This window comes from Odontesthes bonariensis, chromosome 15, assembly GCF_027942865.1.
Source record: "Odontesthes bonariensis isolate fOdoBon6 chromosome 15, fOdoBon6.hap1, whole genome shotgun sequence".
Lineage (NCBI taxonomy): Eukaryota > Metazoa > Chordata > Actinopteri > Atheriniformes > Atherinopsidae > Odontesthes > Odontesthes bonariensis.
Genome location: NC_134520.1, coordinates 38,234,181 through 38,364,060, shown reverse-complemented (window position 1 = coordinate 38,364,060; position 129,880 = coordinate 38,234,181). Strand labels below are relative to the sequence as shown.

General features: G+C 47.3%; 5 protein-coding genes across 8 annotated transcripts; 2 read left to right on the top strand and 3 right to left on the bottom strand.

Annotated features, from left to right (window-relative positions):
* Positions 1 to 36,234: 36,234 nt before the first annotated feature.
* LOC142400892 (ELAV-like protein 1) lies at positions 36,235 to 46,098 on the bottom strand. 3 transcript variants are annotated; one of them, XM_075486151.1, is made up of 8 exons: positions 45,923 to 46,098; positions 43,227 to 43,289; positions 42,326 to 42,397; positions 42,054 to 42,222; positions 39,576 to 39,679; positions 38,964 to 39,117; positions 37,520 to 37,763; positions 36,235 to 36,827 (listed from the first exon to the last, which is right to left on the bottom strand). In XM_075486151.1, the coding sequence occupies exons 2-8, from the start codon at positions 43,260 to 43,262 to the stop codon at positions 36,509 to 36,511; spliced, it is 1,098 nt and encodes a 365-aa protein (XP_075342266.1). In that variant the 5' UTR covers positions 43,263 to 43,289; positions 45,923 to 46,098; the 3' UTR covers positions 36,235 to 36,508. The 3 variants fall into 3 exon arrangements, with proteins under 3 accessions (XP_075342266.1, XP_075342265.1, XP_075342267.1); XM_075486150.1 differs by having other exon boundaries at positions 37,475 to 37,745; XM_075486152.1 differs by having other exon boundaries at positions 37,520 to 37,745.
* A 4,038-nt stretch (positions 46,099 to 50,136) lies between these two features.
* stx6 (syntaxin 6) lies at positions 50,137 to 60,995 on the top strand. Of its 2 annotated transcripts, XM_075486148.1 has the most exons (8): positions 50,137 to 50,334; positions 53,205 to 53,374; positions 53,593 to 53,687; positions 57,066 to 57,125; positions 57,222 to 57,350; positions 57,420 to 57,526; positions 58,965 to 59,059; positions 59,269 to 60,995. In XM_075486148.1, exons 1-8 carry the CDS (start codon positions 50,300 to 50,302, stop codon positions 59,343 to 59,345), a joined length of 768 nt encoding a protein of 255 aa, XP_075342263.1. In that variant the 5' UTR covers positions 50,137 to 50,299; the 3' UTR covers positions 59,346 to 60,995. The 2 variants fall into 2 exon arrangements, with proteins under 2 accessions (XP_075342263.1, XP_075342264.1); XM_075486149.1 differs by lacking the exons at positions 50,137 to 50,334; positions 53,205 to 53,374; positions 53,593 to 53,687 and adding an exon at positions 53,790 to 53,807.
* Positions 60,996 to 62,023: 1,028 nt separating this feature from the next.
* On the bottom strand, positions 62,024 to 83,164 carry kiaa1614 (KIAA1614 ortholog). The gene is made up of 9 exons (XM_075484565.1): positions 83,003 to 83,164; positions 77,868 to 78,803; positions 75,462 to 75,544; positions 68,584 to 69,479; positions 67,794 to 67,893; positions 65,598 to 65,862; positions 65,089 to 65,192; positions 64,833 to 65,005; positions 62,024 to 64,691 (listed from the first exon to the last, which is right to left on the bottom strand). Exons 1-9 carry the CDS (start codon positions 83,162 to 83,164, stop codon positions 64,495 to 64,497), a joined length of 2,916 nt encoding a protein of 971 aa, XP_075340680.1. The 3' UTR covers positions 62,024 to 64,494.
* A 3,739-nt stretch (positions 83,165 to 86,903) lies between these two features.
* wdr18 (WD repeat domain 18) lies at positions 86,904 to 101,875 on the bottom strand. The gene is made up of 10 exons (XM_075484526.1): positions 101,621 to 101,875; positions 96,800 to 96,910; positions 96,568 to 96,701; positions 96,344 to 96,485; positions 94,013 to 94,156; positions 93,824 to 93,888; positions 91,882 to 92,006; positions 88,367 to 88,524; positions 88,110 to 88,178; positions 86,904 to 87,059 (listed from the first exon to the last, which is right to left on the bottom strand). Exons 1-10 carry the CDS (start codon positions 101,828 to 101,830, stop codon positions 86,931 to 86,933), a joined length of 1,287 nt encoding a protein of 428 aa, XP_075340641.1. The 5' UTR covers positions 101,831 to 101,875; the 3' UTR covers positions 86,904 to 86,930.
* A 2,762-nt stretch (positions 101,876 to 104,637) lies between these two features.
* grin3bb (glutamate receptor, ionotropic, N-methyl-D-aspartate 3Bb) lies at positions 104,638 to 123,133 on the top strand. The gene is made up of 9 exons (XM_075484564.1): positions 104,638 to 105,150; positions 108,950 to 109,578; positions 111,925 to 113,017; positions 115,869 to 116,014; positions 117,491 to 117,606; positions 117,854 to 118,005; positions 120,739 to 120,903; positions 120,978 to 121,045; positions 121,757 to 123,133. Exons 1-9 carry the CDS (start codon positions 104,638 to 104,640, stop codon positions 122,424 to 122,426), a joined length of 3,552 nt encoding a protein of 1,183 aa, XP_075340679.1. The 3' UTR covers positions 122,427 to 123,133.
* The last annotated feature ends 6,747 nt before the right edge of the window (positions 123,134 to 129,880 follow it).

Sequence of the window (129,880 nt, the reverse complement as noted above, 5' to 3'; positions counted from 1 at the left end):
TAGCACATTCCTATCAAAAGATATGAACTTAACATCCTAACAACATTACACAGGCACGATTTTGGCAAAAAACAATTCCACCAAGTGCATTCCCATTTTTCAATTCAATTCATTTTTATTTTTATAGTGCCAAATACAACAAATGTCATCTCTAGGCACGTAGTAAGTACAATTCAAGCCAATTGGAATTCAATTCATTAATAATAATCATAGTTCATAAAATATTCCAATTCGTTCATATAGAACCAATTCAAAAACAATTTCCTAGCTAAGAAAACCAACAGATTGCACTGAAAACTATTCCCATGCATGTCAGAGTCCTGTGTGTGTGTGTAAATGTGAGTGCGAGTGATGCATCTCTTCCAGTGAGGATCTTGGTGGAGAGCCTACACAGGTGGAGCTCATTGCCTCATCAGGGTGCTGGGAATAAAGGAGCTGCAGAGCCTTCACTCAGTAACTCCACCGGCAGTCTCTCTGGCCGGCTGTTGTACTTTACCTGTTACAAGTTATTGACTATAATCACTGTTTATGCGACTGAATCACAACTTTTTGGACAAAATAGCTTACAACCTTTCCACCAAATGCGGTCCCATGCATTTCCTATGGAAAATACATTTTATCATAAGCATTTTGTTAAAAAACCATGTCTCCAAAATAGGTACCAATCGACTCCAAATGGCCTGAAACGTGCTCCTAACAACATTCCCCAGGGTCCTTTTTGGCTGTGGGACTTAGTGGAAAAAAATTAAAGCCACGCTACGCTCATTTCAATGGGGAAACGGTTTTTGTTGAATAACTCCCGAACGGAAGGTCCTAGAGATTTGGAAAGTCGATCCGTCCCACATAATTCGGCCATGGGCTTTCCAATGGTACCCCCCATGAGTCTCTACGACATTCACTTCCGGAGTTATGGGCCAATCAGTGACAAGAATGTTAAAACGTCTATATCTCCGGAACGGAAGGTCCAAAACCTTATTCATTGGTACTGTGAGATTCAGCGGGCCCACAAATGGGGGGGTAGCCGAAGTGTCGATGCTGTGAATCACTGTTAAGGGTACTAAATCACCACGTCAAAGGTGGCGCTCAGCGACTACATTTTGCGTCATAACTCCCGAACGAAAGCTCGTAGAGACTCGGAAGTGACTTCCGTCAGACATAATTCGACCCTTATGAACACGCCTGACTTGTCCCCAGGTCTCTACGACCTTCCGTTCAAGAGATATAGGCGTTTTAACGTGATTGGCTAATAACTCCGGACCGGAAGTTCCCACCCCTTATTCATTGGTACTGCTAGATAGAGCGTCCCCGAAAATGGGGGGGTAGCCAAAGTTTCGGAGCTATGAATCACTGTTAAGGGTTCCGAATTAGACCCTCTGAAGTGGCACTCTTGCCTTATCCTAACCCTAACCCTAACCCTAACCCTAACCCTAACCCTACCCTAACCCTAACCCTAACCCCTAACCCTAACCCTAACCCTAACCCTAACCCTAACCCTAACCCTAACCCTAGCCGTGTTCCTTCCTTCCCCTGGGGTGACTGGGAAGGCAGCGCTCGGCCGTGGCTGGTCCTGGTCATTCCTGGGGGAGACTCTCTTTAGTAACCACCGGAGTTTGATCCTCAACTCTTCAGCCCTGATCGGCTGGACCAGGGTAACCAAGCGGTGTTAACAAATGGTCCATGCGGGTCAGGGGGTAAGTATGCGGCCCCCCTGGGTTCCGACTCTAGGAACAGCACGCAGGGTGTGGTGGTCCAGAGCGGCAGGACCTTAATCGTGGCTCAGTCTTCTATGGGGATTAGCCCCACTCACGCATCAGTACATGCCGCACCACACACGTCCAATCTGGCCTTTAAAAGACTTGAATTGGTTCCTTTCTCCATTCTTAACCCTAAATTCTCCATCCACTAGTCCAGCTTAGGTGACTAGGCCGTGGATGCACCGGGACCATAGCTCCTCCATCTCCCCGTTCCCCACCTTCCATCCCCTAGCCCGACTTAGGTGGCTAGGCCGTGGATGCACCGGGACCTAGTCTTTCCATCCCTTAGCCTAACTCGAGTGATTAGGACGTGGATGCAACAAAACTTATAACTCCTCCAAGTACTTGCGTCCACCTGTAATAGCACGGGTTATACTTATTTTAAGACTTAACTTTTAAACATGGATACTGTTCAAACTTATTTCTTTTATCCCGTAACCCGTGATTTACAAGATTGATACTTAACTCAACCCCAACGCGCCCCCTAAAAAACGGCATTTAATCTCACTTTTTTATACTTACCTTACATAGGCCTCTAATAACGCTTCGTAAAAAACAGTCTCAAATGATTAGTCCCGTTCAACTTTTAATAACCCTAAAATAAGACAAAAATCTTAAATTACTTACCTCGGTCTCCAATCGTTGACTACCGCCGTCTCGTCCCTAATAACCACCTTCAATTCCACTCCTCACACTTCTTGACCAATAAACTACGAACCACCTACCCTACTGACTTCCAATAAACATTTGTCTAATTGGACGATTGACACACAGCAGGACATGATCACTCCTGTCTGGGCCTCCCTCGGGTGAGGGTGTATGGTGGTAATGGCCGAAACACCCGTAGACCCCGGGGTCCACCACTGATGATGTGTCAAAATAATCCAAGTTTGAGACCACCTTACTGTGACCTCAAACTCAACAATAACTCGACTGACTTCTCTCTACCATAAATGACTCTCTGACACCAACCTAGACTTGTACAGTAAGTTCCAATTCTTCTCAGTTCTCGTCTCCAAACTCAATCATTTCACCCTTACAATAACACGTCGTTCCGTCTTAACTCTTCAAACCCGTCTCAACCATATATAAAAAAGTTTGCGCCGGAAATAATCTGTCCATATGACATTCTCCACTCCGGACCTTACCCTCGATTCACCAGTTTAACCGTACACAGCGTCAGTCGCCACGATGGAAACTATCAGGACATAACACTCACAAATAAACCCTGACCCCTGAGGGACCATGACATATCCAGCCGTGGTTAGCTAGGCTACCACGAAGAGTTGAACTCTGTTGCTTCAGTACTTTCAGGGAGTCTCAATATACCAGTAATCCAAACCTTATGATACGTCTTCCAAACGAGATGGACTTGGGTTTTGTGTTAGTGTAACAAATCGGATGTTTATTTCGAGCCATAATAGTAATGCTAAGCGAGGAGAGGTTGTCTGGTTGACAAGCGCCGGCCAGTGCCTTGCCTTTAGTTCTCTACACCAAACCGTGAGCATCGACAGATGTCACGGGGGGAACTATCGAGATAGATTACTCATACCTAACCCTAACCCTACCCTAACCCTAACCCTAACCCTAACCCTAACCCCTAACCCTACCCTAACCCCCTAACCCCTAACCCCTAACCCTAACCCTAACCCCTAACCCCTAACCCTAACCCTAACAATGCCTAACCCTAACAATGCCTAACCCTAACCGGGAATCGGGGAGTGCTTGTGTACGTAATACTTACCTGGAACTAGGGTTTTTGACAGTGGGACTTGGTAAAAATTTTGGAAAATTGACCAAGTATTTTGTCACAAAATCATGTGTCCAAAATAGGTACCAAATGACTCCAAATGGCCTGAAACGTGCTCCTAACAACTTTCCCCAGAGTCCTTTTTGGCTGTGGGACTTAGGAAATTTTCGAGAAAATCGAGTTCCACTCATTTCAATGCGGAAACGGTTTTTGCCGATTATCTCGGGAACGGAATATCATAGAGACTCGGAGATGACTTCCGTCAGACATAATTCGACCCTTGTGAACACGCCTGACTTGTCCCCATGTCTCTACGACCTTCCGTTCCGGAGATATAAGGAAAACAAAGTTGTTTCCGGGCGTAGCTCCACCCCCTTGACTCCGCCCCCAATGGTTATTGTGTCAGTGGATAGCCCTTGTCCTGCTGAATCCGAGGATGTGTGTATCTTGTCTATGCCACCTTCCTATCAGGACTTATTGCCTCTTAAGCTTATGCCGGGGTTCGGCATCCGGGGTTTTCGCCCCTTATCCTAACCCTAACCCTAACCCTAACCCTAACCCTACCCTAACCCTAACCCTAACCCTAACCCTAACCCTTACCCTAACCCCCCCTAACCCCTAACCCTAACCCTAACCCTAACCCTACCCTAACCCTAACCCTAACCCTAACCCTACCCTAACCCTAACCCTAACCCTAACCCTAACCCTTACCCTAACCCTAACCCTAACCCTACCCTAACCCTTGCCCTAACCCTAACCCTAACCCTAACCCTACCCTACCCTAACCCTAACCCTAACCCCTAACCCTAACCCTAACCCTAACCCTAACCCTACCAAACCGTGAGCATCGTCAGATGTCACGGGGGGAACTATCGAGATAGATTACTCACACCTAACCCTTACCCAACCCTAACCCTAACCCTAACCCACCCTAACCCTAACAACCCTAACCCTAACAACCCTAACCCTAACCCTAACCCCAATGGTTCTTGTGTCAGTGGATAGCCCCTGTCCTGCTGAATCCGAGGATGTGTGTATCTTGTCTATGTCACCTTCCTATCAGGAATCATGGCCTCTTAAGCTTATGCCGGGGTCCGGCATCCGGGGTTTTGCCCCTTATTCCTAAACCCTTCTGAAGTATGGCACCCTAATGGCAGGGGGGTGACATTCGGGGTTTTGTCCCCTTACCCAACAATGGGGACGGACATAGGGGAGTGCTTGTGTACGTTATACTTACCTGGAACCGGAAAAAAAGACCTGGAAAGGAGAAAACAAAGTTCAATTAAATTTGACATGCCTAGGTGGTCCTGTGGACTCTGGGAATTGGGTCTAGTCAGCTGGTCTACTACTGCCGTACCAAACAGCAGTAGACCAGCTGGATAGACCCAATCCCCAGAGTCCACAGGACCACCAGGTCACGACCAAAGAGTCCAAATAGTTGCACAATCACATGTGTGGGTTTCCCACACTCACAGTCTCCGAAATACAGCATTGTCGGCCTTTCTTTCCAACGCCATACCCACTTACTGTACGAAAGTGCCGTCGGACCTTATATGGTTGGACAGATAAGGCCCTCAGCTATCCGTAGACGTTGGTTTCATGTCTCTAGCACATTCCTATCAAAAGATATGAACTTAACATCCTAACAACATTACACAGGCACGATTTTGGCAAAAAACAATTCCACCAAGTGCATTCCCATTTTTCAATTCAATTCATTTTTATTTTTATAGTGCCAAATACAACAAATGTCATCTCTAGGCACGTAGTAAGTACAATTCAAGCCAATTGGAATTCAATTCATTAATAATAATCATAGTTCATAAAATATTCCAATTCGTTCATATAGAACCAATTCAAAAACAATTTCCTAGCTAAGAAAACCAACAGATTGCACTGAAAACTATTCCCATGCATGTCAGAGTCCTGTGTGTGTGTGTAAATGTGAGTGCGAGTGATGCATCTCTTCCAGTGAGGATCTTGGTGGAGAGCCTACACAGGTGGAGCTCATTGCCTCATCAGGGTGCTGGGAATAAAGGAGCTGCAGAGCCTTCACTCAGTAACTCCACCGGCAGTCTCTCTGGCCGGCTGTTGTACTTTACCTGTTACAAGTTATTGACTATAATCACTGTTTATGCGACTGAATCACAACTTTTTGGACAAAATAGCTTACAACCTTTCCACCAAATGCGGTCCCATGCATTTCCTATGGAAAATACATTTTATCATAAGCATTTTGTTAAAAAACCATGTCTCCAAAATAGGTACCAATCGACTCCAAATGGCCTGAAACGTGCTCCTAACAACATTCCCCAGGGTCCTTTTTGGCTGTGGGACTTAGTGGAAAAAAATTAAAGCCACGCTACGCTCATTTCAATGGGGAAACGGTTTTTGTTGAATAACTCCCGAACGGAAGGTCCTAGAGATTTGGAAAGTCGATCCGTCCCACATAATTCGGCCATGGGCTTTCCAATGGTACCCCCCATGAGTCTCTACGACATTCACTTCCGGAGTTATGGGCCAATCAGTGACAAGAATGTTAAAACGTCTATATCTCCGGAACGGAAGGTCCAAAACCTTATTCATTGGTACTGTGAGATTCAGCGGGCCCACAAATGGGGGGGTAGCCGAAGTGTCGATGCTGTGAATCACTGTTAAGGGTACTAAATCACCACGTCAAAGGTGGCGCTCAGCGACTACATTTTGCGTCATAACTCCCGAACGAAAGCTCGTAGAGACTCGGAAGTGACTTCCGTCAGACATAATTCGACCCTTATGAACACGCCTGACTTGTCCCCAGGTCTCTACGACCTTCCGTTCAAGAGATATAGGCGTTTTAACGTGATTGGCTAATAACTCCGGACCGGAAGTTCCCACCCCTTATTCATTGGTACTGCTAGATAGAGCGTCCCCGAAAATGGGGGGGTAGCCAAAGTTTCGGAGCTATGAATCACTGTTAAGGGTTCCGAATTAGACCCTCTGAAGTGGCACTCTTGCCTTATCCTAACCCTAACCCTAACCCTAACCCTAACCCTAACCCTACCCTAACCCTAACCCTAACCCCTAACCCTAACCCTAACCCTAACCCTAACCCTAACCCTAACCCTAACCCTAGCCGTGTTCCTTCCTTCCCCTGGGGTGACTGGGAAGGCAGCGCTCGGCCGTGGCTGGTCCTGGTCATTCCTGGGGGAGACTCTCTTTAGTAACCACCGGAGTTTGATCCTCAACTCTTCAGCCCTGATCGGCTGGACCAGGGTAACCAAGCGGTGTTAACAAATGGTCCATGCGGGTCAGGGGGTAAGTATGCGGCCCCCCTGGGTTCCGACTCTAGGAACAGCACGCAGGGTGTGGTGGTCCAGAGCGGCAGGACCTTAATCGTGGCTCAGTCTTCTATGGGGATTAGCCCCACTCACGCATCAGTACATGCCGCACCACACACGTCCAATCTGGCCTTTAAAAGACTTGAATTGGTTCCTTTCTCCATTCTTAACCCTAAATTCTCCATCCACTAGTCCAGCTTAGGTGACTAGGCCGTGGATGCACCGGGACCATAGCTCCTCCATCTCCCCGTTCCCCACCTTCCATCCCCTAGCCCGACTTAGGTGGCTAGGCCGTGGATGCACCGGGACCTAGTCTTTCCATCCCTTAGCCTAACTCGAGTGATTAGGACGTGGATGCAACAAAACTTATAACTCCTCCAAGTACTTGCGTCCACCTGTAATAGCACGGGTTATACTTATTTTAAGACTTAACTTTTAAACATGGATACTGTTCAAACTTATTTCTTTTATCCCGTAACCCGTGATTTACAAGATTGATACTTAACTCAACCCCAACGCGCCCCCTAAAAAACGGCATTTAATCTCACTTTTTTATACTTACCTTACATAGGCCTCTAATAACGCTTCGTAAAAAACAGTCTCAAATGATTAGTCCCGTTCAACTTTTAATAACCCTAAAATAAGACAAAAATCTTAAATTACTTACCTCGGTCTCCAATCGTTGACTACCGCCGTCTCGTCCCTAATAACCACCTTCAATTCCACTCCTCACACTTCTTGACCAATAAACTACGAACCACCTACCCTACTGACTTCCAATAAACATTTGTCTAATTGGACGATTGACACACAGCAGGACATGATCACTCCTGTCTGGGCCTCCCTCGGGTGAGGGTGTATGGTGGTAATGGCCGAAACACCCGTAGACCCCGGGGTCCACCACTGATGATGTGTCAAAATAATCCAAGTTTGAGACCACCTTACTGTGACCTCAAACTCAACAATAACTCGACTGACTTCTCTCTACCATAAATGACTCTCTGACACCAACCTAGACTTGTACAGTAAGTTCCAATTCTTCTCAGTTCTCGTCTCCAAACTCAATCATTTCACCCTTACAATAACACGTCGTTCCGTCTTAACTCTTCAAACCCGTCTCAACCATATATAAAAAAGTTTGCGCCGGAAATAATCTGTCCATATGACATTCTCCACTCCGGACCTTACCCTCGATTCACCAGTTTAACCGTACACAGCGTCAGTCGCCACGATGGAAACTATCAGGACATAACACTCACAAATAAACCCTGACCCCTGAGGGACCATGACATATCCAGCCGTGGTTAGCTAGGCTACCACGAAGAGTTGAACTCTGTTGCTTCAGTACTTTCAGGGAGTCTCAATATACCAGTAATCCAAACCTTATGATACGTCTTCCAAACGAGATGGACTTGGGTTTTGTGTTAGTGTAACAAATCGGATGTTTATTTCGAGCCATAATAGTAATGCTAAGCGAGGAGAGGTTGTCTGGTTGACAAGCGCCGGCCAGTGCCTTGCCTTTAGTTCTCTACACCAAACCGTGAGCATCGACAGATGTCACGGGGGGAACTATCGAGATAGATTACTCATACCTAACCCTAACCCTACCCTAACCCTAACCCTAACCCTAACCCTAACCCCTAACCCTACCCTAACCCCCTAACCCCTAACCCCTAACCCTAACCCTAACCCCTAACCCCTAACCCTAACCCTAACAATGCCTAACCCTAACAATGCCTAACCCTAACCGGGAATCGGGGAGTGCTTGTGTACGTAATACTTACCTGGAACTAGGGTTTTTGACAGTGGGACTTGGTAAAAATTTTGGAAAATTGACCAAGTATTTTGTCACAAAATCATGTGTCCAAAATAGGTACCAAATGACTCCAAATGGCCTGAAACGTGCTCCTAACAACTTTCCCCAGAGTCCTTTTTGGCTGTGGGACTTAGGAAATTTTCGAGAAAATCGAGTTCCACTCATTTCAATGCGGAAACGGTTTTTGCCGATTATCTCGGGAACGGAATATCATAGAGACTCGGAGATGACTTCCGTCAGACATAATTCGACCCTTGTGAACACGCCTGACTTGTCCCCATGTCTCTACGACCTTCCGTTCCGGAGATATAAGGAAAACAAAGTTGTTTCCGGGCGTAGCTCCACCCCCTTGACTCCGCCCCCAATGGTTATTGTGTCAGTGGATAGCCCTTGTCCTGCTGAATCCGAGGATGTGTGTATCTTGTCTATGCCACCTTCCTATCAGGACTTATTGCCTCTTAAGCTTATGCCGGGGTTCGGCATCCGGGGTTTTCGCCCCTTATCCTAACCCTAACCCTAACCCTAACCCTAACCCTACCCTAACCCTAACCCTAACCCTAACCCTAACCCTTACCCTAACCCCCCCTAACCCCTAACCCTAACCCTAACCCTAACCCTACCCTAACCCTAACCCTAACCCTAACCCTACCCTAACCCTAACCCTAACCCTAACCCTAACCCTTACCCTAACCCTAACCCTAACCCTACCCTAACCCTTGCCCTAACCCTAACCCTAACCCTAACCCTACCCTACCCTAACCCTAACCCTAACCCCTAACCCTAACCCTAACCCTAACCCTAACCCTACCAAACCGTGAGCATCGTCAGATGTCACGGGGGGAACTATCGAGATAGATTACTCACACCTAACCCTTACCCAACCCTAACCCTAACCCTAACCCACCCTAACCCTAACAACCCTAACCCTAACAACCCTAACCCTAACCCTAACCCCAATGGTTCTTGTGTCAGTGGATAGCCCCTGTCCTGCTGAATCCGAGGATGTGTGTATCTTGTCTATGTCACCTTCCTATCAGGAATCATGGCCTCTTAAGCTTATGCCGGGGTCCGGCATCCGGGGTTTTGCCCCTTATTCCTAAACCCTTCTGAAGTATGGCACCCTAATGGCAGGGGGGTGACATTCGGGGTTTTGTCCCCTTACCCAACAATGGGGACGGACATAGGGGAGTGCTTGTGTACGTTATACTTACCTGGAACCGGAAAAAAAGACCTGGAAAGGAGAAAACAAAGTTCAATTAAATTTGACATGCCTAGGTGGTCCTGTGGACTCTGGGAATTGGGTCTAGTCAGCTGGTCTACTACTGCCGTACCAAACAGCAGTAGACCAGCTGGATAGACCCAATCCCCAGAGTCCACAGGACCACCAGGTCACGACCAAAGAGTCCAAATAGTTGCACAATCACATGTGTGGGTTTCCCACACTCACAGTCTCCGAAATACAGCATTGTCGGCCTTTCTTTCCAACGCCATACCCACTTACTGTACGAAAGTGCCGTCGGACCTTATATGGTTGGACAGATAAGGCCCTCAGCTATCCGTAGACGTTGGTTTCATGTCTCTAGCACATTCCTATCAAAAGATATGAACTTAACATCCTAACAACATTACACAGGCACGATTTTGGCAAAAAACAATTCCACCAAGTGCATTCCCATTTTTCAATTCAATTCATTTTTATTTTTATAGTGCCAAATACAACAAATGTCATCTCTAGGCACGTAGTAAGTACAATTCAAGCCAATTGGAATTCAATTCATTAATAATAATCATAGTTCATAAAATATTCCAATTCGTTCATATAGAACCAATTCAAAAACAATTTCCTAGCTAAGAAAACCAACAGATTGCACTGAAAACTATTCCCATGCATGTCAGAGTCCTGTGTGTGTGTGTAAATGTGAGTGCGAGTGATGCATCTCTTCCAGTGAGGATCTTGGTGGAGAGCCTACACAGGTGGAGCTCATTGCCTCATCAGGGTGCTGGGAATAAAGGAGCTGCAGAGCCTTCACTCAGTAACTCCACCGGCAGTCTCTCTGGCCGGCTGTTGTACTTTACCTGTTACAAGTTATTGACTATAATCACTGTTTATGCGACTGAATCACAACTTTTTGGACAAAATAGCTTACAACCTTTCCACCAAATGCGGTCCCATGCATTTCCTATGGAAAATACATTTTATCATAAGCATTTTGTTAAAAAACCATGTCTCCAAAATAGGTACCAATCGACTCCAAATGGCCTGAAACGTGCTCCTAACAACATTCCCCAGGGTCCTTTTTGGCTGTGGGACTTAGTGGAAAAAAATTAAAGCCACGCTACGCTCATTTCAATGGGGAAACGGTTTTTGTTGAATAACTCCCGAACGGAAGGTCCTAGAGATTTGGAAAGTCGATCCGTCCCACATAATTCGGCCATGGGCTTTCCAATGGTACCCCCCATGAGTCTCTACGACATTCACTTCCGGAGTTATGGGCCAATCAGTGACAAGAATGTTAAAACGTCTATATCTCCGGAACGGAAGGTCCAAAACCTTATTCATTGGTACTGTGAGATTCAGCGGGCCCACAAATGGGGGGGTAGCCGAAGTGTCGATGCTGTGAATCACTGTTAAGGGTACTAAATCACCACGTCAAAGGTGGCGCTCAGCGACTACATTTTGCGTCATAACTCCCGAACGAAAGCTCGTAGAGACTCGGAAGTGACTTCCGTCAGACATAATTCGACCCTTATGAACACGCCTGACTTGTCCCCAGGTCTCTACGACCTTCCGTTCAAGAGATATAGGCGTTTTAACGTGATTGGCTAATAACTCCGGACCGGAAGTTCCCACCCCTTATTCATTGGTACTGCTAGATAGAGCGTCCCCGAAAATGGGGGGGTAGCCAAAGTTTCGGAGCTATGAATCACTGTTAAGGGTTCCGAATTAGACCCTCTGAAGTGGCACTCTTGCCTTATCCTAACCCTAACCCTAACCCTAACCCTAACCCTAACCCTACCCTAACCCTAACCCTAACCCCTAACCCTAACCCTAACCCTAACCCTAACCCTAACCCTAACCCTAACCCTAGCCGTGTTCCTTCCTTCCCCTGGGGTGACTGGGAAGGCAGCGCTCGGCCGTGGCTGGTCCTGGTCATTCCTGGGGGAGACTCTCTTTAGTAACCACCGGAGTTTGATCCTCAACTCTTCAGCCCTGATCGGCTGGACCAGGGTAACCAAGCGGTGTTAACAAATGGTCCATGCGGGTCAGGGGGTAAGTATGCGGCCCCCCTGGGTTCCGACTCTAGGAACAGCACGCAGGGTGTGGTGGTCCAGAGCGGCAGGACCTTAATCGTGGCTCAGTCTTCTATGGGGATTAGCCCCACTCACGCATCAGTACATGCCGCACCACACACGTCCAATCTGGCCTTTAAAAGACTTGAATTGGTTCCTTTCTCCATTCTTAACCCTAAATTCTCCATCCACTAGTCCAGCTTAGGTGACTAGGCCGTGGATGCACCGGGACCATAGCTCCTCCATCTCCCCGTTCCCCACCTTCCATCCCCTAGCCCGACTTAGGTGGCTAGGCCGTGGATGCACCGGGACCTAGTCTTTCCATCCCTTAGCCTAACTCGAGTGATTAGGACGTGGATGCAACAAAACTTATAACTCCTCCAAGTACTTGCGTCCACCTGTAATAGCACGGGTTATACTTATTTTAAGACTTAACTTTTAAACATGGATACTGTTCAAACTTATTTCTTTTATCCCGTAACCCGTGATTTACAAGATTGATACTTAACTCAACCCCAACGCGCCCCCTAAAAAACGGCATTTAATCTCACTTTTTTATACTTACCTTACATAGGCCTCTAATAACGCTTCGTAAAAAACAGTCTCAAATGATTAGTCCCGTTCAACTTTTAATAACCCTAAAATAAGACAAAAATCTTAAATTACTTACCTCGGTCTCCAATCGTTGACTACCGCCGTCTCGTCCCTAATAACCACCTTCAATTCCACTCCTCACACTTCTTGACCAATAAACTACGAACCACCTACCCTACTGACTTCCAATAAACATTTGTCTAATTGGACGATTGACACACAGCAGGACATGATCACTCCTGTCTGGGCCTCCCTCGGGTGAGGGTGTATGGTGGTAATGGCCGAAACACCCGTAGACCCCGGGGTCCACCACTGATGATGTGTCAAAATAATCCAAGTTTGAGACCACCTTACTGTGACCTCAAACTCAACAATAACTCGACTGACTTCTCTCTACCATAAATGACTCTCTGACACCAACCTAGACTTGTACAGTAAGTTCCAATTCTTCTCAGTTCTCGTCTCCAAACTCAATCATTTCACCCTTACAATAACACGTCGTTCCGTCTTAACTCTTCAAACCCGTCTCAACCATATATAAAAAAGTTTGCGCCGGAAATAATCTGTCCATATGACATTCTCCACTCCGGACCTTACCCTCGATTCACCAGTTTAACCGTACACAGCGTCAGTCGCCACGATGGAAACTATCAGGACATAACACTCACAAATAAACCCTGACCCCTGAGGGACCATGACATATCCAGCCGTGGTTAGCTAGGCTACCACGAAGAGTTGAACTCTGTTGCTTCAGTACTTTCAGGGAGTCTCAATATACCAGTAATCCAAACCTTATGATACGTCTTCCAAACGAGATGGACTTGGGTTTTGTGTTAGTGTAACAAATCGGATGTTTATTTCGAGCCATAATAGTAATGCTAAGCGAGGAGAGGTTGTCTGGTTGACAAGCGCCGGCCAGTGCCTTGCCTTTAGTTCTCTACACCAAACCGTGAGCATCGACAGATGTCACGGGGGGAACTATCGAGATAGATTACTCATACCTAACCCTAACCCTACCCTAACCCTAACCCTAACCCTAACCCTAACCCCTAACCCTACCCTAACCCCCTAACCCCTAACCCCTAACCCTAACCCTAACCCCTAACCCCTAACCCTAACCCTAACAATGCCTAACCCTAACAATGCCTAACCCTAACCGGGAATCGGGGAGTGCTTGTGTACGTAATACTTACCTGGAACTAGGGTTTTTGACAGTGGGACTTGGTAAAAATTTTGGAAAATTGACCAAGTATTTTGTCACAAAATCATGTGTCCAAAATAGGTACCAAATGACTCCAAATGGCCTGAAACGTGCTCCTAACAACTTTCCCCAGAGTCCTTTTTGGCTGTGGGACTTAGGAAATTTTCGAGAAAATCGAGTTCCACTCATTTCAATGCGGAAACGGTTTTTGCCGATTATCTCGGGAACGGAATATCATAGAGACTCGGAGATGACTTCCGTCAGACATAATTCGACCCTTGTGAACACGCCTGACTTGTCCCCATGTCTCTACGACCTTCCGTTCCGGAGATATAAGGAAAACAAAGTTGTTTCCGGGCGTAGCTCCACCCCCTTGACTCCGCCCCCAATGGTTATTGTGTCAGTGGATAGCCCTTGTCCTGCTGAATCCGAGGATGTGTGTATCTTGTCTATGCCACCTTCCTATCAGGACTTATTGCCTCTTAAGCTTATGCCGGGGTTCGGCATCCGGGGTTTTCGCCCCTTATCCTAACCCTAACCCTAACCCTAACCCTAACCCTACCCTAACCCTAACCCTAACCCTAACCCTAACCCTTACCCTAACCCCCCCTAACCCCTAACCCTAACCCTAACCCTAACCCTACCCTAACCCTAACCCTAACCCTAACCCTACCCTAACCCTAACCCTAACCCTAACCCTAACCCTTACCCTAACCCTAACCCTAACCCTACCCTAACCCTTGCCCTAACCCTAACCCTAACCCTAACCCTACCCTACCCTAACCCTAACCCTAACCCCTAACCCTAACCCTAACCCTAACCCTAACCCTACCAAACCGTGAGCATCGTCAGATGTCACGGGGGGAACTATCGAGATAGATTACTCACACCTAACCCTTACCCAACCCTAACCCTAACCCTAACCCACCCTAACCCTAACAACCCTAACCCTAACAACCCTAACCCTAACCCTAACCCCAATGGTTCTTGTGTCAGTGGATAGCCCCTGTCCTGCTGAATCCGAGGATGTGTGTATCTTGTCTATGTCACCTTCCTATCAGGAATCATGGCCTCTTAAGCTTATGCCGGGGTCCGGCATCCGGGGTTTTGCCCCTTATTCCTAAACCCTTCTGAAGTATGGCACCCTAATGGCAGGGGGGTGACATTCGGGGTTTTGTCCCCTTACCCAACAATGGGGACGGACATAGGGGAGTGCTTGTGTACGTTATACTTACCTGGAACCGGAAAAAAAGACCTGGAAAGGAGAAAACAAAGTTCAATTAAATTTGACATGCCTAGGTGGTCCTGTGGACTCTGGGAATTGGGTCTAGTCAGCTGGTCTACTACTGCCGTACCAAACAGCAGTAGACCAGCTGGATAGACCCAATCCCCAGAGTCCACAGGACCACCAGGTCACGACCAAAGAGTCCAAATAGTTGCACAATCACATGTGTGGGTTTCCCACACTCACAGTCTCCGAAATACAGCATTGTCGGCCTTTCTTTCCAACGCCATACCCACTTACTGTACGAAAGTGCCGTCGGACCTTATATGGTTGGACAGATAAGGCCCTCAGCTATCCGTAGACGTTGGTTTCATGTCTCTAGCACATTCCTATCAAAAGATATGAACTTAACATCCTAACAACATTACACAGGCACGATTTTGGCAAAAAACAATTCCACCAAGTGCATTCCCATTTTTCAATTCAATTCATTTTTATTTTTATAGTGCCAAATACAACAAATGTCATCTCTAGGCACGTAGTAAGTACAATTCAAGCCAATTGGAATTCAATTCATTAATAATAATCATAGTTCATAAAATATTCCAATTCGTTCATATAGAACCAATTCAAAAACAATTTCCTAGCTAAGAAAACCAACAGATTGCACTGAAAACTATTCCCATGCATGTCAGAGTCCTGTGTGTGTGTGTAAATGTGAGTGCGAGTGATGCATCTCTTCCAGTGAGGATCTTGGTGGAGAGCCTACACAGGTGGAGCTCATTGCCTCATCAGGGTGCTGGGAATAAAGGAGCTGCAGAGCCTTCACTCAGTAACTCCACCGGCAGTCTCTCTGGCCGGCTGTTGTACTTTACCTGTTACAAGTTATTGACTATAATCACTGTTTATGCGACTGAATCACAACTTTTTGGACAAAATAGCTTACAACCTTTCCACCAAATGCGGTCCCATGCATTTCCTATGGAAAATACATTTTATCATAAGCATTTTGTTAAAAAACCATGTCTCCAAAATAGGTACCAATCGACTCCAAATGGCCTGAAACGTGCTCCTAACAACATTCCCCAGGGTCCTTTTTGGCTGTGGGACTTAGTGGAAAAAAATTAAAGCCACGCTACGCTCATTTCAATGGGGAAACGGTTTTTGTTGAATAACTCCCGAACGGAAGGTCCTAGAGATTTGGAAAGTCGATCCGTCCCACATAATTCGGCCATGGGCTTTCCAATGGTACCCCCCATGAGTCTCTACGACATTCACTTCCGGAGTTATGGGCCAATCAGTGACAAGAATGTTAAAACGTCTATATCTCCGGAACGGAAGGTCCAAAACCTTATTCATTGGTACTGTGAGATTCAGCGGGCCCACAAATGGGGGGGTAGCCGAAGTGTCGATGCTGTGAATCACTGTTAAGGGTACTAAATCACCACGTCAAAGGTGGCGCTCAGCGACTACATTTTGCGTCATAACTCCCGAACGAAAGCTCGTAGAGACTCGGAAGTGACTTCCGTCAGACATAATTCGACCCTTATGAACACGCCTGACTTGTCCCCAGGTCTCTACGACCTTCCGTTCAAGAGATATAGGCGTTTTAACGTGATTGGCTAATAACTCCGGACCGGAAGTTCCCACCCCTTATTCATTGGTACTGCTAGATAGAGCGTCCCCGAAAATGGGGGGGTAGCCAAAGTTTCGGAGCTATGAATCACTGTTAAGGGTTCCGAATTAGACCCTCTGAAGTGGCACTCTTGCCTTATCCTAACCCTAACCCTAACCCTAACCCTAACCCTAACCCTACCCTAACCCTAACCCTAACCCCTAACCCTAACCCTAACCCTAACCCTAACCCTAACCCTAACCCTAACCCTAACCCTAGCCGTGTTCCTTCCTTCCCCTGGGGTGACTGGGAAGGCAGCGCTCGGCCGTGGCTGGTCCTGGTCATTCCTGGGGGAGACTCTCTTTAGTAACCACCGGAGTTTGATCCTCAACTCTTCAGCCCTGATCGGCTGGACCAGGGTAACCAAGCGGTGTTAACAAATGGTCCATGCGGGTCAGGGGGTAAGTATGCGGCCCCCCTGGGTTCCGACTCTAGGAACAGCACGCAGGGTGTGGTGGTCCAGAGCGGCAGGACCTTAATCGTGGCTCAGTCTTCTATGGGGATTAGCCCCACTCACGCATCAGTACATGCCGCACCACACACGTCCAATCTGGCCTTTAAAAGACTTGAATTGGTTCCTTTCTCCATTCTTAACCCTAAATTCTCCATCCACTAGTCCAGCTTAGGTGACTAGGCCGTGGATGCACCGGGACCATAGCTCCTCCATCTCCCCGTTCCCCACCTTCCATCCCCTAGCCCGACTTAGGTGGCTAGGCCGTGGATGCACCGGGACCTAGTCTTTCCATCCCTTAGCCTAACTCGAGTGATTAGGACGTGGATGCAACAAAACTTATAACTCCTCCAAGTACTTGCGTCCACCTGTAATAGCACGGGTTATACTTATTTTAAGACTTAACTTTTAAACATGGATACTGTTCAAACTTATTTCTTTTATCCCGTAACCCGTGATTTACAAGATTGATACTTAACTCAACCCCAACGCGCCCCCTAAAAAACGGCATTTAATCTCACTTTTTTATACTTACCTTACATAGGCCTCTAATAACGCTTCGTAAAAAACAGTCTCAAATGATTAGTCCCGTTCAACTTTTAATAACCCTAAAATAAGACAAAAATCTTAAATTACTTACCTCGGTCTCCAATCGTTGACTACCGCCGTCTCGTCCCTAATAACCACCTTCAATTCCACTCCTCACACTTCTTGACCAATAAACTACGAACCACCTACCCTACTGACTTCCAATAAACATTTGTCTAATTGGACGATTGACACACAGCAGGACATGATCACTCCTGTCTGGGCCTCCCTCGGGTGAGGGTGTATGGTGGTAATGGCCGAAACACCCGTAGACCCCGGGGTCCACCACTGATGATGTGTCAAAATAATCCAAGTTTGAGACCACCTTACTGTGACCTCAAACTCAACAATAACTCGACTGACTTCTCTCTACCATAAATGACTCTCTGACACCAACCTAGACTTGTACAGTAAGTTCCAATTCTTCTCAGTTCTCGTCTCCAAACTCAATCATTTCACCCTTACAATAACACGTCGTTCCGTCTTAACTCTTCAAACCCGTCTCAACCATATATAAAAAAGTTTGCGCCGGAAATAATCTGTCCATATGACATTCTCCACTCCGGACCTTACCCTCGATTCACCAGTTTAACCGTACACAGCGTCAGTCGCCACGATGGAAACTATCAGGACATAACACTCACAAATAAACCCTGACCCCTGAGGGACCATGACATATCCAGCCGTGGTTAGCTAGGCTACCACGAAGAGTTGAACTCTGTTGCTTCAGTACTTTCAGGGAGTCTCAATATACCAGTAATCCAAACCTTATGATACGTCTTCCAAACGAGATGGACTTGGGTTTTGTGTTAGTGTAACAAATCGGATGTTTATTTCGAGCCATAATAGTAATGCTAAGCGAGGAGAGGTTGTCTGGTTGACAAGCGCCGGCCAGTGCCTTGCCTTTAGTTCTCTACACCAAACCGTGAGCATCGACAGATGTCACGGGGGGAACTATCGAGATAGATTACTCATACCTAACCCTAACCCTACCCTAACCCTAACCCTAACCCTAACCCTAACCCCTAACCCTAACCCTACCCCTAACCCCTAACCCCTAACCCTAACCCTAACCCCTAACCCCTAACCCCTAACCCTAACAATGCCTAACCCTAACAATGCCTAAACTAACCGGGAATCGGGGAGTGCTTGTGTACGTAATACTTACCTGGAACTAGGGTTTTTGACAGTGGGACTTGGTAAAAATTTTGGAAAATTGACCAAGTATTTTGTCACAAAATCATGTGTCCAAAATAGGTACCAAATGACTCCAAATGGCCTGAAACGTGCTCCTAACAACTTTCCCCAGAGTCCTTTTTGGCTGTGGGACTTAGGAAATTTTCGAGAAAATCGAGTTCCACTCATTTCAATGCGGAAACGGTTTTTGCCGATTATCTCGGGAACGGAATATCATAGAGACTCGGAGATGACTTCCGTCAGACATAATTCGACCCTTGTGAACACGCCTGACTTGTCCCCATGTCTCTACGACCTTCCGTTCCGGAGATATAAGGAAAACAAAGTTGTTTCCGGGCGTAGCTCCACCCCCTTGACTCCGCCCCCAATGGTTATTGTGTCAGTGGATAGCCCTTGTCCTGCTGAATCCGAGGATGTGTGTATCTTGTCTATGCCACCTTCCTATCAGGACTTATTGCCTCTTAAGCTTATGCCGGGGTTCGGCATCCGGGGTTTTCGCCCCTTATCCTAACCCTAACCCTAACCCTAACCCTAACCCTAACCCTAACCCCTAACCCTAACCCTAACCCTAACCCTAACCCTAACCCTAACCCTAACCCTAACCCTTAACCCTAACCCTAACCCTAACCCTAACCCCTAACCCTAACCCTAACCCTAACCCTAACCCTAACCCTTACCCTAACCCTAACCCTAACCCTAACCCTAACCCTAACCCTAACCCTTACCCTAACCCCCCCTAACCCCTAACCCTAACCCTAACCCTAACCCTACCCTAACCCTAACCCTAACCCTACCCTAACCCTAACCCTAACCCTAACCCTAACCCTTACCCTAACCCTAACCCTAACCCTACCCTAACCCTTGCCCTAACCCTAACCCTAACCCTAACCCTACCCTACCCTAACCCTAACCCTAACCCCTAACCCTAACCCTAACCCTAACCCTAACCCTACCAAACCGTGAGCATCGTCAGATGTCACGGGGGGAACTATCGAGATAGATTACTCACACCTAACCCTTACCCAACCCTAACCCTAACCCTAACCCACCCTAACCCTAACAACCCTAACCCTAACAACCCTAACCCTAACCCTAACCCCAATGGTTCTTGTGTCAGTGGATAGCCCCTGTCCTGCTGAATCCGAGGATGTGTGTATCTTGTCTATGTCACCTTCCTATCAGGAATCATGGCCTCTTAAGCTTATGCCGGGGTCCGGCATCCGGGGTTTTGCCCCTTATTCCTAAACCCTTCTGAAGTATGGCACCCTAATGGCAGGGGGGTGACATTCGGGGTTTTGTCCCCTTACCCAACAATGGGGACGGACATAGGGGAGTGCTTGTGTACGTTATACTTACCTGGAACCGGAAAAAAAGACCTGGAAAGGAGAAAACAAAGTTCAATTAAATTTGACATGCCTAGGTGGTCCTGTGGACTCTGGGAATTGGGTCTAGTCAGCTGGTCTACTACTGCCGTACCAAACAGCAGTAGACCAGCTGGATAGACCCAATCCCCAGAGTCCACAGGACCACCAGGTCACGACCAAAGAGTCCAAATAGTTGCACAATCACATGTGTGGGTTTCCCACACTCACAGTCTCCGAAATACAGCATTGTCGGCCTTTCTTTCCAACGCCATACCCACTTACTGTACGAAAGTGCCGTCGGACCTTATATGGTTGGACAGATAAGGCCCTCAGCTATCCGTAGACGTTGGTTTCATGTCTCTAGCACATTCCTATCAAAAGATATGAACTTAACATCCTAACAACATTACACAGGCACGATTTTGGCAAAAAACAATTCCACCAAGTGCATTCCCATTTTTCAATTCAATTCATTTTTATTTTTATAGTGCCAAATACAACAAATGTCATCTCTAGGCACGTAGTAAGTACAATTCAAGCCAATTGGAATTCAATTCATTAATAATAATCATAGTTCATAAAATATTCCAATTCGTTCATATAGAACCAATTCAAAAACAATTTCCTAGCTAAGAAAACCAACAGATTGCACTGAAAACTATTCCCATGCATGTCAGAGTCCTGTGTGTGTGTGTAAATGTGAGTGCGAGTGATGCATCTCTTCCAGTGAGGATCTTGGTGGAGAGCCTACACAGGTGGAGCTCATTGCCTCATCAGGGTGCTGGGAATAAAGGAGCTGCAGAGCCTTCACTCAGTAACTCCACCGGCAGTCTCTCTGGCCGGCTGTTGTACTTTACCTGTTACAAGTTATTGACTATAATCACTGTTTATGCGACTGAATCACAACTTTTTGGACAAAATAGCTTACAACCTTTCCACCAAATGCGGTCCCATGCATTTCCTATGGAAAATACATTTTATCATAAGCATTTTGTTAAAAAACCATGTCTCCAAAATAGGTACCAATCGACTCCAAATGGCCTGAAACGTGCTCCTAACAACATTCCCCAGGGTCCTTTTTGGCTGTGGGACTTAGTGGAAAAAAATTAAAGCCACGCTACGCTCATTTCAATGGGGAAACGGTTTTTGTTGAATAACTCCCGAACGGAAGGTCCTAGAGATTTGGAAAGTCGATCCGTCCCACATAATTCGGCCATGGGCTTTCCAATGGTACCCCCCATGAGTCTCTACGACATTCACTTCCGGAGTTATGGGCCAATCAGTGACAAGAATGTTAAAACGTCTATATCTCCGGAACGGAAGGTCCAAAACCTTATTCATTGGTACTGTGAGATTCAGCGGGCCCACAAATGGGGGGGTAGCCGAAGTGTCGATGCTGTGAATCACTGTTAAGGGTACTAAATCACCACGTCAAAGGTGGCGCTCAGCGACTACATTTTGCGTCATAACTCCCGAACGAAAGCTCGTAGAGACTCGGAAGTGACTTCCGTCAGACATAATTCGACCCTTATGAACACGCCTGACTTGTCCCCAGGTCTCTACGACCTTCCGTTCAAGAGATATAGGCGTTTTAACGTGATTGGCTAATAACTCCGGACCGGAAGTTCCCACCCCTTATTCATTGGTACTGCTAGATAGAGCGTCCCCGAAAATGGGGGGGTAGCCAAAGTTTCGGAGCTATGAATCACTGTTAAGGGTTCCGAATTAGACCCTCTGAAGTGGCACTCTTGCCTTATCCTAACCCTAACCCTGACCCTGACCCTAACCCCAACCCTAACCCTTACCCTAACCCTAACCCTAACCCTGACCCTAACCCTAACCCTAACCCTTACCCTAACCCTAACCCCTCAACCTAACCCTAACCTCACCCTAAACCCTAACCACAGACCAACCCCCTCATTAATATAGATCGTTTTTCATTTACAACTCCACCCCTCACCAGTTAAAGGGGAATGGTGATCCCGTCGGGGTCCACCCCTGACCTGTTTGCCAGGGGCGGGGACTCTCCTCGGAGAGTCGGACCCACTCAGGGATCAATCGGATCCTTAATATGATCCGAAATCACAGCATGCTTAACAATGCGGCTGGGAGATCTTATGCGTCACAGCGGTTAAGTTCTATCATGGTGCATGATAAATTTTCACAAAGTGTGTTAAAATTACACATGTGATATCATGCTTCGATCGTCGGACGCTCTAGTTTATGAATCTCCACTTTGTTCAGAAGAAATCACGTTCTGAACAATTCAAAATCTAAAAAGAGAAAACGGGACCATGATGCAATGCAAATTACTTCCGGGTTCGGTTAAAACGGACCAGTAATGCTTTGCACAATATATGGAAATGTAAATTTCCATTTTTCTCGGTCAATTTTGATCGCATCGACACATATAGCCACTTAAAATGATCGGACGAACGCCACGATCCTGAATATGGAGCTCGATAACTTGTAGAATCGAGGGATTAGTTTGAGCACTCGGAACCGTGACTAAGATCACGATCTCCGAACATGAGGTTCTGATGCTGAACCGTTGCTCGTCGGATCTTGACGGCCGGTCAGCATTCCCAAATAAGATCCAACATTTCCTGGGGTCGTGCGGTGTATGGGGCACAGGAAATGGATTCTTTTTAGCAGCATTTCCTGTAGTCGTGCGGTGTATGGGGCACAGGATATTGCTTTTTGGGTTGGGACGGGAGTCTTGGGGGCTCCAGGAGGCAATGCTTGCATGGCTGGCCTGGTTCCTTCCTTCTCCTGGGATGACTGGGAAGGCAACGCATAGTCGTGGCTGGTCCTGGTCATTCCTGGGGGGGACTCTCTTTAGCACATGCTGGTCGAGGTGTCCTGGGGAGCCTGGGGAGGCAGCGCTCTGTCGCGGCTGGCCCCGGGCTTCCCTCTGACCCCTTGGGGAGGTCAGGAAGGCAACGCTCTGTCGGGGCTGGTCCTGTCTCTCCCTGGTGGGGATGCCTTTGACTCAGCACGGGGATCTGGGGGGTTCCGGGGGGCTATGCTTGGCATGGCTTACCTGGGTTCCCCCTTCTCCTGGGGTTGGGTGGGGAGAGGACCTCGGCTCTTCAGCCCCAATCGGCTGGACCAGGGCAACCATGCGGTGTTAACAAATGGTCCATGCGGGTTGGGGGGTAAGTATGCGGCCCCCCTGGGTTCCGACTCTAGGAACAGCACGCAGGGTGTGGTGGTCTTGAGCGGCATGACCTTAATCGTGGCTCAGTTTTCTATGGGGATTAGCCCCGCCCACGCAGCAGCACATGCCGCACCACACACGCCTTATCTGACCTCTGGGACACTTTGGTTGTCTTGGGTCGTTTAAAACTAACTTTAATGCTTCATTTAGTCCAATTACTTACCTTAAAATTACTTACCTCAGTCTCCGTTTTTCATCTCGCGCCGTCTCAATTCCTTTATTTCCTACTTTGCACACAATTTCCGACTATCGACCACTTACCGTTCTTCAATTGACTTCCAATAGGGATTTACCTAATTGGGCGAGGGACACACAGCGGGACATGATCACTCCCGTCTGGGCCTCCCTCGGGCGAGGGTGTCTGGTGGTAATGGCCGAAACACCTGATGACCCTGAGGTCCACCACTGATGATGTGTCTCAAATTTAGCTAACTGACTAGGATCTCAAGTTGGACAACAGATCTGCTGACCTGTCTCCAATTTGAGAAAGACTCTCTGACACCAGACTGACACCAACCTTACCCTATATGGTCGACTCTAATTTTTAAAAAATTCTCGCCTCAACATACACCGTCTAGGCGTCTTAGCTCGACCCCTGGAACACCATGGAATATCCAGCCGTGGTTAGCTTGGCTACCGCGAAGAGTTGAACTCTGTTGCTTTCCAGGTATTCCGGTAGTCGCAATATATACCATCTAGGCGGCTTAGCTCGACCCCTGAAACACCATGGAATACCCAGCCGTGGTTAGCTTGGCTACCGCGAAGAGTTGAACTCTGTTGCTTTCCAGGTTTTCAGTTAGTCTTAACAAAACATCAGTATGATTATTCTTACAAGACGTATGCGATGGTCTGGGTTCCGTATTAATGTAACAAATCGGATAACTGTTTCGACCCAAAAGAGTAATGCTAAGCGTGGAGGGGTCATCTAGTTGACAAGCGCCGGCCCGTGCCTTACCTTTAGTTCTCTACACCAAACCGTGAGTATCGTTGGATGCCTCGGGGGGAACTATCGAGACAGAATTCTCATACCTAACCCACCTAACCCTAACCGGACATAGGGGAGTGCTTGTGTACGTAATACTTACCTGGAACTAGGGTTTTTGACTGTGGGACTTGGTAAAAATTTTGGGAAATTTACCAAGTATTTTGTCAAAAATGGGTTAGGGTTAGGGTTAGGGTTAGGGTTACCCACAACTTTCCCCAGGGTCCTTTTTGGCTGTGGGACTTAGTCAATTTTTGAGAAAATAGCGTTCCATTCATTTCAATGCGGAAACGGTTTTTGCCGATTATCTCCGGAACGAAAGGTCATAGAGACTCGGAGATGACTTCCGTCAGACATAATACGACCCTTGTGAACACGCTCGACTTGTCCCCGTGTCTCTACGACCTTCCGTTCCTGAGATATAAGCAAAACAAAGTTGTTTCCGGTCGTAGCTCCGCCCCCGTGGCTCCACCCCCCATGGTTCAAAGGTCAGTGGATAGCCCCTGTCCTGCTGAATCCGGGGATATGTGTCTCTGGTCTCTGCTACCTTCCTATCAGGACTTATGGCCATATGGCCTAATGGCAGGGGGGTGCCGTTCGGGGTTTTGTCCCCTTACCCCTAACCCTAACCCTAACCCTACCCATAACAATTCTCGCTTGTATTCTTAAAAGCCAATAATTTAGTCTTACAGCCTCAAAACCACTCAGTTCTGTATTGATGTAACAAATCGGACAACCGTTTCGACCCAAAAAGTGTAGTGCAAAGCGAGGAGAGGTTGTCTGAGTGACAAGCGCCGGCCCGTGCCTTGCCTTTAGTTCTCTACACCAAACCGTGGTTATCGTCGGATGCCACGGGGGGAACTATCGAGATAGATTACTTAAACCTAACCCTAACCCTAACCCTTACCCTAACCCTAACCCTAACCCTTACCCTAACCCTAACCCTAACCTCACCCTAAACCCTAACCACAGACCAACCCCCTCATTAATATAGATCGTTTGTCTTTTACAACTCCACCCCTCACTAGTTAGAGGGGAATGGTGATCCCGTCGGGGTCCACCCCTGACCTGTTTGCCAGGGGCGGGGACTCTCCTCGGAGAGTCGGACCCACTCAGGGATCAATCGGATCCTTAATATGATCCGTAATCACAGCATGCTTAACAATGCGGCTGGGAGATCTTATGCGTCACAGCGGTTAAGTTCTATCATGGTGCATGATAAATTTTCACAAAGTGTGTTAAAATTACACATGTGATATCATGCTTCGATCGTCGGACGCTCTACTTTATGAATCTCTACTTTGTTCAGAAGAAATCACGTTCTGAACAATTCAAAATCTAAAAAGAGAAAACGGGACCATGATGCAATGCAAATTACTTCCGGGTTCGGTTAAAACGGACCAGTAATGCTTTGCATAATATATGGAAATGTTAATTTCCATTTTTCTCGGTCAATTTTGATCGCACCGACACATATAGACACTTAAAACGATCGGACGAACGCCACGATTATTAATGTGGAACTTAAACTTGTAGAACCGAGAGATTGATTTTGACACTCGGAACCGTGACTAAGATCACGATCTCCCAACATGAGGTGCTGAGGCTGAGCTGTTGTTCGTCGGATCTTGACGGCCGGTCAGCGTTCACAAATAAGATCCAACATTTCCTGGGGTCGTGCGGTGTATGGGGCACAGGATATTGCTTTTTGGGTTGGGACGGGAGTCTTGGGGGCTCCAGGAGGCAATGCTTGCATGGCTGGCCTGGTTCCTTCCTTCTCCTGGGGTGACTGGGAAGGCAACGCATAGTCGTGGCTGGTCCTGGTCATTCCTGGGGGGGACTCTCTTTAGCACATGATGGTCGAGGTGTACTGGGGAGCCTGGGGAGGCAGCGCTCTGTCGCGGCTGGCCCCGGGCTTCCCTCTGACCCCTTGGGGAGGTCAGGAAGGCAACGCTCTGTCGGGGCTGGTCCTGTCTCTCCCTGGTGGGGATGCCTTTGACTCAGCACGGGGATCTGGGGGGTTCCGGGGGGCTATGCTTAGCATGGCTTACCTGGGTTCCCCCTTCTCCTGGGGTTGGGTGGGGAGAGGACCTCGGCTCTTCAGCCCCAATCGGCTGGACCAGGGCAACCATGCGGTGTTAACAAATGGTCCATGCGGGTTGGGGGGTAAGTATGCGGCCCCCCTGGGTTCCGACTCTAGGAACAGCACGCAGGGTGTGGTGGTCTTGAGCGGCATGACCTTAATCGTGGCTCAGTTTTCTATGGGGATTAGCCCCGCCCACGCAGCAGCACATGCCGCACCACACACGCCTTATCTGACCTCTGGGACACTTTGGTTGTCTTGGGTCGTTTAAAACTAACTTTAATGCTTCATTTAGTCCAATTACTTACCTTAAAATTACTTACCTCAGTCTCCGTTTTCCATCTCGCGCCGTCTCAATTCCTTTATTTCCTACTTTGCACACAATTTCCGACTATCGACCACTTACCGTTCTTCAATTGACTTCCAATAGGGATTTACCTAATTGGGAGAGGGACACACAGCGGGACATGATCACTCCCGTCTGGGCCTCCCTCGGGCGAGGGTGTCTGGTGGTAATGGCCGAAACACCTGATGACCCTGAGGTCCACCACTGATGATGTGTCTCAAATTTAGCTAACCGACTAGGTTCTCAAGTTGGACAACAGATCTGCTGACCTGTCTCCAATTTGAGAAAAACTCTCTGACACCAGACTGACACCGACCTTGACCTATATGGTCGACTCTAGTTTTTTATAAAATCCTCGTCTCAACGTCTTAGCTCGACCCCTGAAACACCATGGAATATCCAGCCGTGGTTAGCTTGGCTACCGCGAAGAGTTGAACTCTGTTGCTTTCCAGGTTTTCAGGTAGTCTCAACATACACCATCTAGGCGTCTTAGCTCGACCCCTGAAACACCATGGAATACCCAGCCGTGGTTAGCTTGGCTACCGCGAAGAGTTGAACTCTGTTGCTTTCCAGGTGTTCAGTTAGTCTCAACAACACATTAGTATTACTATTCTTACAAGACGTATGCGTTAGTCTTAGTTCCGTATTAATGCAACAAATCGGATAACTGTTTCGACCCAAAAGAGTAATGCTAAGCGTGGAGGGGTCATCTAGTTGACAAGCGCCGGCCCGTGCCTTACCTTTAGTTCTCTATACCAAACCGTGAGTATCGATGGATGCCTCGGGGGGAACTATCGAGACAGATTATTTACACCTAACCCTAACCCTAACCACAATGACAAACATACGCTCAGTCCAAAAAAAAAAATTATGAATAATTTTTATTAATTTTCACCAACTTCACAAATCACAACTATTAATAAACTCATAAACTCCTCTCAATTAACCCTAACCCCAACCCTAACCCTAACCCTAACCCTAACCACATTAAATAAACATACGCTCAAGCCAAAAATCATAAAAATTATTATTAATATTTTTGATTAATTTCCATCAATTTCACAAATCCCAACTCTTATTAAACTCATAAACTCCTCTCAATTAATCCCAACCCCAACCCTAACCCTAACCCTTACCACATTGAAAAACCCACCCTCACTTATAAGAACCAATTAATGAATAAATTTTCTTATTAAAATTCATAAATCCTCAACTCCACCCGCCCCAACCTTAACTCCGCCCGCCACAACCTTAACCCCGCCCGCCCCGACCTTAACTCCGCCCGCCCCAACCTTAACCCCGCCCGCCCCGACCTTAACTCCGCCCGCCCCGACCTTAACCCCGCTCGCCCCGACCTTAACACCGCCCGCCCCAACCTTAACTCCGCCCGCTCCGACCCTAACTCCACCCGCCCCAAACTCCACCCGCCCCAAACTCAACCCCACTCACCCCGACCTCAACCCCACCCGCCTCAACCTTAACCCCGCTCATCCCGACCTTTACTCCGCCCGCCCCGACCTTAACCCCACCCGCCCCAACCTTAAACCCCGCTCGCCCCGACCTTAACTCCGCCCGCCCCAACCTTAACCCCGCTCATCCCGACCTTAACTCCGCCCGCCCCGACCTTAACCCCTCCCGCCCCAACCTTAAACCCCGCTCGCCCCGACCTTAACTCCGCCCGCCCCAACCTTAACCCCACTCACCCCGACCTTAACTCCGCCCGCCTTAACCTTAACTCCACCCGCCCCAACCCTAACCCCACCCGCCCCAACCTTAACCCCGCCCGCCCGTACCTTAACTCCACCCGCCCCACCTTAACCCCGCTCGCCCCGACCCGAGCACCGCCCGCCCCAACCTTAACTCCACCCTCCCCAACCTGAACCCCACTCGCCCTGACCTTAACTCCACCTGCCCCAAACTTAACTCCGCCCGCCCCAACCTTAACCCCACTCGCCCCAGCCTTAACTCCGCCCACCCCGTCCTTAACTCCACCCGCCCCGACCATAACTCGGACCCCCCGGAACTTAACCCCACCCGTCCTGATTAAAAAACCCCCCTTCCTGCTCTCCTTTTCCCATCCTCTTCTCTATCCTCTCCACCCACAACACATGACACACACGAATAAGGACCTTGTGCCCAAGACACCCACTTTTCTAACATATAAACAGAAATACACGGAGTTTCCCACGGCCTCCTGAGTTACTCCAAGACCATTCCAGCACACGCAGCAACCATCAGCCGGATCCTGAGCGACAGTGCACCACCCTTGGCACCCACACCAAACTCCATGGTGATGGAACAGGAGTCCGAACTGGGATATCACGTAGGAGGGGGCCATTGAGCCTAACCCCAACCCTAACCCCCTAACCCTAACCCTAACCCTCGGGGGGAACTATCGAGACAGATTATTTACACCTAACCCTAACCCTTACCCTAACCCTAGATCCCCATCACAGTGGGACAGCCGCCACGCCCCCACACAGCATCCACCACATCACAGGTAAAGCCCACGATTCCAGCACCTGAGCAGCCAAAAAGAGCTGAGACCACAGCGACATGCATCAATGTGGAGACCCCAAGCAAGGTGAGACGACTGACTCCTCCTCACACAGCATCCGCCATACCGCGGAGCCCACCAACGCTTCGAGCACCTGAACTATCCAGGGAGACCGTGGTCATCACACCGACGAGCCGCAGGGAGCAGAACACCATCCTGGAACAAAAGATGGGTAAAATTGTTACACCCCAGCCCAGCCCTGTCACCCACCACAGGTCATCTTAATCCACACAGCAAACTATCGTTTCCCCCTCATGGCTCATTTTCCCTCAACCACACCAATATAGTTTACATCATCACCTGCACAACCTGCCATAAACACTACGTCGGCGAAACACAAAATAAACTCATCACCCGCCTCCAACAACACCTCAGAAACATCCGTCTCAACATACTCACCACTCCATTGGTCACCCATTTCCAACTTCACACCCCAGATTCGATCATCATCTCCGGCCTCAAATCCAACATCACCTGGACTCTGGGGCAGAGGAGAAGAGCTGAAAGAATTTGGATCCACAAATTAGGCACCACAGTCCCAACAGGTCTCAATGACACCCCCTAACTCACTCACCCCACACAGTTCCCCATAACCCAAACAGGAATCGAACCTGGCTCCACCGCATGGCAGGCGGTTGTCCTCCCACTCAGCCACAGATTCCCTCCAGACCTACCTTCAGTATCTTTTCTCTTTTCCCTTCCCGATACCCATGGACCAGGGACACTCTGCTGGCAGGCCAGTGCAACAAAAATCCAAACGGATAACCCTAACCCCAACCCTAACCCTAACCCTAACCCTTACCTCTTTCTTCTCCTAACCATCCCCTAACCCTAACCCCCCTTCTCTCCCCCCGCAACACATGACACACACCGATACGGACCTTGTGTCTAGCGCACCCACTTATAACATAAACCCAGAAATGCACGGAGTTTCCCACGGCCTCCTGAGTTACTCCAAGACCATTCCAGCACACGCAGCAACCATCAGTCGGGTCCTGAGCGACAGTGCACCACCCTTGGCACCCACACCAAACTCCATGGTGATTGAACAGGAGTCCGAACTGGGATATCACGTAGGAGGGGGCCATTGAGCCTAACCCCAACCCTAACCAGGGGGACCCTAGCCCTGACCCTAAATCTGGCCCTGACCCTAACCAGGGGGGCCTAGCCCTGACCCTAAGTCTGGCCCTAACTTTACCCAGGGGGGCCCTAGCCCTAATTTTCTTTCTTTATTTATTACCCACCCCTTTTTGGCTCCTGAAACCCAAACCAGGGTTCAGAGCCCAGCCCATTTAATTTGCAAATGTCCCTAAAAGCAATTTTCTGGCACTACATACAGTAGTGCCCTTTATTGATAAAATAATTTTCTATTTGCCTCCTTAGGAGGACTATTGTGTCCCCATCAGAGGTTAGTTGAGGGGTTGGGACGTCAAGTTGGAGGAACTGTGATGGACTGTGCATATAATTCTGACGCCTTTGGCGTCAGAATTAACTTTTTCTCTCCCTTACCCTAACCCTAACCCTAAAACAATACTAATGTTAATTTTAAAGAAAAGGTCAACTCACCGGGTGATTCGTGGATGTTCCTGTGTGTCCCAAAAAAATTGCGTTGCGAAATAAAAGTTATTTCTTGCTTTATTTAGCATTTTGTAATCCAATTGTATTCCGTTTGGAAGACTTTCCACTTTCACTTTCACTGTCAGATCACCGCGCCAGGGCTAGAGCCTCAGACTCAAATATAGAGCGGATGTTTACATGCGTCGTGATTTAGCATGAAAAATAGTTCCTGAACAGCAAAGAACACGGATTACACGGATGGAAAACCATAAAATGCGCCAACATTTTTTTTTTTAATAACACTAACCACCCGGTGAGTTGATCTTTTCTTTAAAATTAACATTAGTATTGTTTTAAGGACATTGAACAGAGTGCCCAATGGAACTCTGTCTGTAGCAGCAGGATGGACCAGCGAAAACAGCCAAAATGGATAGAAATGAGCTATTGTTGTGAAAATGGTCTCCTCATTTCTTATTCTTGATAAACAAGCTGGAACTGGGACTCAAGGTCTTAAATAGTGAACTGTTCTTTTAACATAAAAGCAAACGATAATTCAGTAGACAATGACATCCAGAATGATGAAGAAGTTCTGACTGTAACTGAAAATATGACAAAACAGGAAAAACAGAAGGTTCTGTTAAAACTACACAAACAATTTGAATATGCCTCTGTAGAAAAGCTGAAAAAATTGCTGGACTGCGCAGGCAACCATGATGACGACTGCCTTGCTATTCTCAATGACATTGTAAGCAAATGTGACACATGCATACGATACAGCAAGCCAAAGCCAAAGCCTGCAGTGGGCCTACCCATGGCCTCAACCTACAATGAGTCAGTGGCTGTGGACTTACATGAGTTGGAACCAGGGGTATGGTATCTCCATGTCATTGATCACTTCACACGTTTCAGTGCAGGGAGTATTGTGACAACCAAGAAACCCAAAGACATCGTGAAGCATCTCATCCACTGCTGGATAAGTGTGCATGGACCCACACAAAAGTTGTTTAGTGACAACGGTGGTGAATTTAACAATGAAGAAAAGAGAGATATGGCTGAAAAATTCAACATTGAACTAAAAACCACTGCAGCCTATAGTCCATGGAGCAATGGCCTTTTGGAAAGGCATAACCACACCCTCACCGACATCCTGTTGAAGGTGAAAAAGGAAAATGAATGCAGCTGGTCAATGGCTCTAGACTGGGCCCTGATGGCAAAGAACTCATTGCACAATGTGCATGGCTACAGCCCACACCAACTGGTGTTTGGACAAAATCCCAACATGCCGTCAGTTCTAACTGATAAACCACCAGCACTTGAAAGTCCTACAATGAATACCTGGATGGCTCAGCATATTATAACTTTACATGCAGCACGCCAAGCATTCACAGAAGCGGAGTGCTCTGAAAGGATCAAACGAGCTCTTCGCAAACAACTGCGAGCCAATGATGATCGATACGAAACTGGGGACAAAGTATACTACAAACCAGCTGACTTCCCACAGTGGAAATTACCCCTGGACCTGGTCATCGGCCAAGATGGTGTGGTAGTCTTTGTCAGGCACGGGGGCACCTATGTTCGTGTGCATCACACCAGACTGAGAAAGATTGATGCCCAACAAACAGTGCTAGAAGATGTGGACATTCAGCAAGAGGTGACTGACAAACAAACATTGCCGGATTCTGGACTTAACCACGAGCATGACGATACTGACAGCGGAGAAGAGACCAATACTCATGACCCACTAGAATCAGAAAATCATGCTGAAGCCGCTCCACTTGCTCCTGAAAACAGGCCGAATGCTGACACAGTACAGACTGACACACTCAACACACACAAAACATGGAGATGTGCGACTAAAAGCTGGACAAACAGTGACATATACAGATAGAGAAAGTGGACAAACATTAACAGGAACGATTCTAAGTCGTGCAGGAAAGGCCACTGGAAAACACAGAAACTGGTACAATGTACAGTTCAGTGGATCTGGGGACCTTGCTGGTTCCACAGGCTCAGTAAATCTGAGTGAAATGGACAATGTTCAAACAGTACCAGCAGAGCACACTGTCTTATGTGAGGAAAGCAGTATAGAGGACACTCTGATGGTCCATGACGGGATCTTTGATGCTGCAAAACAAGCAGAGTTATGCAACTGGAAGAAGAATGATGTCTTTGAGGAAGTGAATGACGAAGGACAGAAATGCATCTCCACAAGGTGGGTGTGTACACTGAAGGAAACCACTGATGGTGTCGCACCTAAAGCTAGACTAGTCGCCAGATGTTTTGAGGAAATGCATATTCAAGAACTTCCAAAAGATTCCCCAACATGTGCCTCAGTCACTAAGAATGATCATGGCCGTCATATGTCAAAAGAAATGGCAATTGAATTCTATGGATATAAAAGCAGCTTTTTTGCAAGGCAAAGAATTGACTCGAAGCATCTACATTTGCCCACCACCAGAGGCTCAGAGCCGAGGCGTTCTGTGGAGACTGAAGAAGTGTGTCTATGGACTAGCAGATGCCTCTCTTTATTGGCAGTGTTGGGAGTAACGGCGTTTAAGTATAACGGCGTTACTAACGGAGTAATCTAATTAATTAGTTTTCCCATCGTTACAACACCGTCATCGTTACTAAGAATATAAAGTGGCGCGTTACTGTAATTTGGTTGCAGGCTTTCGGCTACACATCAGCTGCATGCTGCCTGGAGAGAGCAGGGGTGGGGATGATGACACCGTTGCAAATGCGATGATGATTGGCTGTGTGGGCGGAAGCCCTCTCACGCTGTCTCACTGCACGCGCTGACTACTAAACACACACAAGACAGCGACAATGGCGACGAGCCAGGGAAGTTCAAAAGTAGCGTTCTCTAACTGGAATTACTGGCACTACTTCTCACCCCTGGAGATAAAAGGCAAGAATGTGTATGTAATATGCACGCTATGCCCAGGGAAAAAAACTTTATCCATGTCTGCCTCAAGTAACTCAAATCTAATGAAGCACCTCACATCAACCCATGTGAATATGAAGCACTTGTTGCTTCTGCAGCTGCTAACCCAACCCCAAGCCCAAAGGCAGCTAGCTAACCCAAGCCCAGCCAAAAGGGAGCTAGCTAACCCAACCCCAAGCCCAAAGGCAGCTAGCTAACCCAACCCCAAGCCCAAAGGCAGCTAGCTAACCCAAGCCCAGCCCAAAGGCAGCTAGCTAACCCAACCCCAGGCCCAAAGGCAGCTAGCTAACCCAAGCCCAGCCCAAATGCAGCTAGCTAACCCAACCCCAAGCCCAAATGCAGCTAGTGTGAGCCCCAGCGAAGGAGGCGGAGCCACTCGAAAACAAACACTCGATTTTTCGGGTCAGAATTTATTTATTAATTTATTTCTATGCATCATATGGCAGGCTGCAATCTATTGAGTTCAAATAAATACAGAATGTTCTAAATTACTGTATTTAGTGTTTTTACATCTTCTATATAGGGAAATATTCACTGAGTCTGGTCCATTTTTTTTTTCCTTTAGCACAAGTTTCTTGTGTTTACCTTGAATGAATTCAATTGGTTAATATAAACATATTTGATGTTAAAGATGTTATAGAACATAACAGCGTTATAGAACACAAAAAATAACGCCACAGTTACTTTGCTGAGTAACTAATTACTTTTACAATGTGGTAACTGAGTTACTAACTCAATTACATTTTGGGAGCAATAACTAGTAACTATAACTAATTACTTTTTAAAAGTAACTTGACCAACACAGTTTATTGGTATAATAAAGTGAAGGACACAATGCAGCAGTTGGGAGCAGTCGTGTCACAAGTTGATCCAGCAGTCTTCTACTGGCTGGATGACTCCTCCAATGTCATGGGAGTACTCGGCTGTCATGTGGGGAGGTTCTGAAAGGTTCGCCATAAAAGTCATAACACAGTTAAAAACAGCTTTCCAAGTTGGACGGGAAGAGCACAACACCTTCAGCTATATTGGAATGGAGTTCTCTTCTCTGAATGACACAGTACAGGTACAGCAGAGCATGTACATCAAGAATCTCCAGCCCATTCCTGTGAACCCGGCTAGAGCTGCTGAGCGAGATGCTCCCCTAACAAATCAAGAAATTGACATGCTTAGATCAAAAATTTGCCAAATTATTGTGGGTGGCAAGACAAACAAGGCCAGATGCAATGTGTGATGTGTCCATCTTAGCATCCAGTATGAAAGCTGCTACTGTTCAAACTCTGCACTCTATAAACAAACTGATCCAGAAACTCAAATCTGATGAAGTGACCTTGAAATTCCAGCACCTTGGCAAAGACAGTTCCCTACAGCTTGTCGTGTTCAGTGATTCGTCAATGGGCAACCTTCCTGATGGTGGCACCCAGGGTGGTCATCTGATCATGCTCATGGGAGCGAATGGAAGATTCTCACCTATATGCTGGCAGTCAAAAAGAATAAGAAGAGTGGTGAGAAGTACTCTTGCAGGGGAGACACTGGCCCTTGCAGATGGCATTGATGCTATATTTCTGGCCACACTCTACTCAGAACTTACTGTAGGTGACTGCAAGCACAGAGGTTTACCCATAATATGTATAACTGACAATCACTCACTCCTGGATACTGTAAAGTTTACCAAATCAGTCACAGAGAAGAGACTGCGGCTTGAAATTAGCAATGTCAAGGAGCTCATCCAGTCCAGACAAAAAATTTAATGGACTCAAAATATGAAGGCAGTATATTTTCTTTTTGTGCTTTGAACAGTACTATACTTGAGTTTATTTTCTTTAAAGAAAAAGGGGGAGTTTGTTAACTGTTAATGCGCATGTGCGCCCGGTGGGGGGGGGGGTAAGTCGTTCCTTCCGAGAGATTGTAATGGCGGTATTGTGAATATGGCTCAGTAAAGTTTTAAGTTCATTTAAAACGAGTGTCGTCTTTGTCCACTAACTATTAAGGCAGTGAGTTGGTCTGTGAACACTGAGAAAATCCAATAGTCTAATATAGAATTAAAGTTCATATTCAGGCTGTCATTTTCAACATCTACATGAATATTAAAGTCACCCACTACAATGACTTTATCTGTACTCAGCACTAACTGGGATAAAAACTCTGAGAATTCAGACAAACTCAGAATAAGGGCCAGAGATTTGTTCTGGTTCTGGTTTCAGTTTAATAAAAGATGCAGGAGAACCGGCTCAGTCCTGTTATTTTCACACACTGAACACAGGTTTATTTAGGACCACTCATTGTTCGCGCCCCCCCCCCATGATGACACGTCCACGTCAGTTTAACGAGTGATAACCCTTTAATGTTCAACAGGAACTCAGAATTTCTACACATTAAAAATAAGAGAAACTGAACAGAGGCAGAGACCTTTGTCACAGGTGGGCAGCCGTCAGTCATCCTGCCGACTCCGCCCCTAACACTCCGAACACACCGACTTTACAAAGCATGCTGGGAGAAAAATAAACTCGTTGAAAAACCGATAAAAACCAGCAGATCAAACCAATGACAGAGAAACAATTTAACATGTGATCGCTCAGCCCCCCCCACCGGCTCTTTATTTGTGTCCCTTGTTGGTCTTGAAGGACACCTGCAGGACTTTGTCCCCCAGCCGGTACCCGTTCAGGCTGTGGATCGCCATGGCGGCCTCCTCGTAATTCGACATGGTCACGAAGCCGAAGCCTTTGCACTTGTTGGTGTTGAAGTCTCGGATCACTTTCACGTTCACGACGGCGCCGAACGGCCCGAACATCTGCCACAGCATGGCCTCGTCGGCGTCCTGCCCCAGGTTGTAGATGAAGATGCACCAACCGGAGGACGAGTTCCCGGAGGATCCGCCCCCGCCGCTCATGTGGTCCACGCTCATCGGAGAAAACCTAACAGACCGGCGGGAGGAAACAGGAAGTCACGGAACGGGTCATTTTTATTATGTAAAAACATGGTTACACCATCTGAGGTATAACCACCCTGCAGCCAGTCAGGGAGCAGCCTGGCCCAACGTAGTAATCTGATTACTCTGCCGCAGGGGCGGTTTTAGGATCTGGTCTTTAGGGGGGCCCCAGCCCCCCCAGTGCTCACAGAGGCACATTATTTCTCAGTAATTGAGGCGAACTAGTACATTTATGAATTTTGGAGCCGTATTAGTTTTGCTTTGAGTAGTGTTTTCCCCTACAACGTTCAATTTTGACCTCTTCATTTCAAAAGACTTTGTGGCTTGACAGGAATAACAGAGAGCCTGAGACACATACTGAAGATAACTCAACATTTATTTTGGGAGTAAAGAGTTGAAACAAAAACAAATGCTAGAAAATAAATAAAATTGTCACTAAAATAATGCATCCTTGAGCAAAAAAAAAAAAAAAAGTGTTTTTGCATAATATAATATTTTAAAAATGTGCTGAGCTTTCTCACGGTGGGGCCTTGGCACCACTAAAAATACCCTAGCCTCGCCCCTGCTCTGCTGACGGTGGCACACACCTGAACCTCTGCCGCCTGTAATCTGATTACTCTGTGTTGCACACACCTGAACCTCTGGGCCTGTAATCTGATTACTCTGTGTTGCACACACCTGAACCTCTGGGCCTGGTGATGGACCGGGCCTCCGAAGCGACGGGATTGGCTGTGGTACATCTGTGACATCATCTGGGAGTTACGGGCCTGGTTGGGGTTGGCAGCAAACTTAACCGTGATTGGCTCAGCGTTCCCGGGAGGCGTGTGCCCGTTCAGGTGTTTGACAGCGTCCTCCGCCTCGGCCCTCTTATCAAAGCGGATGAACGCTACGCCCCGGGACAAACCTGAAACGCCAACCAGATCTGACAACAATCAAAACTCCGCTCCAGTAAAACCGAATCACAAAACACAGAACTGAACAAACTGAAATCTATCAGATAAATATGACTTAAACCAGCCTAATGCAGTTCCTTTAATCCCAATAACATGTTCAAGTCTGTGTAATAAGATACTGTGATCGACCGTATCAAATGCAGCACTGAGATCCAACAGGACAAGCACAGACACAAGTCCGCTATCAGAGGCTAAGAGGAGATCATTGGTAACTTTCAGCAGTGCAGTTTCTGTGCTATGATGCACTCTGAATCCTGACTGAAACACTTCAAACAGATTATTTCTGTGTAAATGATCACAAAGCTGAGCTGCAACCATTTTTTCAAGAACTTTAGACATAAAAGGGAGATTGGATATAGGTCTATAATGAGCCAACACTTCTGAATCAAGAGTAGGTTTTTTAAGTAAAGGTTTAATTACAGCAACCTTAAAAGTCTGAGGTACATATCCTGTCAACAAAGACAGATTGATCAAATCCAATATGGAAGTGTCAATTAATGGGAAAACCTCCTTGAACAGTCTGGTTGGGATTGGGTCTAAAACACAAGTTGATGGTTTAGAAGAGACTATTGCTGTTGTTAGTTCAGAGAGATCAACTGGGCAGAAGCCGTCTAAATATAAATCAGGTTCTAAAGATACTTCTAAAGCTGCTGTACTTGATGATACATCACTGATAATAGTGGGAAGGACTCCATCAATCTTCTCTCTGATAGAAACAATTCTATTAATAAAGAAGCTCATGAAATCATCACTGCTGAGAGTTAAAGGAATACCTGGCTCAGCAGAGCTCGGACTCTTAGTCAGACTGGCTACAGTGCTGAAAAGAAACCTGGGATTATTCTTATTCTCTTCTATCAATGATGAATAATAAGCAGTTCTAGCTTTACGAAGGGCTTTCTTATACATTATTAAACTATCTTTCCAGACTAACTGAGACTCTTCTAAATTAGAGGAACGCCACTGTCTCGCCAGCTTTCTTGCAGTCTGCTTTAAAGCACGCAGCTGTGAATTATACCAAGGAGCCAACCTCTTCTGACTGATTACCTTCCTTTTCAGAGGGGCAACATTGTCCAGTGCTGTACGCATTGAAACTATAGTGCTGTCAACAAGAGAGTCAAGTGCTGCTGGAGTAAAGTTTAACTAAAACAAGTCATCAAAACTTAAATTACCAGAAGCCTGGTCCACGAGCACTCTGGAGTTGATGATTCGTCCAAACGGAGCGAACATGTCTTCCAGGTCCTGCTGACTCAGCGTTCTGGGCAGACCGCTGATGTACAGATTAGCATCTTTGATCATGTCCGAACTGGGCCGTGCGTACGAAACCTACAGGGAGGCAACGGGAGGCGATTCAGAGTCATCTTCATGCAGAAACAGGAAGAATTCACACAAATAAAACTCAAAATAAAACTGTTACAGTCTTTGGAAAAATAAATAAATAACAGGATATTTTAAAAATACTTTAAAAAAAATGTGAAAATAAAATTAACAGTTATTCAAAACTGTTCCAAACAAAACAAATAAATCAAACATTCAAATTAAAAAGCATCCAAACAGGCTCAGGTCATTGTAAACAAATGAAAATAAAAGTTGAACACATCATCTCACTGAACTGAAGGAACTCACAGATTCAGTGCCAACATGTGTCGGTCAGCAGATAAGCTGCAGTCAGCAGAGCTTAAAATACCTTCATCCATCAGCTGAGAGCGCCCTCTATTGCCCGGGGAACATAACACATCTATCAGAGGAGACAGGAAATGCAAAGAGCTCCTGGGGCACGTTACCTTGATAGTTTTAGACTGTAGCCTCAGGCCATTGAGGGTACTGATAGCCCTCTCTGCATCATTAGGGTTAACAAAGTTAACAAAGCCGTAACCTAAACTGTGGCCTAGAGAAACACAAAGGAAAACAACAAAATAAAAGAACAAAACTGTCCGTTACAGCCGGTACACATTCTGGATAGAAACAAACAAACAAAGTTCAAACCGAGTTCAGAGTTCACAGAGCAGGTAAAAAGACTTCTGAACAAAGCAAGAAAACTTAAGAAAAATGGGAACAGGTCAGAGATTACAGCCAACAGACACCAAAGTAAAACAGAAAGGCTCAGGCCGACTCCACGGGCAGCGATGAAGTGATGTCATGTGACCTGCGGCGCTCTTCTGCCAACATGGCCAACAGAGAGGAAGAAACAAAGAGCCGGAGGCCGGGCGCCACATTTTCTTGATTTGTTCAGAACAAAAACTTCAGGATCCTCATAAACTTAATAAAACGCTTTACAAACACTGAAAAAGCCTGAAAAATAAAACGAGACAGGTGAAAAACAGAGTTTACAACAAGTTTCAAAACAAAAAACACTTTCTACTTCCGCTTTACTCCAGAAAGAAATGATTTAAGTCACATCAAACAGACAATAGAGTCTGTAATTAAAGTTCAAAGAAATGTAGAAATATAGTCTCATTGAAAATGAGAATAAAACAAAAAACATGAAATAACTGTTAAACATTAGTCATCAAAGCGCTTTGGAAAATAAAAACAATTACAAACATTTCAACAGTGAGTCAAAAACTAGGAAAAAAGAATTTTTTTTTACCAAAACATCAAAAAAAAAAAAAAAAAAAAAAAAAAAAAAAAAAAAACCAGTTAAAAATTAAACCAAATTATCCGACCGTCAGGAAAAATAAAAAAATTTAAAATCAGCAGAAACAGTTTAAATAAAATATTTACACAGTGAAACATCATGTGGTTGGAACCAGGTGACCCGTCAGCAGGCCCGGTTCTGATGGCAGCAGGTCCGGTTCTATGGGCTCAGTGGTTCTACAGGACCCTACGCTGACTAACGCTGCCTGTGCTGAATGTGCTAACCATAGATATGTATAGAACCATAGATATGTAGAGAACCATAGATATGTAGAGAACCATAGATATGTAGAGAACCATAGATATGTATAGAACGGCTAGATGTGTTGCATCTGAGTTTAGAACGTCCGCACCAGTCGGCCATCTTACCACAGGGTGAGCTGTCCGGGAGACAGTCAAACCTGAGGTAACCATAGTTACGGGAAGTGATCTGCTCTGACGCTATTACTCTTATCTCGCAGAAATTTCCACCATTTTACATACTAAATGCGATATTTTATTTATTCGGTGATCTGTGCAATAATTCACGTCACTACTGTGCAATATCTTTTCTATTTATGGTCAGACTATGTGCATACAATGTGTAATTAACACAAGTGTAGTGCATTATGGGCAATAACTCAACCATAGTGCTATAACTTATTTTATTTAACTCTCTTTACTTTGTATATCTTGTACAGCCTATATTCTTTTTTACACTTTGTTTTAGATTATTCTATATTAATTATATTTTAATGATATATTATATTAATTATTCTATATTATACTGTATTTTAGATTCATAGAGATCCTATGTGTGTGTTTGGAGCTACTGGGGACTTGAATTTCCCTGAGGGAGTCATCCCAAGGGGTAAATAAAGTTCAGTCATGGGGCAAATAAACCTGAAATATTTACGTTTTTATTTAAAAAAATAAATATGGACTTCGTCTGTAGTGTGATGATTAGCTTACTACTTTGATGTTTATAATAACCTAAACGTTTGAGAATTAAGCAAGTCATGGCTGGAATGTTTGAATGTTTCACCATCAACACAATGTTGTCGGCCAGAGAGCTGCCTGTGGTAAGATGGCCGCCATCTGCGAACGTTCCACTCCAATGCCCAGCAACGCGGACGAGACATCTAGCCATTCTATACATATCTATGTTTCTATACATATCTATGTTTCTATACATATCTATGGTTCTACACATATCTATGATTCTATACACATCTATGGTTTTATACACATCTATGGTTCTATACACATCTATGGTTCTATACATATCTATGGTTCTATACATATCTATGGTCCTATAAATATCTATGGTTTTATACACATCTATGGTTCTATACATATCTATGTTTCTATACATATCTATGATTCTATACATATCTATGGGGCTAACGCTGCCTGTGCTGAACGTGTTAGCGCTGTGCTAGCGCTGCCTGTGCTAAACGTGTTAGCGCTGTGCTAGCGCTGCCTGTGCTAAACGTGTTAGCGCTGTGCTAGCGCTGCCTGTGCTAAACGTGTTAGCGCTGTGCTAGCGGTGCCTGTGCTAAACGTGTTAGCGCTGTGCTAGCGTTGCCTGTGCTAAACGTGTTAGCGCTGCAGTACCGCGGCGGCACCAGGGGGGGCGGTGTTACCTGCCACTTTGTCCCGGATCAGCTTGGCGGACTCCACGTCTCCCACGCTGCTGAACAGGCTGCGCAGCTCGTCCTGACTCATGCTCTGCGGCAGGTAGTTCACGATCAGGTTGGTGCGGGCGTCGTCGTCCTCCATCACCTGCTCCACGTAGCCGTTATCGTACAGCTCCTGAGGTCATGACATCATCATCATTAACAACGGGCCGAGCAGCCGCCACAAACATAGAAAGCAGAAGCGTGGGAACAGATTCAGCCAAGAGGGAAGCACTCACCTTTCCAGCAGCTCCTTTGGAGGCCAGCTGAGCGTCTCTGACGTCACTCTGTGGCGTCTGGACCTCGCACACCTGAGACAGAAGCACAACGGATCAGAACCAGCCGGGGGACCGGAGAGAGGACGCCACCTAGTTCATGTTTATTCATCTTCCTGTTTGAGGCTCCGCTGCTCACCTAGTTCATGTTTATTCATCTTCCTGTTTGAGGCTCCGCTGCTCACCTAGTTCATGTTTATTCATCTTCCTGTTTGAGGCTCCGCTGCTCACCTAGTTCATGTTTATTCATCTTCCTGTTTGAGGCTCCGCTGCTCACCTAGTTCATGTTTATTCATCTTCCTGTTTGAGGCTCCGCTGCTCACCTAGTTCATGTTTATTCATCTTCCTGTTTGAGGCTCTGCTGCTCACCTAGTTCATGTTTATTCATCTTCCTGTTTGAGGCTCCGCTGCTCACCTAGTTCATGTTTATTCATCTTCCTGTTTGAGGCTCTGCTGCTCACCTAGTTCATGTTTATTCATCTTCCTGTTTGAGGCTCCGCTGCTCACCTAGTTCATGTTTATTCATCTTCCTGTTTGAGGCTCCGCTGCTCACCTAGTTCATGTTTATTCATCTTCCTGTTTGAGGCTCTGCTGCTCACCTAGTTCATGTTTATTCATCTTCCTGTTTGAGGCTCCACTGCTCACCTAGTTCATGTTTATTCATCTTCCTGTTTGAGGCTCCGCTGCTCACCTAGTTCATGTTTACTCATCTTCCTGTTTGAGGCTCCGCTGCTTACCTAGTTCATGTTTATTCATCTTCCTGTTTGAGGCTCCGCTGCTCACCTAGTTCATGTTTATTCATCTTCCTGTTTGAGGCTCCGCTGCTCACCTAGTTCATGTTTATTCATCTTCCTGTTTGACTCACCTTCAGGTACCGGATGTGTCCTCGTCTGACTGCCATGTAGACGACTTGGATGGATCACAACGTCTGGAACAGACACAGAAAATAAATCTGTTAAGTGAAGAATCTGAATCCTGAGTTTACATTAAACGATCAGAATGGGAGGAAGACGAGGCAGTTTTCCTCAGCAGGACTTTTGTCTGGCTTAAATTCCCAGATGAGATTAGAACCCAAACCCTGCAGCATGAAGCCTTTTCTTCAGTTTCCACCTTAAAGCTGAACTCAAGACTCAGTTTGCTGGTGGTGTCACTGAGCTGACATCTTTCCTGAAGTAAAGAGATGCATCATCATCATCATCATCATCACCTCCTGAAAGAGGAGCTCAGCTCCACCAAACCTCCTCCTGACTGATGGAAGGACAACACACTGCTCCAGCTTACTGGGAACATTCAGCACCTCTGAGCTTATTTACCTTCTAGTTTTATAACTTTAGATCATTTTTTTATGCAACAGCTCCTAAAACAACTATCATCTAACTCAGAGGTCTTCAACAGGGGGTCCGCGGAGGTACTGCAGGGGGGTCGCGAAATCTATGGTTGATTAGACCATTTTTAACATTTCGGGGGGGGGGGGGTTTAAAAACAGTTTTTTCTCACAAATTGTGTTCAAACATGTGCCATCCACAGATGGTTTGAGGATTCATTGTCCCATCTACATGCATGTTTAAAGTTAAAACCTGCGGATTATTTGAATAGCTCAGTGTTGTATGCAACATGTTTGTTTATAAATGGCAGTGGCACGGCCCTGTACCTTGCACATGTTTAAAATAAAAACATGAATACAGGTGCTGGTCAACGAATTAGAATAATTTGAAATAGTGCAATCATTAAATTCTTTGAATGCCTTTTTTGTGCAGAAAGCAAATCAGGTGTTCACCGCACCTGTCCTACTCGTTAGACTAATCACAGAACTCGTTACCTGTAAAAAATTTGCTCAGCTGATCTTTCCAAAAGGCCCATTTAGGCCATTTAACTGTGACACTGTTGTTTTATTGAATTAGAATAATGGAGAAACCGTTTCATTGAATTAGAATAATTTTTATTATAATTAGAATCATCACTTTCTCAGTATTTTGTGGCTGCCCCCTTGGCTTGTATGACTGCCTGAAGTCTCCGCGGCATCGATTTGACCAGCTTGTCGCAAGTTTCCGCACTCACAGCTTCCCAGGCAGTGGCGATGTTCTGCTTCAGTTGGTCCAGCGTAGTAGGCTTTCTGTCGCGAATTTTCCGCTTGACGATGGCCCAAAGGTTTTCAATGACATTGAGGTCAGGCGAGTTGGCCGGCCATGCCAAAACTTCAAGCTGTTTTTTAGTGAACCAATCTTTGGTCGACTTTGCCGCATGAGCCGGTGCAAGATGCTGTTGAAATATGAAGTCTTCTTCGCCGAACTGTTCCTCAACAGTCGGAATCAGGAACGTTTCCAGAACATCTTGATATACGGCAGCATTGACAGTCTTCTTGAGGAAGCAGAGTTTCCCTACACCTCGAGCGGACATGCATCCCCAGACCATAACGCTCTGGGGAAACTTGACGGATCTTTTCACGCACTCGTGGTTGTACTGTAGGGAAACTCTGCTTCCTCAAGAAGACTGTCAATGCTGCCGTATATCAAGATGTTCTGGAAACGTTCCTGATTCCGACTGTTGAGGAACAGTTCAGCGAAGAAGACTTCATATTTCAACAGCATCTTGCACCGGCTCATGCGGCAAAGTCGACCAAAGATTGGTTCACTAAAAAACAGCTTGAAGTTTTGGCATGGCCGGCCAACTCGCCTGACCTCAATGTCATTGAAAACCTTTGGGCCATCGTCAAGCGGAAAATTCGCGACAGAAAGCCTACTACGCTGGACCAACTGAAGCAGAACATCGCCACTGCCTGGGAAGCTGTGAGTGCGGAAACTTGCGACAAGCTGGTCAAATCGATGCCGCGGAGACTTCAGGCAGTCATACAAGCCAAGGGGGCAGCCACAAAATACTGAGAAAGTGATGATTCTAATTATAATAAAAATTATTCTAATTCAATGAAACGGTTTCTCCATTATTCTAATTCAATAAAACAACAGTGTCACAGTTAAATGGCCTAAATGGGCCTTTTGGAAAGATCAGCTGAGCAAATTTTTTACAGGTAACGAGTTCTGTGATTAGTCTAACGAGTAGGACAGGTGCGGTGAACACCTGATTTGCTTTCTGCACAAAAAATGCATTCAAAGAATTTAATGATTGCACTATTTCAAATTATTCTAATTCGTTGACCAGCACCTGTATATTAACCTGTGGATTATTTGAATAGCTTAGTATTGAATGTACAATAAGAGAGTAGCTATGTTTATACACGGCACTAGGCCCCGTTAAATATAAAACACAATTGTATGCCATATAAATAGTAGGGGGTCCCTGGCCTGAAAAACGTTGAAGACCCCTGATCTAACTGCAGGGTCCTTTGTTAATTCAGTTTGTTAATTCCGTCCTCTCCGGGTTTGTGTTTTGTTAATCCAAACTTTTATTATCAGCCGGTGATATTTCATCTCATTACTCTGACCCGTTTAAACAAAGCTAATGCTAACCGCATGCTAACACCGCGCACATTCCGGGCTAATGGAGGGAACTACCACAGCTAGCAGAGCTTAACCCAGGCTAACTCTAACCCGTCAGATCTCTTACCTGCTCAGATGTGGATCAGGGGACTCAGGATGGACTCCGGAACCTTCACCGATCCTCAGTCTTATGGTAAAATTATGTTTGAGCAGCACAAGGCGTTAAATATCGACAGATTAGCAGCTCACACACCGAACACAGTCCGCTCCACACAAAGGAATGAAGTATCGCGAGAGTGCAGCAGCAGCAGCAGCAGCAGCAGCGTCTTCTTCTTCTTCGTCTTCTTCTTCTTCTTCTTTTTCTTCTTCTTCTTCTTCTTCTTCTTCTTTCCGTCCTCCTTATTCACTGACTGCTCACCCTGCTGGACTCACAGAAAACTACTTTTCCTTCCCACCGATGGAACGATAGTTTGTCTTGAAAATTAAGAAAGATAAACGAGAAAGAGTTTGTTCATCTTTGGGAACATGAGCATTATAGAATCTGGAATGTAATGTATTTATTTATTTATGTTTGTTTATTTACTTATTTATTTTAAGGGAGATCGTTATTACATTGAAATGTATCTGTATTTCAGTTAAGCATTTTGTACTTTGAGTTATTAATGTTAGGATTGTCCAAGTTTAGGTATGTGTGTGTGTGAGTGATACTGGTTCTGTGACGTGTGTTGTAGTCACAGTTCAAGTTCTATAAAGTAATAAAACACAATAAAGATAAAGATAAAAAAAGAAAGATAAACGAATAAAGTTTTTCTTTTTCTAAGCAAATGGGATCTTATGTTTGAGCTTTCTCTACAAAACTTGAGCTGACTGCAAGTTTACAAAAAATGAAATGACCCCAACAAAAAAAAGATAACGAAATGAATGAAAATCTTTGTGATAGCAGAAGAAGTGAAACAGTTCAGTTCTTTGAGCTCTTCTGAAACCAGTTCACAATAAACACCCTGTCAAAAAGTTTTAAATAATCAAATCAAATCAAATTTATTTATATAGCACATTTCATGTACAAACAGTTCAAAGTGCTTTACATAAAATAAAAGCATTGCAGCAGGGAGTGGAAAAAGCATTAAAAATACATAAAAGAATATAAAGAGAAACAAATCAAATCATTTAAATTATTAAAAACCAGCAACAGTCTAGATAAGTTCAAAGATAGCGTGCAGATTTCATGCATAGACACATGAGAAAAGAAATGTCTTTAACCTGGATTTAAAAATGTCTCCATTTGGTGAAAGTTGAATCTCCACTGGCAGTTTGTTCCACTTGTTTGCAGCATAACAGCTAAATGCTGCTTCTCCATGTTTAGTCTGGACTCTGGACTGGACCAGCTGACCTGAGTCCTTGGATCTAAATCAGGAGTCAACATTAAATGCTGTGTTCAGGGGACTGTTGGAGCATTACAGGAAATATATATTTTTAATAGAACTTAAACTATCTTTCCTCATAGAGTCCTAATAAAAGGTTGTTGCTGTGGGCCGGACCTCACAGGGAGCTGAAGAAGCCTCTGACTGAACACACTTCATCCTTTTTCACTGTGTTTTGTGGATGGTGTGCAGTATTGTCGATAAGGTTAAAGGGACAGTTCGCCTCTTCTGACATGAAGCTGTGTAACATCCCGTATCAGCAACATCATTTCTGAACATCTTCTTACCCCCTGCTGCGTCCTGTGAGCAGAGTTCCAGCCTCGTTTTGGTGCTGATGAAGGTAGTCCGGCTAGTTGGCTGGGGTTTAAAAAATAAAGCGTTCTGCTTCTCAGAACAATATGCGTTCAACAGAGTAATACATTTGCATCACAAAATGGTTCTCCAGGAAAAAGTCAGACCTCACAATCTCTTGGCCCTATTTTCTCTCCCTTCATATCACTGCCTGCTGTGCAGAGCGTGCGATGACTTCCTGAGTCTGTGGAAGTCTTCACTCTTCTTTATAACTGAATGTCATCGTGACATAATTCACAAAGTGAACTCTATCACACACAGTTTATGTTGTAGCACATTTAAAGGGGATAGAGAATCAAAATCGTCTTTTTCACGTTTTTGGTGTTAGTTCTGAGTCTCCCCGCTGTGGGGAGTACACACCAAGTGCCAGCAAGTGTCAGAACCTCTGTTTCAAGTACTCCCCTTTTTTGAATTGCCGCCAGAAAATGGGCAAATCCGTGTTTGAGCATTAAGTGACGTATCTTTTGGCGCAATCGCCCCCCCACACCCAAATCCACAGCCACCCCCTTTCAGACACGCCCCTTCGAAATTAATTATTTATAATGTAGTGCCCACCCATTCCCACCTGGAATTGGAGCAATGGCGAGAAACAGAAACAGGTGTGCCTTCCAAGGCTGTGAAAGCGGACTACGATCGTTACATATTCTTCCCCCGGAAAGCAATGTTCGCGATCAATGGCTTTTATTTATTTTTAACACCATCCCCAGTACATACAACCGCCGACTTTTCCTTTGCGCTGCGCATTTCACAGAGTACAGTTTCACAAAGCTTGCACGATTCCGAGCAGGCCTCAGTCGGAATTTAATGCTCAGTAGAGGGTCAGTTCCGACTTTGCAACAAAATCAACCCCAGCAGTCAGTACAGCCTGTAAGTATCACATTTTATTTTGTTTTAAATGTGTGTTGTGCCATATTCCTGTTGTAAGAATTGCACGTTAGCTCTGGCTTGTTCATCTAAAGGGAATGAGCTAACCAGCCAATCAAGCAACGGCAACCGAATAGCGCCAACACCTACCTGCATTTCATAATGAGGCTGCCAGATAAGCTCTGAAACGACGCCAATAAGGGCAAACGACGCATTCTAAAGCCAGCATAGTAACATAGCTGTTTCAGAGAGCCTTTTAGGGAGGTTCTGAGCCATTACAGACCCAACCAATTTTGTTTGGGCTACATATCACATCACAGAACAAGGATTAATGCCCCATTCAACCTTTCTCTATCACCTTTAAAGGGGAACTCCGGGGCATTTGAAGCGTGTTTCCATTGCTAGAGGTTGTCAAATACTGCTAGTAGGACACAGAGAGATGCGTATCTGCGCTCCCTGTGTGGAGATCGCTCTGTCCGCACACCCTGTCATGCGAGGCTAATACGTGGTGGCTAAGGGGCAAGCGCTAACCCTTCCACGTAAAACAACAACTTGCACACTGCAGAAACGTCACACCACTTTATAACCCATCCGACAATAAAGTCACAACCCTTACCATCAAAACCATATGCATGGTTCTCACATTACTGGCATGGGGACGTTACAAAACAACTTTATTAACAGCATGTAACTCACCGGCTGGTTGTAGGCTCGCGCATGAGAAAGCCCAAAAGAGTCGATGGAGAATAATCCCATATACAAAACAATTATATTCTCTAGAAAAACTGCGTTCAAGTATTTAAAACATTACAACAATACATGCCCAGTAATATTGTTGTAATGTTTTAAATACTTGAACGCAGTTTTTCTAGAGAATATAATTGTTTTGTATATGGGATTATTCTTCATCGACTCTTTTGGGCTTTCACATGCGCGAGCCTACAACCAGCCGGTGAGTTACATGCTGTTTATAAAGTTGTTTTGTAACGTCCCCATGCCAGTAATGTGAGAACCATGCATATGGTTTTGATGGTAAGGGTTGTGACTTTATTGTCGGATGGGTTATAAAGTGGTGTGACGTTTCTGCTGTGTGCAAGTTGTTGTTTTACGTGGAAGGGTTAGCGCTTGCCCCTTAGCCACCACGTATTAACCTCGCATGACATGCTGTGCGGACAGAGCGATCTTCACACAGGGAGCGCAGATACGCATCTCTCTGTGTCCTACTAGCAGTATTTGACAACCTCTAGCAATGGAAACACGCTTCAAATGCCCCGGAGTTCCCCTTTAAAGGGATCTTTTGGTCAGTATGAAAACCTTGCTGAGGACTGAAAATAGCTCAACAACACAATCAGGTTATGCTGGAGTAAAGTTTAGCTGTCCTCTGTTGTTGCAGTGACAAAAATTATTCTGGAATTAATTCTTTGAATCTGTTTCAGCATTCTCTTATAGACACGGACTGTAAATAAATGTATCCTCAGATGCTGTGAAGTCAATGAAAACTCAAAAGGTTATCAAAAGATGGTCAGGTAAGATGGGGTTATACTGTTAACTGTCAGCATAACCCAAGATATTTATCATAATATAGACTTTATTGTCTTCAGATTTATTATGCATTTATTTTCTTATTTTCGGTTCATTGTTATTTCCAGCTGTTATATCTCCACCAACCAGCAGGCGGCGCTGACAGCTGCTGCGCAGCGTGGAAGAAGAAAGGTATGACGTCACTGGGTGGTTTCCGCTGCTACATGTAAACAAAGCCCAGTTAGCTGCGGCGGCAGCAATGACCAGAACCGTTTAATCGGAACCAAAAGCGTCTCAGCGGATCCAGATCCGAGAGTCAGAGGGATGGACTGAACCGAACCGGCAAAATGTCGATGGAAGATCCGTTCTTTGTCGTCAAAGGGTGAGAAGTGCTGCTCCGAGCTAACCGAGCTAACCAAGCTAACCAGGCTAACGGTGTCAGACCCGGATACCTTACAGTGTAACCCCTCATTCTGAAACTAGTTTAACTAGTTTAAGGTGGATTTTACCAATTCAATTCAGTTTTATTCATAAAGCGCCAAATTACAACAAATGTCATCTTAAGGCACTTCAGTAATACAGTCCAATTCAAGTCAGTTGGAGTTCAATTAATTGTAATCATAATCCAATCAAATCCAATTAATTAAATTAATTAAATTCCAAGTTAGTCTAATTCAATCAGAGCCATTTAAAAACGTTTCCGAGCTCAGGAAACCAACAGATTCACAGAAACTCTCTGATCCAATCCAACGTCCTGAAGAGGAAACCTCCATCAGAACCAGAACCAGGAGGAAACATCCATCAGAACCAGAACCAGAACCAGGAAGAATCCTCCATCAGAACCAGAACCAGGAGGAAACCTCCATCAGAACCAGAACCAGAACCAGGAAGAATCCTCCATCATAACCAGAACCAGGAGGAAACATCCATCAGAACCAGAACCAGGAGGAAACCTCCATCAGAAGCAGAACCAGGAAGAATCCTCCATCAGAACCAGAACCAGGAAGAATCCTCCATCAGAACCAGAACCAGGAGGAATCCTCCATCAGAACCAGAACCAGGAAGAAACCTCCATCAGAACCAGAACCAGGAGGAAACCTCCATCAGAACCAGAACCAGGAAGAAACCTACATCAGAACCAGAACCAGGAGGAAACCTCCATCAGAACCAGAACCAGGAAGAAACCTACATCAGAACCAGAACCAGGAAGAAACCTCCATCAGAACCAGAACCAGGAGGAAACCTCCATCAGAACCAGAACCAGGAGGAAACCTCCATCAGAACTTGCAACATGTTGCATCCATCATAACAAACAGCCTCTCACCAGTCACTGGATGGGGAAAGACGGTTTGTAAAGGCTCACAGGGCTAAAGGCCTTTAGCTGGCACCCAAGCTGGTTGCACATGCTGATGTTGGAGCATCAGCACCTACTCTTTTGAGATGAGTTGGGAAACTGAACACTGATGGTAAAGTTCCATCCCTGAGCCTGACAGTCTGGCCTGTCCTGTCCAAATGCTCTGGCTGAAAGTGTTGACTACAGAGCATGGACCTTTCAGTGGCGGAAAAGTTTTCCCTTTTCACAGCAACTTCCCACTGCCTCCTCATCAGCTTCTCTTTGGGAAACCTTAAAAGGGTGAGAAAGGGTAGCTAGCCAGTCAGTCAGATTCATAATACAGGTGCTTCTAAAAAAACGCAAATATTTGCTTTTCTGCCGAGTGACTGACATGCAGGTGCATCTCAAAAGAGATGCATTTTTTTCGTAGTTTCATTCATTAAGTGACACCTTCATATATAGTAGAACCATTACACAAACAGTGGCATGTTTCAAGCTTTTTTTGTTTTACTCTGGTCACTTTTTTAAACGAATAACAGAACAAATTAACCTGACTAGGATACTCTATTCTGAGATGCACTTGTCGCTCAGCCGAAACACGTTTTTCCGTCGCAACCATAAATGTTATATAAATACATTATACATACATTGTAAATACTGACGAGCAAGCAACGGTAGATTACACATATACCCTATATTTCTCACCAATATTATCCTCTGTTGATGAACGATATAATAACGTTAGGCTTTGCTCTCTATGTCCATTTCACGTTTCACGTTAGTCTGATTCTAGTGGCAACTAACTGTTATTAGCTCTCAACATAATACATACTTTATGAAACACAACATACTTTTATAATGGCAAAATAGGAATACAAACAATTGTTCAGTCTTACTTGTGAAAGGTAATTCCTCGCGATCTTGATTCTGGCGTTCTGATGGTAGAGCATCCCTATGCTCAGCAGGACGTAGGCATCTTGACCGCAAATGACTCCGCTAGCAAGATGGCGGCGACATTTAACGCGACCCAGAGGCGAAAGGGGCGTCTACCTATATTATGTCTATGAGAGACAACTGCTGAGAGAGAGAAACACAAGTTAATGACAACAATGATGTCACATGTTCATGGAGAGGTGCATCATGGGAGCTCCCAGTGCACTGTAAGACTGTAGCAGCAGAACTATGGGATGTTCCAGGCCCACCTGAGCCATCCCTAACTATAAGCTTTATCAGAAAGGAGAGTTTTAGCCTCAGCTACCAGCAGCTGCTAACACAGATAGCCTGTTAGCACACAGCTCCTCTATGCTAACAGAGTCTCACAGTTAGCCTGTTAGCTCCTCTATGCTAACAGAGTCTCACAGTTAGCCTGTTAGCTCCTCTATGCTAACAGAGTCTCACAGTTAGCCTGTTAGCTCCTCTATGCTAACAGAGTCTCAGGTGAGGGTTTTAATAAGATCACCTGATGCACGGGACAAAGTCCAGCCCGTCCTCAGAGGTTCATGTGTTCAGTAAACACTGTAAAGTTTTACAGGCACATAGTTTAGGGTCTCTGAGGCTAGGCTACAGGTGAGCGACCCGGGTCACCTGTAGCCGAGCCTCAGGAACCAACAGGTTCTTTTTATTTTTAATGCCCCTCCGGCTCCTTTGTGGCTTCAGCCGCATGAATCTGAAGAAAGTAAATCCTTCTTTAATGGGACTTGAGGTTCTGCTTCAGAGGGTCAGGGGTCACCATCGTCATTTAGAGGTCATCAGCATCATATTTAAAGGTCACTATCATCATTTAGAGGTCACCATCATCATATTTAGAGGTCACCAGAGGTCATCATCATATTTAGAGGTCACCATCATCATTTAGAGGTCATCCGTTCAGCCGGACTCACAGAGGTGTGTGAATAACCCATCATGTTATCTTTCTTCAGGGAGGTGCAGAAGGCGGTGAACGCGGCGCAGAGCCTCCATCAGAGATGGAGCGAGCTGCTGCAGGAGGGGGGCGGAGCCTCCAAGGAGGAAGTCGACTGGACGACCAATGAACTGAGGAACAGCCTGCGCTCCATCGAATGGGACCTGGAGGACCTCGACGAGACCATCAATATCCTTTACGCTGCGACGTGCGGTCACATGACCGTCGCAGGGTGACCGGTGACGGTCATGTGACCGCACGTCACATGACCGTCGCAGGGTGACCGGTGACGGTCATGTGACGTGCGGTCACATGACCGTCGCAGGGTGACCGGTGATGGTCATTTCCGGTGCTCAGACATTTCAGGTAAACAAAAAGGTGGCAGCTTTTCTTAACAGTCCCTGAATGCATCGTGGAGTCCAACCCCAAAAAGTTCAACCTGGACGCCACCGAGCTGTCAAAGAGGAAAGCTTTCATCACCAGAACCAGAACCACCATCAAGGTGAGTGTAGCCGGAGCGGGTCTGTAGGGTCCCAGAACAAGAACCAGAACCACTGTCAAGGTGAGTGTAGCCGGAACGGGTCTGTAGGGTCCCAGAACCAGAACCAGAACCACCGTCAAGGTGAGTGTAGCCGGAACGGGTCTGTAGGGCTCCTTTAGGGCAGAGGGTTTGGTTTGTCCCCTTTGGGCTCCTGTAGGACAGAGGGTTTGGTTTGTCCCCTTTGGGCTCCTGTAGGGCAGAGGGTTTGGTTTGTCCCCTTTGGGCTCCTGTAGGACAGAGGGTTTGGTTTGTCCCCTTTGGGCTCCTGTAGGGCAGAGGGTTTGGTTTGTCCCCTTTGGGCTCCTGTAGGGCAGAGGGTTTGGTTTGTTCCCTTTGGGCTCCTGTAGGACAGAGGGTTTGGTTGGTTCCCTTTGGGCTCCTGTAGGGCAGAGGGTTTGGTTTGTTCCCTTTGGGCTCCTATAGGGCTCCTGTAGGGCAGAGGGTTTGGTTTGTTCCTTTCGGGCTCCTGTAGGGCAGAGGGTTTGGTTTGTTCCTTTCGGGCTCCTGTAGGGCAGAGGGTTTGGTTTGTTCCCTTTGGGCTCCTGTTGAACAGAGGGTTTGGTTTGTTCCCTTCGGGCTCCTGTAGGGCAGAGGGTTTGGTTTGTTCCCTTTGGGCTCCTGTAGAACAGAGGGTTTGGTTTGTTCCCTTTGGGCTCCTGTAGAACAGAGGGTTTGGTTTGCTCCCTTTGGGCTCCTGTAGGGCAGAGGGTTTGGTTTGTTCCCTTTGGGCTCCTGTAGGACAGAGGGTTTGGTTTGTTCCCTTTGGGCTCCTGTAGGACAGAGGGTTTGGTTTGTTCCCTTTGGACTCCTGTAGGGCAGAGGGTTTGGTTTGTTCCCTTTGGGCTCCTGTAGAACAGAGGGTTTGGTTTGTTCCCTTTGGGCTCCTGTAGAACAGAGGGTTTGGTTTGCTCCCTTTGGGCTCCTGTAGGACAGAGGGTTTGGTTTGTTCCCTTTGGGCTCCTGTAGGACAGAGGGTTTGGTTTGTCCCCTTTGGGCTCCTGTAGGGCAGAGGGTTTGGTTTGTTCCCTTTGGGCTCCTGTAGAACAGAGGGTTTGGTTTGTTCCCTTTGGGCTCCTGTAGAACAGAGGGTTTGGTTTGCTCCCTTTGGGCTCCTGTAGGGCAGAGGGTTTGGTTTGTTCCCTTTGGGCTCCTGTAGGACAGCGGGTTTGTTTTGCTCCCTTTGGGCTCCTGTAGAACAGAGGGTTTGGTTTGTTCCCTTCGGGCTCCTGTAGGGCAGAGGGTTTGGTTTGTTCCCTTCGGGCTCCTATAGGGCTCCTGTAGGGCAGAGGGTTTGGTTTGTTCCCTTTGGGCTCCTGTAGGACAGAGGGTTTGGTTTGTTCCCTTTGGACTCCTGTAGGGCAGAGGGTTTGGTTTGTTCCCTTTGGGCTCCTTTAGGGCAGAGGGTTTGGTTTGTTCCCTTTGGGCTCCTGTAGGGCTCCTGTAGGGCTCCTGTAGGGCTCCTGTAGGGCAGAGGGTTTGGTTTGTCCCCTTTGGGCTCCTGTAGGGCTCCTGTAGGACAGAGGGTTTGGTTTGTCCCCTTTGGGCTCCTGTAGGGCAGAGGGTTTGGTTTGTTCCCTTTGGGCTCCTGTAGGGCAGAGGGTTTGGTTTGTCCCCTTTGGGCTCCTGTAGGGCAGAGGGTTTGGTTTGTTCCCCTTTGGGCTCCTGTAGGGCAGAGGGTTTGGTTTGTCCCCTTTGGGCTCCTGTAGGGCAGAGGGTTTGGTTTGTTCCCTTTGGGCTCCTGTAGGGCAGAGGGTTTGGTTTGTTCCCTTTGGGCTCCTGTAGGGCAGAGGGTTTGGTTTGTTCCCTTTGGGCTCCTGTAGGGCAGAGGGTTTGGTTTGTTCCCTTTGGGCTCCTGTAGGGCAGAGGGTTTGGTTTGTTCCCTTTGGGCTCCTTTAGGGCAGAGTGTTTGGTTTGTTCCCTTTGGGCTCCTTTAGGGCAGAGGGTTTGGTTTGTCCCCTTTGGGCTCCTGTAGGGCTCCTGTAGGGCTCCTGTAGGGCTCCTGTAGGGCTCCTGTAGGGCAGAGGGTTTGGTTTGTCCCCTTTGGGCTCCTGTAGGGCTCCTGTAGGACAGAGGGTTTGGTTTGTCCCCTTTGGGCTCCTGTAGGACAGAGGGTTTGATTTGTTCCCTTTGGGCTGCTGTAGGGCAGAGGGTTTGGTTTGTTCCCTTTGGGCTCCTGTAGGGCAGAGGGTTTGGTTTGTTCCCTTTGGGCTCCTGTAGGGCAGAGGGTTTGGTTTGTTCCCTTTGGGCTGCTGTAGGGCAGAGGGTTTGGTTGGTTCCCTTTGGGCTCCTATAGGGCAGAGGGTTTGGTTTGTTCCCTTCGGGCTCCTGTAGGGCAGAGGGTTTGGTTTGTTCCCTTTGGGCTCCTGTAGGGCAGAGGGTTTGGTTTGTTCCCTTTGGGCTCCTATAGGGCTCCTGTAGGGCAGAGGGTTTGGTTTGTTCCCTTTGGGCTCCTATAGGGCTCCTGTAGGGCAGAGGGTTTGGTTTGTTCCCTTTGGGCTCCTGTAGGGCAGAGGGTTTGGTTTGTTCCCTTTGGGCTCCTGTAGGGCAGAGGGTTTGGTTTGTCCCCTTTGGGCTCCTGTACGGCAGAGGGTTTGGTTTGTCCCCTTTGGGCTCCTGTAGGGCAGAGGGTTTGGTTTGTCCCCTTTGGGCTCCTGTAGGGCAGAGGGTTTGGTTTGTCCCCTTTGGGCTCCTGTAGGGCAGAGGGTTTGGTTTGTTCCCTTTGGGCTTTACAAAATACCGGCTATTTACAATTTTGTTCCCACGAATTCGGCGCTACTAAAGCTAGCCGCAGTGAGCTAACGCACTTCCGGTTATTTTCACAAAATAAAATACCCGTTGCCTTTTGTCATAGGGAAAGCCATTACCATACAATTGGTGCTTTTTTTTTGAAAACAGGAAGTGAACCTACCCTCATTTTAGCTAGCTTGAAACTGCCGTTTTGACAGAAAATGAAGATCGGCGACGTCACCTTACGTTGCATCTTGGGTAGTTTGAGTATGAGTAGTAACCTCATGATGCATACCCAACATTTAGGAGAATCTAGTATGCATCCGGGAACTTAAAAAAAGTTAAAGTTAGTAGAAGAAGTAGGCGGTTTCGAACACAGCCTTGGGGTCCAGCGGTTCTCCATCTTGGAAGCAGGGTTCTTGGTTCTGATGTTCCACGCCGAAGGTTTCATCGTGTTCCTGCACTCCGTCTGATGGTTCTGTCGTGCACGCTCGTGTTCACAGAGGGATGATGTCACACCTTTGTGTTGCTGACTGACATTAAGATGTGATTGGCTGAGAAGTCTGAAGCTTTGATCTGATTGGCTGCTGAGTGTTTCTGTTTGTTTTAAAGGAAATGAAAGGCCAGATGTCGAGTCCAGCAGCCGGCGGCACTGAAAGGAAGAACAAACAGGTACCGGTTCCCCATCCAAACTCTTCCAGCTTCTGTTTCTGTGGAAACTTTTTATTTTTCTGAAGCAGCTGCTGTCTGTGTCTGTGTTGTGTTCAGGTTCTGCTCGGTGAGTGCGGCGCCCAGGGTCCCATTTGGCAGCCCGGCCCCGATAAATACAGCCGACTGGACCGCCAGCTGCAGAATGCCAACTCTAACTTTATCGAGGATCATCAGGTGCAGCAGCAGGTACAGAACCGCCTGAACAGAACCGCCTGAACAGAACCGCCGGTTTTCTAACAGCTCTGTTTGCTTCAGCTGATCGCGGAGCAGCAGGACGAACAGCTGGAGCTCGTGTCCGGAACAATCGGAGTCCTGAAGAACATGTCGGAGCGGATCGGTCTGGAGCTGGACGAACAGGCAGTGTAAGAACCCAAACCCATCAGGTTCTGCCCACAGAACCGGGCCCTGTGAGCAGAACCGGGTTCCTCTGGGGCTCCGGGAGACTGTTGGTCAGCTGAGGGCATCAGCAGCTGTGGGAGAAGGTGGTTTTCCACCAGTCTGAACGTCAGTAGTTTGATTCCCAGCTGCCTCTGACCACATGTTGAAGGTTCCTGACCCTGAACCCGTCAGTGTGGACACACTGAGATGCTGTATGAGGACGTGGCGTAGAGCGTCGTGGGTTTAGTTTTTTTTCGGAAGAAGCCGGCCAATCAGTGAGCTGCGTTTTCTTCTTCCTGGTGTGGAAGCTCAAACAGCTGCATTGTGTTGGAAAGGTTTTGGTCACGGTGCCCTGAGGTGTTACAGATAAGAGAAGAAGAATCTGAGCGTGTGCAGCAGCATGTTAACACCCCAGCTGTAAAGAGGCCGGTGTTAGCATGGTGTTAGCATGGTGTTAGCATGTCTGAAAGGTGCCAGCAGCTTCTCCTCAGGCTGACTTAAGGCGGACTTACAGTTGACGCGTCTGTCACGGCGGTGGCGGACCGTGACGTCAGAATGGCGTTTCAGGCCTGGCGCTTGCCTTGAAAAGACGGCGCAGCGCGTTGTCGTGCACCAGTCGATTTTTGTAACTTGGCTGCGCCGAGAACGACAAACCGGACGGACCGATGTGAGACCAGGCTCAGTGAGGAGGTGCGTTTGTACAGCAGCTGTACGACACTGCAGTGAAACAGCACAGGGAGCACGTAAACTCCCAAAACTCGTGGTCAGAGATGGGCAGAACTTTGGGGAAAGAGGGAGAGTTCTGTACGAATGTGTGGAAGAAGCTACGGGACAGATACGTGAAGGCAAAGAAGAGGGCAGAGACTCTGTTGATGCCGGGGGCTTCAGACCTTCACCTCTTTTAACTGAATTAAAAAAATAAAAATATCCGAATACTGCAGCAGTATCATTAATGACAGTGTTCCTGCTCTTCATTGTTTTCTTCTCCACTTTCCTGGTTGTAGAGTAGTTAGTGGTAACCTTCAGGTAGCAGCAACACCTCTGTGACGGAGAAAATTGCAACTACTGGCGCATCGACTCACGCCGCCATATACAGCCAGCACGAAATCGTGACGTCATCAACACCGCTCGCGCTAGCAGACACGGCAACCATGCTAGAGGCTTTAGAGTCAGATTGTCTTTACTGACCATCACACGCCTGAATGTCATCATCTGAGAGGCTTTCTGTGCAGTGAGTCAGCACAGGTGTCGTATTTCACCTGTGAGACACACCTGGGAAACACACCTGTACCTGTTCACAGGTATTGATTAAGGCACCTGTACCTGTTCACAGGTATTGATTGAGGCACCTGTACCTGTTCACAGGTATTGATTATCAGCAGAATTTGAACCGGTTTCAGCTCTGTGTTGTTGTTCCCGCAGGATGCTGGATGACTTCGGCCATGAGATGGACAGCACTCAGTCCAGACTGGACAACGTGATGAAGAAACTGGCCAAAGTGTCCCACATGACCAGCGGTAACAGTTCATTGGTCTGATCAGTGACCACTCAGAGCTCTGATCTGGTTTTCCTCAGTTATTGTTGGTAATAGTTAACTATAGTTAGTTCATGTTTATTTGGTGTGGATGACACTAATTTGTGCTGAGGCTGTCAGGCTCCACCCTGAGCTCCACCCTGATGATACTGACGGGTCATTAAGTTATTGATTATCTTCATTTCTCTGCAGATCGCCGTCAGTGGTGCGCTATCGGGGTGCTGCTCGCCATCCTGCTGGTCATCATCATCCTCTTCTTCATCCTCTGATTAACACGCTGACCTCATCAAAAGATCCTGTCAGTCTGTGTCTGCTGGACCCAGCTGGACTGTACTGGACCCAACTGGACTGTACTGGACCCAACTGGACCCAACTGGACTGTACTGAACATAACTGGACTGTACTGGACTGTACTGGACCCAACTGGACCCAACTGGACCCAACTGGACTGTATTGGACCCAACTGGACTGTATTGGACCCAACTGGACCCAACTGGACCCAACTGGACTGTACTGGACTCTTTCTAAGTGGGGCTGAGGATTTAGTTTCAGCATCATTTCAGAGGTCAAACAAAGGAAACACTATTGTGATTTTAAGTTTGTTTTTGTTTGTTTGGATTTGTTTATTTAAAGTTGTGAACATAACCAGTTTAACCAGTTAAACCAGTTTAACCAGTTAATCTCCAGATCAAAGAGGACCCGATGCTTCCAGAGACTCAATGTGGACGCTATTGTCTCTTTAAGAAACCACCCTTAAAAGCCCCCCTTTGCTCTGATTGGCTGAACGTCATGCTGCTTTCAAAGTTAGGTGGAAACTTTCTGTCTCCTGACACCCTGTTATCTTTCTTTTATTTGTTTTTATTTCTTTTATTTATCTTTGGTTATTCTTTATGGGATTAACCATTAGAAAAAGCACTGTTAGAGAGACTAATTTCTGTCTTTGGGGTTAGTGACTAACTATAAAACTGAATAATATAAATATAAATATAAATATAAAACTGTTGGCAAAAGCAAACTTTATAGTGAATATATCTGAGTTCTGATTTCCCACTTCTGGGGTTCTTTGAAAGCAGCATCAACACTGAACTTTGGTTCCATCAGTTTTTCTGAAAGTATGAAACTGGCTTTGGATCAGGTTCAGATCAGGCCTACCGGGTTCAGTTCTGGTTAGCTGGTTCAGTTCTGGTTAACTGGATCAGTTCTGGTTAACTGGTTCAGTTCCGGTTAACTGGTTCAGTTCTGGTTAACTGGATCAGTTCTGGTTTAACTGGTTCAGTTCTGGTTAACTGGTTCAGTTCTGGTTAACTGGATCAGTTCTGGTTAACTGGATCAGTTCTGGTTTAACTGGTTCAGTTCTGGTTAACTGGTTCAGTTCTGGTAAACTGGTTCAGTTCTGGTTAACTGGTTTGTGGAAACACTAAAACTTTGACTTTGTTTACTTTGTCTCTGTTTTGTTTATTTTGGCTGAAAGCTCTTTAACCGTTTGTTTTACTTCTTGTATTAATCTTATCGTATTAATCAATGGATTCTTTAGATGTGAATTCCACCTACATACTTCTGGAGAAGGAGTTCCTGTGTTTAAACAAAGAAAAAAGCAGCCAATCAGATGGTCCCACGTCATCAGATTTTTGGGACACAGCACTGATTGGTCAGATGTGAGAAGAGGAAACATTTCAAAACTGACTGAAAACAGAAGACATGTTGAATTTATTCTGAGTCCATCCAACTACAGCGTCAGTATTTCATGGAAAACGTCACTGATCAGATCTTCCTCCAAACACTGAAATAAAATCATGATGAGACACAACTGGAGCTGTGAGAACTTTGGGTTCAAGGAAAAGTGTTTCTGATACATAAATGATGAGAAGTTTAATGTTCATGTCTGATGTTATTTCAATAAACTCCAGAAAACAAAACAACGTGTCCAACAGGTCAAACAGTTATTGGTTCACTTCATGTCCTCTGGGTTAGGGTTAGGTTTAGGTTTATGTTTAGGTTTTAGGGTTAACCCTTACCGGAGGAGGTTGTGTTTTCATCCTCTTTTTCTGTGATCTGAGCCACCGAACAGGTTCAGCACATCCAGTTTATCCTTTGGTGTTTATCCTTTGGTGATCTGGTTTAACTAACCCTGAAGCTCTCACACACTGAACCAGGTGAAGGACCAGAGACACCTGATGGATCTTTTCAGGTTCTGAGCTCATAAAACTCCACACGGGCAGATGGTGATGTCATCAATTGCCCACTTCCAGCAGTCCTTGTGTGTCGGGGCAACAGATGACGCAGCATGGCTGCTTTGATGTCGCCCCCCGCTGGATTATCTGGATGGTCCAGTTTGAGAAGCTGGACTTAATTAACATGTTTACATGTATTTTAACAGTCCAGTTTTGGTCAAACTGACACAATAATGCACCGATGACCTCACTCATACACACTGCCATGTTGTTACTGGATTTATTTGTTTGTTTTGAATCTATTTGAAAAGGACGGATCTACAGACGAGTTGAAAACAGCTTTCCAAAGCAAGTATCACCGTGTTTAGAACCACAGATGAACAGATAGAGAAGCCGATATTAAGGCTGTTGACTACAGTCATTTAAAGGAATATACCCGACGGCAGTGGTTGATGTTTGATCTGATGTTGGAGTAACTTTGGCCTGAAACTGACAGGATCAGCAGGTTTACCAAATGTCCAGCAGATGGGAGCCTAATTCCTCAGCAGGGAATTTATTTTTCACAAAGTAACAGAGTCATTGAGATGGTTTAACGGGCTGAAAGGGCTCCTGAGCTATATATTCATACACTGGGTGCTTCTCATGTGGAAGGGCATAAAGGCTGGTTAACACACTTATATTAAAGACTTTGTGCTCATTCAAAGATCATGTGATGAAGGGCTGAAATGTTCCGTTAAGTGGTTTATGATGCACATTTTTAGTCATTCACAAATATTAAAAGGCAAAAACAATGTTTTTATTTCTAACATTGGTTTCTGTATTTGCCCACAGTCTGAGCATCACCATTTGTTTTCTGCTTAAACTCCTGGGTTGCTGTGGCTGTATGTTTTGCGTCGTTGTCCATCTGTATTATGAAATGCCGCCCAATCAATGACTGTATTCAGCTAGATTTGAGCAGACAGAACGTCTCCAAACATGTACGTCCCCGCTGTGTTCTGCAGATGATGTGGTTTAATCATGAGCTGTTCTCCATACTTTCTTTCGCCATCATTCTGGTTGAGGTTGGTCTTTGATCATCTGTCCAAAGAATGTTTTTTCTGAACTTTTCTGGCTTTTTTAGAGTTTTTTTTTAGCAAATTCCAATGAAGCCTTTCTTTTTTTTCTTTTATAATAACAAGAACAGAAACAGTGCGGACTGGTCAGAGATACAATGGTTATAGTGGTAACACAGCGTCCAAGAACAGCTGATCAGGTCCAAAGTGGTTGCCCATTTAGGTCTCTATTGCATTCAACTCCCATTGCTTCCAGAGGTTTCCTCCAAGTGTCTATAAATGACTGAGTTTTGCCATCAATAAAGTGTCCAAGTTTCAGCATGGTCATAAGGTCGACAATCAGGGACTTCCATACAGAAATAGATGGAGGGTCTTCCCCCACCCACTTCATCATTATGCTTTTCCTTGCTAGCATTAATAGTGATTGAACCACATTCTAATTTTTTTAATTGAAACAGGGACGTGACCAAGCAAACACATCATTGGATTTTCAATCACTTGTTGTCCTATTGCTTTACTTATATCAGAGAAAACTTTGTTCCAAAATTTCTGAATGTAAACACATTCCCAAAGGCAATGGTACCTTGTACCCACATGAACTTTACATTTTTGACAATTTGGTAACATACCCACATTATATTTACTGAAAATGTTTGGAGAAATGTAAACATTATGCATAATATTGTACTGCAATTCTTTAAACTTGTTGCAGATTGAGATTTTAGATGGTAAAGTAAGAATTCTGTCCCAAACCTGTACACTTATTTCACATTTAAATAGCACTCCCCACGATTTCCTCAACCAAGAAAGTTTGTCCACACTGAGGGAGTATATTTCTGAGTAAAATTTAGAAATAAAATGTTTATGTTCTTTATTATTGATCAGGAAAATTTCTAAGTGATATGAATCTGGTGTAAACTTAAGATATTTAATTTTTTTTGTTGTACATAATGACATCTGCAAATATTTATAAAAATCCTTATTTGGCAAAGAATATTGTTCCTTAAGAGATTCAAAAGATTTGAACTCTCCTTGTTTGAATAGGTCAGAAAATCTATGGATCCTGGCCGAGTGCCAGTCTGGAAAACTTGTTCCTAAAGTTTGTGGAGAGCAGTTTGGGTTACCCACCAGTGTGGACAAAATTGTAAATGATCGATTGCCTTCAATCAAGCCTTTCTATTCTTGAGGCTTCTGAGTGGCTTGCAGCTTGCAGTGAACCCTCTGTATTTACTTTCATGCAGCCTTCTCTTTACGGTAGGACATAGATACTCCTGGAGCTTTGTTGACGTTGGCTGTTGAAGGGGTTTGTCTTCACTGTGGAAATGATTCTGCGATCATCCACCACTGTTGTCTTCCATGGACGTCCAGGTCTTATTGCGTGGCTGAGTCCTTCCTTCCTTCCTTTCTTTCTTTCTTAGGATGTACCAAACTGTAGATTTTGCCACTATTTCTCAGATGGGTTTTTTCTGTTTTCGCAGCTTAAGGATGCCTTGCTTCACCTGCATGACGAGCTCCTTTGACCACATGTTGGCTGTTCACAACAAAATCTTCCACCACACCTCAGATCAACTCCAAGCCTTTTAAATGACATAATGAAGGAATCGCCCACACCTGCCCATGAAATAGCATTTGAGTCAATTGTCCAATTAGTTTTGGTCCCTTTAAAAAGAGGGTGGCACATGTTAAGGAGCTGAAACTGCTAAACCCTTCAGACAATTTGAATGTGAAAGCTGAGAGTCTACACATTATGGCCATGTCCATTATATAACTATAATTGGAATATGTTTCAGTAAACAGGTAAAAAAACAAAACTTGTGTCAGTGTCCAACAATATGCGGACCTAACTGTAAATGTTAGACTTCAAAGTATCAACCATCAGTCTCAGCTTCATCCTGTGGTCCAAAAATGGTCCAAAATGGTCCAAAAATGGTCCATTTTGGCCCTTCGAGGACCAACGTGTCACCACAGGTGGAGACAGTCTGTCACCGTGGAGACGCCCTTCTCTGTCACCATGGAGACGCACTTCTGTGTTGGAGGATCAGGGGTTTCTGTCACCGTGGAGACGCCCTTCTCTGTCACTGTGGAGACGCCCTTCTCTGTCCCCATGGAGACGCCCTTTTCTGTCCCCATGGAGACGCCCTTCTCTGTCACCGTGGAGACACCCCTCTCTGTCACCGTGGAGACGCCCTTCTTTGTCACCGTGGAGACGCCCTTCTCTGTTGGAGGATGCGCACGGTGGGCGAGGCGTTCTGGACCAGCAGGAGGGTCACCTGGTCCAGGCTGAGACCGGCCACCTTCTCCCCGTTCACCTCCAGGATCTCGTCTCCAGCCGCCAGCAGGCCGGCGTACAGCTTCTCCGTGCTGCTGTCGACCATCTCCTCCACGTACACGCCTGCAGTGAAACAGTCAGTTTATACCCTCTGATGGGTTTTAATGCTGTATTACCGACACCAGAGGAGGCTCAGGCTTCTGCTTTACGCTGCTCTGGTATTCACAGATTGGGTGAATGTAGTGCTGAGCGTAGCATCCTTACCAGAGTCGGACCGTCCTCTTCCTCGGCTGATGATGAATCCATATGTCCGGTCCGTCGGCCGGTTCAACTCCACCAGAAACGTTCCATCAGAACAGACCTGAAGAACTCGCCCCACAGATCGGACCGAGTAGGGATGGCCAACGTCCTCGATGCTGAGACCTCGAGGAAGGAACCTGACAGACGGACAGAAATACTGAGCGCTGATATGATGCTGAACTGAACTGAGGTCAGGTGATAAAGACAGGAAGACTTTTACTGCTCCACAGCTGGTCTGTAGTCATCAGAGCGATTCTTCTTCTTCTGTTCTGACCCAAAACTCTGAACGGACGACGACTTCCTCAGTTGCATGATGGGCGACCCCTGCAGGACCAACAGGAAATATGAAGGTCAAAGATAAAGTGGGATCATAATCACCATCATCATCATCAACTTTATTATGTAGCCTTTTAACACAGCCGTGGCTGAAACAAAGTGCTGTACACCACAAAATAAAACAAGGCTTAAAACACAAGAACAATGTAAAAACAACAATATTAAAATAATAAAAACAATAAAACAACACTAGAAACAGAGTCATAACAGGAAATACGAAGGTCAAAGATAAAGTGGGATCATAACAGGAAATACGAAGGTCAAAGATAAAGTGGGATCATAACAGAAAATACGAAGGTCAAAGATAAAGTGGGATCATAACAGGAAATATGAAGGTCAAAGATAAAGTGGGATCATTTTTTCTAATGGAGACGTAAGGAGGAATCTTCTCACCGCACAGAGTGACTGAAGAGACGGAGATTTCCTCAGAAGGCTGCAGGACTTCCTGGTACCTGAGGAGGCGTGGTCAGGATCAGGGGGGCGGGTCTTAGAGGCGTGGTCAGGATCAGGAGGGCGGGTCTTAGAGGTGTGGTCACAATCAGGGGAGCGGGTCTTAGAGGTGAGCCGGTCCAGGCTGCCTGTTCGAGTCCGGCTGAGTCTGACGGAGGAGAGAAGATGCCGCAGAGACAGACGGGCCGGTTCATCTCTGCTGCTGAAGCTGCAGGACACACAAACCAAAGATGTTCAGCCACCGCATGCAGTTCTGCTGCCCTAACCCTGAGAATGGGCTGAGAGGGTTCTGTTCAACCCTGTTTCTAACCCTGTTTCTAACCCTAACCCTAACCCTGAGAACTCTGACTGGTTCTGTTCAACCCTGTTTCTAACCCTGTTTCTAACCCTAACCCTAACCCTGAGAACTCTGACTGGTTCTGTTCAACCCTGTTTCTAACCCTGTTTCTAACCCTAACCCTGAGAACTCTGACTGGTTCTGTTCAACCCTGTTTCTAACCCTAACCCTACCCTACCACAGACGCAATCAGCTCTACACCATCGCAGAGGAGTTCCAGGGCTGTTTCAGAGTCAGATTCTAACTTCAAACTATTCTTTCTGTTCTGACTACAAAAGTTCTGGTCCCAGCTAGGGATGGGAATCGAAAACCGGTTCTTGTTGAGAACCGGTTCCCAGTGTTTCAATTTCTTGGAATTGTTTGGCGATTTTGCAAACGATTCCCTTATCGATTCCAGTGGGCACGAATGACGTCACCACGCAACGTTCCGTGGCGAGTCCAGCGCAGCCAGCAGCCAACAGTAAACATGGCACCCAAGCGGTACAAACGCTCAAAAGTTTGGTTCCACATCCCTAAAAAAGACGACAACAGGGCAACTTGCAAAGTGAATATTTCAGCAAAGGGAGGAAATACTACCAACATGCAATAACTATGAATGAATGTCGCGTTTTCGATCCGCTCCGGACTAACGTTGGTGAATCTGAACCCAGCAACGTTAGCAACGTTAGCAACATTAGCAACGTTAGCATGTCCTCGGCTAACACTGCAGGTAACTAACTAACTAACAAACACTGCCTATCATGTTAGCACCATTTGCCTCATTGTAAAATCTGCTGTTAGTAACGGTTAAGGTTAAATGAATGCCTTCTCAGGCATTACATTTAGATGAAATCATGAGAGACAGAGCCTGACTGGCTCAGAGCCAGAGGCTGGTGGTACTACCCCCAGTTCACGTCTACCTCCAGCTTCTCCTTTCACCAGAGCAGGAAAGAGTTAAATTACCCAGGCCATGATAGACCAATGTGGACCTCACCGTTGTTGGGTTTGTGAGGTCATGACTCGTGTTACTTCTAAACTAAACAAAGTTGATGCTAATCGACCGGTTTGTTGTCCTTTTTCTCCAAATGAGAATCGATAAGGGAACCGACAAAGAACCGAATCGTTAAAAAGAAACGAAAATGGATTTGGAATCATAAAAATCTTATCAATTCCCATCCCTAGTCCCAGCCCAGAAAACTGTTGCTGCAGCAGCATCATCTCGGCCTGGGTTAGGCTAAGAACCACTTATATCTGGCTCTGTGGACGGGATAATAGGGACCAACTGGACCAAATGAAAGGTTGTGACCTCCATGTTTGAAATTCAGAACCAGTGCAGCGCCGAGTCTGTCGGGTCCAGGAGAGAACAATAATAACTGAACCTCAACATGGACGAAGTGGAGCAGCAGGGGAAGAACAGGATATCATTGTTCCTGCCATATTAACTGATTAATAAACTGCATTTATAATTATTGTTGTTCATAGAGTCCATTGAAACCCCACATATAAACTCTATTACAGGCACATTCAGTGATATGGTGTTAAACAGCATTCAGAAACTGTTTGCATGAACAGAAGAAGAAGAGTTCAGTTTTCATTGGTCTTTGCACAAATATGGAAACTAAATAAAACATGAAATATATGTAAAATGAGTTAAAGATCTTGGGAGAAGGGATAACATGTCTGGACTTACTTATTTTGTTGTATGGTTTTTTGGTTTTGATAATCCCAGAATGAGTCTCAGAAGCAGACCGACTGGTTAACTGATTAACTGGTTAACTAACTGGTTAAACAAGGAGTCCACCTGGGACATGGTTCACACTCACTGCTCAGGATGTGAGACGTTGTCTCGGTGGAGCTCGACACTCATTGGCTGCCTGACCTGTCCATCAGCACCGCCTGAGGTGGGCGGAGCTTGGTTCTCACCTGCGGACCAGAGATGTTTTTGTTTTTGTAGATAATGTTGATGAAGTGAGACATAATAATCAATAGGGTAGGGTAGGTTAGGGTAGGGTAGAGTAGGGTAGGGTAAGGTAAGATAGGGTAGGTTAGGGTAGGGTAGGGTAGCGTAGGGTAGGGTAAGGTAAGATAGGGTAGGTTAGGGTAGGGTAGGGTAAGGTAAGATAGGGTAGGTTAGGGTAGGGTAGGGTAGCGTAGGGTAGGGTAAGGTAGGGTAAGGTAAGATAGGGTAGGGTAGGGTAGGGTAGCATAGGGTAGGGTAGGGTAGTGTAGGTTAGGGTAGGGTAGCGTAGGGTAGGGTAGGGTAGAGTAAGGTAGGGTAGAGTAAGGTAGGTTAGAGTAAGGTAGGGTAGAGTAGGGTAGGTTAGAGTAGGGTAGAGTAGGGTAGGGTAGGGTAGGTTAGAGTAAGGTAGAGTAGGGTAGGGTAGAGTAGGGTAGGTTAGAGTAGGATAGAGTAGGGTAGGGTAGGGTAGAGTAGGGTAGAGTAGGGTAGGTTAGAGTAAGGTAGAGTAGGGTAGGGTAGAGCAGGGTAGGGTACCCTAACCCTAGAGTGTCAGATCGGTGTTCAGATTCTGGTCTCAGGTGGTCTGGTATCGGTCAAACCTCACAGTCACTGTGTTTGCTCTTTACATTATACTCTCAGGTGAATATTCTTACCTTTCAGCTCCGAGCTCCTCCCTGAGGTGGAGGAAGAGGAGTTCTTCCCTGTGGCCTCCACACAGGGGCGCTGCTGCCTCAGCCCTGACTCTGATCGCAGCTCTCTGTGAGTCTGACTGGCTGCAGGTCTCCCCTGGACCTCCCTGTTCTGGTGCAGATTCTTTCCTACTTTGAAGCCATTGGGCATCTCAACCTGAGACTCCGACATCGCGGGGTGAGGAGATGGGTTTTTAAGGATGGGAGAATGTATGAATGAAGGCTGAAGGGGCGGGGCCAATCTGTAAGGGGCATAGGGGTTGGTTGGCAGGTCAGTGGGGGGCGGGGCTTGTGGAACAGTGACATGGGTTCCATTTAGTTCCAACTGATTGGCCCTCCGTCTCACCTGCATGTAGGGGGCCTGACAAGCCCCGCCCCCTCCCCAAGCTGTGTCAGTAGGAGTGACACATCCGATGTAGGTCTCTCTGAGTGGCTCAGTCCGCAAGTGGAGGCGGTGCTTATTCAGGCCACGCCCACTGTCCTCAGTTACAGGTAAGTGCACATGGACCTCCTGGTCCAGGTGGACTCTGCCTCCTAACACCGTCCCACAAAGGTCCCTGTGACCACTCACAACTGTTCGTCCTCTCTGCTGCCAGCCGGCCCTGCCGCTCACATACAGGTTCAGATCTGGTTTGGACAGCAGGACGCCGCCGCCTCGCTGCCCCGCACGCCTCCTCTGCTGCTGTCGCTCCTGGTAACGAGACTCCACTTCCATCTCTGTCTCGTCCTCAAACCGTAAACGACGAGTCAAAGACGCTGACCGGAATTGGCTTGTTGAGCCAGAGGCTGAGTCACTCAGGTGTCCTGACGGCGAGGCCACGCCCTCTGACCACACCTGTTCCCGGAGCCTGACCCCCGACCTGTGAAAAAAGCAGAGTTAGATGTCTGGAAGCAGTTTGACCATCTGAAAGACATGTGGAACAAAACATCTGAAATATTACATGTGCAACAAAACCCCTGAATCACAACATGACTCTGGTGGTATTTCATAAAATGTATGAACAGAATCTGTGACTAACTTTCCTTTCTGATAAAGCTTATAGTTAGTGAGTCTGAAACATCCCATAGTTAAGCTACTTTTCCTCATTTTGCTCTCTTTTCCCCCCCGTTTAATTTCTCAAATCATATTATGTACATTCAGAGGTGGGTAGTAACGAGTCACATTTACTTGAGTAAGTTTTTGAAAACATTATACTTCTAGGAGTAGTTTTAAATCTCTATACTTTTTTACTTTAACTTTAGTAGATGTGTGCAGCAGAAACTGTCCTCTTACTCCGCTACATTCGGCTACAATGAGCTGGTTACTTTTCTTCTTACCTCTTTGGTATTCTACGCCTCATTATTTTTAGGGTAAGGCTATTTGCACCCCTGGTACAATTAGCACTGTATGCTGATTGTACCCTGGTGCAAATAGAAGTGAATGCTATTCGTACCCCGGTGCACTCAGCAATGTGTTCTATTGATACCCCGTCTGGTGCAATTAGAAGTGTATGCTATTTGTACCCCGGTGCAATTAGAAGTGTATGCTATTTGTCAGGTCAAAGGTATATGCTTTAAGCAACAGGGCATAAGATATCTCGATCTACTACTCGCATTCAAATTGAACCCAAGGATGATTATGAAAAAATAAACTGAAATGGCAGCTAAAGTTTTGTTTCATGGTTGCTTTGGTTATATAGCTAATAATCATAACTTTAAGCTTAACGAAAAATGTGAGAGGTGATTAAGCATGAAATGATAGCTAGTTGAACAACTGTCTCCTGTATGTTTGTTATGATGCATAACCATAGCAACAAGGTGGTTTACAACAGGGAGCAGCTGATTAACATTGGAAAAGCAGAAATAATTCGACAACTGAAGCCAGAAATCCCACTTGAATTGAAAAGGAGGCATCGTGGATGCAGAGCAGGAGCAAAGAGGAGAGAAAGAAAGAAGAAGTTCAAACCATCTCTGCCATCCGTCATCATGGGCAATGTAAGATCGTTAGCTAACAAGTTGGATGAACTTCTAGCCTTGACAAGGACTCAACAAGAATATCGGGAATGTAGCATTATGTGTTTTACTGAGACATGGCTGCAGGATCATATCCCCGACTCCAGTGTCTCTCTGCCGGGCTTCCTGACTGTACGAGCAGATCGAGATTTAAAGAGTAGCAGGAAAAGGAAAGGGGGTGGATTGGCAGTGCTTGTCAACAACAGATGGTGTCACCCAGGACATGTTACTGTGAAGAGTCGTCTCTGCAGTCCTGACATTGAACTATTGGCAGTAAGTTTTCGTCCATATTATTTGCCAAGAGAGTTCACCAGTGTTGTTTTGGTGGCCGTTTACATTCCACCCTCAGCTGTTGCCGACACTGCATGTGATGTCATCAGTTCTGTTGTTGCTAAGATACAGACACAACACCCCAATTCTTTTGTGGCAATATCTGGTGATTTTAATCATGCCTCACTCTCTGCTACACTGCCAACTTTTCAACAGTTTGTCAGCTGCTCTACCAGAGAAAACAAGACATTGGATTTGTTTTACACAAATGTCAAGGATTCATACATTTCCAAATCAAGACCTCCCCTGGGTAAATCAGATCACAACCTTGTTTTTCTCTGTTCAGCATATAAACCCCTTGTCCAGAGACTACCTGTCACAAAAAGGACTGTTAGAAAGTGGTCACAGGAAGCTGAAGAAGCCTTACAGGGTTGTTTTGATGCAACCGATTGGGTTTCTCTTTGTAAGCCACATGGAGAGGACATTAATGCCATGACTGAGTGTGTGACTGACTATATAAACTTCTGTGTGGACAACACCATCCCCACCAGAACAGTGAGATGCTTCCCTAATAACAAACCCTGGATCACCAGTGAGCTAAAGGAACTATTGAACAAGAAAAAAAGAGCCTTTAGGGAGCGAGACAGGGAGTTACTGAGGAGTATACAGAAGCAACTCAAAGTCAAGATCAGAGAGAGCAAGGAGGTGTATAGAAAGAAGCTTGAGAGTAAACTGCAGAGGAACAATATCAGAGATGTGTGGTCAGGAATGAAGAAGATCACAGGCCTCAAGCAGAGGGAGGATCGGATGGATGGAAGTCTGGACAGAGCAAATGAGCTGAACACATTCTTCAACAGGTTCAGTTCAGGAACAAGCTCACCATCCTCCCCTCCTGTTCCCAGCCAAAGAGACATCCCACCCTCCTCTGACCCACAGCTTTCCTGTAACATCTCCACCTCCACCTCAGTCATGGATTATTCTGCTTCCACTAGTTTGTCTTCAACCCAATCAGGAGATGCTGCTGTCCCCTTTGCCTCCCCCTCCCACTTTTCTGTTTCTAGAAGTCAGGTGAAGAGGCAGTTGGAAAGACTGAACCGGAACATGGCTGCAGGTCCAGATGGTGTCAGCCCCCGAGTCCTGAAGGCCTGTGCAGAGCAGCTCTGTGGGATTCTGCAACACCTTTTCAACCTTAGCTTGACCCAAGAGAAGGTACTACTGTTGTGGAAGACATCCTGTCTGGTTCCGGTACCAAAGAAAACTCACCCTTCAGACATCAATGACTACAGACCTGTTGCCCTGACATCCCACATCATGAAGGTCCTGGAGAGACTCCTGTTGACCCACCTGTGTAAGCAAACCAGCACATATCAGGACCCCCTGCAGTTTGCTTATCGCCATGGAGTTGGAGTTGAAGACGCTATCATACACCTGCTTCAACAAACCCACTGTCATCTGGACAAAGCAGGCAGCACTGTGAGGATCATGTTCTTTGATTTCTCCAGTGCATTTAACACAATCCAGCCTGATCTGCTTAGTCTGAAACTCCAGAAGACTCAGGTGGAGGCCTCAACAATCACCTGGATTAATGACTACCTGACAAACAGACCACAGTTTGTCAGACTGAAGAATTGTGTGTCTAACCAGGTGATCAGCAGCACAGGAGCACCACAGGGGACTGTACTCTCACCATTCCTTTTCACTCTGTACACTTCAGACTTCCAGTACAAGTCAGACTCCTGTCATCTACAGAAATATTCAGATGACTCTGCAGTTGTCGGGTGTATCAGAGATGGACAAGAAGCTGAGTACAGAGAGCTGGTGGACCGCTTTGTGGCATGGTGTGGGAACAATCACCTCATCTTGAATGTTAACAAAACAAAAGAGATGATTGTAGATTTCAGGAGAAACAGGGTCAGATCAAACCCTGTTTCCATCATGAGAGAAGAAGTGGAGGTGGTTGAGGAATATAAATACCTTGGTGTTCATCTGGACAACAGACTGGACTGGAGACACAACAGTGAAGCCATCTACAAGAAAGGACAGAGCAGACTGTACTTCTTGAGGAAGCTAAGGTCCTTCAAGGTTTGCAACAAGATGTTGCAGATATTCTACAAGTCTGTTGTTGAGAGTGTCATTTCCTCTTGCGTCATCTGTTGGGGCAGCAGCATCAGAACCAGGGACCTAAAAAGACTCAACAACCTGATAAGGAAGGCTGGTTCTGTTCTGGGGACGACTGTGGAACCTCTGGAGACAATAATGCAAAGAAGAATTTTGCATAAAATCAAGAGAATTATGGACAACCCTGAACATCCTCTCCATGAGACTGTTATCAAAAAACAGAGTCTCTTCAGTCAAAGGCTTCTTCAGTTTGGATGCAAAACGGACCGCTACAGGAAATCTTTCCTGCCCACAGCCATCAGCATCTATAATAACTCCTTAATTTAATTGCGCTACATCAACATTTAATTTCCCTCTGGGATAAATAAAGTATTTTTGAATTGAATTGAATTGAATTGAATGGAGAATTACGTCGCTATCCATTAGGCCAGAGATGTCCTCAGCTAAGAGTTAAGAAAGACATCTATATTTCAATTTAAAAAGATATTAGTGCCATCAGAATTCTTCGCTTTCTGATGAAGAAAAAACGAATGTCCGCAATGGCCTTTGTGCTCACGAGCAAGGTGTTTTTTGGTGGTAATTCACGGGGTGTGAAGAATCACAGATCTATAAAGAACCTTCTTTATAGATCAGTGGTGTGAATAGTGTAAGGCTATTGTACCAGGGGTGCTAATAGACATTCAGAATAATGTATGCTATTTATAGCAAAGTGTGCTATTTACACCCTGGAGCACTAGCTAATTGTTGCAATCAAAACTTCCGTTTGAGAACTGAATTGTTTTTCAAATTGCGCGCCTTCTCTGCAGACACGTTGGTATGCGCACTATCACTTCCAAAACGCATCGGGGAAGAATCGAACCCGGGACTCCTGCATCTTTACCCAAATCGCTTACCACTACGCTAGTTGATCCTATAACAAATCTGTGGTGTGCAGGTAACTTTATAGTTAATATGGCTGAACGTCATGATCGCGAAATTTCTAAAAACTAACAAACTGACGGTTGTAATGTGTTCACTGAACATCGATTATGAAAATAAAACACAATGTTTCCATCTAGTTTTTAATTGGAACAGATTTTAGTGCCGAAACCTAGCAGTATTCTTCACTTTCTGATGACGAAAAAATGGATGTCCGCCATGTTTTTTTGTGCAAGCCAGCAGCTTTTATTTTGGTGTTACGTCACGGGGTGTGAATAGCTCAGCTGTGTGGCCAAGGCTATTTGTACCAGGGGTGCAAATAGACACTCCGTTATTTTTTTATCCCCCCGCGTATGCCTCATTTTAATGTTTTATTCTGACAGAGAGAGAGACTTCCGCCAAAGGCTCTACCACCTGACTGTGTTCCACCTATCAGACGCAGCCGTTCAGTCTGGTCACGTGACCATACTCAATCTCAGCTTTACAGTTTACAGTCGTAGCAAACAAACAAAGAAGTCTTTGTTTTAAGTTTTAGGTTCAGGTTGTCTCCTGCCCTGCCATCAGCTTCACGTCCCTCACCTGTTTTCCCATCAGCTGCACACAATCACTAATCACCCTCCACAGTATTTAGTCTCCAGGTCTTTCCATGTTCATAGTCAAATCCTTCTCCATCATCCATGGTCCTTGTCACAGTCAAGCTAAGTATTTTCATGTCAAGTCTTTTGTTTTTTGTCGCAGTCATGTTTTGTTTTCACAGCCTCGTTTTTTGATATCCGGCTCAGCCGCGCTTTCTGTTAAAACCTTTTATTGAAAATAAATCAAGTTTTCTTTTTGAAAAGTCTGCCACACCCACCCTATCTGACACAGATGAAAAATGTCAGAACCAACGGTGGGAAATGAAGACGCAGACGAGGCCTCATACTGAAAGCATGTTTACCTTACAAAGAGTGAGAAACAGCAGCTACATTATGTGTCTTCTGTGTCAACCAAAACAAACGCACATTTCAGCAGAAACTCAACATCTAACTTGAGGAAACATGTAGCGGTAAGTTTCCTAAACTCGTTTTTCCCCCCATGGATAGGTGAATGTTTGTTTTTTAGGTTACATATGGGTTACATATGTTTTAAACATTTCCTAAGTCTCTTTTATTTTTTATTGAAGTTCTCGAATTTACCTGGATTATTTTAATTTAAGATATTTTGTAATTAATTAATTAATTTTAATTTATTTTATCAGTTGGATGAACTCTAATTGGCCTAAAAATGATTATTTAGTATTTTTGTCTGTCTGATTGAATGCTTGTGTTAACAAATAAATCAGACGTTACTCAACAGTTACTCAGTACTTGAGTAGTTTTTTTTACTCTAACTCAAGTAATTATTTGGATAACTACTTTTTACTTTTACTTGAGTTATATTATCTCGAAGTAACAGTACTTTTACTTGAGTACACTTTTTGGCTACTCTACCCACCTCTGTGTACATTTGGCATTATTGTTGTCATTAAGTGTGTGTGTTACTCACTGTGTGTGTGTGTTACTCACTGTGTTGGGGGGTCAGGGGTCAGCAGGCTGTGGTCTCCTCTCAGAGGGAAACAGCGACGCTTCATAGGAGCTCCGTCCCCAAACTGTTCCCACGACAACAAAGAGCTGCTTCAGAGGCTGAACACACCAACACACACAGAGAGAAACACACACACACGGGATGGGGGAAGGGAGAGGAGGACATCGGCAGCTTTGATTGGTCGGTGTGACACAGGAAGGAGGATTAAGCGGAGCGGCTCGTCAGGATTAATTAACTTGACGAGATCACAAACTGTTTACATCAGCACACATTGTGTGAGCGACTCTTTGGAACCGAGTTTCTGTTTCTGTGTTCGATTCTCATTCAGAAAACGAGAAGAAGAGGAAAAGCTGAATGGAAATGGTGAAAAGGTTAAAACTGTAGACCTTTTTACCTGCCCAGGGAATTTAATGTTGTGAGCATGTATACGTGCCCCCCAGCGCTAACACCAAGGAGGCTATGGCTGTTCTACACTGAACTATCAGTGAGCTCCAAACTGCCCACACTGAGGGCGTTTTCCACCAGGCCAACCTGAAAAGTCCTCCCATAGGTCCATCCTCTGTGGGATAAAGTCTACACAGACATCAAGAAGGCATTCAGGGCAGCCCCCCGGTTCACTCTTCTGTAGCGTTACTTGATTGTCTGGGCACCACCTTAAAGAAGGAAAACACGTTAAGTTAATATTTCAATTAATAATCAGTTTAATAATAATTATTAATAATCAGTCTCATATCTCGGTACTTTGGTGAATTCTGGTTTGGTTGGACAGACATTACATAAAGAAAGCATACGACACAACCTGTGATCATACATATTGTGCAGGAAGCCAAGCAGTACAGAGGGGAGGACACAGGTGTTGAGTTCAAAAGTGGGTTTTTATTTACCCAAACGTGAAAAAAGACTAACAAAATCAACAACTGAACCAGCATGCCAATAAAAGAGGTCAAATCAAGATACTAAAGTCAAAAAACATCACTGACAGGACTCAGACAGACACAAACAAAACTGACCCTTAAATACTGTTTAGCTAAACCATTCACACACAATAGGGGAAAACAAAAAGGCTGCCACATAACTACTAACACAACCCCACTGAGATACATTTAAACACCCCCTTCAGTTCCCCCCAATTGACATCAAGCATTGGTTCAGTCCAATCAGGCCATCAGCAGTACTTCATGCATCTCAGCCTGTAGTATAGGGTTAGGGTAGTCACGCCTTTTGCCCATCAGGAAGGGGAACCCAAACACCAACCCCAGTAACTCCAACAAAGAAAGAAAGTATTAATACAACATAAAACTGAATTTACCGTGCAGTGTTAATATGTGTGCACTCCATACAAACCCTGCAAGGCAATAAAGTAACAAACTACAACACATTATATAATTAAAGAATATTCAAAGTAATAATTACAAAGTAAATTAAAGAAACCAAATTGTGGTAGGGTGTGGCTCTTACCCTGCGTGGCTTGCCATCACACATATATATAGATATATGAACTATTTATTAAGACGATATGACCAAAGACATGAACCTTAAACAAACAGGAGATGTGTTGAATATGGGTGATTATATACAACACTTGTGAATGTGTGAATGCCCTCTCCGGGTCGGGAATGAGATCCTTCCCCAAGTGGAGGAGTTCAAGTATCTCGGGGTCTTGTTCACGAGTGAGGGAACAATGGAGCAGGAGACTGACAGACGGATCGGTGCGGCGTCTGCAGTGATGTGGAATCTGCATCGGCCCGTCGTGGTGAAGAAGGAGCTGAGCCAGAAGGCCAAGCTCTCGATTTACCGGTCAGTCTATGTTCCTACCCTCACCTATGGGCACGAGCTGTGGGCAGTGACCGAAAGAACGAGATCCTACCCTCACCTATGGCCACGAGCTGTGGGCAGTGACCGAAAGAACGAGATCCTACCCTCACCTATGGCCACGAGCTGTGGGCAGTGACCGAAAGAACGAGATCCTACCCTCACCTATGGCCACGAGCTGTGGGCAGTGACCGAAAGAATGAGATCCTACCCTCACCTATGGCCACGAGCTGTGGGTAGTGACCGAAAGAATGAGATCCTACCCTCACCTATGGTCACGAGCTGTGGGTAGTGACCCAAAGAACGAGATCGCGAATACAAGCGGCCGAAATGAGTTTCCTCCGCAGGGTGTCTGGGCTCTCCCTTAGAGATAGGGTGAGAAGCTCGGTCATCCGGGAGGGGCTCGGAGTAGAACCGCTGCTCCTCCGCATCCAGAGGAGTCAGATGAGGTGGCTCGGGCATCTGATTAGGATGCCTCCTGGGGCATCTGGTTAGGATGCGTCCTGGACGCCTCCCTGGTGAGGTGTTCCAGGCCCGTCCCACTGGGAGGAGGCCCCGGGGAAGACCCAGGACACGTTGGAGAGACTATGTTTCTGGGCTGGCCTATAGGAACGGGTTTCTGTGGTCGGGGACGGGGACGCCTGGGTTTCTGTGGCCGGGGACGGGGACGTCTGGGTTTCTGTGGCCGGGGACGGGGACGCCTGGGTTTCTGTAGCCGGGGACGGGGTGCCTGGGTTTCTGTGGCCGGGGACGGGGACGCCCGGGTTTCTGTGGCCGGGGACGGGGACGCCCGGGTTTCTGTGGCCGGGGACGGGGACTCCTGGGTTTCTGTGGCCGGGGACGGGGACGCCCGGGTTTTTGTGGCCGGGGACGGGGACACCTGGGTTTCTGTGGCCGGGGACGCCCGGGTTTCTGTGGCCGGGGACGGGGTGCCTGGGTTTCTGTGGCCGGGGACGGGGTGCCTGGGTTTCTGTGGCCGGGGACGGGGACTCCTGGGTTTCTGTGGCCGGGGACGGGGTGCCTGGGTTTCTGTGGCCGGGGTCGGGGTGCCTGGGTTCTGTGGCCGGGGTCGGGAACGCCTGGGTTTCTGTTGCCAGGGACGGGGACGCCTGGGTTTCTGTGGCCGGGGACGGGGTGCCTGGGTTTCTGTGGCCGGGGACGGGGACTCCTGGGTTTCTGTGGCCGGGGACGGGGTGCCTGGGTTTCTGTGGCCGGGGTCGGGGTGCCTGGGTTCTGTGGCCGGGGTCGGGAACGCCTGGGTTTCTGTTGCCAGGGACGGGGACGCCTGGGTTTCTTTGGCCGGGGACGCCTGGGTTTCTGTGGCCGGGGACGGGGACGCCTGGGTTTCTGTGGCCGGGGACGGGAACGCCTGGGTTTCTTTGGCCGGGGACGGGGACGCCTGGGTTTCTGTGGCCGGGGACGGGGACGCCCGGGTTTCTGTGGCCGGGGACGGGAACGCCTGGGTTTCTTTGGCCGGGGACGGGGACGCCTGGGTTTCTCTGCTCAGGCTGCTGCCCCCGCGACCCGACCCCCGGAGAAGATGATTGATTGATGGATGGATGGATGGATGGATGGACTTAGTGAACTGAGAATAAAATGTGGGGAATGGAACCGGATTTACTCAGATAGTTTAGGTTGGCTCACTGTTGGAAGCTAAAGACGGACGTCTTGGATTCATTTATCATTCTAACAGTAAAAGTCTGGAGATGCCCATCCAACCGTCTGTGAGATGTAAACGGGTCGACCTTACTTTACTGAAGGCCTGTCAGTCAGCTCTGAGCACAGCAGGGGGTCCCAGGGGGTTCTCTGGGTTCTCTCGGGGCCTTCCTTGGTTGGACTTCAGCGGACTTTGCAGGTGCCTGGACGGTCGCTTCTTTTCACCGGGAAGCAGGAACTGGCTGGTGTCACCGTACAGGATGATGAAACTGTCCAAGTCTCAGAGTTGGTGCTGACCAACTTCTGATGAGGTGAGCTGATTTTTTTTTTTGTCATCATACTCGCCTCCGTTGAAAGGTACAGTAAACATTTTGGATTAGATTTGTTGTTAATGCATGACTGTATTCCCTGCTAGGCTAAGCGGTCCATTCACATAAGGTGATGTGCTGGTTTATTTGTTTGGGACTTTCTTAGTTTTTCTTTCGTGTGTCAAGCGGGTGAAGCTTTGTGCTTGGGAGTACCGCCGTAGTTCTGGTTCAGACAGTCAGTCTGGTTCGAGACTATCGGTATGTAGGTACATAAATACCCACTGCCAGTATGCACAGAAGACTAGGGTTAAGTTAGCTTAGCTCCACTGGATAGTTAGAGGGAATAAATGACAACGCATTGTACATTTTTCACGTGGAAACACAGGCTACAATACGGCGCTGTGTGGTCAGTATTACAAGCAGGTATGTTTGTGATGTGTTTTTTTGGATTAATTTTGTGAATGAAAAAAAAAAATAGAGTCAAGTATTGGAAATGAAAAAAGTGAGAAGAGACAAACAAAACGTACACCCAAGGCTTTTGAACTGAAATTGGAAAAGCTCCAAGAAGAGCGCCAAGCAAAAGTAAGAAAGATCAAAGGTGTAATAAAGGAAATGAATTGCCTAATGCAAAGTGCTGACAATGCTGAAAGGGTAAAGCCATATCTTGGAAATATTTCAAGTCTGTTCATAGAAGCAACTCATCTTCATAGTGTTGTGATTCCTATGCTCCCGCCGGAAGAACAAGAAAACCAAAACACATGGTTTCACAATGTTGGAGAACACAAGACTGCGTTTGTGGCAAATAAATGGCTGTTTGATATGCAAGATGTCCCAGATGCACCAGCAGAGGGTGCTGTTGCACCATGTTTGGCCACTCTGCCCACTGCTGTTACTGGTCTGCCCATTCTACACACTGCTGTGACTGCTCTGCCCACTGCTGTTACTGGTCTGCCCACTGCTGTTACTGGTCTGCCCACTGCTGTTACTGGTCTGCCCACTCTGCCCACTGCTGTTACTGGTCTGCACACTGCTGTTACTGGTCTGCCCACTGCTGTGCCTGGTCTGCCCACTGCTGTTACTGGTCTATCCACTCTGCCCACTGCCGTTACTGGTCTGCCCTCTATGCCCACTGCTGTGACTGGTCTGCCCACTCTGCCCATTGCCGTTACTGGTCTGCCCACTGCTGTGCCTGGTCTGCCCACTGCTGTTACTGGTCTGCCCACTCTGCCCATTGCCGTTACTGGTCTGCCCACTGCTGTTACTGGTCTATCCACTCTGCCCACTGCCGTTACTGGTCTGCCCACTGCTGTGACTGGTCTGCCCACTGCTGTTACTGGTCTGCCCACTGCTGTTACTGGTCTGCCCACTCTGCCCACTGCTGTGCCTGGTCTGCCCACTGCTGTTACTGGTCTATCCACTGCTGTGACTGGTCTGCCCACCCTGCCCACTGCCGTTACTGGTCTGCCCACTGCTGTTACTGGTCTGCCCACTCTGCCCACTGCTGTGCCTGGTCTGCCCACTGCTGTTACTGGTCTGCACACTGCTGTTACTGGTCTATCCACTGCTGTGACTGGTCTGCCCACCCTGCCCACTGCTGTTACTGGTCTGCCCACTGCTGTGCCTGGTCTGCCCACTGCTGTGACTGGTCTGCCCACTAGTGTTACTGGTCTATCCACTCTGCCCACTGCCGTTACTGGTCTGCCCACTGCTGTGACTGGTCTGCCCACTAGTGTTACTGGTCTATCCACTCTGCCCACTGCCGTTACTGGTCTGCCCACTGCTGTGACTGGTCTGCCCACTGCTGTTACTGGTCTGCCCACTCTGCCCACTGCTGTTACTGGTCTGCCCACTGCTGTGACTGGTCTGCCCACTGCTGTTACTGGTCTGCACACTGCTGTTACTGGTCTATCCACTGCTGTGACTGGTCTGCCCACCCTGCCCACTGCCGTTACTGGTCTGCCCACTGCTGTGACTGGTCTGCCCACTGCTGTGACTGGTCTGCCCACTGCTGTGACTGGTCTGCCCACTGCTGTGCCTGGTCTGCCCACTGCTGTTACTGGTCTGCACACTGCTGTTACTGGTCTATCCACTGCTGTGACTGGTCTGCCCACCCTGCCCACTGCTGTTACTGGTCTGCCCACTGCTGTGCCTGGTCTGCCCACTGCTGTTACTGGTCTATCCACTCTGCCCACTGCTGTTACTGGTCTGCCCACTGCTGTTACTGGTCTGCCCACTGCTGTGACTGGTCTGCCCACTGCTGTGCCTGGTCTGCCCACTCTGCCCACTGCTGTTACTGGTCTGCCCACTATGCCCACTGCTGTGACTGGTCTGCCCACTCTGCCCACTGCTGTGACTGGTCTGCCCACTCTGCCCACTGCTGTTACTGGTCTATCCACTCTGCCCACTGCCGTTACTGGTCTGCCCTCTATGCCCACTGCTGTTACTGGTCTGCCCACTGCTGTTACTGGTCTGCCCACTGCTGTGACTGGTCTGCCCACTGCTGTAACTGGTCTGCCCACTCTGCCCACTGCTGTTACTGGTCTGCCCACTCTGCCCACTGCTGTTACTGGTCTGCCCACTACTGTTACTGGTCTGCCCACTGCTGTGACTGGTCTGCCCACTGCTGTTACTGGTCTGCCCACTGCTGTTACTGGTCTGCCCACTATGCCCACTGCTGTTACTGGTCTGTCCACTCTGCCCACTGCTGTTACTGGTCTATCCACTCTGCCCACTGCTGTGACTGGTCTGCCCACTATGCCCACTCTGCCCACTGCTGTGACTGGTCTGCCCACTGCTGTGACTGGTCTGCCCACTACTGTTACTGGTCTGCCCACTGCTGTGACTGGTCTGCCCACTGCTGTTACTGGTCTGCCCACTGCTGTTACTGGTCTGCCCACTCTGCCCACTGCTGTTACTGGTCTGCCCACTGCTGTGCCTGGTCTGCCCACTGCTGTGACTGGTCTGCCCACTGCTGTTACTGGTCTGCCCACTGCTGTGACTGGTCTGCCCACTGCTGTTACTGGTCTGCCCACTATGCCCACTGCTGTTACTGGTCTGCCCACTCTGCCCACTGCTGTTACTGGTCTGCCCACTATGCCCACTCTGCCCACTGCTGTGACTGGTCTGCCCACTGCTGTTACTGGTCTGCCCACTGCTGTTACTGGTCTGCCCACTCTGCCCACTGCTGTTACTGGTCTGCCCATTGCTGTGACTGGTCTGCCCACTGCTGTGACTGGTCTGCCCACCCTGCCCACTGCTGTTACTGGTCTGCCCACTGCTGTTACTGGTCTGCCCACTCTGCCCACTGCTGTGCCTGGTCTGCCCACTGCTGTTACTGGTCTGCACACTGCTGTTACTGGTCTATCCACTGCTGTGACTGGTCTGCCCACCCTGCCCACTGCCGTTACTGGTCTGCCCACTGCTGTGACTGGTCTGCCCACTGCTGTTACTGGTCTGCCCACTCTGCCCACTGCTGTGCCTGGTCTGCCCACTGCTGTTACTGGTCTGCACACTGCTGTTACTGGTCTATCCACTGCTGTGACTGGTCTGCCCACTCTGCCCACTGCTGTGCCTGGTCTGCCCACTGCTGTTACTGGTCTATCCACTCTGCCCACTGCCGTTACTGGTCTGCCCTCTATGCCAACTGCTGTGACTGGTCTGCCCACTCTGCCCATTGCCGTTACTGGTCTGCCCACTGCTGTTACTGGTCTGCCCACTGCTGTGCCTGGTCTGCCCACTGCTGTTACTGGTCTATCCACTCTGCCCACTGCCGTTACTGGTCTGCCCTCTATGCCCACTGCTGTGACTGGTCTGCCCACTGCTGTTACTGGTCTATCCACTCTGCCCACTGCCGTTACTGGTCTGCCCTCTATGCCCACTGCTGTGACTGGTCTGCCCACTCTGCCCATTGCCGTTACTGGTCTGCCCACTGCTGTTACTGGTCTGCCCACTGCTGTGCCTGGTCTGCCCACTGCTGTTACTGGTCTGCCCACTCTGCCCATTGCCGTTACTGGTCTGCCCACTGCTGTTACTGGTCTATCCACTCTGCCCACTGCCGTTACTGGTCTGCCCACTGCTGTGACTGGTCTGCCCACTGCTGTTACTGGTCTGCCCACTGCTGTTACTGGTCTGCCCACTCTGCCCACTGCTGTGCCTGGTCTGCCCACTGCTGTTACTGGTCTATCCACTGCTGTGACTGGTCTGCCCACCCTGCCCACTGCCGTTACTGGTCTGCCCACTGCTGTTACTGGTCTGCCCACTCTGCCCACTGCTGTGCCTGGTCTGCCCACTGCTGTTACTGGTCTGCACACTGCTGTTACTGGTCTATCCACTGCTGTGACTGGTCTGCCCACCCTGCCCACTGCTGTTACTGGTCTGCCCACTGCTGTGCCTGGTCTGCCCACTGCTGTGACTGGTCTGCCCACTAGTGTTACTGGTCTATCCACTCTGCCCACTGCCGTTACTGGTCTGCCCACTGCTGTGACTGGTCTGCCCACTAGTGTTACTGGTCTATCCACTCTGCCCACTGCCGTTACTGGTCTGCCCACTGCTGTGACTGGTCTGCCCACTGCTGTTACTGGTCTGCCCACTCTGCCCACTGCTGTTACTGGTCTGCCCACTGCTGTGACTGGTCTGCCCACTGCTGTTACTGGTCTGCACACTGCTGTTACTGGTCTATCCACTGCTGTGACTGGTCTGCCCACCCTGCCCACTGCCGTTACTGGTCTGCCCACTGCTGTGACTGGTCTGCCCACTGCTGTGACTGGTCTATCCACTCTGCCCACTGCTGTTACTGGTCTGCCCACTGCTGTTACTGGTCTGCCCACTGCTGTGACTGGTCTGCCCACTGCTGTGCCTGGTCTGCCCACTCTGCCCACTGCTGTTACTGGTCTGCCCACTATGCCCACTGCTGTGACTGGTCTGCCCACTCTGCCCACTGCTGTGACTGGTCTGCCCACTCTGCCCACTGCTGTTACTGGTCTATCCACTCTGCCCACTGCCGTTACTGGTCTGCCCTCTATGCCCACTGCTGTTACTGGTCTGCCCACTGCTGTTACTGGTCTGCCCACTGCTGTGACTGGTCTGCCCACTGCTGTAACTGGTCTGCCCACTCTGCCCACTGCTGTTACTGGTCTGCCCACTATGCCCACTGCTGTGACTGGTCTGCCCACTATGCCCACTCTGCCCACTGCTGTGACTGGTCTGCCCACTGCTGTTACTGGTCTGCCCACTCTGCCCACTGCTGTTACTGGTCTGCCCACTACTGTTACTGGTCTGCCCACTGCTGTGACTGGTCTGCCCACTGCTGTTACTGGTCTGCCCACTGCTGTTACTGGTCTGCCCACTATGCCCACTGCTGTTACTGGTCTGCCCACTCTGCCCACTGCTGTTACTGGTCTATCCACTCTGCCCACTGCTGTGACTGGTCTGCCCACTATGCCCACTCTGCCCACTGCTGTGACTGGTCTGCCCACTGCTGTGACTGGTCTGCCCACTACTGTTACTGGTCTGCCCACTGCTGTGACTGGTCTGCCCACTGCTGTTACTGGTCTGCCCACTGCTGTTACTGGTCTGCCCACTCTGCCCACTGCTGTTACTGGTCTGCCCACTGCTGTGCCTGGTCTGCCCACTGCTGTGACTGGTCTGCCCACTGCTGTTACTGGTCTGCCCACTGCTGTGACTGGTCTGCCCACTGCTGTTACTGGTCTGCCCACTATGCCCACTGCTGTTACTGGTCTGCCCACTCTGCCCACTGCTGTTACTGGTCTGCCCACTATGCCCACTCTGCCCACTGCTGTGACTGGTCTGCCCACTGCTGTTACTGGTCTGCCCACTGCTGTTACTGGTCTGCCCACTCTGCCCACTGCTGTTACTGGTCTGCCCATTGCTGTGACTGGTCTGCCCACTGCTGTGACTGGTCTGCCCACCCTGCCCACTGCTGTTACTGGTCTGCCCACTGCTGTTACTGGTCTGCCCACTCTGCCCACTGCTGTGCCTGGTCTGCCCACTGCTGTTACTGGTCTGCACACTGCTGTTACTGGTCTATCCACTGCTGTGACTGGTCTGCCCACCCTGCCCACTGCCGTTACTGGTCTGCCCACTGCTGTGACTGGTCTGCCCACTGCTGTTACTGGTCTGCCCACTCTGCCCACTGCTGTGCCTGGTCTGCCCACTGCTGTTACTGGTCTGCACACTGCTGTTACTGGTCTATCCACTGCTGTGACTGGTCTGCCCACTCTGCCCACTGCTGTGCCTGGTCTGCCCACTGCTGTTACTGGTCTATCCACTCTGCCCACTGCCGTTACTGGTCTGCCCTCTATGCCAACTGCTGTGACTGGTCTGCCCACTCTGCCCATTGCCGTTACTGGTCTGCCCACTGCTGTTACTGGTCTGCCCACTGCTGTGCCTGGTCTGCCCACTGCTGTTACTGGTCTATCCACTCTGCCCACTGCCGTTACTGGTCTGCCCTCTATGCCCACTGCTGTGACTGGTCTGCCCACTCTGCCCATTGCCGTTACTGGTCTGCCCACTGCTGTTACTGGTCTATCCACTCTGCCCACTGCCGTTACTGGTCTGCCCACTGCTGTGACTGGTCTGCCCACTGCTGTTACTGGTCTGCCCACTCTGCCCACTGCCGTTACTGGTCTGCCCTCTATGCCCACTGCTGTGACTGGTCTGCCCACTCTGCCCATTGCCGTTACTGGTCTGCCCACTGCTGTTACTGGTCTATCCACTCTGCCCACTGCCGTTACTGGTCTGCCCACTGCTGTGACTGGTCTGCCCACTGCTGTTACTGGTCTGCCCACTCTGCCCACTGCTGTGCCTGGTCTGCCCACTGCTGTTACTGGTCTGCACACTGCTGTTACTGGTCTATCCACTGCTGTGACTGGTCTGCCCACCCTGCCCACTGCCGTTATTGGTCTGCCCACTGCTGTGACTGGTCTGCCCACTGCTGTTACTGGTCTGCCCACTGCTGTGCCTGGTCTGCCCACTGCTGTTACTGGTCTGCACACTGCTGTTACTGGTCTATCCACTGCTGTGACTGGTCTGCCCACCCTGCCCACTGCTGTTACTGGTCTGCCCACTGCTGTGCCTGGTCTGCCCACTGCTGTTACTGGTCTATCCACTCTGCCCACTGCCGTTACTGGTCTGCCCTCTATGCCCACTGCTGTTACTGGTCTGCCCACTGCTGTTACTGGTCTGCCCACTGCTGTGACTGGTCTGCCCACTGCTGTGACTGGTCTGCCCACTGCTGTGCCTGGTCTGCCCACTCTGCCCACTGCTGTTACTGGTCTGCCCACTATGCCCACTGCTGTGACTGGTCTGCCCACTCTGCCCACTGCTGTTACTGGTCTGCCCACTGCTGTGCCTGGTCTGTCCACTGCTGGGACTGGTCTGCCCACTGCTGGGACTGGTCTGCCCACTGCTGGGACTGGTCTGCCCACTGCTGGGACTGGTCTGCCCACTGCTGGGACTGGTCTGCCCACTGCTGGGACTGGTCTGCCCACTCTGCCCACTGCTGTGCCTGGTCTGCCCACTGCTGTGCCTGGCCTGCCCACTGAAAGGGCAGCTTAATAATTAAAGTTTGACTGATTGAAACAGGCAGCAAACGGTTTGTGGTGGTTATGAACAGACAAACTCAGACAGTTCTTCAGAAACCAGCTTTTTATTGATTTATGTGGGCTTGGTGAGCAGCTGAGTGGAGAATTCGTACAAATCTTTGTTGACTTTCTTCAGAGTCTGAACTTCCTCTTCCAGCTCTGCGATGCGAACCTTTGTGTTTTCCCCTTCACCGAACACCGCCTGCAACAAACAAACAAACAAACAAAGGGTTAAGCCTGGTTTATAGTCGGTAACGCAAGCCGCAACGCAAGCCCTTGCGCGGTTGCAAGCCCCCCCTTGCGTGCTTGCGTGTGTCACCTCAATTTTCTAAACTTCACGCAAGACGCGAGCAGAGCTATAGAGTAGCCATTCTGGACGCGAGCACAAGCCACTATCTACATCAAATGTAGATAGTGGCTTCATCCCCTAATAAAAGACCGCTGTTTTTTTTCTTTTTGTAAGTGCATTATGAAGGTCATCTTCTTCTTATTATTATTATTCTTCCTATGCTCCCCCTGGCTATCTTCTTTTTGGCGTTATGCTCACATTTGTAAACTGTTATTTTGTTGAATTACTAATAAAGTTTAAAAAAAAAATGAAAAAAAAAGACCGCTGTTTTCAAACGCCAAGGTAGAAAGCGAAGAAGAAAAAGAAGAAGCATGAATCCCATAGACATAATATATATATTATGTCTATGATGAATCCACTCGAAGAGAGACTTACCAAAGAGGTCCTGGCGGTGAATTTCCTTTAATCGTAGTAGGCTTGTCATTGAAAAAACCTGCTACTCCACCTACTGTCCTGGCGGTGAATCGCCACGCAGCACACGCAAGCGCCGGCAAAGCTAAATGAAGCATAAACGTCTCGAGCCATTAACGCAAGAGAAAGACGCAAGCGCAAGGGCAGTTAAAAGAAGTATAACTCAGCCTTTAGTGGGGGGGTTCAGGCTTGTTCTCAGGTGGGCAGGCTTTGGGCTGCTGGAGCTGTTCAAACATTAAAATGTGTCCTGATCTAACGTTACAATCCAAACTAAGAGGAAACATCTGGAGGAACATGATGCTGCAGCGGATCGGGTTCATTAGCAACAGGTCGAGTATAAAATGAGCACCTAAGAGAGGCCGAGTCTCTCAGAAGTCAGGATAGACAGAGGCTCAGCAATTTGATAAAAAATGTGTCTACAGAAATTGGGCCTCCTAACCTGTGTGCCTCTGGAACTGTTAACCTGCACATCTGAAGCCCCGCCCCTCTCACCTTGTCAGTGACAGCGGTCATCAGCGAGTACAGACGCTCAGCTTTCTGCAGGTGTGACTCCTCCTCCTCCTGAAAACACAGGTAACATACAGTAAAACTCATTATTTACAGTAAATAAATCAATCTGAGGTCCAACAGAAACCAGCAGCGCCCCCAAAAGGCCCCGGCGGAACTGCGTGGTTATAACATGGTTATTACCTGCCTCAGGTGAACATGGATCAGGGTTATAACAGGGTTATTACCCGGGCGTGACTCACCTGTGCGTGCAGCCCCGGGCGGACGCACACGTCCCCCGTCTCGCCGCCCTCGGCGCTCTGCAGGTGTCGGCTGAAGCGCGGCAGAGGGACAGAGGGTCGGCTGTCGGGCAGGAACATGTTAGCCGGCGCCGCCATGATGACGGCGTTGGTCACGGGACCTGGACACACAGACAGGAAGTGATGTCACAGGGCTGTCAGGACTTCGTTGTTGCCATGGAGACTCACCATTTCAGAGAACAGACAATCAGACATTAAACAGATCAAACAAAAAGAACCCGACTGGTTCTGACCCGGTATGGAGTCGGACCCTAACTCAGAACCAGCGGGGCCTCGACTCTGCTGGAACCAGCTGCCAGTTTGGGAGGCAGAGCCTTCAGTTATCAGGCCCCTCTCTCTGGAACCAGCTGCCAGTTTGGGAGGCAGAGCCTTCAGTTATCAGGCCCCTCTCTGTGGAACCAGCTGCCAGATTGGGAGGCAGAGCCTTCAGTTATCAGGCCCCTCTCTGTGGAACCAGCTGCCAGTTTAGGAGGCAGAGCCTTCAGTTATCAGGCCCCTCTCTGAGGAACCAGCTGCCAGTTTGGGAGGCAGAGCCTTCAGTTATCAGGCCCCTCTCTGTGGAACCAGCTGCCAGTTTGGGAGGCAGAGCCTTCAGTTATCAGGCCCCTCTCTGTGGAACCAGCTGCCAGTTTAGGAGGCAGAGCCTTCAGTTATCAGGCCCCTCTCTGTGGAACCAGCTGCCAGTTTGGGAGGCAGAGCCTTCAGTTATCAGGCCCCTCTCTGTGGAACCAGCTGCCAGTTTGGGAGGCTGAGCCTTCAGTTATCAGGCCCCTCTCTGTGGAACCAGCTGCCAGTTTGGGAGGCTGAGCCTTCAGTTATCAGGCCCCTTTCCACTTTTAAGACCAGGCTTAAAACTTTCCTTTTTTATAAAGCTTATAGTTAGGGATGGCTCAGGTGATCCTGAAACATCCCATAGTTAAGCTGCTATAGGCCTAGACTGCTGGGGGGCCTCATCTGTCACACCTTTCCTCACTTTACTCTCTTTATGTATATGTGACATTATTGTGGTCATTAACTCGTGTTTCCCTGTTCCAACAGATATCCTTTGAATGGTGTTACAGTGTTTGTTGTCCCCTCTTTTCTGTCTTCTCAAACCCCAGCTGGTGGAGGCGGGTGGCCACCCTTCCTGGTTCTGGTTCTGATGGCCACTCCAGTTGTCTTGAATTGGACTTTATTATTTAAGTGCCTTGAGATGACATTTGTTGTAATTTGGCGCTTTATGAATAAAACTGATCTGATCTGATTTCCTGCTGTTTTTAACGTAGATAAATAATCTTATTCTTTATGGGTTGTCAGGTTTATTTTCAACACATTGTTAATTTCACACGTCCTCTCTTGTAGATCATAAATTAAAGCCTTCGGCACCAAAACTCCCCGCAGGACAGACTGATGGAGCTTTGGACCCATTAGTCAGAGCACATTTCCTGCCTGTTGTGCTAATACAAGCCGGCCAATTATCTCCCATTCAATTACAAATATTGATCGCAGCTTGGCTCCAGCAGCGGGAATTACACTAATGGGCTAAATGTGGTCCGAGGCCAGAGAAATGAGCTGAGTGTGTTAGAGGCTGCAGAGCTGGCAGCTGCTCTGAAACACCTGAGAGCTGAACCCAACATTTATACATCCGTCATTACGAGATGAGAACAAAGAAAAGCAAAACGTTCGGCTACAGATGGATCAACAGAGAGTCCAGCCCCGTTTCCCCCGTCTCACTCTGGATAAAGTACAATAATCCGCTCTAATTAGAACGCTTTGTGGAAACTGTTCCATCTTTTGCAGAAGGGAAGCAGAAAAAAAATCTCATTTTAAAATAGTCAACAACTGCTTAAAAAAAACAGAATAGTTTATGCGACTATCGTCTCAAGATGCCGCCGTCCTGTAATGCTCCAGGATCACCAGAAGGTGGCAGTAATGTGCAGAGCCGTTTCCAGCCCGAGAAAACAAAAGAAGAACAAACAGGCTCAGAGAACCAAAGGTTCTGTGGAACTCCTTAAACTCAGATCAGGCTTCACACCGTACGTCCACGGCTGTGCACGTGATGTCAGAGATGAGAGAGAGATGAGAGGAAGATGAGAGGAAGATGAGAGGAAGATGAGGGGAAGATGAGAGGAAGATGAGAAACGGAGAAGAAATAAAGCCTAACTAAAAGAAGATGCGGGCAGGGCAGGGTTAGCCTACTTAAATAATATCTGGATTACATGTTACATTTTCAACATTCTGGGTTTAGGAAAGGTAGGGTAATTAATAACACATATTGTTTTCATTCCACTTGTTTGCATTTAAATCAATGTAACGTGAACTGAAGGCTAAAGCCTGATTCTTACTCGGCGCAACCGCGCAACTGTTCTGGCTCGAGAACCATTAATGACGTCATCGAAAGCGCCAGCCCCTTCACAGTTCCTTCAGCTCATAAGCGCAGTTTGCGCCGAGTATGCGTCACATTTGCAGTTCTCTCCAGACCAGCGGGCGTCACTGTTGAGGAAACAAGCTGAAGAACCGGATGAAGAAAAGCATACACAATGCCACCTGTGGTGTAGAACTGTATATGTATCTCAGAGCTAAGCGGCTGCGGCAAAAACAGAAGAGAAGGTGGAATGTTCGTCCTTTGCAACAAGACGAACTTTGTCAAACGTTGTCAAACGTTGTCCTGGCTTTGGGACAACGTTGTCCCAGTGTAACTTCAGACGTGTCGTACAGATGTTTGTAGAGGCGCACCCTCTCGGTCACCGCGGTCTCTGCAGTGTTCATGTTTCCTTTCTCTTGGTCAGCTGTTTCCGGTTGAGCTCGCGCGAAGTCAGAAAAAAAGTTGTGTGCGCGACCTTGTGACGTGCGAGGATTTTTTAGCTTGCGAAGGGGGGCGTGGCGGAATTTTGGGTCACGTGACCGTTTGCGCCATTTGCGACCAGCTAGTAAGAATGGGTCAAAGCGAGGTTGCGCCGAGTAAGAATCAGGCTTTAGATATTTATGCTCAAATCCACTCAAAGTAGGGGGCGGGGCTCCATCACGCTGTGTTTAAAATCATATTAACTAAAAATATATACTTTTACTTCCAAGAATGGAAATGTGAGGAGTGGCATATAACATATGTACAATGTATTATTCTTAATCTTCACGGTAGATTTTGGTAGGTATGTTGGGCTTATTGCTGTAAAGCCTCAGCTGCTCTTGCACTATGTGCCCCACGTGAAGGATCGGACAGTGGTGTGCGCAGCTGAGATCATGTTTCTTTCCTCAAGCCAATGACAAGAACTTCCGTGAGAAGTAACGCCAACGTCTGAATCATGCGGGAATTGCGGGCGGGAGCGGGACAAAAAATCCTATCTTTTTGCGGGAGCGGGCGGGCAGGCCTCTACCCCTAAGTTACCCTCAGTTCAGGGGACCCTGAAGGAAAGCTTTCCAGACATCACATGATTGCACTGAATGGAGAATGGTGACATCACGGAGTGGGAGGGGCTTACCTTTGTGCGCCAGGCAGCGGACGCTCTGTTTGCTCTGAATGTCCCAAAGACGAGCCGTCTCATCATGTGACCCGGAGAGGAGCAGCGTCCCGTCCATGGAGACAGAGAGACACGTCACCAGGTTCCTGAGGAGAGAGTCCATCAGAGCCTGATTAATACAGGGTTATGGTTAGGGTAAGCTAACCCTGGTGAAGGAACTTCTTCTTTGCCGATGACACAAACAGCAGAAATTAGATGTCTGATAGTCCGTGATCAATAACTGCTGATCTTAACCTAAGGCTGCATGTTTAACCCTAATCAATAACTGCTGATCTTAACCTAAGGCTGCATGTTTAACCCTAATCAATAACTCCTGATCTTAACCTAAGGCTGCATGTTTAACCCTAATCAATAACTCCTGATCTTAACCTAAGGCTGCACTTTTAACCCTAATCAATAACTCCTGATCTTAACCTAAGGTTGCATGTTTAACCCTAATCAATAACTCCTGATCTTAACCTAAGGCTGCATGTTTAACCCTAATCAATAACTGCTGATCTTAACCTAAGGCTGCATGTTTAACCCTAATCAATAACTCCTGATCTTAACCTAAGGCTGCATGTTTAACCCTAATCAATAACTCCTGATCTTAACCTAAGGTTGCATGTTTAACCCTAATCAATAACTCCTGATCTTAACCTAAGGCTGCATGTTTAACCCTAATCAATAACTCCTGATCTTAACCTAAGGCTGCATGTTTAACCCTAATCAATAACTCCTGATCTTAACCTAAGGCTGCACTTTTAACCCTAATCAATAACTCCTGATCTTAACCTAAGGTTGCATGTTTAACCCTAATCAATAACTCCTGATCTTAACCTAAGGCTGCATGTTTAACCCTAATCAATAACTGCTGATCTTAACCTAAGGCTGCATGTTTAACCCTAATCAATAACTCCTGATCTTAACCTAAGGCTGCATGTTTAACCCTAATCAATAACTCCTGATCTTAACCTAAGGTTGCATGTTTAACCCTAATCAATAACTCCTGATCTTAACCTAAGGCTGCATGTTTAACCCTAATCAATAACTCCTGATCTTAACCTAAGGCTGCATGTTTAACCCTAATCAATAACTCCTGATCTTAACCTAAGGCTGCATGTTTAACCCTAATCAATAACTCCTGATCTTAACCCACCCCGGGGTGGGGCCAGACCCCGGGGTGGGGTCTAGGCCCAGGGGTGGAGCCAGGCCCAGGGGTGGGGCCAGGCCCAGGGGTGGAGCCAGACCCAGGGGTGGGGCCAGGCCCAGGGGTGGGGCCAGGCCCAGGGGTGGGGCCCGCCGGCGAGCGCCTGGTGGCCGGGTCTGTGCCCGTGGGGCTCGGTCGGGCATAGCCCAAAGAAATGACGTGGGTCCCCCTTCCGACGGGCTCACCACCCGTGGGAGGGGCCATGGGGGTTGGGTGCAGTGTGAGCTGGGCGGCAGCCGAAGGCGGAGACCTTGGCGGTCTGATCCTCGGCTGCTGAAGCTGGCTCTTGGGACGTGGAACGTCACCTCTCTGCTGGGGAAGGAGCCTGAGCTGGTGCGCGAGGCTGAGCGGTTCCGGCTGGATATAGTCGGATTCACCTCGACGCACGGCTTGGGCTCCGGAACCAGCCTCCTCCAGAGGGGTTGGACTCTCTTCCACTCTGGAGTTGCCCGCGGTGAGAGGCGTAGAGCAGGTGTGGGCATACTTATTGCCCCCCGGCTGTGCGCCTGTACATTGGGGTTTACCCCGGTGGACCAGAGGGTAGCCTCCCTCCGCCTTAGGGTGGGGGGACGGGTCCTGACTGTTGTTTGTGCTTATGCACCGAACGGCAGTTCAGAGTACCCACCCTTTTTGGAGTCCCTGGAGGAGGCACTGGAGGATACTCCCTTTGATCCTATGAATACATTTCAGTGCGTTCACATCTTTAAACCTCACCTGTGTCCTTTGAACACCTGGTTTCCTTCACCTTCGGACTGGAAGGATTTCTCCCGGCTGAGGCTCTGTGGATGAAACAAATCATTCAGATGGTTCATCTTTATGGGCTCCACATTCTCATCACCCTGACTCACCTGTAACTCACCTGTAAACCCTCTGATGAACACATGATGCATCACCCTGACTCACCTGGCTGCACAGAGACACCTGGAAGATGTTTCCATCACTTCCTCCGCAGAACAGGAAGTACTCGCAGGGGTCAAAGGTGACCGACATGATCTCCACATCAAAGAGGACGGACAGCAGCAGCTCCCCGGAGGACAGCTCCCACACCTGGACATGCAGACAGAACATCAAACCCAGGTGAGCTCCTCTAAAGGCGTTTCCACGGAAACCGGCTTTACGTTTCACAGGTTTCTATTCAATCCAGTTCAACTTAGCTTTATTTATAACCAGATCCCACCAAATGTCACCTCTGGGCACGTCAAAGATACAGTCCCATTCAAAGATACAGTCCAATTCAAAGCAATAACAGTCCCATTCAAATTCAAAGATTCAGTCCCATTCAAATTCAAAGATACAGTCCAATTCAAAGATTCAGTCCAATTCAAAGCAATAACAGTCCAATTCAAAGATACAGTCCAATTCAAAGCAATAACAGTCCAATTCAAAGATACAGTCCACTTCAAAGCAATTACAGTCCAATTCAAAGATACAGTCCAATTCAAAGCAATAACAGTCCAATTCAAAGATACAGTCCAATTCAAAGCAATAACAGTCCAATTCAAAGATACAGTCCAATTCAAAGCAATAACAGTCCAATTCAAAGATACAGTCCAATTCAAAGCAATAACAGTCCAATTCAAAGATACAGTCCAATTCAAAGATACAGTCCAATTCAAAGCAATAACAGTCCAATTCAAAGATACAGTCCAATTCAAAGCAATAACAGTCCAATTCAAAGATACAGTCCACTTCAAAGCAATTACAGTCCAATTCAAAGATACAGTCCAATTCAAAGATACAGTCCAATTCAAAGATACAGTCCAATTCAAAGATACAGTCCAATTCAAAGCAATAACAGTCCAATTCAAAGATTCAGTCCAATTCAAAGCAATAACAGTCCAATTCAAAGCAATAACAGTCCAATTCAAAGATACAGTCCACTTCAAAGCAATTACAGTCCAATTCAAAGATACAGTCCAATTCAAAGATACAGTCCAATTCAAAGATACAGTCCAATTCAAAGCAATAACAGTCCACTTCAAAGATACAGTCCAATTCAAAGCAATAACAGTCCACTTCAAAGCAATAACAGTCCAATTCAAAGATACAGTCCAATTCAAAGCAATAACAGTCCCATTCAAATTCAAAGATTCAGTCCCATTCAAATTCAAAGATACAGTCCAATTCAAAGCAATAACAGTCCAATTCAAAGATACAGTCCACTTCAAAGCAATTACAGTCCAATTCAAAGATACAGTCCAATTCAAAGCAATAACAGTCCACTTCAAAGATACAGTCCAATTCAAAGCAATAACAGTCCAATTCAAAGCAATAACAGTCCACTTCAAAGCAATAACAGTCCACTTCAAAGATACAGTCCAATTCAAAGCAATAACAGTCCACTTCAAAGATACAGTCCAATTCAAAGCAATAACAGTCCACTTCAAAGCAATAACAGTCCAATTCAAAGATACAGTCCAATTCAAAGCAATAACAGTCCCATTCAAATTCAAAGCAATAACAGTCCAATTCAAAGATGCAGTCCAATTCAAAGATACGGTCCAATTCAAAGATACAGTCCCATTCAAAGCAATAACAGTCCAATTCAAAGATACGGTCCCATTCAAAGATACACTATTACAGTCCAATTCAAAGATACGGTCGAATTCATTCAGAGCCAATTTAAAAAAAACAAACAGTCCAGCTAAGGAAACCAACAGATTGCACAAACATAGCGGTTGGGTTACCCCACTTCATGTCTGAAACTGTTTGGTTCTATCAGACACCAGAACCCAAACACCAGAACCCAAACACCGGAACCCCAACACCAGAACCCCAACACCAGAACCCAAACACCAGAACCCCAACACCAGAACCCAAACACCGGAACCCAAACACCGGAACCCAAACACCAGAACCCAAACACCAGAACCCAAACACCAGAACCCAAACACCAGAACCCCAACATTAGAACCCAAACACCGGAACCCCAACACCAGAACCCCAACACCAGAACCCAAACACCAGAACCCGAACCCCAACACCAGAACCCAAACACCAGAACCCAAACACCAGAACCCAAACACCAGAACCCCAACATTAGAACCCAAACACCAGAACCCCAACATTAGAACCCAAACACCAGAACCCCAACATTAGAACCCAAACACCAGAACCCCAACATTAGAACCCAAACACCAGAACCCCAACATTAGAACCCAAACACCAGAACCCCAACCGGAGGAACACCTTCAGTTAAAAGGGGCGGGGCCTTCCTTCGTGCAGGTGTCTCACCTTGACAGTCTGGTCCAACGAGGCGGTGGCAACCCTGGCTTGAGCTCCCATCAGGCCACAGTGCAAGTCTGTGATTGGCAGAGAGTGGCGAGACAGCACGTGGCGTGGCTCGGGGGCGTGGCTTAAATCCAGCTGCACAACACTGATACAATAAGAGGACAGGTGTGAGACAGGTGAGAGGACAGGTGAGAGACAGGTGAGAGGACAGGTGAGGAGAGATTTACCTGCACAGATTCCAAACCAACGCCAGGTTGTCTTTTCCAGCAGAAACAAAATGGCTGCTGTCGTCTGTGAACTTCAGACAGGTGACATCTTGATAGTGCCGGCTGAGCACAGACAGCAATTTACCTGTGCACACCTGGACAAACATCAGCTGTTAAACAGCTGTTTCCATGGCAACAGAGGCTGAACAAATAAACAGAACAAATAAAAGCACAGCAGAAGAAGAAGACTTACCTCCCACAGGTAAACAGCCTCAGCCACTCCGCAGGCCAGGAAGTATCCGTCAGGTGAGGCAGTCAAACAGGTGACCACACCTGGACACACGATCTTCTGCTGCAGCTGATCCTGGAGACACAACACAGTCAGGGGACATTAACACCTGTCCTAGGTAGGGTCGGGTTCCACATCTGCTTTACCTAAAAAGGCTCCATGGGTTAACTGCTGGTTAGACTGCTAGTTAAACTGCTAGTTAAACTGCTGGTTAGACTGCTGGTTAAACTGCTGGTTAAACTACTGATTAGACTGCTGGTTAAACTGCTAGTTAAACTGCTGGTTAAACTGCTGGTTAGACTACTAATTAGACTGCTGGTTAGACTACTGGTTAGACTGCTAGTTAAACTGCTAGTTGGGCTGCTGGTTAAACTGCTGGTTAGACTGCTGGTTAGACTGCTGGTTAGACTGCTGGTTAGACTGCTGGTTAAACTGCTGGTTAGACTGCTAGTTAAACTGCTGGTTAGACTGCTAGTTAAACTGCTAGTTAAACTGCTGGTTAAACTGCTGGTTAAACTGCTGGTTAAACTACTGATTAGACTGCTGGTTAAACTGCTAGTTAAACTGCTGGTTAAACTGCTGGTTAGACTACTAATTAGACTGCTGGTTAAACTGCTAGTTAAACTGCTGGTTAAACTGCTGGTTAGACTACTAATTAGACTGCTGGTTAAACTGCTAGTTAAACTGCTGGTTAAACTCCTGGTTAGACTACTAATTAGACTACTGGTTAGACTGCTAGTTAAACTGCTAGTTGGGCTGCTGGTTAAACTGCTGGTTAGACTGCTAGTTAAACTGCTGGTTATACTGCTAGTTAGACTGCTGGTTAGACTGCTGGTTAAACTGCTGGTTAGACTGCTGGTTAAACTGCTGGTTAGACTGCTAGTTAGACTGCTGGTTAGACTGCTAGTTAGACTGCTGGTTAGACTGCTAGTTAAACTGCTGGTTAAACTGCTGGTTAGACTGCTGGTTAGACTGCTGTTAAACTGCTGGTTAAACTACTGATTAGACTGCTGGTTAAACCGCTAGTTAAACTGCTGGTTAGACTGCTGGTTAAACTACTAATTAGACTGCTGGTTAGACTACTGGTTAAACTGCTAGTTAAACTGCTAGTTAGGCTGCTGGTTAAACTGCTAGTTAAACTGCTGGTTAGACTGCTGGTTAAACTGCTGGTTAGACTGCTGGTTAGACTGCTGGTTAGACTGCTGGTTAGACTGCTGGTTAGACTGCTAGTTAAACTGCTAGTTAGGCTGCTGGTTAAACTGCTGTTAAACTGCTGGTTAAATTGCTGGTTAAACTGCTGGTTAGACTGCTGGTTAAACTGCTAGTTAAACTGCTGGTTATACTGCTAGTTAGACTGCTGGTTAGACTGCTGGTTAAACTGCTGGTTAGACTGCTGGTTAGACTGCTGGTTAAACTGCTAGTTAGACTGCTAGTTAGACTGCTGGTTAGACTGCTAGTTAAACTGCTGGTTAAACTGCTGGTTAGACTGCTGGTTAGACTGCTGTTAAACTGCTGGTTAAACTACTGATTAGACTGCTGGTTAAACCGCTAGTTAAACTGCTGGTTAGACTGCTGGTTAAACTACTAATTAGACTGCTGGTTAGACTACTGGTTAAACTGCTAGTTAAACTGCTAGTTAGGCTGCTGGTTAAACTGCTAGTTAAACTGCTGGTTAGACTGCTGGTTAAACTGCTGGTTAAACTGCTGGTTAGACTGCTGGTTAGACTGCTAGTTAAACTGCTAGTTAGGCTGCTGGTTAAACTGCTGTTAAACTGCTGGTTAAACTGCTGGTTAGACTGCTGGTTAGACTGCTAGTTAAACTGCTAGTTAAACTGCTGGTCAGACTGCTGGTTAGACTGCTGGTTAGACTGCTGTTAAACTGCTGGTTAAACTGCTGGTTAGACTGCTGGTTAAACTACTGATTAGACTGCTGGTTAAACTACTGATTAGACTGCTGGTTAAACTGCTAGTTAAACTGCTGGTTAGACTGCTGGTTAAACTGCTGGTTAGACTACTAATTAGACTGCTGGTTAGACTACTGGTTAGACTGCTAGTTAAACTGCTAGTTAGACTGCTAGTTAGACTGCTGGTTAGACTGCTAGTTAAACTGCTGGTTAGACTGCTGGTTAAACTGCTAGTTAAACTGCTGGTTATACTGCTAGTTAGACTGCTGGTTAGACTGCTGGTTAAACTGCTGGTTAGACTGCTGGTTAGACTGCTGGTTAAACTGCTAGTTAGACTGCTAGTTAGACTGCTGGTTAGACTGCTAGTTAAACTGCTGGTTAAACTGCTGGTTAGACTGCTGGTTAGACTGCTGTTAAACTGCTGGTTAAACTACTGATTAGACTGCTGGTTAAACCGCTAGTTAAACTGCTGGTTAGACTGCTGGTTAAACTACTAATTAGACTGCTGGTTAGACTACTGGTTAAACTGCTAGTTAAACTGCTGGTTAGACTGCTGGTTAAACTGCTGGTTAAACTGCTGGTTAGACTGCTGGTTAGACTGCTAGTTAAACTGCTAGTTAGGCTGCTGGTTAAACTGCTGTTAAACTGCTGGTTAAACTGCTGGTTAGACTGCTGGTTAGACTGCTAGTTAAACTGCTAGTTAAACTGCTGGTCAGACTGCTGGTTAGACTGCTGGTTAGACTGCTGTTAAACTGCTGGTTAAACTGCTGGTTAGACTGCTGGTTAAACTACTGATTAGACTGCTGGTTAAACTGCTAGTTAAACTGCTGGTTAGACTGCTGGTTAAACTGCTGGTTAGACTACTGGTTAGACTGCTAGTTAAACTGCTAGTTAGGCTGCTGGTTAAACTGCTGGTTAGACTGCTAGTTAGGCTGCTGGTTAAACTGCTGGTTAAACTGCTGGTTAGACTGCTGGTTAGACTGCTGTTAAACTGCTGGTTAAATTGCTGGTTAAACTGCTGGTTAGACTGCTGGTTAAACTGCTGGTTAAACTGCTGGTTAGACTGCTGGTTAGACTGCTAGTTAAACTGCTAGTTAGGCTGCTGGTTAAACTGCTGTTAAACTGCTGGTTAAACTGCTGGTTAGACTGCTGGTTAGACTGCTAGTTAAACTGCTAGTTAAACTGCTGGTCAGACTGCTGGTTAGACTGCTGGTTAGACTGCTGTTAAACTGCTGGTTAAACTGCTGGTTAGACTGCTGGTTAAACTACTGATTAGACTGCTGGTTAAACTACTGATTAGACTGCTGGTTAAACTGCTAGTTAAACTGCTGGTTAGACTGCTGGTTAAACTGCTGGTTAGACTACTAATTAGACTGCTGGTTAGACTACTGGTTAGACTGCTAGTTAAACTGCTAGTTAGACTGCTAGTTAGACTGCTGGTTAGACTGCTAGTTAAACTGCTGGTTAGACTGCTGGTTAAACTGCTAGTTAAACTGCTGGTTATACTGCTAGTTAGACTGCTGGTTAGACTGCTGGTTAAACTGCTGGTTAGACTGCTGGTTAGACTGCTGGTTAAACTGCTAGTTAGACTGCTAGTTAGACTGCTGGTTAGACTGCTAGTTAAACTGCTGGTTAGACTGCTGGTTAGACTGCTGGTTAGACTGCTGTTAAACTGCTGGTTAAACTACTGATTAGACTGCTGGTTAAACCGCTAGTTAAACTGCTGGTTAGACTGCTGGTTAAACTACTAATTAGACTGCTGGTTAGACTACTGGTTAAACTGCTAGTTAAACTGCTAGTTAGGCTGCTGGTTAAACTGCTAGTTAAACTGCTGGTTAGACTGCTGGTTAAACTGCTGGTTAAACTGCTGGTTAGACTGCTGGTTAGACTGCTAGTTAAACTGCTAGTTAGGCTGCTGGTTAAACTGCTGTTAAACTGCTGGTTAAACTGCTGGTTAAACTGCTGGTTAGACTGCTGGTTAGACTGCTAGTTAAACTGCTAGTTAAACTGCTGGTCAGACTGCTGGTTAGACTGCTGGTTAGACTGCTGTTAAACTGCTGGTTAAACTGCTGGTTAGACTGCTGGTTAAACTACTGATTAGACTGCTGGTTAAACTGCTAGTTAAACTGCTGGTTAGACTGCTGGTTAAACTGCTGGTTAGACTACTGGTTAGACTGCTAGTTAAACTGCTAGTTAGGCTGCTGGTTAAACTGCTGGTTGGACTGCTAGTTAGGCTGCTGGTTAAACTGCTGGTTAAACTGCTGGTTAGACTGCTGGTTAGACTGCTGTTAAACTGCTGGTTAAATTGCTGGTTAAACTGCTGGTTAGACTGCTGGTTAAACTACTGATTAGACTGCTAGTTAAACTGCTGGTTAGACTGCTGGTTAAACTGCTGGTTAAACTGCTGGTTAGACTGCTGGTTAGACTGCTAATTAGACAGCTGGTTAGACTGCTGGTTAAACTGCTAGCTAGGCTGCTGGTTAAACTGCTGGTTAGACTGCTAGTTAAACTGCTGGTTAGACTGCTAGTTAAACTGCTGGTTAGACTGCTGGTTAGACTGCTAGTTAGACTGCTGGTTAGACTGCTGGTTAAACTGCTAGTTAGACTGCTGGTTAGACTGCTGGTTAGACTGCTGGTTAAACTGCTGGTTAGACTGCTGGTTAGACTGCTGGTTAACACCTTGTTTACCACTATTCCCTTCCCTGTATTTGTTGCTTTTTGCTGTTATATTGAATTGTCCTGCATTATTGCACATGCTGCTGCACACGTGCACTTTCTGTTGTGTTGTTACTGGCCCTCTGGGCACATGACCCGTTAGGAGCCGGTGTGTCGGTGAGGTGAGGGGCAGCCTGTGAGTCCAGGTGTGCTCAGCGGTCCCTACCTTCCTCTGGATCTCCCACACGTTGATGAAGTTCTTTCCCAGCTGGGCGGACAGCAGGAACTCCCCGCGGAGCACCGCCAGGCTGCGGGCCGCGCTGTTCCCGCCGCGGTAGGACAGCAGGCTGGAGCCGCTCAGCGGGTCGAACACGGTGCAGTTCCACAGCTGCGAGCCGGAGTCGCTGCTCACGATCACCTCCAGAGGGGCCGCCATGTTGCCTCCGAGAAAAACAAAGCACGCGGGGAGACCGCGGCCCCGCCCACTTCTGTGCGTCAGCTGCGCGACGGGGCAAGGTGCACTCTGGGAGATGTAGGACCCCGCGGCGAAGTCCTGAAACTGTCCTGAAGTTGAGCTCAGGTACAACAGCTTCTTTAATGTGTGCACAAACAGACTTTACCTCCGCGTGGAGCTCAATTATTAATTATTATTACAATTATTATTAAATTATTCAGGAAAAAAAAGCACAAAAATCTGACTAAAGGAAAGTTTAGCGACTAAATGAAAAATATATCCACTTCATGGGAGATGAGAAGTGACTTTAGTACCAGGAAGTAGTCAAATGTAAGGAGACAGAAAGTTTTAAATGTGCAGCAGCTTTATTAGACACTGATTAAACTGAGTGTTTATCTGGGAGAAGGTTCTTTAAATCAGTGTTTTTATTGAGAGATTCCATCCAGTTTGACTCTGAGAAAACTACAGAAAGAGATTTTAACCAATGAAACTCCTTCATGTTGGTTTCAGAGGAATCGGCCTCGGATTTAACGCCCACGGGACTTCTGTTTTAAGTTTGATGTTTTAAGGTACGTTTTGGTTTTCAGGTCACGTCTTAGTTTTTAGTTTTGCAATGTTTCAGTTTCCCTTCACTCAGTTCATTCACTGCACCTGTTCATTCCCCAGCTGCATCCTTTCTCCAATCACTCCCAGCCCTCTTATTTAGTTTCAGTTTGTCAGATCCTCACCTTTCTACCTTACCTGAGTCTCACCCCTCATGCCACAACCCCTCAAAGTTAAGTGTTTGTCACGTAATGCCAAGTCTTTTGTTTTTCTTTTGTCATGTTCTTGTTCCACAGTTTAAGTTTTTTTTGTTATCCGGCTCAGCCTTTTTGTTTAACCAAATAAACCCAGATCAGAGTTGAGTGGTGCCTTGTTTTTGGATTTCTGTTCTAGCCATAGATCATCAAACATCAAACCCTTAACCCATGTTCCAGCATTGAGTGGCTCTTAATTATATCTGAGGTCTATAGGTGAGGACAGACTGTGTGCAGGTGAGCCTTCAGTTATCAGGCCCCTCTCTGTGGAACCAGCTGCCAATTTGGGAGGCAGAGCCTTCAGTTATCAGGCCCCTCTCTGTGGAACCAGCTGCCAGTTTGGGAGGCAGAGCCTTCAGTTATCAGGCCCCTCTCTGTGGAACCAGCTGCCAGTTTGGGAGGCAGAGCCTTCAGTTATCAGGCCCCTCTCTGTGGAACCAGCTGCCAGTTTGGGAGGCAGAGCCTTCAGTTATCAGGCCCCTCTCTGTGGAACCAGCTGCCAGTTTGGGAGGCAGAGCCTTCAGTTATCAGGCCCCTCTCTGTGGAACCAGCTGCCAGTTTGGGAGGCAGAGCCTTCAGTTATCAGGCCCCTCTCTGTGGAACCAGCTGCCGGTTTGGGAGGCAGAGCCTTCGGTTATCAGGCCCCTCTCTGTGGAACCAGCTGCCAATTTGGGAGGCAGAGCCTTCGGTTATCAGGCTCCTCTCTGTGGAACCAGCTGCCAGTTTGGGAGGCAGAGCCTTCAGTTATCAGGCCCCTCTCTGTGGAACCAGCTGCCAGTTTGGGAGGTAGAGCCTTCGGTTATCAGGCCCCTCTCTGTGGAACCAGCTGCCAGTTTGGGAGGCAGAGCCTTCGGTTATCAGGCTCCTCTCTGTGGAACCAGCTGCCAGTTTGGGAGGTAGAGCCTTCAGTTATCAGGCCCCTCTCTGTGGAACCAGCTGCCGGTTTGGGAGGCAGAGCCTTCAGTTATCAGGCCCCTCTCTGTGGAACCAGCTGCCAGTTTGGGAGGCAGAGCCTTCAGTTATCAGGCCCCTCTCTGTGGAACCAGCTGCCAGTTTGGGAGGCAGAGCCTTCAGTTATCAGGCCCCTCTCTCTACTGTTTTTATTGGCTCTGTGTGAATTGGTTGCCTGGAGATGACTTTTTTTTTTTTTTGGTCCCATTTAGATAAAAAATGGATTTGAATCATCTGTTTAAAACTTTTGGAGCAACTTTCATTCCACCAGGAAGTCAGAACCTGAAACATATAAAGTGAGAACAGATTTATACTGAAACTTCTGGTGAAATTCACATCAAAGCTGTAAATCTGCATCTTGGTTCAGAACGATGACTCGAGGAGTCGGTGTGTTCTCCATCAGGATCAGACTCCTGATCAGTTCGGTGTGTTCCACTTCCTGTGTGATGTAACAGCAGCCCGGTGTCGCTCTGATGTTCAGAGGATGACGAATGGAAGCTCAGAGTGAGAGCAGGATTCTCCTCAGCGACCTGTTTCAGTCTGAAACACAGCAGCTGATGTTAATTTATTAAAGCCCGAACAAACAGGGGAATCAGAATCAGAAAAGGTTTTATTGTCAAGTAATTTTTACATCACGAGGAATTTGGCCTGGTCTGTTTGGGGCCATAAAAACAAAATATATAATAATAATAATAGAATAAAGTAATAAATGTAAAAAATATAAAAATATGTACAAAGTATTTGAAAGAAGAGTGCGTTAATGTAACCATACAATCTGACATTATCACTGAACTTTTTCCCTGCTCCCACAGCTCCTAATATTCATATCCTGGCATCCATCACCTCTTCTTTGATCCTCTTTGATCCTCCATCACCTCCTCCCATGCTGACTCCCCCTCCTGTCTTTGCCTCCCCTGAACCTCCGTATCTGTTCTCTCTCCCCCTCTCAGGATCTGAACCTCCCTCCGCCCCGTCCTGCTCTCAGCGGCTCTGTGACGGAGCAGCGGCAGAGCGGCAGAGCGATGCGGACAGCGCGGCAGGATGTCCCTCAGCTGCTTCTCCTCCTGGTTCCGGAGTGTCGGAGCCTTCCTCCTCCTGCAGCTCCTGCTTGCGCCGCCATGCCGCCTCCACCCGCATCCGTGCCGCCTCCTGGCGCAGATCGGACACACCGTGCGCGTTGGTGCGCTCCTGCCGGCGCCGCGGACCGCTCGCCTTCAAGTGCAGGCGGCGCTGAACCGCGCGGCAGCGGCACTGAGCCAGAACCCGAACCAGGACTGGGACCGGGACCCGGACCGGGAAATGGACCAGGACCCGGAGCGGGCCAACCTGCTGCCCTACAACCTGAGCCTGGAGCTGGTGTCGCGGCAGCTCTCCAGCGCGGACCCGGAGTCGCTGCTCCGGTGCGCGTGTCAGGGAGTGGTGGTGCGCGGGGTCTCAGCCGTGCTCGCCTTCCCGCAGAGCCGCGAGGAGCTGCTACAGGTGGACCTGATGGCCTCCTTCCTGGAGATCCCGTTCCTCAGCATCATCCAACACGGGGAGCCGCTGCGCACGCAGGTACGAGCCTCACGGTTACGCGCACCCCGGTGGTGTCGGGCTGTCTGATCCGGTTTGACCTTGACCTGTTTGATATGCGCAGGTGTGTGTGTGTGAGCAGCGCGTGCGGCTGCTTCAGCTTCAGTTCTCACCTGTTGGACCTGGTTCAGATCTGAGGTCTGATCCCGAGGATCCGGGTCAGAACCAGGTGGAAACTGGTTTTAGTCTCAACAGGTTAAACTGGACCGGCTCTTGGTCAGCTCCATTCCTCTGGACAGGTGTATGGCCCCGCCCACATTTACCTGGCTGTTGGTCAGGTAACTCTGTGAGGACGGGTCTAACACCTGTTAGAGTCGCGGTCCGACCAGCATCGGTTCTGAGCAGTGGTGTAGTCTACCTTTTTGAGGTGGGTATACTGTATAGTTGGCCAGTCATAGGCCCGTGGTACCAAACTAGGGGTCGGGACTCGGGACCAATAGTAGCCCCTTAATGCACGCCGTACCTCCAGTGGCGCGCTGTAATAGTCATTGAAAAGTTAAGTACCATAGTACTATAATACTATGACATAACACAGGGCTTTAAATAATGCACTCTGACTTGGTCATTGCCATTCTGGTAACAGCACATTTATAATGCTGTGTTAAGGGACAAACATGTTTGTGGGGTCGCAGCTTTGCACTTACCTGCCCCTTGCATGCATGAGGGACAGGATGAGGGACAGCATAAACTCACTTTGATTGTGTGGACTGTGTGCTGTGTATCTCAGTGGCAATGGGACTCCCTGTGGCACTTAATCTTTGTACTCATCCCTCATAGAGCGAGACCTAACAGAGTGATTGTTTTAAAGCAGCAGAACACCATCACATCTTGAGACAGGTTGTTTTATATATATATATACACAAGGGCTGTCAGAATTAATTAATTGTAATATATATATATATGTATTACATTCGTTTATATATGTAATATACATAAAAAATATATATATATATACACACACATCCATTTTAGTTTTCCACCTTCCACTCCTATAGGGGGCGCTGTTGTGCGTTAGAGAATCACCGCTTTCAACTATACAAAGAAGAAGAGTTTCTATGGGACGTTATTGTCAAAACACTGATAGTGAATCCCCGGGAGATTGATTGACTGCCGCAATTTCCGAATGAATGCTATTCTGAAGTGTTGTCGTTGTATTGTTAAATTATAACAAGGCTTCCATGAAAAGTGGTAGTTGATGAAACGTGGCTGTGCTATTCTAAATATTGAAAAACGAATTTTAAGTGGGTACACGGAGCATTTTAGGTAGGTATACCGAAATCCCCCCAAAACAGAGGTGGGTATACGCCGTATACCTGCGTTCAACGTAGACTACACCACTGGTTCTGAGTCCTGGGCTCATGTCGGTCATATCATGTCTCCTGAACCATTGGGCTTGTGTTCCAGACCTGGGTCCATCTTTGGTTCTGGTTCTCCGGCCTGGTTCTGGTTCTGGTTCTCAGGACTGGTTCTGGTTCTCCGGCCTGGTTCTGGTTCGGCCTGGTTCTGTAGTAACTTCCTGACTCGTTTCACACAGACTTGAACTTTAATGTTTCTGCTTCTGCCTCTGAGGGGCTCCGGCTGGATGATCCTCTGATCAAAGGGCGTAAACGGATGTTTGAAGGTTTCTCCTCCTCAGCTCACACTTTATTCAACTCAGAAACAACAACATGGAAACAGCGTCAGACTGCAGCTCTCTGGGGATCCGACCAGCTGATGGAACTCAGAGAAATCAGCTTTATTTGTCCAGAAACCACAAACAAAAACACCAGATTTAGATTCCAGCTCGTTTCTGCAGTTAAACACGTTCAAAAAATGCTCAGATCCGGCCGGTCCAAACAAACTAACCAAAGGGGGTTCAACAGGTTAAACGGCCTGGTTATACCAGGTTAAACGGCCTGGTTATACCAGGTTAAACGGCCTGGTTATACCAGGTTAAACGGCCTGGTTAAACAGGAGTCCCATAAGAATAATCCAGGAGACCTTCATTCTCCAAACTCTCATTTAGAAGATGTGAATGAGCAAATGTGTACACATCAACAAACATACATACACATACACATACATATATATATATATATATATATGTGTGTGTGTTCATTCTCATTAATCAATCATGGAACAACTAACGTGTTAAAAATCAGCTTTGATTAATCCCCTCCCAACATGCTTAGGTTAACGCTGACTGAGTACGGAAGCCTATTGCTGCCACACTACGAGAAAAAAGAGGCTCAGTATCACGTAATTACATGAAAAGTTTATAATTATAACCAAATCTTTTTCACGTTAAAACAGAGGCTCAGTTATGTGATTAAGTTGAATTCTACTTTAATCTTGGTTTGAGACCTGGTGAGATTCCACAGTTATTGAACACGGTGGATAATGTTGTTATTAGTATGCGTACTCTCAGAAGGATTTGAAATGCACCGAAGAAAGAATGAACCCGATCCTCTTGAGGTAACGTCGCTCCTGATGGCTTTTCAGGACTCATGATATGGCTTCATGCCTATTCAACACACAGACCATCGCTGGGTGTTTCATCACAGTGAGAGGAGGGAAAACCTTTGGGAATACGTGCAGACGAGATTCTTACGATGGAGTCTTCTCTTCTTTTTGCCTCTTAGGACACAGAGATGGAACCTCAGGTCCTCCCCTTCAGCTCTGTGGGTTTTATTTTCCATCTGAGGAGCTTTGAAGCTCAGCTGTCTGCCGCGATGAAAAGATGAATCATTTCAAATGGGGGGAGAGTTCGGGTCGGCAACCAGAGACCAGAACAATGAACCGATCCTCCAGCCCGGAGCTGCTGGACCGGACCGGCCCGGAGCTGTTGGGGCCGGTGTCGTTCTTTGGGGCCGGTGCCGCTCTCTGGGGCCGGTGCCGCTCTTTGGGGCCGGTGCCGTTCTTTGGGGCCGGTGCCGCTCTCTGGGGCCGGTGCCGCTCTTTGGGGCCGGTGCCGTTCTTTGGGGCCGGTGCCGTTCTTTGGGGCCGGTGCAGCTCTTTGGGGCCGCTGCAGCTCTTTGGGGCCGGTGCCGCTCTTTGGGGCCGCTGCAGCTCTTTGGGGCCGGTGCCGCTCTTTGGGGCCGGTGCCGCTCTTTGGGGCCGTTGCAGCTCTTTGGGGCCGGTGCCGCTCTCTGGGGCCGGTGCCGTTCTCTGGGACCGGTGCGTTTCTCTGGGGCCGGTGCCGTTCTCTGGGACCAGTGCGTTTCTCTGGGGCCGGTGCCGTTCTCTGGGACCGGTGCGTTTCTTTGGGGCCGGTGCCGTTCTCTGGGGCCGGTGCCGTTCTCTGGGACCAGTGCGTTTCTCTGGGGCCGGTGCCGTTCTCTGGGACCGGTGCCGTTAACACGGAGCTTGTTACACTAATTGGTTCTGATTCTTTTTCCAGTCAGAACAGGAAACTCTGTTTCTTCTTCTGCTGCTGGATGCGTTCCCTCCTTCACGCTCACACTGACCGTTATGTGTTAGCGTGGGCTGACTGAACACTCCTGTTTGTTTACAATATGCTGCAGTGCATTATGGGATACCAAACGTGAATATACCATACCTCCACAGTGTTTTCAGAGTTCTCCACGCTGCAGAGAGGAAACATTTCTTTTAACTCCAGGGTGAATTGATCACCTGATGTTGATTTATTGCTCTGGTCTTCCTGGCTCTAACTCTTTCTCCTCTTGGTTTTCTTGGTTCTGTAGTCTTCCTGTTTCTAACTCTTTCTCCTCTTGGTTCTCTTGGTTCTGTAGTCTTCCTGGTTCTAACTCTTTCTCCTCTTGGTTCTCTTGGTTCCGTATAGAACCAGTTCCACCTGCAGATGGTCACCGGGGTTCCAGAGTCTGTTCTGTCCGATCTGCTGCTGATGGTTCTGCAGAAGTCGGGTTGGACGGAGGGTACTGCGGTTCTGTGTGGAGGCTGGGAGGAGGCCGGCGGTGTCCTAGGGCTCCTGGACCGTCGCCGTTCTTCATCGCCGGAGGACGGCTGGCGTCTGCGGGCCGTCCTGAACATGACGCAGTCGGCCCACGACGATACGCAGATCCACGAGTTCCTGTCCCGACACTTCAAACAGAACCGGCACCCGCCAGCCTCGGTGCTGCTGTTCGGGGCCGACCCGCAGTGCGCGGCGGCGGTGCTGCGCGGCGCTCAGGACCTCGGCCTGACATTACCCATGGTGCACTGGGTGCTGGGCCGGCCGCTCAGCCCGGACGTGCTGCACACCATCGGGCTGCCGCTCGGCCTGTTGGCCTACGGGGAGGTGGACCGGAAACCGCTCGACTTCTACATCAGAGACGCCCTGCAGCTCCTCACCAGGGCCGTCGCCACGGCGATCAGGGCGAGGCCAGACCTGGCGCTGATCCAGAACATGGTGAACTGCTACGACAAACCCAACAAACAGGCGGCACCTACATCAGGACAGCACCTGTCCAGGTAAAGAACATCAGGACAGCACCTGTCCAGGTAAAAAACAGCAGGACAGCACCTGTCCAGGTAAAGAACATCAGGACAGCACCTGTCCAGGTAAAGAACATCAGGACAGCACCTGTCCAGGTAAAAAACATCAGGACAGCACCTGTCCAGGTAAAGAACATCAGGACAGCACCTGTCCAGGTAAAAAACATCAGGACAGCACCTGTCCAGGTAAAGAACATCAGAACAGCACCTGTCCAGGTAAAGAACATCAGGACAGCACCTGTCCAGGTAAAGAACATCAGGACAGCACCTGTCCAGGTAAAGAACATCAGGACAGCACCTGTCCAGGTAAAAAACATCAGGACAGCACCTGTCCAGGTAAAGAACATCAGGACAGCACCTGTCCAGGTAAAAAACATCAGGACAGCACCTGTCCAGGTAAAGAACATCAGAACAGCACCTGTCCAGGTAAAGAACATCAGGACAGCACCTGTCCAGGTAAAAAACATCAGGACAGCACCTGTCCAGGTAAAGAACATCAGGACAGCACCTGTCCAGGTAAAAAAACATCAGAACAGCACCTGTCCAGGTAAAGAACATCAGAACAGCACCTGTCCAGGTAAAAAACCCACTCCATCATTTAGTTTGAGTTATTTACCTGAGAAAGGCTGAAAACAGGCTGCTACATGCTGTCAGTCTGTGTTCCCAAAGTTAAACACAGAGTTCTATGTCAGAACCACAGACTGCCCCGGGGCTCCTCCCAGGAGGCATCCTAACCGGATGAGTTCTGGTTCTGTCCCGGGGCTCCTCCCAGGAGGCATCCTAACCGGATGAGTTCTGGTTCTGCCCCGGGGCTCCTCCCAGGAGGCATCCTAACCGGATGAGTTCTGGTTCTGTCCCGGGGCTCCTCCCAGGCATCCTAACTGGATGAGTTCTGGTTCTGTCCCGGGGCTCCTCCCAGGAGGCATCCTAACCGGATGAGTTCTGGTTCTGCCCCGGGGCTCCTCCCAGGCATCCTAACTGGATGAGTTCTGGTTCTGCCCCGGGGCTCCTCCCAGGAGGCATCCTAACTGGATGAGTTCTGGTTCTGTCCCGGGGCTCCTCCCAGGAGGCATCCTAACTGGATGAGTTCTGGTTCTGCCCCGGGGCTCCTCCCAGGAGGCATCCTAACCGGATGAGTTCTGGTTCTGCCCCGGGGCTCCTCCCAGGAGGCATCCTAACTGGATGAGTTCTGGTTCTGTCCCGGGGCTCCTCCCAGGCATCCTAACTGGATGAGTTCTGGTTCTGCCCCGGGGCTCCTCCCAGGAGGCATCCTAACTGGATGAGTTCTGGTTCTGTCCCGGGGCTCGTCCCAGGCATCCTAACCGGATGAGTTCTGGTTCTGCCCCGGGGCTCCTCCCAGGAGGCATCCTAACCGGATGAGTTCTGGTTCTGCCCCGGGGCTCCTCCCAGGAGGCATCCTAACTGGATGAGTTCTGGTTCTTCCCCGGCACCTCCAGGAAGTCTGTCCAACAAAGCACCTTGTTTTTCCAGTCTGATAATAATAAAAATCATATTTTTTTTATTTCAAAGCTGGTCCTTTCAGCCCACTAAAATGAAAACAGAGACAATAAGACATAAAAAACATGGGACAGTGTAATTACAGATAGTTTGGAAAACACTGTGCTGCTTATTTTCAAGCCAGAAGAAGTAAGATGGCTGCCAAAATCAAAAAAAGTCATCAAACATTGCTTTCACTTAAAGGGCCAAGAGCAATAAATAATAATACTTATTACAGCAAAGTATGGGACATGAAACACTGCTCTTACAATTTACTGCATGAGGTGCTGAACGAAGCAGGTCTGCGTTTGTACTTTTAAAGATGTTGGTGAATTATGGACATTACAGTCACTGAGCAGGTTTTCAGGTGAGTTTTGAGTCTTGATTTAAAAGTCATGTTGCGTAGATGGAAATATGCAGACCGGGTGACATTAGCACTAAATTATAGTGAGTTATACCAAACTCTGAACCTGAGGGGAAACAAGGGAGCTGTTTAGTTTCAGGAAGTTTGAAGTGAACCAGGAATTTATTGCAGATAAGCAGGTGATGAGGGAGGAAGGGAGGGTGGAACTAGGGTTAGGGTGAACTGAAACACTGCGCCTCTGAACACGTATAACAGATGATCCATCTGTTTATCCCTCCCTCCCTCCATCACAGGGTTACAGTTATACCATTTAAGCTGTTTTGCAGCTCAGCAGGGTACAAAGAGCTCTTTGGTTGGTAGATATCGAGCAGACCGCGGCTTCTACCCCAGATAGATTATATTTCTTAGACATTGTGATTAGATTTGAGACATGAAACTATCATCTTCATCTTCTCCTGCAGGTTTCTCTCCAGCACATCTTTCTCTGGACTCACAGGTCCAGTTCGAGTCCACCAGAACTGGTCTGAGGTCCTGACTCTGCAGCGGTTCCACATCTGGAGCCTGCAGCGGGACGCGCTGGGTCAGCCCACCTGGGTGACGGTGGGCAGCTGGGAGGGGGGGCGCCTGCAGGTGGAGGACCAGGGGGTGTGGCAGGGGCCCAAACTCCGGCATGGGGCCGGCGGGACGAGTGGACCGATCCAGGGCCACTGGAGGGTGGGCATCCCGGTGGCAGGGACTCGGGTCCGGGTGGTGACCCTCGTGGAGCATCCCTTTGTGTTCACCCGGGACGCTGATGAGGAGGGCAGCTGCCCCGCCGGGCAGTTCTGCCTGGACGCCGGCACCAACAGCTCCGAGACTTTGGAAGGGTACTTCAGGGAGGTGGCGGGGGGGAACGGCAGCTCCTTGCCTCTGGAGCTCAGTAAGTGTTGCTATGGTTACTGCATCGACCTGCTGGAGAAGCTGGCCGAGGACCTGGGCTTCGAGTTCGACCTGTACATCGTCGGAGATGGAAAGTACGGGGCGCGGAAAGGGGGGCGCTGGACCGGGCTGGTGGGGGATCTCCTGAATGGCCTGGCGGACATGGCGGTCACCTCTTTCAGCATCAACTCCGCCCGCAGCCGGGTCATCGACTTCACCTCCCCCTTCTTCTCCACCAGCCTGGGCATCCTGGTGCGCAGCAAGGACACTGCGGCCCCCATCGGGGCCTTCATGTGGCCCCTGCACTGGTCCATGTGGGTGGGCATCTTCCTGGCTCTACATATCACGGCACTCTTTCTGACGCTGTACGAGTGGAAGAGTCCATTCGGTATGACGCCACATGGGCGCAACAGGGTCCGGGTGTTCTCTTACTCCTCGGCTCTCAATCTGTGCTATGCCATCCTGTTCGGTCGCACGGTCTCCTCAAAGACGCCGAAGTGCTGGACGGGCCGCTTCCTGATGAACCTGTGGGCAATCTTCTGCCTGCTAGTGCTGTCCAGCTACACTGCCAACCTGGCTGCCGTCATGGTGGGCAAGAAGACCTTTGAGGAAGTCTCAGGGATCCATGATGCCAAGGTGAGGCCGTGGGATCAGACTTCATGTTTCTGTTTCTCACTCTGATAGGATAAACATTTAAATTAATCTTTTGTCCTTGATCCGTCTTTGAGCTGAGAGCCTGACGGTGGTGCTGGTGGTGCTGGTGGTGGTGGTGCTGGTGGTGGTGTTGTTGTTGGTGGTGGTGGTGGTGGTGTTGGTGCTGGTGGTGGTGGTGGTGGTGGTGGTGGTGCTGGTGGTGGTGGTGGTGTTGGTGGTGGTGGTGTTGGTGGTGGTGGTGTTGGTGCTGGTGGTGGTGGTGGTGGTGGTGGTGGTGGTGGTGCTGGTGGTGCTGGTGGTGGTGGTGGTGTTGGTGGTGGTGGTGTTGGTGGTGGTGGTGTTGCTGGTGGTGTTGGTATTGTTGGTGCTGCACAATCCGGCGTCACAGTTTGACTGTTGAAGTCCCGTTAGAGTGAACTGTCACATAAAAGAAATCAGCAGAAACAGGAGCTGGTGGCTGGAGTATAGCTGTGCCACCTCAAACCCATCAGTCACATTTTTGGAAGTGGAAGAGCAAATAATCGTGTAATCAGCAGGGAATTATGGAATTAGCTGATCAGTCACAGAATGATTAAAGGCAAAGGTGCCTCCTAAACAAACAAAGAACTCTGTGTCCTGCACCTTACGGTTCATGTGCGTCTGCTGTGTCATAACAATTAGTGTTCGTATGCTTTGATGTTACAATTCAAGATAAACGAAGGGAGGTGAACTTAGGAGGGTCTACGGTGAAGAGAGTTTGTTCAAGAGAAAGTTAATAAGACGATAAGGAGGCACGGCAGCTTGGAGGATGCTTGTGATTGGGAGATGCAGGTAGATTTAGGAAATAAGCTTGTTGTTCCCCAGGAGATAGCCTCTAAGGCCTAATATGCAGGGGTTAGACAATGAAACTGAAACACCTGGTTTTAGACCACAATTATTTATCAGTATGGTGTAGGGCCTCAGAGGGATTTTAATCCATTCTTCTTGCAGGATAGTGGCCAGGTCACTACGTGATGCTGGTGGAGGAAAACGTTTCCTGACTCGCTCCTCCAAAACACCCCAAAGTGGCTCGATAATATTTAGATCTGGTGACTGTGCAGGCCATGGGAGATGTTCAACTTCACTTTCATGTTCATCAAACCAATCTTTCACCAGTCTTGCTGTGTGTATTGGTGCATTGTCATCCTGATACACGGCACCGCCTTCAGGATACAATGTTTGAACCATTGGATGCACATGGTCTTCCAGAGTGGTTCGGTAGTCCTTGGCAGTTACGCGCCCATCTAGCACAAGTATTGGGCCAAGGGAATGCCATGATATGGCAGCCCAAACCAACACTGATCCACCCCCATGCTTCACTCTGGGCATGCAACAGTCTGGCTGGTATGCTGACATGACCCTGGACACCATGGCTCTTGATACATCACAAAGACTTGCTGTCTTGGTCACAGATGCGCCAGCAAGACGTGCACCACTCTTTTGAACTCTGGTATGTCACCCATAATGTTGTGTGCATTGCAATATTTTGAGCAAAACTGTGCTCTTACCCTGCTAATTGAACCTTCACACTCTGCTCTTACTGGTGCAATGTGCAATTAATGAAGATTGGCCACCAGGCTGGCCCAATTTAGCCATGAAACCTCCCACACTAAAATGACAGGTGTTTCAGTTTCATTGTCTAACCCCTGTAGTCTTGTGGTCTAGGAGTAGAATGAGAGTCTGTTTCATAGAGCTGACTGTTCCTTGGGAGGAGTTAGTAGCAGAAGCATATTAAAGGAAAAAGCTTAGATATGTGGAGTTGGGGGCAGAAGCAGAGCAGCGAGGGTGGAAGGTTAGAATCTGTCCAGTGGAAGTAGGATGTAGAGGATTTGTTGCAAAGTCTGTTGTCTCATTGTTGAGGGAGCTGGGTGTAAGTGGACAGGGTGTGAGGAAAATAGTGAAGGAAGTGTCAGATGAGGCAGTAAAGTCCAGTCAGTGGATTTGGATTAGAAGGGCCCCCACATTTATAATTGTTGTGGTGTGAGGAGCAGTGATTTCTTGTGTTTACTTTGAATTTGTATGCTCTGAAGTTACGGTTCACATTTATTATTATTTGTCAGACACTCAGTGAGAACCAGGAAATATCCAGAGGGATGAACTCCTTCCTCCGGTTCTGCTGGTCGCTGGTTAAACTGTAAACTCAGAACTCAGTTCAGAAGCAGAGCTGCAGAACATTCTGTGGTCAGTAGCTTCAGGTTGAATTCAGTTTTGTGTCAGACGGTGAAGGTGATCTAAGTTCTGAGTGTATCTAATCAGATTAGCGTGTTTGAAGTGGGACTCTCTGCAGACTCTTTATTAATCCACTCTGTATTTCTTGTTCTGGAACAGATTAAATGTGTTCTGTGGATCACCTAATTATCCTTTAATTCTCCGGCTGATTGAAGCATGAAACACTCCTGTGAGTGTTGGGCTGTTGGAGCTCTGAGGGCTTTAATTGGTGTGTGTGTGATTAGCCTTTCATTTTTAATGTGCTGCTGTTTCATATTCCATCAGTGTTTAAATACCAAAGGTTTTTAGGCATCAGACTAATATTCTCTCATACTTTAAGGTCATTTTTAAAATTTTGTTTGATTTGTTCATTAAATGTTGTTTCAGTCTGAAGTGTGTTTGTATTAAATACTGGAAATGAACTGATTTCTGATTTTTATTTTTTCTGAGTAGTTTGTTTGTTTGATTCACTCTTCTTCTTCCATTCTTCTTCTTTCACTCTTCTTTTTTTCTTACACTCTTCTTCTTCTTTCACTCTTCTTCTTCTTCTTCTTCTTTCATTCTTCCTCTTCTTCTTCTTCTTTCCTTCTTCCCGGTTGGTGTGCAGCTGCACCACCCGTCTCAGGGTTTCCGCTTCGGGACGGTGAGAGAGAGCAGCGCTGAGGACTACATGAAGAAGAGTTTCCCTGAGACGCTCGAGTACATGAGACGCTTCAACGAGCCGACCACGCCCGAAGGAGTCGCCACCCTCAAGTAAGAGAAGGTTCTGCTGGTTCTGCTGGTTCTGACAGAGGATCTGAGGTTCTGGTTCTGTAACCGGATCAGCTGTGAGCTGCTCTGGTTCTGCACCAACAGATTAGTTTCAGATGAACACATTCTGCAGGTTTCTCTCTGAACACCTCTGAGAATGTGTTCAGATTCTCATCATAATCCATCTAACCCTATCTACCATACCATATCTACCATCTCACCCTAACCCATCCGGGTCAGTTGGTCATCAGTGAGCTGGACTTGTTTTTGGTTCCTGAAGACATTTCACCTCTCATTTGAAAGCCTTTCTCACGACTAAATGAGTCAGTGGGGAGTATCGCATGCTCTCTATTTAATTAAGGAGAAACGAGGGGCTTTGAGGCAGGAATGAAATTCTGATTAATCTGCATCAGTTTCCTTTTCTGTAGTTCTCGGTTGTTCTGACCTTAGTTTTGTAAAAGGAAAAGTCAGATAACGACTAGTTAAAATGCCAAATATTTATTTAAATGTAGCTGCTGGTTCGACCTGAGATGGACTGGTGACACTTTCAGGCTGAACTTTCAGCTCAGCTGGGATAGGCCCCGCCCTGGGATTGGCTCCGCCCTGGGATAGGCCCCGCCCTGGGATAGGCCCCGCCCTGGGATTGGCTCCGCCCTGGGATAGGCTCCGCCCTGGGATAGGCTCCGCCCTGGTGGAAACAAATCAAATCAAATTTATTTGTAGCACATTTCATGTAAAGTGCTTTACATAAAATAAAAGCATTGCAGCAGGGAGTGGAAGAAGCATTAAAAATACACAAAAGAATATAAAGAGAAACAAATAAAATCATTTAAATGAATTTAAAAACAAGCAACAGTCCAGATAAGTTCAAAGATATGTGTCGATGCAGAGTTCATGCATAGACACATGAGAACAGAAATGTCTTTAACCTGGATTTAAAAATGTCTCCATTTGGTGAAAGTTTAATCTCCACTGGCAGTTTGTTCCACTTGTTTGCAGCATAACAGCTAAATGCTGCTTCTCCATGTTTAGTCTGGACTCTGGACTGGACCAGCTGGACCAGCTGAATCCTCTCACAGAGCTTTGCTCTGATCTGTAAAGTTCATCTTAAATCTTTTGGAGGCCGGCTCTCATTCATGCCGTCTCACAGCCTGGTTCAGCTCGTCTCTGGTGTTCATATCCTGCAGAAACCTTAAAAACCAGGAAGCTCTGAACCTCTCACAGGACTGAGCGTAAAGTTCTTCAGCTTCCAGCTAACAAACAGCCTCTGGTGGCCTTCTCCATGTTCTGTCTGCATTAAGTGTTTTTCCACATTTTGTCCACATGGTGTCAGTGCTGTCTGATTTAAATAACAACATGGGCTCCATAATGAAAGTCCTCATTATTGTGATTAAAACAGCCCACATATCATCTGCATATTTACTCAGTTTCCTTTGAGTCATCTGAAACTAAGATGAAAGCTGTGCTTCTGTGCTGAAGGGCAGATCCTCCTCTGCTGGACGCCTTCATCATGGACAAAGCCCTCCTGGACTACGAGGTGTCCATCGATGCCGACTGTAAACTGGCCACCGTCGGGAAGCCGTTTGCCATCGAAGGTAAGAGTGTTTCTGTCTGGTTGTTCTGTCTCTGTGAGGACGTTTGGAGGTTTGCTGGTTCGTAGGCTCCCAGTGAGGATAAACATGAGTTGGTCTTCAGTTTACTTCCACCCAGCCTTTAGTCTTTCATGAAGTTTCATCATCACCTGCCACCAACCAGGCGTAACTTTAGGGTAACCTAACCTAACCCTACCCTGTGATGCGGTGGGTAACAGGTGTTTTCTGTAACAGCTGTTTTCTGTCACAGGTTACGGTATCGGCCTCCCTCAAAACTCTCCGCTGAGCTCCAACATCTCAGAGTTCATCAGCAGATACAAGTCTGAGGGATTCATGGACCTGCTGCACGACAAGTGGTATAAAGTGGTTCCCTGTGGAAACCGAGTGTTCGCCGTCACTGAGGTCAGTCTGAGTGTGCACGTGGGCGTGCACACACCCTCACACACTGTGTAAATGTGTCAGATCATTCATTCCCCTCCCAGAAAAAATCAGAACTTCCAGGAAAAGTTGAAGCTGTGGTGTCTGCAGTTTGGATTGTTTCCTAGGTTGATGTGGCCACTGTCTGTGTATGAGATTCCATTATCTGTTGCAGGAAAAATGGAAAGATTAGTTAGTTTTTATATTAGGAAGTGGCTAGGTGTTCCTAGATGCTTAAGTACTGTGGCACTGTATGGGAAAGGCATACTCCAGCTCCCAGTATCTAGTCTAGTAGAGGAGTTTAAATGTACTAAAGTTAGGACAGAGCTCCTGTTAGCTGGGAGTAAAGATGTGGTAGTTAGTAAGGTGGTTCCAAACCCAACCAAGGGGAGGAAGTGGAAACCAAGAATGGCAGCTCAGGAGGCAGAAGCAACTCTTAAGCCCTATTCGGACGGGACTAGTTTAATGGGGGGACCTGGGGTAAAGTAATAATAACCGGGAAATCTAGTCCCGTCCGAACGCGCCATGTCAGTAAAGATAGCGGAGTATGTCAGTAAACTTTGCCGAGAATTCTACCTCCTGTGAAACGGTCCGGAGTAATACTAATCCCGTGCGAATGCGACCTTCGGTAATAAGTACGGAATATGTCGTCACATCCTTTTAAAGAGAGAAACAATTAGGTGTGTCTGTTTGCAAACATGGAGGTTCTGGATGAAGCGCTGCTTGCAAGCATGCATCCAATTTCGGACTTTGGCTTGCTTCGACCTGGTCGGCGCCATGTCTGTTTACAGATGGGGTTTACGGAAGTTAAATGAAGACGTGCATAGCATCCAGGATGTGACGGTTGTGCGTAACCAACAACTCCTCCCATGTTAGATGAATATTACAGGGATTTCTTGTCCCGTCCGAATTGGTCATTTCTTCTCCCTGGCGTCGTCTGGTTAACCAACATTACCATACGTCCCCCCATTGAACTAGTCCCGTCCGAATAGGGCTTTAGACATGCAGAGATTGTGGGTAATGTGCAAATAGGCCGGGGAGGCTTGGGGCTTGGCCCGGGCAAACCGGTGTGGAGTAGAGCAGGTCCCAAGGAGAAGAGAAAGCTAGTTGTTGAGCAGGTTCGTAGATGGGAGGAAATGTTAAGGGGTGCAAAGGCAGTGGCTCACGGTGGTTGAATTGGGAAGGTGTAGAGAAGAAAAAGCTTAGTTGGAAAGAGCTGTGGAGTATGGAGGAAAGGAGTATTAGATTTTTGATAGGGGCAACATATGATGTATTGCCAACTCCCCAGAACCTAAAACCCTGGGTAAATGGAGACCCGTTATGTTCGTTATGTTCAGGTACTGCAACTCTAAGACATATTTTGTCAGGTTGTAAGGTTAGTCTGTCACAAGGCCGGTATCCATGGGGACATGACCAAGTATTAAGAAGCTTAGCTGCAGGTGTTGAAGATAAATGAAGGCAGGTAAACTTAGGAGGGTCTAAGGTGAAGAGAGGGGCAATTCAGTTTGTTCCAGAGGGGGAGAAAGTTAAAAAGACGATAAGGAGGCACGGCAGCTTGGAGGATGCTTGTGATTGGGAGATGCAGGTAGATTTAGGAAATAAGCTTGTTGTTCCCCAGGAGATAGCCTCTACAAATCTAAGGCCTGATATAGTCTTGTGGTCTAGGAGTAGAATGAGAGTCTATTTCATAGAGCTGACTGTTCCTTGGGAGGAATTAGTAGCAGAAGCATATGAAAGGAAAAAGCTTAGATATGTGGAGTTGGGGGCAGAAGCAGAGCAGCGAGGATGGAAGGTTAGAATCTGTCCAGTGGAAGTAGGATGTAGAGGATTTGTTGCAAAGTCTGTTGTCTCATTGCTGAGGGAGCTGGGTGTAAGTGGGCAGAGTGTGAGGAAAATAGTGCAGGAAGTGTCAGATGAGGCAGTAAAGTCCAGTCAGTGGATTTGGATTAGAAGAAGCAATAGCAGCTGGGGGCCCAGTAGGGGGAGCACTTAGGGTAAACAGACTCTTGGAAAAAGCAAAGCAGAAGTTCAAGATATTTAAGTGGAGGGTGTGGCCCATGTGATCCTTTTGAAATCAGGCGGCCATTTTGGGTGAGTTGCCTTTGAGTGAGTTGTATGGCTTAGTTTTTGCTGGCATTTTTAGTGATTGTAGGACTGTTCAGGTGAGTTTGTCTGTTGAATCTGCTAGTGTGTCTTGTCCTGCCTCCACCTGTGGCACCCTCTATACTTTCATTACCCCTTACCCGAACCAGGGTTTGCATCCCCACCCCGCTGTGACTGGTGTGCAGTTGGTGAGAGGCTGAGGTAGATTATGGTGGTTGTGGTGTGAGGAGCAGTGATGGCTGGCATTAGGGGGGTGACTCTGGGATGCCAGTGGTCATTGTCTAGCCTCCTGGAGGTGTCGTGGGCCCAACTAGACGAAACACTGATGAAAGGAGGTTCCCACCTGATGACCCCAATGACATGTTGGTCAGCATTGCTCACTGGTCTATATTATAGGTAATTATTCACTGAGTCTGGTCCTTTTTATTTATTTTTCTTTAGCACAAGTTTCTTGTGTTTACCTTGAATCCAGAATGGTGCAGGCTGTACCGCCTCTCAGCCAATGACAGCTGGGAGAGGCTCAGCCCACCACCCTGGGGAGGATTCAAATGGATTGGTGTAACACTGACCTCTGCTGGAACAGACAGGAACTGCAGGCTGCTCTCTCTCTTTCAGACCCTTCAGATGGGCATCAGCCACTTCTCAGGACTCTTCATGCTGCTGTGCGTCGGGGTGGGCGGGGCTCTGCTGACCCTCGCAGGGGAACACGGTTTTTACCGCCTCGTCCTGCCGCACATCCGCCGCCGGCAGAACCTGAAATACTGGCTGCACACCTCACAGGTCAGTTTGGAGCTGGAAGCGTATCTCAGAACATCTTCCTGACCCCCTGACAGAGTTTCATGTTTGTTTTACAGAAGATCCACAGAGCTCTGAACATGACGTACGAGGACGTGAAGAGACAGCGAGCTGAGAGCGAGAAAAGGTTAGTGTGATGTAACAGCGCCAGAAACCTACAGAGGTATCTGGGGGTCACTGGTTCCTGTAGGTAGATGAACCTCTGGGGGCCAAAATGGACCCCCTCAACGCCCTGGCTGCGCCAAACGGCCAAACGCTTCCTGTTAGCTGCATGAGCTAATGGCCAACACTTCCCGTTAGCTGCGTGAGCTAACGGCCAAACGCTTCCCGTTTGCTGCATGAGCTAACGGCCAAACGCTTCCCGTTTGCTGCATGAGCTAACGGCCAAACGCTTCACGTTTGCTGCATGAGCTAACGGCCAAACGCTTCCCGTTTGCTGCATGAGCTAACGGCCAAACGCTTCCCGTTAGCTGCATGAGCTAACGGCCAAACGCTTCCTGTTAGCTGCATGAGCTAACGGCCAAACGCTTCCTGTTAGCTGCATGAGCTAACGGCCAAACGCTTCCCGTTTGCTGCATGAGCTAACGGCCAAACGCTTCCTGTTAGCTGCGTGAGCTAACGGCGTCACTGATACGGCGTTTTACTTCATTCATCAGTTTACGGGAACATTTGAACATAAAGACACCGTAATTCAGGATAATTCAGATCAAACATGTCTGTTAAAGTATGTTGATGTGGGACTTTCAGCTGTTTTATTCTGGGTGGGGGGGCTCTTAAAGGGGTTAAAGGTCTGACCCTGGAATCACCGCTGCCTTCTTCTTTCTCTTGTCCTGTTCAGCTGTAATCTGCAGAAGACCCCGACCCCTCCGGGGCCCCCGACCCCCCCGGCCCCTGCAGCCTCTGCAGCTACAGATGCCCGAGACTTCAAACGAGTCCACTTTAACCTGGAGACCCTGAACACCCGCCGCCTGCTCTCCCGACTCGCAGCTTCTGATTCCAAAGGAGGCGGGGCTAAAAATGAGGGACCCGCCAAGCTGAGGCTAAGGCCGAGCAGTCGGCCGTGTGAGAACGGAGGCCCAGCCCTCCCCTCCACCTCCGCTGCCCCTGCATCTGTAGGTCCTCCAACCATCACAACCCCGCCCACTGATGCAATGGCCCCGCCCCCTGTAAATATGGCCCCGCCCACTGATACAATGACTCCGCCCCCTGTAAATCCCCCCCCTCCCCGGCCCGGTGAGCTGCAGGAGCTGCAGGAACAGATCGAACAGATGAGAGAGAATCTCAGGGTGGCGCTGTTACGGCGGGCGGAGATCCAGACCACTCTGTCTAAACCTGTTACCACGGTAACATACTCTTCAGCCACCACAACAACAACAACAACAACAACACGAGCCCCAGCCACCATCCCTCCCAACATGAAGTGCATCACCACCATGACCGACCCCCCCCACAAAGTCCTATCCAAAGTACGGCCCCTCCACGGCCGAATGGCCAATCAGAGGAGGTGACGCCCGTCACATGACCCAATCAGAGGAGGTGATGCCCGTCACATGACCCTCTGCAAAACTGTTATTTATTACCCTGAAAATGAGAGTTTCTGTGTCCTAAAATTCCAAGTCCAATTGGAACCAGGACCAGGAAGAAACCTCCTTCAGAACCAGGACCAGGACCAGGAAGAAACCTCCATCAGGACCAGGAAGGGCCGAACCATCTGCTTCGACTGGATGAATCTGTTCGATTTTTAACCCCAAATTGTTTAATCTCTTTACAGGTTTAAAAAGTTTAATTGCATGAAATCCATCCCATAATTTAGATTTAAAGGGCCTTTTAGTTCAAGGGTTCCCTTTCAGTTGTTAATGTATTACAAGATGTTTCCACTCCTTTCATTTTAATAATGAATAACATGAAATGTCATTAGATGAACATTTGTAACAGTCACAGATTTTACATTAAGAAAACTTCAGAGGAATTTTAACGGAATCTGCTTTACTTTACAGAAAGTAAAGCTGCGTAAGAGATGTTTGTGTGAGATCATTTTATGTCAAATCAGAAAAAATAGGGGACCCAGAACCGAACCCTGAGGTACTCCAGAATTAATATGTTGTCAGTCTTTTTATAAAATGTCCTGAGAAAAAGAAAAACATGTTCGTATGTGAAAGTTGGACTTTAAAAGAGTTCAGAGGCATTTTGAAGATATTTTTATATATTTCATGAGTTTGTGTCTAAATAAAACAAACCAGTCGATGCTGCTGATTTGATTCCTTTTGTCTTTTTTACGAAGCTTCAGGTTCACAAACTGGACAACCTGTGATGCTCAAGGCAGCATGGAGCTCTAAAACCCCACAGGAATGAACAAAAGCACCAAAACAAGGTCGTTCCAGCAGAAACGTGGGGGCAATAAAGTCATCAAATGGTTCGATCCCGTGTGTTGGAGGCTGGTTTCACCTCAGAACCTGAAACCGTCCCAGGAGTTCAGCTCTGGCCTGGAGGTTTTGTCCTGTAAACAATCCTGTTCATGTTGACCCGGGAGTCTTCTTTGACGACTAGAGTCTGTTGAACAGAATGAGGAAGTCTTTCGGCAACCTTTTGGTTCATTTGTTCTGTTATGGGTTCTTCATTAGGGTCGGGACCCTAATCGGAGACCAGCTCGGGACCCTAATCGGAGACCGGCTCGGGACCCAAATCGGAGACCGGCTCGGGACCCTAATCGGAGACCGGCTCGGGACCCAAATCGGAGACCGGCTCGGGACCCAAATCGGAGACCGGCTCGGGACCCAAATCAGAGACCGGCTCGGGACCCTAATCGGAGACCGGCTCAGGACCCAAATCAGAGACCGGCTCGGGACCCTAATCGGAGACCGGCTCAGGACCCAAATCAGAGACCGGCTCAGGACCCAAATCGGAGACCGGCTCGGGACCCTAATCGGAGACCGGCTCAGGACCCTAATCAGAGACCGGCTCGGGACCCTAATCGGAGACCGGCTCGGGACCCTAATCGGAGACCGGCTCGGGACCCAAATCAGAGACCGGCTCGGGACCCTAATCGGAGACCGGCTCAGGACCCTAATCAGAGACCGGCTCGGGACCCTAATCGGAGACCGGCTCTGGACCCTAATCAGAGACCGGCTCAGGACCCTAATCGGAGACCGGCTCGGGACCCAAATCAGAGACCGGCTCGGGACCCTAATCGGAGACCGGCTCGGGACCCTAATCGGAGACCGGCTCTGGACCCTAATCAGAGACCGGCTCAGGACCCTAATCGGAGACCGGCTCGGGACCCTAATCGGAGACCGGCTCGGGACCCAAATCGGAGACCGGCTCTGGACCCTAATCAGAGACCGGCTCAGGACCCTAATCGGAGACCGGCTCGGGACCCAAATCGGAGACCGGCTCGGGACCCTAATCGGAGACCGGCTCAGGACCCAAATCGGAGACCGGCTCGGGACCCTAATCAGAGACCGGCTCGGGACCCTAATCGGAGACCGGCTCGGGACCCTAATCAGAGACCGGCTCGGGACCCTAATCAGAGACCGGCTCAAAAGTCACATGAATAATGTTTGACTAAATAAATGTTTGGTCCAAAGTACAGTTGGGTCAGAAAATAACTGAGATGGTCTCTGGAGAGAAAGATAACAGATACATCTCCAGGTAAAAGGCGGGCCTTCCTTTAACCTTTAACCTTTGACCTTTAACCTTTGACCTTTGACCTTTTCCTTAATAACTGTCCAGAGAAGTTGGCAGCAGAGCGGCTTGAAAAGAGATAAATGATGAAAACTGTGAAATGCTCCTCATTCAGTGTTGAGCAGATCCAAAGTTAGCAGAGTTCCTGATGCAAAGACAAACAAAAAGGTACAAGTTTACCCCAATGATCTTTACTGATCTTTACTGAATGTAAGCAGATGAACCGGCACCAACCGGAGAACAGAGCCAGGCTTAAGATCAGATCAGATCATCAGGTGAGTTGCATCACTCATCAGCCACACCTGGAGAAGCCAGGAACAAGAGAAAACCCAGAAACCAAACAGATCCAAACAGTCTTCACATTCACCTCATTCAAAGGTTTTGTTTGATAACTTCAGTTCTGTGAACTGTTGGCCAACACTTCCAGAATGAACCCAACACTTATGGAACTGAGATTAAACACAGCTGACCTCTGGTTTTATGGTTAGCATGAATGCTAACCGGTGTGTGTCAAAGCTCCCATATCCCCTGCTTTTCCTCCGCTTCTGTCTGCACTCAGAGAAAGCAACGTAATGGTGTGATAACAAACCAGTATTTATTTATTTTTTAAACTTTATTTTTATTAAGTTTTTCAATTTACAATATAAGTAGGAACAAGAAGAAAAAAAGAACAAGAAGGTGCACAGACGGAAAAAGGTACGCATATATATCAATTACACAGGGAAAGATACAACAATATGTATATAATAGGTAGGTACAGGGTTTAGAGATACTTCAATAATTTTGTTCTATTTATTCTTCATTAGTCTACTCTTCATACCAAAACAGGACAAAACCATTTTCACATACAGCAAACCTGAGAGAGCACATCAGAGAGGGCAGAAGGGGCACCGCACCCAAGCAAGGAATAAAATGAAATGAAAAAAGAAAGAAAAAACAGAGCACAAGTTATGACAGTGTCACTTATTCAGGACGAGCTGTCCATTTCCTCCATAACACAGTGAATTTGTCCATGTTCAAGAAAAAAGTCAGTTTTTCCATGTCAAATATTTGCTTCACAATTGCAGTCCACTCCTCTTTAGATGGGGACTCTTTCGATAGCCATTTTCGCGTAATAGCTTTTTTACTGGCGACCAACATTATTTTAATCAAATATTTATCAGTAGCACTGATTGTGGGGGAAATATCACCAAGATAAATTGTACAAAAATCATATTTAATCTCAAAGCCCAATATTGAGTTCATTTTCACAACTACATCCCGCCAGTACGTTTGTATGATAACAAACCAGTTAGCTTAAATGTTGATGAAGATTCTCAGTCATCCAGAACATGGTTATCAGAAGTGCTTGAATAAAGAAACTGGAGTTGGATCTTAATTAAATCAGAAGTGAAGGTCTGATCAAACATCCTAAAGGCTTCTTCAGCCCGGGGAGTCTCAGCTTATGAGCAGAGATCCATCTGTGACTGCAGTGTGAAATCAGGCTTAACTGTGTGAAACTCTGCAGATTATTTTAATGAGAGAGACTTCTCTGTAGAAGCATGCTGTTCTGTTTTAAAAGTGACCAAAACGCCTCAACAACCAGTGATTCAGTCCTAAACCTAAATGTTAATGCACCATACCCACGGTGCTGAGTAATGAATACCAGTACAAATAAATTCAGTTCAGTTTTATTTATATAGCGCCAAATTACAACAAATTTCATCTCAAGGCACTTAAATAATATAAACTAAAGCTAATGCTACTGCTAAAGCTAATGCTAATGCTAATGCCGTACATATATATTTTTTTTGTCATTCAAACATAATATCTTCACAGACATTTCAGATGTCACAGATGTAACAAACAAATTGAATTAAATTAACAGTCTGTTTCAGAAAGTAAAAAGGATAAACAGAATAAACAAAAAAAATAAAAATAAAAATAAAACCCATCTTACAACTTAAAGGCAGCCCCCGTCCCTGGCACCCTTCAAATTTCATACATACTCAAAGCATACATGAATGCAATCACATGTATAACATACTTATCCTCCCCACCATGCCCTGCAGGCCCTCTATGGCGTTATACCCCTTATGTGAGTCACAAAGACTTCCCACACCTGACTCATTTTACACGAAATATTATTAACCCTGGCAATCATCTTTTCAAAGGCAGCAGTCTCTGTCATGAGTTTAAACCACTCCACAAGCTCTGGTTTATGTGGGCTCTTCCAATTGCGAAGTATGAGTCGAGCCGCAACTATAAGACCGGTTACTGTCAATCGGAGCTCCGCTTTAGTAAGGCCTGGTGGCATTACATATATTTTTAAATTTTTTACATTTATTACTTCATTTTGTTTTTATAGCACCAAACAGACCAGGCCAAATTATATATTATTATTATTATTATAAAATTCCTCGTGATGTAAAAATTACTTGGCAATAAAACCTTTTCTGATTCTGATTTTGATTCTAAAGATAACGCTAAAGCTAATGCTAAAGCTAATGCTAACCAAAGCATGAACACACAGATGGAGATGAAATCTGAATAACTTTGTCATTATAAATAAATACAAAGAAATTGAAATGCAGTCCTGGGTGCAAAACAAAAAGTGAATATAAAACAGCTGAAATATAAATAAAGGAGCTTAAAGAACAGCAGCATGATCCAGCATCATGGCAACGGAAACTGGAGCAAGAAGTTCTGCTGCAGGTCTGATCGAGCTCTGTGAGGCGTTCACTGACCCTTCTGTACCCGTGAGGCGTTCACTGACTGTGTGTTTCTGGTCATCTCATTTTGTTTTTCAGAGAAGGAAATTAAACAGAATCAAACAAACCTCTGGTGTTTGTGTTCATTAAAAAAGTCTCACATGATTTCATTCACGCGTTAAAAACGTTACTTTGGAAGAATGAGAATAAAATGTGACTTATTGTTCAAAATTAACATTAACATTAATAAAAAGTTAAGAACAACATCGTGTTCAGAGACAAATAAAACAGCTGATCAGTTCCTCTCCAGGTCGTCGGCCAGCTGGTTCTGCTGCATCTTCCTCAGGATGTCCTCGGCCACCATCTTGGCCCCCTCAGGCTGGTACTGCTGGACCATCAGAGTCACAGTTCTGGTTCTGTCTGCGGCCTCCAGGCGGCTGATGGGGATGGGGTCAGAGGTGAGAGTCAGGAAGTGCTGGAAGAGTTTCAGATCCTCCGAGCTGAGACGGGTCAGGATGTGGAAAAGCTGCTGGATCACGTCCGCCGACACCGACCCTGCAGAGACCAGAACATGGTTTTAATAACATGGTTCCAGGTGAACCTGTGACAGGTGAGACCATGGGGTAGAGTGCTATAACATGGACTTACAGAACTATTAAAAAGTCCTGATCAGCCTCATTTCTTTATGTTTTATATAAAAACAGGAAGCAGCTGATCCACAGATGCAGCTAAAGAAATGGGAACAAATGATGTGTCTCTGTGACAGGCTGCTGGGAACAAAGTGCCTAAAGATCCAGTTTAAAATGTGGACCCAACACTGGTTCATCCCTTGAGTTAGGAGCCTTTTTCCTGCCTGAGTGGTTCATAGCTCAGAGTTAAGTGGCTTAACAAAGAAAAAACACATTCCTCTGAAGATGGGTCTGGGTACAAGGACTGGGCTGAAGATGAGGGAAGAAGCAGAAAATGTCCAAAGAGAAACTCTGAGAGAGCTTCAGGAAGCTGCAGAACTGCTGATCAGGACACTTTAAAGGTCACAGGAACAGGAAGAATTGAGGCTGGAGCTCGTACCTCTGCTGTCGGCTCTGCTGTCGGCTCTCAGGTGGACGACCCAACTCCAGACCTCACAGAAGGTGGGGCTGAACAGCCATGCCAGCAGGCGGGACGGAGCCTCCATCCTCCCCAGCTGCAACCTCAGGGTGGAGACGGCAGCCGGCAGCTGCACCTCAAAGGAAGGCAGGAAGTTGGTGTAGTCTGAGAAACTCTCAAATTTAGAGGTCTGAGGGCAGAACAGATGTTTCAGGGACAGATGTTTCAGTAACAGATGTTTCAGGGACAGATGTTTCAGTAACAGATGTTTCAAGGACAGATGTTTCAGTGACAGATGTTTCAGTAACAGATGTTTCAGTGACAGATGTTTCAGTAACAGATGTTTCAGTAACAGGTGTTTCAGTAACAGATGTTTCAGTAACAGATGTTTCAAGGACAGATGTTTCAGTAACAGATGTTTCAAGGACAGATGTTTCAGTGACAGATGTTTCAGTAACAGATGTTTCAGTGACAGGTGTTTCAGGGACAGATGTTTCAGTAACAGATGTTTCAGTGACAGATGTTTCAGTAACAGATGTTTCAGTAACAGATGTTTCAGTAACAGATGTTTCAGGGACAGATGTTTCAGTAACAGATGTTTCAGGGACAGATGTTTCAGTAACAGATGTTTCAGTGACAGATGTTTCAGTAACAGATGTTTCAGTAACAGATGTTTCAGTAACAGATGTTTCAGTAACAGATGTTTCAGTAACAGATGTTTCAGTAACAGATGTTTCAGTGACAGATGTTTCAGTAACAGATGTTTCAAGGACAGATGTTTCAGTAACAGGTGTTTCAGTAACAGATGTTTCAGTAACAGATGTTTCAGTAACAGGTGTTTCAGTAACAGATGTTTCAGGGACAGATGTTTCAGGGACAGATGTTTCAGGGACAGATGTTTCAGGGACAGATGTTTCAGTAACAGATGTTTCAGGGACAGATGTTTCAGTAACAGATGTTTCAGTAACAGATGTTTCAGTAACAGATGTTTCAGGGACAGATGTTTCAGTAACAGATGTTTCAGGGACAGATGTTTCAAGGACAGATGTTTCAGTAACAGATGTTTCAGTAACAGATGTTTCAGGGACAGATGTTTCAGTAACAGATGTTTCAGTGACAGATGTTTCAAGGACAGATGTTTCAGGGACAGATGTTTCATTGACAGATGTTTCAGTAACAGATGTTTCAGTGACAGATGTTTCAGTAACAGATGTTTCAGGGACAGATGTTTCAGTAACAGGTGTTTCAGTAACAGATGTTTCAGTAACAGATGTTTCAGTGACAGATGTTTCAAGGACAGATGTTTCAGGGACAGATGTTTCAGTGACAGATGTTTCAGTAACAGATGTTTCAGTAACAGATGTTTCAGGGACAGATGTTTCAGGGACAGATGTTTCAGTAACAGATCTTTCAGTAACAGGTGTTTCAGTAACAGCTGTTTCAGGGACAGATGTTTCAGGGACAGATGTTTCAGTAACAGATCTTTCAGTAACAGATGTTTCAGT

What these genes read in the sequence shown, in the direction of transcription:
- stx6 (XM_075486148.1), top strand. Translation starts at nt 50,300, where the DNA reads ATGTCGATGGAAGATCCGTTCTTTGTCGTCAAAGG. An exon ending in GGACCTCGACGAGACCATCA is followed by an intron (nt 53,375 to 53,592) that starts ATATCCTTTACG and finishes CAGTCCCTGAAT; the next exon opens with GCATCGTGGAGTCCAACCCC. An exon ending in CTGAAAGGAAGAACAAACAG is followed by an intron (nt 57,126 to 57,221) that starts GTACCGGTTCCC and finishes TGTTGTGTTCAG; the next exon opens with GTTCTGCTCGGTGAGTGCGG.
- kiaa1614 (XM_075484565.1), bottom strand. Translation starts at nt 83,164, where the DNA reads ATGGGCAGAGTGGGCAGACCAGTCACAGCAGTGGGCATAGAGGGCAGA. An exon ending in TGGGCAGAGTGGATAGACCA is followed by an intron (nt 78,804 to 83,002) that starts GTAACAGCAGTG and finishes TCGCGGGGGCAG; the next exon opens with CAGCCTGAGCAGAGAAACCC. An exon ending in AGAAACATAGTCTCTCCAAC is followed by an intron (nt 75,545 to 77,867) that starts GTGTCCTGGGTC and finishes TCGTGGGAACAG; the next exon opens with TTTGGGGACGGAGCTCCTAT.
- LOC142400892 (XM_075486150.1), bottom strand. Translation starts at nt 43,262, where the DNA reads ATGGCAGTCAGACGAGGACACATCCGGTACCTGAAG. An exon ending in GATCCGGGACAAAGTGGCAG is followed by an intron (nt 39,680 to 42,053) that starts GTAACACCGCCC and finishes GTGTTTCTCTAG; the next exon opens with GCCACAGTTTAGGTTACGGC. An exon ending in TACAGTCTAAAACTATCAAG is followed by an intron (nt 39,118 to 39,575) that starts GTAACGTGCCCC and finishes GCCTCCCTGTAG; the next exon opens with GTTTCGTACGCACGGCCCAG.
- wdr18 (XM_075484526.1), bottom strand. Translation starts at nt 101,830, where the DNA reads ATGGCGGCCCCTCTGGAGGTGATCGTGAGCAGCGACTCCGGCTCGCAG. An exon ending in GCCCGGGGCTGCACGCACAG is followed by an intron (nt 88,179 to 88,366) that starts GTGAGTCACGCC and finishes CTGTGTTTTCAG; the next exon opens with GAGGAGGAGGAGTCACACCT. An exon ending in TGACCGCTGTCACTGACAAG is followed by an intron (nt 87,060 to 88,109) that starts GTGAGAGGGGCG and finishes TGTTTGTTGCAG; the next exon opens with GCGGTGTTCGGTGAAGGGGA.
- grin3bb (XM_075484564.1), top strand. Translation starts at nt 104,638, where the DNA reads ATGTCCCTCAGCTGCTTCTCCTCCTGGTTCCGGAGTGTCGGAGCCTTC. An exon ending in TCAGGACAGCACCTGTCCAG is followed by an intron (nt 109,579 to 111,924) that starts GTAAAGAACATC and finishes CTTCTCCTGCAG; the next exon opens with GTTTCTCTCCAGCACATCTT. An exon ending in CGAGCTGAGAGCGAGAAAAG is followed by an intron (nt 121,046 to 121,756) that starts GTTAGTGTGATG and finishes TGTCCTGTTCAG; the next exon opens with CTGTAATCTGCAGAAGACCC.